Genomic DNA, 102,431 nt, shown 5'->3' on the forward strand with positions numbered 1-102,431 from the left:
TTTGTTCCTTTTGACAGCAGGAAGTGATGGCTGTGAGCCGATCCGTGTCCTCTGCGGCTCACGGTTAACACAAAGCACAGACAACACTCAAAACAGCTGCTTTATCAATACCAGCTGGTGTTGCAATGATAAGAATGAGACATTTTGAGGGTGCAGCATCTGACCTGGGCTAAATCATCACAGACACAACCTGGCTTGAATCATCACATTGTTGTTCAACTGAAGAAAGACATGTTGCAGAAACGTCATCCCAAACAGATTCTTACTCACAATTCAGCAACAACTTTGTTCTTTGTGCAGTGGACGTTTTATGTGATTCAATTTTTGTTTATATGCCAATAAATATGCATCATCAGCTTGCGAGGATAAATAAGGAATGTGGGTCACTTGAGACCTCGATGAGATGTTTACTGTGCTGTCAACAGTCCTTTCTGTCTTCCTCCCACACACAATAAGCTATGAGACAGTTATTTACTGTGAGTACCATTACTGTAAATTCATATTGTTCTACACCCCCATCATTCCAGTTCAGCTCAAGGAAAAAAAACACACAGGGAAATTCAACTCTCTCAACAGGAGAGAAGAAAACACATTCTTTTTCTGATACATGAAGCTGATACACGGCCAAATGCAGTCCTTTTATTTACTTGTTTGATTTCATTTTACAGTTCAAGTTCCACTTCACCACCAACTTCAGAAAGTTGTGCATGTATTGGTTTCTTATTCACACCTGCGAGAACAAGAAATGTGTGCACTATCTTTGTTAAAACTGTGAACATTTGCATCGCAAACTTCATAAGAAAATGTGCTGTGCCTTATCTTGTAGATTGACCTCACTTCCTGTTTCACAACAGGATAACACCTTGCATTTGCATTTTATGTATCATCATCATTTATGTATCATCTATTTATATTATCATCTGTGTTGATGACTTTAGGACTAGAGTTGCCATCAAGTGAAACCATAGTGGATCCAGAACTGGGCCCTGTGGGACTCCACAGAAAAATGTGGAATATTATTATTATCATTTGTTGCATAAAACACAAGAATTGTTGAAGTATTGAAACTCTGTAAGTTAACATGTAAATGATGTGATTCATTGTGTGTTTGCTCAAGTCAGCCCTGCTGAGGCAGCATTAGTTAGCCTAATGAATCACTTAGGTAACAGAGCATTAATCAAAACTACCTATATCATGAATTATTCATAGTAATTATCTATATAATTGATGTGGTGAAGTGAGGATTACATGTGTGGAGTGAATATGAATTAATACTAATGTCCAGGGTGTCTGACAGCACCAGGGGTCAAGGGGTGTGATTGCCTGAGTGGAGACCTGAGTATCTCCTCACGCACTATCACTGAGGGGGTCCAATGCTAATCAGCCTATTGTTGCACAACATGCTGTCTCAACTTCTGACCCTTTACGTCAATAGTTTCTAGTTGTCGGCTGTGAACCCAAAGGTCCTCCAGATGGGCATCAGAGAAAATCTACCAAATATGCAAGTAAAGTTCTGGCCTTTCAGCACCCAATCTGATTAAAAAGCACCCAAAGCTACTGCTTTGTTTATTTTTGTTCACATTTTGTTGATGTTATTTTCCATTTAATTTTATTTGTTTTATTTGATTTGATCTGTTTTTATTGTGGTTTTTATTTGTAGGCCACGTTCTTTTGTCTTTTAATGTATTTTATTGATGTATCTTATGAGCCTTGTGTGAGCTTCTACACCTTTTATTTATTGTGTCTTTTATCTTTATTCTGTACAGCACTTTGATCCACCATGGCTGTTTTAAAGTGCTTTACAAATAAAGTTGGATTGGACTGAGCTTTGGCTATAACTGTAAGCTAGCTTCCTGCTCTTTGCTGCCATTAGCATTCTCCTCCCCCGGACCCTATGTCACCTCATGAATATGTTTAGTAACTTATTTTACTCGATCAGAGCAACAATAGTTAGCAGTTAAAGGCACTGTCAGTTATTTTGTCTTTTAGCCATTAGCTAGCTTCCTGTCCGTTGCTACCATTAGCATTCCTTTTCCCTCCTCCCTTTATCACGCCATTAACATGTTTACCAAAAAACAGCCTGACCTCACGAGCAGATAGGACCGCCCCCTTTGTGGATTCCTGGCTTATGGTTGGGTAAAGTGTTAGAGCATACTGAAAAAGTTTGTCTTAAGAGAAAGAGATCATGTCCGATCACGTAAAGTCAGATTTTAGTCAAGACTAAGACGATAACTTGGGTTTCTTAATGTAATGTAAACACGACTAAAATCGAGCTAGTCTTAGTCGGACTAATAGACCTGGATATACAATTCATAGTCTGATTAAAAAGGTCAACAGGAAACCGATTCAATACAGATTAGCTTATAGAGAGGTACAGCGCCACCTACGGAGGCGGAGTCAGACGTACACGGCCAATAAATCGATTTTCTCCTCTGCATGCATAGTGAGACTCAGCAAGTTGTCCGATTGCCTGTCTCAGTCGGACTATGGCCTTAGCTTGATTAAACTGTGCATGTTTAATGTACTGACTGAGTAAATAGTCAAGATCAGTGACAGTGAAAATTGAGCAATTTAACATGGATTTTAACTAAAACATTTCCCTGACAGCAGCTTTAAATTGGTGATTTAGCATTTAGTGGCTAAAGAGTTAGACTTTTCCCTCAGGATAAAAATATTCTAAATAAATGATCACATTTTCCATAAAAAACAAAACAAACAGAGAACATTAGTGGTTCTGTTCAAATGGAAATGACCACTAGACCGAACAATCGCCTAAGGAAGGAACTTTGCGCTGTTAGGAAATGAGTGAGGACCATTTGTGGCTTGTTGAACTTAACTTAAGACAGTCTTAAATGCACACAGTCGATTCGTATCAACCCTAAAAACGAGGCATCAACGCAAACCAATCCATACACTAAAATCAGAAAAATCAACAACCTCTTTCAAAGGCCACATTGTTCTTTGTTTCTGACCGAGTCCAGGAGACCTCACCTGTGACAAAACTAGACAAAAATGTGGTGTTGTACAACTTTATGTGTGTGTACGTGGAGGAAACAAGGAAAAAACAAAGCGTAAACATACGTGCTATTATTGAGAAATGTGGGGCATCTGATGGATGCACACTCTTTCACACTCACGCCACCCCCCCTAGCTCCTTTGAGAAGGAACCTTGTCTCCACGGTGACTGTAGACAAAAAGAGGCCCTGGCACAGCTGGTCTCTGGCAAGAGAGAGAGAAAACTGAATGAGTGTTCAAATGTACAGACAGCACAGAGGGTGAGGGGGAGTGAGAGACAGCGTAAGCAGCAGTGAATAATAGTGAATTTGGGAGGTGGTTGGACTGGGAGGAGAGAAAGGAGGGTGAAAGAAAAAAGGAGTAGAGGGTGGGGGGAGAAGAAGTGCACACAGAACGAAAGACCTGAGAGTCAGAGAAAGTGAGTGTTCACCACAGGAAGAACAGTTGTAGGCAGCGCTGCTGATCTGCTCAGAGTCAAATTACTTCCAAACATCCACTTCTGCTGCTGCTGCTTCTCTCTCTCTCTCTCAGTCTGCAGTGGAGAAAGATAATTAGATGAACAGCCTGAGACAAGCAGACTCCACTGTAAACAAACCAGAGTGAGGGAACAAATGAGACACAACAGAAGAGAGGGGGAGTAAAGATCCGTGGAACCTCTGCTGGAGACAACTGACTCCTTTCAGGGAACACTTTACAAGTGGAAACTGCAGCAACTCTCTTAAGTGCAGTTGCGGAGGTAAGAGCTTGCTTTTATGCTTTTCATATGTCAGTATATAATACAGAGAGAGGATTTACCTTCTTTAAAAATGACAAATAAGTTTACTGAGCTTTAAAGGAAATGTTAACTTCCTCTGTGAGATGAAGCAGCATGGTTTTGTTATGTCCTTGAGTTTGTTGCTCCCTCTGAAACATGGTGTGGGAGTGAAGTAAAAAAAAGGAAAAGAAAAGACATTGCAGAGGCCAGCAGCAGAGGTCAGGCATTCCTCAGGCTAACTCTGGCAGGTGGTTGAGATTTTCACTATCAGCTAGGAAGGGTTCCAGGAGAACCAAACAGGGTCACCCACAAATCAAAGCTAAAGGTACAGAAGGCAGGATTCATTGAACAGTTCCACAGTTCCTGACTTTTGTAACTTCTCAAGTCTCTGTTGACAAAATTTGGCCCATCATGGTTGACTGTTACCAGAAAGAGTAACCACTCTAGTGGTTGTTCTTCAGCAACTCGTCTGCATACAGGTGCCTTGATGGAAAGATTCTTACCATCTGCAAAGCAACCTTTAAAATTAGAAATTCCCAAAATCCCAAATCAGGATTTGTGGCAGTCAAGATATCGTCAGATTCAACTTATTGTAAGTCAGTTGTCAGTTTATTGTCCTTGTCATGTTTCCTTTTTCTGTTTTAAGTGTAATTACACTCTATCTGCACTCATACTTGGCTATTAAAGATGATTCTGACTCTGAAAACACCAATGTTATGTTGAACCTTTTTAAGATAACATGCACAAACCTGCCAACAGCACAACCACCGAAAACCCAGAGTTAAACCAGAAATGATCTTCAAAACAACACAGGCCTGGTGAAGGTTCTGTGCCACAGAGTAGTCAGGCTCTTCCTGTGAGAACTGTAGACTTGCTTTTATAAAACAAAACATCGTAACCACAAAAAAAGGAGAAGAGCTGAAAGCAGGTGCAGGATATTGTCTGGTGTCACAGATACACATCCTCAAATCATAAATAACCCCATCTACTGTTTGCTTTCGCCGATTGAACTATTGTTATTCTTAACTGTTATTTGATTGTTTTAATTCTGTTTGTTATATGAAGCAATTCACAATATAAATCTTGAAAAGAACATGATTTTTATTGATTATATTGATTTCTAACTGTTTTACTGCCATTTACATGAAACTAATGTTATTTCTAGATAGGTAAACCAGACATATACCAAAGATAATCTCAGGTAACCCATCTGTGGGTTGACTGGTGTATAAGATACATGTGATGTATCTTATGTGGTATCTTTATTCCCTAGTCTAAATTATTATACAGTATTATTAGGCAGCAACAGTGAAGTGCAGATTTGCAGTGGTGAAGGTTAATGCTGTAATTAGAGCCAGAGTACTCACAGATTTTTTTTCTTTCCCCAAAGAATCGCATTTTTGAGTATCGGTGGAAATGGACGGAAATTGGCACGCAAATCAGAACTGGTGAAATATTTGATAAAATAAGGGAAATATGTCGACAGTGGTCCAAAATGGCCAAAACTCAGTTGCAACAAATTTCACATAACTTGGTGGGAACATGTCACAGCCCGAGAAGAACAAAAAAGTCTATTGGGACCATGACCTCAACTCAAAAGGAAGTCAGCCATTTTGAATTTGGCGTCTATCTTTAGCATTAAGCATTAGCAACAAAACAAAAAGGTTGCCTGTAACTTTTCTGTATATTTACTGATTTGCACAAAACTGTACGGGTGAGATAAGAGACCTGACCGGCAAATGTCAGCACATGAAAACTAAGTCAAGGGGAAGGCGCCACCTGCTGGAGGGACAGCAGCTGAGAGGGGCTGTTGAATTAAATGTATTATTAGATCTCCTTCATTTCATATCATCTTGTCTTTTTCAGGCGTTGTGGTGTGAAGTTTTCTCCGTGTGATCTGCTGCACATCTGAGAGTCAACATGGACGTCAAAGAGGAGGTGATGAATATTCTTCAGAAGCTGTCGACCAAACTGCAGGGTCTCCCACACGCCAGTCCTCTGGAGCAGGGAGCCTTCTTTGTCCTCATTCTGTTTGTTGGTGAGTTTATGGTCATTTTCACATCTAAACACGATTGGGGACTCAGTCCAATTGGTTGCAACGTTCAGCCGGTCCGAGTTTGCTTTCACACTTTCGCATTTTAGTGAAATGAACTGAACCTTTTGAATAACGCATTCCCCTCCTCACCTGAGGCGGAGCTGCATCAAAAACTACTGAAGGAGAAGACAAGACAGAGAATGAACAAGAAAACTTGCATCACGGCTATTGTTCTACACGCTTGTATGTTTTGGTTGTGTTTACCCAGAATGCCCTGAGATGTACCCACAGTGCCCTGCGTTGTTGTTCCACTTCCTGCATTTGGTTCACTTGAAGCGAAACAAGACTTACGTTTTTAGGTGGACCAGAGTTCCCTTCTTTGACGCGCATCACAGTTCGGTTGGGCATTCACACCTCCACAAACTAACCGCATTTTCAGAGCAAATTGGTGTTCAGAAACACAGCAGCCATGATGTAGACACATATGCATGGATACAATTTTGTTTAGCGCATACATGTGCTACTGAAACAGCGAATGTTATGTAGTAGTAGAAGTTTTTCCAAAAGCCCATCTGCGTTCTGTACAAATAATTCTCTACGTTCTGATCCATGGTGTCTTCTGGAACTTCTGTTTCTCCCTTTTAGGCACATTTCTCTTCATGGTCCTGCTCTCCTGTATGCACTGCTGCTGCTGCTGCTGTGGGAAGCCAAAATACCAGGCGTCCAGAATTCAGCCTGTCTGAAGAGGAGACAGAGAACAGACTCTTCAAGAACATACGGCCTCTTCCATCCAAGGCTGTTTTTGTTTTCTGTGTTATTGAGAAAAAAACACAGACTAAATTCATCAAGGGAAGGATGATGACGTACAGTATTTCCATGATGTTTCCATTTCCATGATGTTTCATGACTCGAATTGAGATTCACCGAGGACAATGAAAATCTGTGTGGGATCATTTTTCCCACAACAAAAACCGAACAGTGCAAAGGATGAAAAGACTCATTGAGAAATCCGACGTGAACTTTTATGCCACACAGTGACTCTGTTATGACTTATTCAGTGGTTTGGTGCCCTGTTGATATTCATCAGGAATCTGACAAACAAATGGGAATCAAACATAAAGCAGGAAAACTAGAGTGCCCTCTGGTGGTCCAGTGTAGAAAATTAGATTTGTGTACGTATTGTAAATAGAAAATTACAGTTAGATCATAGAGATACTATACTTTTTTATGGATATGTTGTTTGGTTGAACCTGTACATGTGGAAATATAATAAAAGTCAATTTTCTTTGAATAAATTTTTTTTTTTTATTGTTTTCCTATTCTAGTATGTAAAGATCTGAACACACAGCTGTGTGATACAGTATGTTATAGTGTGGCATATGATAATAGTATGGCAGATCACCTTTAAAATCGATGGTTAGAGGGTGTACCTAATAAAGTGGCTCATGAGTGTGTGTCAACATACAGTGCATGGCAGCATCAGTAAGACTTCACCAAGGCAGGATGTTCAAAGGTCTTACATTTTACATTGAAAGAAACTCTCATTTTGACAAGAATTTCACAACACAACCATTGTTATTGCCATGCGTTAATACCTAAATGCAGTGAGTTGCTGGGATGTGATTGGCTGACTACAGCTGTACCACTTTATTTGGTAAAAAGGCTCTCGAAAACCCATTCACATAGACATATTACAGTAATTATAACCCTCATATGTATCCAATAATCTCCAGTGTTTATCACGCAGACGGACGTCATCCGCAGCAGTGTCACAGTCCTGTGCAGCCTGACTGGTATCAGCTGGGCTCTCACCCACACACAGCTGCTGCTCTCATGATGACAGGCCTCACTCCTGAAATGCCAGACTTAAAATAGTTTTGCTGGTTTATAATTAAACTGAGCATGTAGGAAGGACACTGGTTACAAATGTTCCCGAGGCTGCATGATCTGAGGTATCGGACACAGGTCTTTGTCGGGTCTGACACATGTCCCATCCACACATGTTCATCGAAGTGCAAATCAGGACACTTATTAGAGGCCTGCGTGGTCTACAGAGGCGGCAGACTCTGTAAATCACCAACCGGAAGCCCTGGACGCTTCCACAGAAATTGTGTCACCATCTGTTCCCACATTCACCTTATTGATAACATTACAGAACTTTTTTGTTATTATTCTTATTTTCAGGAGCTCACTGCTCAGGTTATTGCTGCACATAGTCTGATGTTTCAGTCACTTTGTCCTTGCTGCTATATTTTGTCATCTTGCTGCTATATTTTGTCATCTTTGTAAATGTCATAGTCATAGTTTCTGGAAAAATGTAAACAACATTTTCATATTCTTATTTTATTGTTAATATTTTTATTTTCTCTTTTAAAATTGTTATTTATATATTGTATTTTGCACCAAGGGAGTGGCACCCAAATTTCGTTGTCCACAAAATAACGACAATAAAGGCTATTCTATTCTATTCACATAGTTGATGTTATGAATAGTTATGTTGTATATAGTTAAATAAAGACAACTTTAAATGTTTGACACAATCAAAACAAAAATTAACTTACATGAACATATGTATTATCTCCCTTTAACTCCTCTTTAACCCTTTTAATGTTATTTCAAACAAACTCTAATATTTTTAACTTAACCCATTTTACTAAACAACAATTTAATATGAGAATGTTGCAATAAAATGTGTAAAATAAAACACTTATAATGAATTGTGTATATGAACCAACTGTAATAACTTTCTCGTAAAACAAATCACAGGATGAGGCTAATGAAGTCATAATCAGGAAGTGATGCTACTAGCATAACGTTCACATGAACATGAAGCTCTATAAAGCTCTATAAAGTACTAACCGACATTAGAAACGAGCCAAAACACACACAACATAAAATAAAACAAATACAGCTGCTAAACAAACAATGAAGAGTGCGTTTGCAGCCTTAATTTGCCCTACATCTGTCACGTATTTTTCTATTTCCGGTATTTTACCCTTTCAAAATAAAACCATCGCTTACGCCCTACCACAGTGAAAGTGGGACACAATTTGGGTCATTTACACTCAGTATTTCGCAATATCGTGATAATATTGTATCGTTACTTAAATATCGTGATAATATTGTATTGTGTTGTCTCTGGTGATTCACAACACTAGTGTTTAGAGGTGGAAAAAGTTGATTTGTGAATTGGAACAGGCCTTGTGACACATTTTAACACCTTTAAGCCTCCAAATGTGGTCCTCCAAGGCTGCAAACTCTGAATAGAGACCCAGCCTTAGAGTGAGTGTCTGAGGGTTATTATGGGTGTACAGTACTGCAGTGCAGTGCCACACGAGGGGTAATTGTAGGGTGGAGGTACAGTGAAGGGTGGAGCTGCCTATGAAAATAACTTTTCCTACATTCAGTAGCATCTAGTCCTTTTCTTCAGGTCCAGACGTGTGTGAGGTCTACAAAAGCCCTCTTTCCTTATTTATTTATCTATTTATTTATTTATTTATCTATCGCTTGTTCCCTTTATCGTGTGAGCTGCTGGACACCTGAGGCTCAGCATGGACGTGAAAGAGGAGATGATGGAAATTCTTGAAAAGATGTTGAGCAAACTTCTGGATCTACCACGAGCCAATGTTCTGGATCAGAGAGCTTTCGTGGTGGTCGTCCTCTTCATTGGTGAGTTCTTCTTTGATTCTATAAGACTTATGGTAGAGAACTTCTATCACCTCACCAGGAACAGTGGACGGTTTAAAGAATGTTGGAGCCTTCAGTTTGCATCAAATCGTTTGTTTATTGTGGGCTATTGAGTAAACATGGGGGTCCAAAATGGCAGCTATCATAGAGCTGACCCTGCTTATAATATAAATATAAAAGAAAAAGAAAATAAAACAGCCTGACTTTTGAAATTAAAGTCAGAATTCTGAGAAAACATTCTGACTTTTTTTTCCCCCTGACTGTAATCTCAGAATATTGATTTAAAATCTCAGAATTCTGATTTTTTTTCCTCAATATTCTGAGATTAAAGATAGAATTCTGACTTTTATCTCAGGATCCTGGTTTCTTTTTATTTGTTTCAAACATTTGGCCCTAATCCTCTTCCATAGATATGTGTTTGACCACATGGGGCCAGCAATGTATTTTCACATTATGATGTTGCAATGAAAAATATAAATTGTCTTATATTAAAATCAATATTTATTATTCTCTGTTTAGCTCTGGTTTCAAGTTTCAATTTGTGTTGAAAATATGTCCTGTTTGTTAGTTTCCTGTCAAAGGAAAAAAAAAACATGTAAAAGTTGACTAACGAGTATTGTGGCCTAAAAACCTCCTTACTACACTGTATAACTGGTAGAGCTGCAACTAACGATTATTTTTCATAATCAATTAATCTGTCAATTATTTTCTTGGTTAATCAAGTAATCGTAAAATCCATAAAATGTCAGAAAATGAATGTTTTGTCCACAAACCAAAAATGATTCAGTTTTAATGATTCCTTTGTTAATATGGAGCAAAGAAACCAGAAAATATTCACATTTAAGAAGCTGAAAAATCAGAAAACCTTGATTAATACTTGATTAACTGAATAATAGTTTGTACTCATCTCTCATTTCAGCCATGTTCATCTTCATGATCATACTGCCCTGTGTCTACTGCTGCTACCAGGAGAAGACAAAACAACAGGCCTCCTCCAGTGTCCAGCCTCTCGAACCTGAACCCGTCTGAAGAGGGGGGACGGAGGACATGCGGAATCCATCCTTCATGTCTTTATTCTCACGATACAAGACCTTTATGTCAGTAAAGTCCCTTATTTTTGATGAAAAATATGAAGAAAATGAAGGAAGGAATGAATGAAGAAGGAATTTAATTTGATCCCTTTAGTTCTGAGATGTGGTGCATGAAACAGAAAGAGAGAGTACGTCCTCTGCTGGTCAATTTTATATAATGTACAAATGTTTGTAAATCTTCAAATGTAAAATCAGAGGGAGTTCATTGTTTGATATAGAACAATGATAAAATTATTATTTTTATTATTATTATTTTTGTTCAACTATATGTAACAACTTTTCCCCAAGGTAAATGTTTTAGTTCTTACACATGTCTTATTATACTATAAATGTTACTGAAAAGTCACTTTTTTTCAAAATTCAAATGTACAGATATTAGTATAAGCTCTGAGCCAGCAATCAGCCAAAATTATGTTTTATTATCTATATAAAGCTGCTATTTTAGCCTGTAAATCACACATTTACTCCATTACATTATTATTATTATTATTATTATTATTATTATTATTATTATTATTACTATTGTTATTATTATTATTATTATTGTTGTTATTATTATTGCTGCTGCTTTTATTGTTATTGTGTTATTCTAAAATGTATGTTAAAATTGTGGCATGGTTTGACCCCCCTTTTGATATATGAAATATGGACATTGACACCAGTATATAATATATAATATTAAAAAAGACATTTTAAATTATCAGTTTTCTTACTTTCTTACTTTGTTGGACAATATTATATAAAAAAGCTATTATACATTTTCCATATGTCCATCTATTTAAGGTATTCTGACTTTGATGTGTTTTTATTTTAAGACATGAAACAATAATGTCTTATTAAATTGAAATAGTGTTTAAATCACATGAGTAAAACAGTGCTTTGATGTTTACACAGCTATCTGTCAGACCCATGCCTCGGCCATTCCGTGTTTTGAGTAAACATTAACCAGGAAACCATTGCTTTCACTTTGCTGTGGCCTTCACACGGGGAAAACAGGGCAGCAGCAGCAGACGTTTGAGTTTTGACTCCTCTGTGTACACGGATATTGAAATGTTTGAGCTGAGCTCAAATACCTGCAGGGCTGCGAGTGGATCAGAGCGGTAGCTGAAGCCTTTTGTTTTCCCCCACACACCACACTACACTCAAAAAATTCACTGTTGGGAGTCACTGAGCTGTGAGAGGATCATTTAGCCGGACATGGACGTGGTTAGGTGAGTTTTCGTGTGTTTGGTGCTGATTATTTCCTAAAAAACAGACTTTTGAGAGACATTTTTCAACTGTAAATGTGAAAATGTAACTCTGTGGAAGCCATGAAGCATAATTAGTGGCAGCTAAAGGTATCACATTAGAGCTTTTCTCTGGTTTCTCACCCCCTATGTGTAGTGAGTGTGGGCAGCAGTATCTCACAGGGTCACCAGACGACTGGATGAAAAGGTTCCTATGTCGGATGCATCAGGAGCCGTGGGCAGTGGGCGGTGCGGTGGTCATAGGAGTGTTTGTGCTGGGAACTCTGTCTCTGGTCATCTTCGCTCTGGTGTATGGATGCTGCCGCAGCCCTGCAAGACACAAGCAGATGAGAAAGAAGTCAAGGAAGCAAGGAGTGATCTAGATGTGTGACCCCCTGACCCACGTTCTATTCTTTGTTGACAAGATGGCGAATTTTTGTGGTTCATTTTGGACTGGAATTATCATTGCTACATAAGAAAAAAGAAATTGTAAGTGTAAGTTGTATGTCGTATATAAGTACAGTATGAGTTTGGTAAGATATTGATTTCTCCAATAAAATGTGACACTAAATCAGAATTTGTTTGCTGTTTTTGCTGTTTGATCTGCTTCATACGGTGTAGTTTTTTCTGCGAGTAATAATTAGTAAACACAAATCTATCTTTGATTTGTGGATCAAATCACCAGATTTTGTGATTTTCACTTTTTAATACTTTTCCTTCTAAAACGTAAGCACATTTCTATATCAGAAAATGACTTTTAATACTTTTACTTAAGTAATATAAAGTATATATAAGTAATATTATAAAAAATGACTTCAAGTAATTTTCTGTTAAGATACTTGTACTTTTACTCAAGTATCCCTTGGCCTTTTAGGTACTTTATACAACAATGTAAGCGAAGAAGCTCCTTTGGTCGTCTGTGGAGCCACGGTTCCGGCACAAGACTTAATAAACTACATTTCCCTGTGCTGCTCATTGACGCGTGCGCAGTAGTACACCTCCGTGACGTTATTATTCTGCGTCCAGTCGTTTATGCGACGCATGTAGCAATGGCGGGCGCCAGAAAGAGTGCTCAACTTTCCTCTTTGGTAGACTATGGGGGCGACACAGATCCTGACTCTGACCCTGAATCAGATGAGACAGGTAATTAATATCATTTTGTGTTTGTTTTTCATAGTATCATTATGATAAAACACTGTTTACCGCGAGCTTCGTGCGGTTGCTAACGTCAAGTAGTAAGCTAGCTAACCTAGCGGGTTTAATTCACCGGAGGCCTTTCTTTTTCGGCAGTCTGTTGCCATGTTTACTCTCGCCATGGGTGTAAAAACGTTAATGTGTTGTCAGTTGAAAGTAACTTGTGCTCCAGTTTGAATGTTGATAATGTTATTGGAGCATCCTCACAGCGTTTGTTTGTATGTATACGTTAGCGTATCAGAATTAACGTGGGTCCTCGCAGGTTCGTCCACCTCCAGTCAAGTCAGTTGTATTTATAGCACAACGTCACAGTTACAATTACAATTTTTACAGTCTGTGACACCCTGTGGCATTAGACCCTTACATCGAGTGAAGGAAAAGAAATCAACAAAAGGAAAATACATGGGAGAAACCTCAGGAAGGATCCATGTACAGAAACAAGTGCATCAGATTACAAACAATGCATCACATTTACAAAGAGTAGAGACATATAAATACAGAAATATAAAGTGTAGATAAATAGTGGGAATTTTAACAGAAGCTTATGGGGTGGAAATCACTATGCATGCATGGTTCACGATACCTATAATATCCCAGTACAACAATTGTGATAATCAATCAATATAATCAATATATTGCCAGCCGATCATATTGCGATACATCACAATATCTGACTAACAGAAGAAAATCAAACGTTTGGTTAAAAGTGCGGGATTACTCATTTCATTTTCACAACATGGAGAACAAAGTGCATCAAGTCTATAAATTGAACGTGGCTGGAGCATCTCTTAACTTATCTTTCTCCACCGTTATCCCACCGTAAACTCCCTCGTTTTTAGCCAGGTAACTTCCACCCAAATTTCCCTCATTCAAACATGAAGTTGTATCGCGCAGTGAGCGAAACTGGCAGGCTGTTTATTTTAGAGCAGTCATCAGTCAATCATCATCTACCGCTTTATCCTCCACCAGAGGGTCGCGGGGGTGCTGTGCCAATCTCAGCTACATCGGGCGATAGGCGGGGTACACCCTGGACAGTTCGCCAGTCCATCGCAGGGCCACACACAGATAGAGACAAACAACCATTCACTCTCACACTCACTCCTATGGTCAATTTAGAGTGTCCAATTTACCTAATCCCCACATTGCATGTTTTTGGACTGTGGGAGGAAGCCGGAGAACCCGGAGAGAACCCACGCACACACGGGGAGAACATGCAAACTCCATGCAGAAAGGCCCTTGTTCCATACGGGGTTCGAAACCGGGTCTTCGCGCTGCAAGGCGAGAGTGTGGCCACCGTGTGGCCTTATTTTAGAGCAGTCATTATAATATTGGTGTTTGCCCTGGCATATCGATTATTGTATTGCACAAGGAGGGATGACAATATATCACCAAATCAATATTTTTGCCCATCCCTAGAAGAGAGACAGATGTTACAATAACCATTATTTTTCAACAACAAAGACATTTTTACAATATAATAGCAGTAGCTATGACAATGAAATAATTAGACTGATAATTTTATTAGGAATTGGTGATAAACACCAGGAAATGCCCAGGATATCAAATCTTAACAAAAGAAATAGATATATAGATATACATATGTGTGATATATAGATATGTGTATCTACTGTATATATCACACATATCTATATCTATAGATCTCTCTCTCTCTCTCTCTCTCTATATATATATATATATCTCCCTTTTGTAGTTACCTGACTGTGTGCCTCTTCATTTCTTTTTGTCTGTCACCAGGAGGTCATGTTGGGGCACTGGTGTATCACTATAACGAGGATGACCTGAACCGAACAGAGGATCTAGATGACAAGGACTATGGCGATGAAGAAAGTAGAGAAAGCAACTCGGTTTGTATTTAAGAAAGTTTTCGTTTTTACAGAACCACTGACAACTTGGTGTTTGGCATATTTTTAGTGATAGAGTTTAGAGTGCAGCGGGGGGGTGTTTTTGAGACACATTGCAGTAGATGCAATGTGAGCAGACTGATGGGGTTAAAACAATGTCTTAGTTGCATTATATTTACAATCAGGGGTAAAAAAAAAAAACAGTAAATCAGAATGTTTGCACCTGTTGGTCGGCTTTCACGCTTGACAATGCTTTTTTTTTATTGCTCGGTGGCTACTGCAAAGCCTTGATACATGTCCAAACATAAAAAAAGAGTACATTTTATTATCATCTCTCATTTCTGATGTGTGACCCACCATTGCACACAAGAAAACACCTTAAAGTTACATCTAAGATTATGGTTGTGCCAATTAAAACAAAAAATAGTGTAACAATATTTTAATCAAAGAAAAGTCGATCAATCTTGGGCTCCAGACAACAGAATTGTAAAGCTTGAACCCTTTTGCAGTCCATTGTTGGGTGTTGGTTGTCATCTATCGTGTTCTGCTGCTTTCAACACTCCTTGTCTGTCCCTTTGTCCCTTATGACGTTAACCCCCTGCATTTTTGTTTTTATAGGAAATGGAAGAATCTGACGAGGGGAGGGACGCAGATGATGTTGAGGTATTTGGACACCCGTCTGGTGTGGGATCGATTAGATTGGGAAACTGACCGAACTTGATTAAATTCTCATTTCTGTCACTAACAAAAAACCAGTAGCTCTTTTAAAACACCATTCACCACTTGCAATGAAAAAGCATGTGCACTAGATGGTGCTGTGGTTTAGAGAATGCCCAATGTCCAAATAACAAATGAGGAACTTCATGTAGATGAGATCAGGTCAGTGGCTTGGACAGTTTGTTCCAAGTTGCTGGACCGAAACATTTTCATGTGTCATGAACCTCGTCTGGAGTGAAGTGCAGGACCAACAGTGGTGCTCATCAGAGCGAGCTGCTTGGACCTGCACGGATGTACCATACTAACCCCACCCTGTGTGTGTATGTGTGTGTGTGTGTTTGTGAGCTGGACAGCATGCCAGCTCTCTTCTGCTGTGTTGTTTGGCACAGGTCACTAATGTAAGAGTGAGTCACAAACCCAACAAGCAGAAACAGTTTAAGTGCAGGATGAAGCTTTGGTTTTTACAGTCTCTGACTGATCCCGTTTTTCATAAAGTCTCATAGGAAGTTGTGATATGGTGTGTGATGGTTGCACAACAGTGCGTTGACCAACAGTGAAGTCAAGGAAACAATATTTTTTTACTTTACCTTTCACAACACCTTTTAATAACTATTGTATTATATATTATATACATTTCTGTGATTGTTGACTGACTCGTGTCATACAATTATGTTTTCTGACTTATAGCAGCAGAGAAATGCTCATTAACAACAGTTTTGGCAGTTTATGCAATAAGAGTGAAAATGATTGTCACTTCTTATTCAGTTTTCCACTTAATTACTATTATTCCTTTTGAGGGCTACATGTGGCGCTAACCAATGTGATCAAGATTCACAACGTCCTGGTATTATTTGACTGAATTTGATTTAATGCTGATTCAGTTGGCGATGTTTCAGTCACGATCCCAATTCTGCTTGGATATGAAAGATTCTCAGATAATAAAATAACCTTTGTCTCGATGTTCTTTATTTTAAGTTTCTAAAGGCAAAATGAAACCTGCCATTTGCCTTGAGGCTTGGTTGGCGGTGTCTTCAGTTCAGTGGAGTTGTCGAGTTGTAATTAGGAAATCGAGTTTTTAAACACAGCCTTAGTAATTGCACTTTACAATTTGATGATGGCAGAGCTGTTGAGTTCTCAATTCATCTTTATTAGTCTGTTGGTGAGTGAGTAAACTGGCTGGTTCGTCATTCAGACTTTGATCCTGACCAAATGATCTAGGGCTGCTATGATTCATGGATTATTAATCTATTTCTACATTAAAGGCATTAAACTTTGCAAATATTTCTTTGCTCCATATTCGATGATTCGAGAAAATAATCAACAGATTAAACAACCCAACCCTCAGTTTTTATTTATTGTTTCATCCCCAAAATGTCTTTGTTTTGCTGTTAAATGATGATCTTGGTTTTTCCAGATATTGGAAAAGGGGGCAACAAAACTCTCCCAAAACTTCACCAACTGTGATAAACGGATACTTCAGTTGTGTGCCAAGTATCTTCTTTTATAAAAGCACTTGCCTTTTTTTAAAATTTCAAACGAAGCCTTTCCAGATGCCTCCGGTGTAACAAAACCATCTGCCATGTCAGGTTAGATTACTCTGGAATAGGACACAGATGTTTGAGCTCACTGGTGGAGAAGAATTAATAATTTCGGACCAACTCCTGTACCTTTTCCGCTGCCATCATCGGGTCACAGTTGGGCTTATCCTGTTTATGACCAAGTACCTGACAATGTACAAGCATTCATATCTACCCTGTTAGCATATAGACATGGATAACTGAGATGTTGAACATGGTTCTCATGGGGCATGTTGGCATATTTAGGTTAGCCTTTGTGGTGCTGGATGAAAATGAGGCAGAGGTTCACAATCTAATCTACTAATTTTGCATTTATGCACTAATAAACTAAGTAAAATCTTTGTTAAGGAGCATCTCTCACCCGTGAAAATGTGAAAACTAGAGCTGCAACTATCGATCATTTTCATGATTAATCGAGTAATCGTTAATTCCATAAAATGTCAGAAAACATTAAAAAATGTTGATCAATCGATTATCAAAATAGTTGACGATTAATTTAGAGTAATAGTTTCAGCTCTAGTGAAAACGTGGACATGTGGAGTAGGGTCGTCTGTAGAGTGTAGAATAACAGACCTACAACAATCCTGCAAATCTGGGTTTTTTTCATTCTGTTGATACAGTATTAGAGGTGTATGAATGGTGATTTTATGTATTTATTTGAGGATAAGTTGTGAGTTTGCATTAGTTGATTCACATTTCCATAACTGCAGTTAAACATCACACAGAGAGAATGATCTGGCGAGGTGTGTGATCATTGCCATTTGGATTGGAATGATTGCTTAGGAATGTCGTGAATAAGCTGGCATTTTTAAACCTCGACAAAAATGAGTACCAATAACGTTAATAGGGGTTCCACCACAGTTCCACTCGAGAGCCAGGGTCGTGCTATTTAAGTATAAGTAATCACTCTGAATACTTGACCATTTAACCTGTAGAAGCTGTTTTATTTTTAGTGTTTTTATTGGATGTGTTCCAATGAAGTGATGATGATACTGCATGGTCATCATTAGCATTGCTAATCGAAAGGTGGTCAAAAAACATTGCGCAGGGCTGTAGGATTTTTCTTATCATGTAAACAACAGTTGGTCACAAAGACACTTAAAGCACTTAATCTACCACACTTGTACTGAATTTTACTTTATTATTTTTGTTTAATTCTTTCTGATGTTGCCAGGTTTCACTTAAAGCAGCTTAGACTTTGAATTACAGGAAATACAGGTTAATGCAAGTTCTCTGTAAAAAAAAAAAAAAAAAGAGCTGCAGCACTGGACACTGCTCCAGTGCTGCAGTTCTTTTGCATAGTGTGACCTCTGACACTACTGTGAGGAGGGCAGCCAAATGGGCAAAGAAACTTTCGTTGCAGAATCAGTGAAATTATCTCGAATTTGTTGGCTGTGTCTCAAACAGCAGGTTAAATGGTATTTACTTGGATTTGTGTCGACAGGCTCCACTGTGCTTCTGTCCACTCGCACCCCCCCCCCCCCCCCCCCCCCCCCCATTTCAGGACAATTCTTTGATGTCTCTGTGCAGTTGCTAGGTGACAATGTGATTCCTGTGAATAACGGCACTGTTCGTGTGTGTTGGACCTGTGTTTTGCCCACATTGCTGGCACAACAGGCGGCATATTTTAGAGGTTGTACATGTCTCCTCCTCCTCCTGCCGCTGAGCCGGAGCATTCACTGAAGACTGCCTAGATTTACTGTTCTGATGTTTGTGCTTCTTAGAAACTATTCCCCTGTCTGCTTCTTCTATTCTGTGCTCTCTGCTGCTGCTTTTACAGCTGTGATTTGTGGTGTTTCCAGAACTAATGGAATGAAGCTTTGTTTCCAGCTTTTCCTCACCTTGGGTTCTGACTGTTGGGACAGTTTTACCACACTTATAAATACCCTGTAATTTATAATTTATAACCCAAGCTGAGACCATGGTCAACAATTATGTCATCTTTATCTGTCCATAGTTCCAGTTATTATGGGTGAATAGTTTGTTACTCCTACATAAAGGAATCCTAAATACTTTGTTTATCTTTCTTTTCTCTCACTCCTCATCTACCCCCCTCCTTTACTTATTTACAGATGTCGGAAGCAGAAAAAAAAGACCCCAATGAGCTTGTTGGTGAGTACACACACTCTCTCTCTCTCTCTCTCAAACACACAGACACACAACCAACTCTTAAAGGTCAAAGCTGGTGCTTGTCCTCAATGATTTTCATGAAAATACCAAAGCCAGCAATGAATTCACCCTTTTAATAAATGTGTCCTAAGATATATATATATAACCTTCATCTGTGTCCAGAAACCATGAAATCACTGAGCCACACTACTGCACCCGCAGACATGGTCATTTATTTCAATGTACATGGTCGGTCTTATACATTTAATTCTTCGTAATGTGAGTTATTTATAATAATTCATTCAAGGCGTTCTTGTCCTGGCTTGTTTTTCCACATATACTAAATATAAATATTAAATAAATATTTGCCCAAAATGCACATTTGATACTTGAGGGTATTATTCAACTACACTGTCACACACAGCTTTTCTTAAAAAATGGACCCACACTAACGATACAGTATTTTGTGATGCATCATTCTTTATAGGTGACAATAGGCTTAAGGCTTAATGTCAAAGACGGAGGAAGTCACTACAAATTAGCTTTAAATTTGTAAATAATAACAAAAATTATGAGTGATTTGTGGAAAAATGTAATGTCAATTTTTCCCCCTGAACTTTTAACAAAAGCTGCAGTTCAGTATTCTTTGTGTAAAAGATTTAAAATGACTACAAAACTACAGGTTTTGATCCTTGCAATTGATGCAATTATTGTATAATTTCCAATTCAACCGTATTTATTGTACTTTGAATAAATACAATGAATTGTTCAGTCCTAATACAAATGAAGAGTAGCGTGATGATTTTGTGCACAATAAAACATGTGTATATGAGAGTAGAATAAATGATCAGGCTTTTACTTGTCATCGTGTAAGATGGGTGTTACGGCGTTGTGTATGAATCACTTACTTGCCCCTGGTGAGTTATAAAGGCCAGTGGAAGGTGGGTTATGAAGTGCTAACCAGTGGTTAATGAGTAATGACTGACCTGTACAGGTGTGTTTGTGAATAAGAGGACTTTTATATCCTACAGGAAGTGAGTGATACAGGGAGCGGCCTTTTTATGCACCAGCATGTTGGATCACAAACTGTTGATAGTGAAGTTTTCTTGCCCGCTGTATGGTTACGCATATAACCATAACCAAATTTTTACATAGGTTGCAAAAGTTAAAAAAAAATATAAATAAATTAAGATCACGACTGCCTGATTTAAAGTCTATGAAGGAGTATTAGGGCCAGCCAAAAAAATAAAAAATCCGGCACAAGAAAAAAAACAAAAACATTCCGACACAAGAAAAAAAAAGCCATGCGAAAAAAAAAAGACGGCTCCATGGCAGCAGCTGGCCGGACGTGGAGTGTGAAGGTGATTTTCTGGTGCGGTAGTGTCTGCGTCTCAGACACCGCGTCTGTCTGAGCTCCACACCGACAGGATCAAGCAACTTGATCAGTTGCCTTATTGTATCTCGCGATACAACATACCCTCTCTGGATTGCATGCAGGTGCAACCATCGGTACCCTGCATCTGCCCCCTTCCAGCTATTTCATTTTGTATGAATGTGGCCACCTCCTCCAAGTTTGTATGTTTTTCCTCCTGAACAAACCAAGTGTCCGACACAGTCTCTTCAGCGTCCTAATACGTATCACCACACTGTGTGTATGAGCCAAAAGAGAGAGAATTTCCTTATTGTTATAGCCGATTCTGAAGTACCACTTAATCGACACGTCTGTAGAGGCAGCCATGGCCATCGTCTATAGTGCTTTGATATTTTCTAAATTTATTTATTTTTATGTCTGACTTTATTTTTTTCTTTGCCTGCTTTTTCCCCTTGTGTCGGATTTTTTTTTTTTTGGCTGTTTTTTTTTTTTTTGGCTGGCCCTAATACTCCGTAAGAGTCTGATGGCCCAAGAAATCTTTTAATCGCACAGATTTTCCATTGCAACCATTGCTCTATCAGGCCCAGCATAGCACATGATGAATTCTTATGTTAGCTGTGATCACCCACCAAATAAGAATCAGAATACTTTATTAATCCCCGGGGGGGAAATTGTTTGATTAACAAATGAAAGATTATGTTTCTGGAAAGTGGAAAGTTTCATACACACACACTGCATCAACGTCAATTAAATTGGTGACATATGGAAGAAGGTTGACAAACCCAAGCTTAATAATTTATTCCTAAAAACTAATATTTGTATTTATTACCACATGATGGCCCATCTGCAGTAGCGTCACAGCCCACCAGGGGGCCATTGCCTACACTTTGGGAATCGTTGCTATAGAGCAAGCTGACAGCTTGAAAGAAAATGAAATTGTTTTTCTTTCCTTTTTTTTTTTTTTAAATCCTTGCATTCCGTCATTGTGCAGTAACCTCCACCTCCTCCACTGTAGAGGCATCTGCAGCTGTAGCCGATCGGCTCACAGCCTCCATCCTAACATCGGTGCACTGTAGTGGCACAGAGTGTGAGTCACAGCTCGGGCCCTGGACTCTTGACATTCCTGCAGCGGAGCTCGTCTCCTCTGTGTCGTCTGTCAGTAAATGTCACAGTGCATCTGGCAAAAGGGCCTCTTGTCAGCAGGCTGAAGACGGCCCTTTGTCCTTCCACTGAAGGGAAAGACTGTCTGTCCACAAAGACCCTCTGGGCACAGATTGTGACTTTGTGACTCGGGGCCTGTTTTTTGGGAAGTCCAAATGGAAACTTTGAGCATAATCTCTTTCTCTGTCCGTCTTTCCCATGTTCTTGCTGACTGTTCTACATAAGATGAATTTCAAACAGGGATATTTATACCCGACTGCCACTGCGGAGGCTGTAGTGTCTTTTATTTTGGTGTTTAAATTAGAGTTTATCCAACAAGCATCGAGTAAATCTCCCCCATTGTCAAGAGCAGATCATCAAGCTTTAACAATGCTAAACCCTTGTTGCAGCCGCAGCGTGTAATTGGCTGCGACAGTGTTTGTGTGATAGAGAGAGAGAGTTTACCGAAACACCAGTGACTCATCAGACTTGTCTTGTCAGGTTTTCATTGTTTGCGGTTGCTACGGTGTTTTCAGTGATTTAAAATAGAGGTTGTACAAACTAGTTACATGCCCATTTATTCTGCATGTCAATGTAAAGCTGCATACCGGACCTGCTTAGTTTAACTAATGTGTCTAGTCAACAAAGGCAGTGGCGAGCTCCTCCTCGGTGTGGGTTGTAAACAAAGTGGAGCAGTACTGAGGGTAGAGGTACTGCTTCCCCTATGACTTTTCAGACGGATCAGGGTGAATTTGTGCTCCTGAGGAAAACTGTAAAGATTCTGAAGAGAGGAACTGCTGTGGCACAGTTGCAGATGCCATCACCCTGTGTCAGTGATATTTATGCCTAGAGAAATAATTCAACCCTGAGCAGGAATTCCACATTGTTAGTGTTTGAGATGATACTTGGTTGTAGATGGTGACTCAAGGAATGCTGAAGTTAAGACATATCATATCAGCTAATGGACCACAATCAGCAGAAGCCTTCCTCAGAACTATTGGAAATCAAAACCTCAAGTGAAGGCTGTTGACAACATTTGTTTCACACTTTGCAAGTGTGGAATTTTCCTCTTTGGTTTTGTAAGATGAAATGTTGAGCAGGTCCAAGAAGAGAACAGAGTGATCTGCTCTTGTCCAGTCAGGTTTTTACTTGTAGAGGATCTGCAGACGCGTGTGCGCACGCACGCACAGAGCAAACTGCTTGCAGCACACATGCAGAGTATGATTGACTGTTGAATGACTCGCAGGACTATCTGTCTGACTGGGATACAGAGTGACACTGAAGAATGCCTGGCCCCAAGTCAGTAAAAGCACAGAGAGCAAAACAAGGGAGGATCCCAAGGGAGGGAAGGAGTCAGTGGGGTGGTGGTGGGGTGGGGGGAGAGTGGAGCCTCCCTTCTTCTTACAAGCCCCAACAGCAGCCACGCCCTGCCCTGCCCTGATCAGAACATGCACTCCTCATACCATGCTGCCCTATAAAACCCAATGGCACCCACTCAGCATTGTGATAAACAGCAGGATGCTCAGGAATTCGCCCACAATATTTGCCCAACTAATACATACACACTGAACCTTTTGTTTCATGTTTATATCCATATCCAAACCTCTCTCTCAAGTCTTATCTACTCAATTAGCTCAAATGCAAAAGTGTTTTTGTTTTCAGGTTCTGACTTGATTTTCTGCAGGTTAAGACTTGCAAGCACATACGTATGTGGGCTCATGTTTACGTCTCTGTCTTCTCACCAGCTCTATTCTCAGAGAAGGTGAGGAGCATGTCGCCTGATGAGATCAGGATCCCCCCGGAACCTCCTGGACGCTGCTCCAGCCAACTACAGGTAGACACTCCTCCACTGTCGTAAAACATTTCCCCACCAAGATGTATATAAATCTACAGCTGCCCTCAGCTCGTGCAAGCTGTTTTTTTAATGTGGCCACATTGGTGCCTGCTAAGCAGACGCATGTCAAGGGTTTGTGGGGGGGGTTTGTAAGCTAGATGGAATTGCCTGGTTCCAGCGTGTCGTGTTTTAGCAAGTCCGTTGGCTCATTTTTTTCATGCTGAATAAACATTTTCCATGTTGCACATTCATCCCACTAAAATGATGAACACTCATTATCATCATCTCCTAAAGGAACAAATTGGTTTCATAAGCACATGTACACTCTGTACTCCTCTTTTCAAACTGTTTTGCAGTGCAGAATTTTTAAGGTCAAGGTCAAGTGTTGAAAAATTTCACTTTGAACAGCAACCTCGACCTCAGTGTAAGGTAAATCATCAAGGTGGTACTGCATCCAAGTGAATAATTAACAATTTTCACTTGTTCCCTCTGGGCTCAGAAAATAAATTCCCGTAGCTACATAAATCCTGAGACTCACCCCTGTAATTAAAGCAGCGCACGGTGTCGTCTCCTGCGAGTGTGGAATCACCAGCGCTGCTCTTGTCTATTCATACGCTTCGGTTAACTCCACTGTGAGGAGCCCAGGCAGGTTAGGGCACACAGCTGACTTAAGTAAGTGAACAGCTCAGCAGTCTCCCCTCTGGGCTGACAACCACCACCACCAACACCACCTTCCCTCACCCCACCTATTTACCAGATGAACAACTAATGAATCACGTCAAACCAGGCCTTGATAATATCCCAGCCCTCGGGCTGTGGACACACGCTTGCATTTAGAAAGCAATTGAAACATATTTTTACAGCTACTTGGCGTTTTTTGTGCAATTTCGCCCACTACTCAGTTGCATCCGTTGTGTGTCAGTTTCTAAAAAGCTCTTAAATTTGAGTTGTGACGTCAGGATGAGAACATCCCACCAGCTGCTAGTTCATTCAGCTCAGACCGAGATTGAGTTTTCAAGAAAACCAAACTTTGTGGCTCAAGCTCCTCCCAAGCAACAATAGGATATATGTTGGTCTTTACATGAAGTGAATTTGATGCAGACGAACTTATTTATCTATGTTAATCTTTATGAAATGAAAGGGTTATTGTTGATTGTTTTTTTTTTTTTGTACAATTTGAAAATGAAATAAGATCAAACCACTACATAGACTACAAGTTTGTTATTTGACATTTCTAACTAGATCCTGTTACTGGTTTTACACTGAATGCTGGTTTGAGGTAAAGCTCAAGAAATGTAGAAAGTGTGAAGAAGAAGAAGAAACGGGGAGGTAAATGATGTAGAATTATATATTTGAAAATCATTTTTGCAAACCTTTTACTTTAAATTAATTTTATATCGTAACTTTTTAACATACAATCTCGTCTTCACACGTCTTCAGTTTCCCGTCAAAATCAACAACAAATCCTTAAATGGGAAGTAAACGCTGTTGAGTTGTTCAGTGGGATTTTGTGAGTATGTTTGTTTACAAGATAGATTACGTTTTAACTGAGCAGATCTTGTGCCTAAACCCAAGCAAATGCAGCGCAGGAGCAGAAATTACTTTTTGACAGGATAATGAGTCGATATTATCTCAAATATCCTCTTTCGTCTCGCTCCACTTTTGGCCTCGTTTATCACCGTCCTGCTTACATCTGCCAGCTCCCTGTGGCATTGTTGAACCTGGTTGTCAAATATTTCCTAGTGGCATCAACAGACACTTAATATACAATGGCCCCTTTCACACTCGACCACGGACTCGGCAGTATAGATACTCAACACTGATGGCCTGTTGTGCCAAATGTGAGGAGTTAAAGCAGAGTTGTTTCTTCTCAACCTGCTCTTCATTCATTCAATTTGTGTTGTTTGTTTGCTTGCAGGAGAAGATCCACAAGCTGTATGAGAGGAAGCTCCACGGAGATTTCGACATAAACAACCACATCCAGCAAAAGAAAGAGTTTAGAAACCCAAGGTATCATCACTCCCAAATCAAACAAACAAACACACGCACATAATACCACATGTAAACGCTAATTAACGGGTTAACAGGACTTAATTTTCTCTGTCCACAAACAAAAATGTCTTATCAGATTTTTTTTTCCTTTTCTTTCAGTATTTACGAGAAGCTCATTCAGTTCTGTGGTATAGATGAACTTGGAACCAACTACCCTAAAGATATGTTTGATCCTCATGGCTGGTCAGAAGACTCCTATTATGAATCTCTGGGTGAGCTGCTGTTTTTTCGTATCTTCTTCACAGTTCTGTGTGTTTCCAGCTCCACACTCACTTTTTTTTTTTTATCCCTTACAGCTAAAGCCCAGAAAGTGGAAATGGACAAACTGGAGAAAGCCAAGAAGGAGCGCACAAAGGTGAGGCTCAGATTTTAGGAAAGTGGATTATTCTGCTGACGCTTCTCTTCTGAGTTGCGTCAGGGGGGCAAGTCTCCACCAGCTGCACTTATTTTCTACCGTGTGTCCTTCATCACACACACACACATGCACAAACAAACACTGCCAAGTGCTGCTCCTGTGTCAGCACCACAGGCCGAGGCCAGTGCCGCTCTACACCTGAGCCTGTGTTTGGCACCACCGTGTTTCCAGGTGAACACAAACAGCTCAAAAGAGAGTGCTGAGCTATTTTTTGCTCCTGTTATTTCTCCTCTGAATCGATCGTTGCGAGGTGAATAACACGGTGTCAGGTGTTAGAAACAGGCACACGTGGTCTAAGAACATCGTGACACATGCTGCTCTTATCAGACGCTGCAGCTGCAGCATCGCTCAGACAGTGGACTTGAATGAACATGCACGTTACAGAAGCCACTTAGTGAAATGTACTCGGTGGTATGCGGGGAGAGCAGTGCAAGAATGAAACCAGACGGCGTGTCTTTCCCTTCACTCACATATACTTTATTTTCACCACAGGGAAGTCTTTTCTCTGGCAAAAGGGCAGAATGGTCCAGTATAAGTCACAGAATATAAATAGCAAAATAAAAACCTTGCAGTCGTTGTAAAACACAAAGCAAGGTAAAGAAAATACGTCAAAATAAAGGTAAAACCTGACATTTAAGATCTGTGAATACAGTTAGAAGAACTAATGCGATCGCCATCCTCCACCTGGCTCTTCCAGATTAGTTTGTCCTCATGTTATTTGTGTGTGTGTGTGTGTATGTATATGTGTATATATGTATATGTGTGTGTGTGTATATATATATATATATATATATATATGTATATATATATATATATATATATATATATATATATATATATATATATATGTGTATATGTGTATATATATATATATATATATATATATATATATATGTATATATGTATATGTGTGTGTGTGTGTATGTATGTGCTGCTTTGTTTTGACAATGGCTCAATATGATATAGTTCTACTAGATAATAATTTTGGATGAAAAGATTTAGAATTAACAAGGAGCATAAGAAACAGAGGTACAGTTTAAAAATAGATAGCAACAAAGTGAATATGTTTTGGTTCGACTGTTGGATTCAAACCTCTACACGAAGACGGTGCCAACCAATCGCACTGTGCAGCAAAAAAGGAATATGTGTTTTACTGGTATGTGTCAGGAGAGGAAACGCTTATAAACCCTTTTTTGTTGCTTGACACATTTAAAAATGTAGATGACAGAGTATGAATCAGGCGTACGCCCCGGTCGCCAGCTTAAACACACACCACAAATACTGTTGATATGCCCTTAAGGACCAACCACCCCCTTAGATCCTCAATCTTTTTTAGCAGCTTGTCCTGGTTGTTAACAATAAAACATACACACCAAACAGTATCAGCAGTATTGATTTAAAAAAAAACAAAAAAAAAAACCTAATAATATTCTGTTTGTCATAGATTGAGTTTGTCACGGGCACGAAGAAGGGCGCCAACCCCTCCAACACGTCAGCATCCACCACCAGCAACAGCACCAACACCACAGCCACAGGTAAAACAACCACCATAGCAAAACTAATGCTTCATGTCGTGTTTGTGTTTGGAAAAGTCAATGTTACTGGGTCAAAACTCTTTAACATTTACACAACACTTCAGCAAAGGCACAAGTGTGAACCGAATGCTGTCACACAGCCCGTCAGCTAACTGTGAGCTTGTTATTTATAGCTCCTTAATCCTGAAATATTTGACTAAATAAGCAACATTCACATTTTTAAGTTGGGGGAACTAAATGTAGATGTGATTTATGACAAGTTTAACTTCCCTCATCAGGACTCTGGGTGTGGTGTGAGCAACAGCTTGACAGCATATATATATATAAATGAGCCGACAGCTGTCGCCCACATTTTGGAGGAGATGTCGCTAAGCTGGTGGACATAAATACAAACACAGCCACAAGGAAAAGGGAGAAATACAGAAATATTATGCAGGATAATAGAAAGTGTGTAGATGTGGGACTCCTATCACACATACTAACAAACTGGAATATGTTTTCAGGACTTTAAAGATGCCACAGACACACTCGGACAAACTCAGGGTTTTAAAATCATCACCTGATAATCATCATTTCACATTTTTCTGATTGTGGTGTTCTCTGTTTTTGTTCTTGCCACCGAACATTTTTAACTCTATCAATAACAGTCACATTTTACTGTTGAACGTTAACATATGTTTGAATGCCGGATAAACATTTTTCATAGTTTGGTTCATTAGTTCAATCGTCAGATTTTGAGAAATTTGGTTTAGTGCAATTTCAGGTGGACTAACATGTTAACTTGTCTTTTAAAAGTCTTTTTTCCTAGTGTCACGTAAACATACTGAGTGTTAATTTCAGTAAAGCCTAATGTGATGATCCTGAATGCTTTTTATTCAATTCTGTGTGAGTATGAGTGAATCAGTAGCTGTGTTTACATGGACACAAATAATCCAAACAAAAATATATCCTATACGCGTGCCAATTGGAAAATTCTGATCCGATAAAGCCCATTCGGAAACTAGTTTTATTCCGAAGGAGAGTGCTGGTATATGCCGATTGTCACTCAGATCTGTGTTCATATAAACAGTCGATCGGATCGTGACTTCCTGATTTAGTGTCTGATCAAGGTTAACGTGAAATTAGTGTTTTGTTACTGCTGTATTTTCACTCCTAAAATTAAACGGAAAGTGGACAGTGAGGGCAAGAGCAGACTTCTTCTTCTGCTTCCACTTCTGGACAATTAGTCAAAATGGAATCAGATAATTAAATTTTGCGTCCGCGTAAACGGCGTAAATCTTTTCACCTGTAAATTATGAACATGGCTACTGTCAATGGATGTAAATACCAGGTCTGAATGTAGATCAGTGGAGTAAAACCTCTGGCATGAGTGTGTACAGCAAACATCTGCATGCACACGTGCTGTATGTGTGCACAAGTCAAACGTGCCGCGCCGTGAATTCACTCACATGTTCACTCTCCCCAGCAGAAGCCCAGAAGCGGAAAAGCAAGTGGGACTCTGCGATCCCTGTGACCCTGGCCCAGCCCACCCTCATCACCACCACCGCCAACCTGCCCGCCGTCGTCTCGGTGACCACCACCGCCAGCGGCACCAAAACCACAGTCATCTCCGCGGTCGGCACCATCCTGAAGAAAGCAAAGCAGTGAACGTGTTTCCTTTTTTAAGTAAGACGCCCATTTCACACACGTGAGAACAAGCAGGGCGTGGACAAATGGACATGATGGACACGTGTCATTTTTAGAAGCCACATACAAACCCTGCTACACATGGACTGAGACTTAACTGCCTTTTATCTCTGGGATTGTTTCTGCACTGTAGCATCACTAAATCTGATGATGCGTGTCCATCTCATTTCTTTTCTTTTTACCGTAGTGTCACCATGAACATGACATTGACCAAATGAGGAAAAAAGGATCCAAAAACACACCGTCAAAGAAATATCTGAATTATGTTTATTTTTATATCCATAGTACTGGTACAGTATTTTCACACCACCCTCAACTGTGAGTCCATCATTTTATTGTTATTCAGCTTTTTGTTTCCCTCCGTCAGCAGGTCGTCTCAGCTCTGAAGATTTTTTTTACACTTGTACATACGGTATGTATTGATGGCGAATAAATGGTTTAGATGTTGCCTTTTCAGTTAGATTAATTGTCTTTTTTTCTATTTTGGGGTTGAATTCAAATAAATTATTTAGGGCTGCAACTTGTGCTTATTTTCAATCTCGATTGATTGATGTTTCCAAAACCTTTGAAATGATGATGTTCTCAAATGTCATGTTTTGTCCACAAATTAATTTTCTTGTTATATGGAGCAAAGTATCAAAATATTTGAAACTTTCAGCCCTAAAATTATTAGAATTTGTGGGAATCTGCTGATACCAGACACAGAAGGACAATGGCCCATGTTGGTATGTTACAAAGCTATGTGGAGACATTAGTTCATACATTCCACTTTTATATTGCAATTTCCCCATTACAATTTCAAAACTTTGTTTCTTTTCTTATTTGGAGGATAAATGAAAAGTTTGGCTCCACATCTCCAGAGAGGCCCGGGTGTGTTCAAGGATGCTCCAAGACAGACTGTGATAAAGAGATGAGTCATTCGGCTGAATAATACCCACACACAGTCATGCATCTGGTACTTTGAATGAGCACATGTCAGCTTCCGTCTTATATCGCAACATGTTTCTGCAGAACCTGGAATTCAAATATGGTACATTTGGAAAAGAAAAATAAATTCTTCATCTAGACTGTCTGACGTCTGATGTGCTTCTCAGGTGGTAAATACTCAACTGACATTAGAGAATGTAATGTGTGATGAACTTAAAGGAAAATATCTAATCTGACACTGGAAAACCACCATGCTGTATTTTAATGAAAAAAAAGGTTTTAAATCATGTAAAATTCATAAACATCGCTGTTTTTCAGTATTTGTACAGAATATTAATGTATCAAACCTTAATGTTATTCACACTCCTGTTTACTCACTGTTTTCCTTCAAAATGGCATCTAAGAAAAGGGTACTTTTGTACATTTAGAATCACACTTAACCTTTTCCACTTTAGAGCAATATAGCTGCAATAATATAATTAATAGGTAAATAAATCATTATGTCATTGTGGAATGTGATCTGAAAAGTACCATAAGATGAACAGCTTTTTATATGCTGTCTATAATGGACTAATAATGAGCCGTAGCAATAAGATAAGTTCTCGTGTCATGGATTTCGTGTGCCAACGTGCTCCGAGTTAAAACGTAATTGGAATGTTCATCTGAGATTTTTAAATATGTAACACTACAATCGACTTATTACTTATTAGCTTTCATCAAAATACCTTTTATTAGGCTAAATTCACATGATTCATCTCACTGTGATGAAGTCCACATCTGTGCAGGTGTGAAATGTGTCCATGAGCCACACCCATGTCCTTACTGAACAGGAACTATTTTCTTTCTTTTTTAATGTTGACACGTAATATGGGTGTTTATGCAATCATGAGCAAATGTAAAAGTATTTTAAATATGAAATATTCCCTGCAGGTACGTTCAAGTCCGTATGGTAGCGATTGGTAAGTACATTAACACTCACAGTCCATGTAACTTGAGAGAAAACCTCAATTAAAAGTTTAAAAAAAAAAAAACACACAGGCTCCTGTTTCAAAGATAAATGTATTTCTTTTCTGTTTCTGTTGTGGTCAGTTTGTCTGCTGCAGATTTATGGGTGAGAGGGATAAAGAGTGAGTGTGTGTGTGTGTGTGAGAGAGAGAGAGACGCCATTATAAGCAGTGAATGAAGTCAGTGATCCAAAAAGTGCAGTTTTTGTCATGTAAATTGTCGCAGAGTCGGGACACTGCGGGCGGGAGCGGAGCTCACACACACACACTCGCACAGTCTCGCTGGAACCAGAGGAAGTGAGACTGTTGTTGGTTCTCTGCAGATGAGTCCAGCTTCACTGGGACAACGTCTCATTCGCAGTAAGTCAAAGTTCTTTGTCTGCTAAAGGGCTGATACGTATAATATAACTTTACTTTAACCTCAGTGTGCACAATAAGTTTTTTAAAGTGTCTTATCTCAGTGATAAAGTGAATCTTAGCCTCAATAATGTTTTCTGGTGATGTGATTCGCTCTGTTTCCTTCATTAAATCTTTATTTGTACATTCATTGTTCAAGTGTCTATGAGAATCATATTCATGAGTCACAATAGCTTTTATAATCATAGTTTTTTTTGTATTATGACGTCATAATGCTGTATATTATGACACTGGATTGAAGTACACTGGACGTGCAGGTGATAATGGCCGTGATATCACAAAGTACTACACTGGGGGTGTCATGTAGTTTGGTCAGGAGGGGTCAGTAATGTGGAACAAACGTCCAACTTTTAGGGGTGAAAAGCAGTCGGGTGGGTGATATGAGCTAATATTTGTGACATTATTCAGAATTTCAAAATAAAAGTGTTTATTTTTGAAAGGGAATGATATACCGGAAGTATAGATCACAATAAAAAAACATTTATGATGCAAAGTTTATCTGCAAATAAAAGACATAGCTTGCAAAATAATTATAACTTCATATTGAGTGGTGGGCCATATGAAATCTATTAGGGGGCCGCTGTACACCTCTGTACTACACCATGATGTCATGACATTATACTGTGATGTCATAATGAAGGATAATGGCAAAGCTATTCTATACTTTACTAAAAAGTCATACTTTACACTGACATGGGAGTAGCAATGAATACGACATCATAATGTATTGTACTATGACGTCATAATGGTATGATGTCTAAATGTACTCCACTGTGATGCCACAGCACACAATTATCACAACATAAACCATGATTATATATGGTCTTATAATGTAAACTGTCTTTTCCACTTTACCTCCAACAAATCCTCATCTGTATTTACTGAAAACTCAAACTGAGCGTGAAAAGTGTTGTGTTTCTTTCGCTGTGGTGACTCCTCACACAATTGTAAACGCTTCCAGCTCCTCCTCAAACATGTGAAACGCCTGTTTAGACTGGCCTCGCTGTTGCTCCTGAGGTGTCAGACAGCAACAGAGGAGCGGAGAGGTGTTACTGCAGTGTGCACTTTTATTACCCCGCAGTGAAAGTTGCCGTTGTTTTTGCTGGGAGTGTGATTGTGTGCGCTCCAGCTCAGATTGCCCAACATGGCCTGTACTGAGCTGCTCTTCCAACTAAACTCATTGTGTTCATCGTCAGAGTCACAGGATGTAAGAGTGTAATAATAAGGTGCAGCGACAGTGATTTAAAGTGGCTTTTATCACGGCCGATGTGTGGTCCACTGTGTTTTAAGAAGCAAAGGCCTAAACATAAATCAGGTTGCAGTGACATTGGCCCTATCTGATACTCCCACTATTAACTCTAAAGTATCACTTTATCAAACTGTATTGAAATAACCTCAAACAGGAATGTAAGACAAGGATATTTATCATACAAACAAACAAAAAAAGATTAAAAGGGGTCACGGTCAGCGTAAAACAAAATGTCTGCTTCACGTGAACCTGGAACAAAGACAAGTTCAAGTTTATTTATCAAACAAACATACAAAATGGGATTGTTGTGTCACTGTAGTACATATGCCAGGCCTGTAAGTGGTGCTGTAATGCTACACCAAAAACAGAAGAAGACGTTATACACACATTATTGATATAACGTAATTACAGAAACAAAGAGAATTAACTCAACCAGGAAAAAGAAAGAAAGAAAATAAAAGTTATCATAAAGCAAACGGACCAAACAACGGTGTTGACAACTTAGCAACTTTTCAGAGCCCCCGCGACCAAAAGCGACCAGTGACAAATCTAGCGACATAAATATAACAATCACTTATTTGTTCATTCAAGTAAAAATAGTGTCTGTTAAAATAGGTTTTTGTTTTCTCCTTCCCTTTATTTTACCATTCAGTTTCACCGTTAATCTTCAACACTTATTCTTTTTCCTTCACCCACGTGTCTGAACTCGCTGAGGACAGGACCTGTTCTGGTGATATCAGTGAAGCTTAAGTTACTTTTCATTGACATTAACACTGTCAGACAATCTCCAAACACAAGACAGTGAATGCCAGCGTAACAGAGAGACTATGATATCGTCGTTTTCCAAAAGTAACACGACAATGCAAGGCTGGCGTTTTAAGATTTTCCCATTTTCAAAAAAACAAAAAGATTTCAGGTCTCCCAAAACACTGTTTCGGGAGGTCTCTCCGTGTGGACAAATCACCAACACGATAAAAAAAGAGAAAAGTTTGCAGCCCTTAAAAGAAGTGTTTCAGAAATTACATACGTAGCTTTAAACAAATTAATAAAAACTCTCTGTATGATTTTAAGGGCATGTCCCAGTTACCAGAGTAAGAGGTTTATATCCGGTTATCTCCGCTCGGCTGTGGGCGCCCAAGCGTTCTCATATCTTTTACATGGGGGGGGGGTCTACTGCGCACTACAATTTATAACAACAGTCTAAGGGATAGATTTTTGTGCCCCAAAGGAACAAGAAATACCGTTGTAAACGAGTGAGAACATCTTTAAATTACATTTAAACTACAGTTTTCTTCTTCGTGTGAGACGGGTGGGGCGGCGCTCTAGTGCCCTCTATTGACGGGCCGCCACTGTAAATGGTAGGCCACTAGCGTAGCTTACATTAGCAACATACAACAACTTAGCAGCTGTTAGCTTAACAAAAACCGTCCTCGTCTTTGCAGCCATCAAATCCACTATGGTCATTTTGGCCTGTTTTGCTGCAAGGAATAGACTGAAAGTGATATTTAATCCTTTCATTGTTGGCTCGGCTCCACATTGTAGTCCACTGCGGTTTTGTGTGTGTGCTTCTGCAACACAATTAAACGAGGTGAGCGTCAGGATTGAGTGTCAGGGACACTGTTCAGGAATGTCGGCGTCCATGCCGGCGTTTTCACATCCTCCACAGAGTGAGAGGCGAGGGGAGATTCAAAGATGTGTCGCAATCTTAATTTTCATTATCAAATATTTGACATGTAGAAAATAGTGCCCACAAAGTGTGAGCACATGATTGTGTAAACACAGGAGTCACAAAGCCCTTTTCCCTTAGCCTGCAGGCACTGTTCTGCTCCATGGGCCACTCCCAAGAGCTGGGGAGGAGGCTGTGGAAGGGAGGGGCCTGACTCCCCCACACTCAAGCCCACACAGGTGAACGTGCGTTGGGGTGGAATGCAACGGGGGGGGGGGGAGGGGGGGGGGGCTTGATACACAGAGGTGTGGAGGGTGGGGAGGAGATTCAGATACAGGAAGGGAGTTAACCCTCTCCCTCACCTGGATAGGGAAGGGAAAGTGTGTGTGTGTGTGTGTGTGCACATGCATGCACAAGAGTCAGCGTAGGGATCAAGTCTCAACACACACTCATATTCACTCAGTTGCTCTGAGTCTCTGTGTCATTCATATCTCTCTCCTTAAAACACACACACACACGCTCGACTCTGAAGTCCTGGTGTGAGGAGGCTGGTGGTGCAGGAGGGAAGCAGGAGGAAAAAAGAAATCACTGGAAGTTTGTCTGTTTTTGAACTTTGAACTCGGACGCGAGGACGTTTTCTTGTCAGCAGGTGGATACAAACTTTCCCCTCAGACTTAAGCAGAAGGAATTAGCTTTTCTTTCTTTTTCTTTTTTCTTTTTGATTTGCTCCTGGACTTTTGGACTTGGCCTGGGTTAGAGCGCAGTGAGAGGTTTGTTAAATTACTAATCTCTTTTTTTTATCCAGTCATACATTTCCGCAGGCAGCTTTGTTTGCAATGCCCTTCCCCTGAAGAGTCATAAGAAAATTTGCAACAGGTGATGTGCTATAACGTGCGCATTATGTAACTTAATAGTTCAGCATGTGGTTGTAGACGTGCATGAAGGACTGGAGTTTGTGCAGATTTGGATTCAGTTGGTTGTGTCTTTTTAATTTGACATGAGTTGCAGTTGTTTTATGAACTTATTGATCCATTATTCATTGTTTTTAAAGTGGAATAGTGATGTGCAGTGACTTCAATGAGGGACGTGGTCATTATAGCCCAAAAAAGTTACAAAACACTAATTAAAGTGTTGAAATTGGCCAATATTAACAAATGCAAAGCAGTCAAATTAGATCATTATTGAATATCTGACATTTAAGTCAAAGAAACCAGATAATTGTGTTTTTTAAATGTATTTACAGGTAGTAAATCTGAAACAATTTTCAAATCTGAGGTCAAAAATACAATATAAAACAATTATGTGTGTTATATGGGGCTGAAACAATCAAATACTAACTTAATTGCCCACTATTCTATAGGTTATTAATCAGTTTTAGTGCCCAAAATGTGAATGTTTCCTTTTCTCTTTTCCCCTTTCCTCATATTTTTCACCATTTCACATCTGACTCTTTGAGAGTAAACTGTTCTAGTGTTTAATCACTATGTTTGCATTGTGCATGAACCTAGTGACATGTGCACATGTCACTGTGCATCACTACTTCAAAGCTGTGTTGATCTTGACCCCCCCAGACCTGTTATTACCCCTAACTGATGATGTCACGAGAGGGTCAGGTTCACACCTCGCAGTGGTATGTTCACCTGGCAGTCGTGAAGTTGTCTGAACTCGAGATAAAGTCGTCGTCGTCTTCTTCTTCTCCTGTTTCTTCTTCTTCTCGATGTTTAGACCAGTGGAAGCTTGAATGACTCAGATCTATTTTCAGTCTCTCACAGGCTGTAATTTGTGTCTCTCAGTACATTGACGGGCTCATTAACGCCTTCAGTTTCACGCGGGGACAAGCTCAAAATGTGCTCTGTTGTTGGAGAATAAGAGCTGCTCTGTTTTGCTGTATTCCCTTTTTTTGTCTTCTGACCCCTCCTGGTCAGTGATTTATGTGACATCTAATGGCACAATCTCCCACCCACACACACCTGTAGTGAGCTGGAGCTCACAGTAGAGTGTTATGGTGCCTTTCCCATGTGTTTCCAGCCTGTGTTTTCTGACTTGGACGGGTCACTCTCTCGTCTCGAGGAGAAATTCCTTTGCCGCGCTTGTAAATCATCATTTCTCTGCGTGGCACCGTTTGCTGCCCACACAGATTACGACTGAGCCACATACTGTTGTGCCCTTTGTTCACCTCCCACCTCTCCTGCCGTCTATTGGAGATATTATTTCCGTTTGTCAGATTGTCCTCCATCCAACATTCCAGCATGAAATTATAGGTTGTTTTCTTTTATTTTGAAGAGTATAAACAACACGTTGTCATGAATATTTCTAGGCCCCGCCCGGTATTAGTCTCTTCCTGTTGTGATTCATCTATCTCTCTCTGGGTTGTGTCTCAACTGGCTCTTTATAGCGTCACTTGTTGAGCTATATAGTCAGGTATAAAGAGCAGCTCATGTGTCATTCTAATCACCTTTAATGGGTTGTTCCACCTAATTTACAAACCATTTAGGAGATACATCTTCATTAGGGATGGGATTATATACAATTTTGTGGCATTTTGTGATGTAAAGCACTCACAGTGACTTGGAAAAATGCTGTCTCGCTTTACAATGTACAGTTCCAGTCGTTTATTTTTAAGAACCTCAAGGCGGAGGCAGCATTTCCTTCAGTTTTTAAAGCAGATTAAGTTTAAAAGTTTAAAAAATGTCTTTGTCTTTTTTGATTCCTCTATATAGAGATGGAGAAGCGTTCGATAAATCTTATCCAACCTTTATTTACACCCCATTTCTTTAATGTGACAGCATTTAAAGCTGCAGTACGTGACAGCTAGAAAGACTAAGCTCCTCCCACCAGATGAACGAGGACATACGCACACACTTTCAAAACAATCTCTCAAATCACTCCTTCTATTCTGACTATTCTATTACTATTCGCACTCGTGTAGGCAGTTGTTACTTGTTGGAATTTGCGACTTTTCCGCCAAAGGAACATGAACGTATAGCTGCTTAATAGAACAGCCAATGGGAGGTGCCCTCTCTCTGTAAACTGCATCCTGATTGGTCAAAGTCTCCTGTCATGGATTCTGTCAATGAATTAATAAGTTCTCTCTTAAATCAGTTGATTTACATAACGTTGACTTGTTGATGAGTAACAACAAAACTGTTTCACCCAGTCCAGATTTAAATTGGACAAAAGATCACATAACCTTAATTTCACTGCAACAGATGGAAATCTCAGTGATGGCTGTCGAAATATGAAAGCCAAAGCACAGCAGGAACGTAACAAAAAGAGTGAGGAACGGTCCGCCCGTCAGCTTTTCAATCAGTCTCAGTTTACAGCTCCACTTCAAAGTGGAAGGTAAAGGGAGTGTCCTCGTCTCTGTGCCACGGCCAAAAGAAAGTACAGGTGGTTCAAGTTACATGTCGGTCTGTGCGGAGGGAGATCACCGCAGAACAAGAACCTCTAACTGTGTTAAATCTGTGTGTGTGTTTATATATATACACTGTATATACTGTAGACGGGATGTATATGAATGTGAGCATTGTGTTTGTCTGTTGAAAGGAAGGAGATGGGGAGATGGACGTTACATCTCTCGGTGGGACTTGGGCTTCTGGCCGTCCTGTTGACATCCTGTTACGCCGAAGGTGAGGAAGTAAATAGTGTAACACTAGAATGTTCAGTATATATGCTGCTTCTTTATTATTTACCTTTTTTATGTGCACTGCAAGAGCTGGGATTTGAACTGCCAACCTTCTGACTTGAGCCAGAGTCCTATTCAATTGTTATGTTTGGATTTATCAATATACTGAGATACTTTGAGAATTTCAGACCTCATTTTTGTAGTTTGAGAGATTCGTATTCAGTGTTGTTGAGTATTTTGACCACAAATTCTGATTTGAGGCCTTGAGACAAAGAGAATTGTTGATTAAGCAGTTTATATCATTAGATATTTAGTATTTCGTGAATGCTGATTACAAAAAAACAAGCAATTTAATTGCAACTACTGTTAAAATTAACAATCTACTGTATACTGTGCAATATTTCTGTTTATTCCGGGGTGTTTATCTGACAAAGATCACAGCATTTCTTTTTTACTTACCTTCAGCTGCTGTTTTCCCTTGGAACAAATCCGTAGAATGTGTTTTGGTGTTACCACAGGTATTCTTGCTATGTTTCACGGGTTTGATTATCTCTTTGTTGGCTTTTCCCCCTCTCAGAGAACTACTGCTTTGCTGCCAGGACTAAGACCTGCTCCGAGTGCCTGCAGGCTGGGGAAGGCTGTGCCTACTGTCCCGATGAGGTGAGTGCAGAAAACAGAACCGGACCAGAACCGTTGTCTCAATCTTTCGGCCCGCTATGTTCCAAGATATTTTTAGCATTTAGTCGACTTCAGTCCAGCTCCCTGTGCATATTTCCATATGCAGTTTGATTCTTGGATGATTGAGAATAATTTAATTCATTCTCAATTAAATGCTTTGAAAGAAAAGTTATGTTTTCCAACTTTTAAGATTTTTCTCCTTTACAAAACACGTTCTGTGAGTGAGGTAAATAGCAGAGAACCACGTGTTTGAAGTTCTGATTTGATTAAGTGTCACATTCTTTTTGTAGATTTAGTGTCAGACTCAAATGGCAACATTGCAGATAAGAATCTGAACTCCTGTATTGAAGCCTCCAGAATCGGTTTGTTCAGGTTTCAGATAAATATTTACAGGATTGACATTATTTTCTGTTGAAGAAGAGCTGAAACTAGCCATTGAGACCGTTCACTAGTCAGGAAATTGCAAATCAAGTGAGAATTAGGCTCGTTTTAGAGTTCAGTATTGGAGCAAAACACATTAATCAAACTTTCTGTTTGCACAGACCTTTAATGGTCCTCGCTGTGACCTGCGTGTCAATATACTCGCCCATGGCTGCATGGCTGGATCTGTGATCACCATTCAAAGCAGTGTGAAGACCATGAAGGTAAGACTTCAATCGTTTCTATCGCTCTGAAGGCCGGAATCTCCCTCAGTCTATGGTCAGATCTTTACTTTTCCTCCTGTGCTTCCTCCCTGTCGCTCCTCTTGCTGCTCAGGCTCAAATGATCAACACAGCGCTTCAGCAGTCTCAGGTGTCACCACAGATGATGGCCATGAGCTTCCTGCCAGGAGAGGAGAAGATGGTGGACGTGGAAGTGTTTGCTCCAACTAAAGGTCCTCTGGATCTCTATATTCTTATGGACTTCTCCAACTCCATGGCTGACGATTTGGACAACTTGAAGAAGATGGGCAACCAGCTTGGTGAGCAGCTTTGAAACGGCATCAGAACTGCAATGAGTTGGCAAACTAATGGTTCCTTCAAGTAAAGATCTGTTCTCTCTACTGAGATCTTAAGGATTTATATGTTATAATATATATGTATATATATGTATAATGTTGGATTGTATATGTATACAGTATATACAGTTGTGTGCAAAGGTTTCCTGATTTCTTAGTTTTTAGCATGTTTGTCACACTTAAATGTTTCAGATTATCAAACAAATTTAAATATTAGACAGACAACCCAAATTAACACAAAATGCGGTGATGATTTTATTTATTATGGGGAAAAACCTATCCAAACCTACATGGCCCCATGTGAAAAAAGAATTGCCCCCCAAAATCATCAGCTCACTGTGGTTAGTCACATTTTTTGGAAAATTTTACTTGCCACACCCAGGCCTGATTACTGCCAGACCTTTTGAATCAAGAGACGACTTAAATAGAACCTGTCAGACAAAGTGAAGTCGGCCATAAGATCCCAAAAAAGGAGGACATCATCCCGCGATCTAAAGCAATTCAGGAACAAATGAGAAACAAAGTAATTAATATCTATCGGTCTGGAAAAGGTTACAAAGACCTTTCTAAAGCTTTGGGACTCCAGTGAACCACGGTAAGGGCCATTATTCACAAATGGAGAAAACGTTGAACAGTGGGCAACCTTCCCATGAGTGGCCAGCCGACAAGAATTACCCCAATAGCGCAGCGACGACTCATCTAAGAGGTCACAAAATGCCCCAGAACAACATCTAAAGAACTGCAGGCCTCACTTGCCTCAGTTAAGGTCAGGGTTCATGACTCCACCATAACAAAGAGACTGGGCAAAAATGGCCTGCATGGCAGAGTTCCAAGACGAAAACTACTGTTGGGCAAAAAGAACATTAAGGCTCGTCTTGATGATCCCCAAGACGTTTGGGAAAGTACTCTGTGGACTGACGAGACAAAAGTTTAACTTTTTGGAAGGTGTGTGTCCCACTACATCTGGTGTGAAAGTAACACCACATGTCAGAAAAAGAACATCATACCAATTTGTAATTATGGTGGTGGTAGTGTGATGGTGTGGGGCTGTTTTGCTGCTTCAGGACCTGGAAGACTTGCTGTGATAAATGGAACCATGAGTTCTGCTGTCTACCAAAACATCCTGAAGGAGAATGTGCGGCCATCTGTTCGTGACCTCAGGCTGAAGCGAACTTGGGTTCTGCAGAAGGACAATGATCCGAAGCACACCAGCAAGTCCACTTCTGAATGGCTAAAGAAAAACAAAATGAAGACTTTGGACCTGACCTGAATCCTATTGAGATGCTGTGGCATGACCTTAAAAAGGCAGTTCATGCCTGAAAACCCTCTAATGTGGCTGAATTACAACAATTCTGCAAAGATGAGTGGGCCAAAATTCCTCCACAGCCTTGTAAAAGACTCATTGCAAGTGTGACAAACATGCTAAAGAATAAGAAATCAGGAAGGGGGCAAACACTTTTGCACACAACTGTACACACACACACTGTCTATACTAATGAAACTTGTTTTTATGCATAGCTTCGGTGGTGGGAACGCTGTCTGATAACTTCACCATCGGCTTTGGCAAGTTTGTGGACAAAGTGATTGAGCCGCAGACTGACATGAGACCCTCGAAGTAAGAGAGAGAAAATGTGACACACGCGAACACGCTGAAGACGACCGTACGTGTAAACAAAAACATCAAATGGTCTCTTTCCTGCTTCACTTCTCAGACTCAAAACGCCGTGGCCCAACAGCGATCCTCCGTTCTCGTTCCAAAATGTCATCAAGCTGACGGGCAACGTGAAGGAGTTCACCAATAAGCTGCAGAAGGAGAGGATCTCTGGAAACCTGGATGCTCCTGAAGGCGGGTTTGATGCCATATTGCAGGCTGCGGTGTGCGGGGTAAGTAGTTCACTGAGGGTCGGATACATACATAACACGATAATTATGTAAAACTGGGATTGTGGTCAATATCAGACGATACACCACTGAATATTGTATCGGTTCAACCATAATCATCTGTTCCGATCACCTCCTGTGTTATAGTTGTCAGAGGCTTTTATGTGTGTTTCAACAGCGTCTTGAGGGATTATTTTCAAATTTGGCACAGATACTGACTTGAACTCGAGGATGACCGGATGAATTGTGACCTCACAAAACATTTTCCTTGTGTTCTTGAACTTTGGAGTTTTGTCAGGTCACACATGTTCATCTTCTATGCGACTTGTGCAGTCTTGGTTGGTAATATGAAAAAATCTGTTCATTTATCCATCCTCTTGGGTCAGGCCTGGCTTCATTTCAGTTGTGGATCTCAATCAAAGACTGGTTCCACCTTTCAGACAGTTCCCCCAATCATCATGCAGGAGCCCATGCTCCATCGCCTCACTGCTCCATTGATTCCTGGAGAAGCTGCGCTTCCGTGGAAGTGATGTTTTTGCTGCATTTGCGTTGTCCCATAGAGAACAGTTGAAGTTGGGCTTCAAGTGGTTTTTATGCGGGGGCTGCTACGGAAATCACGTAAATGGCTGATTCTGAACAAATGAGTGACACGTTTCAGAGGAAGCTGAGCTTTCCTTGTCTTTGCACAATCGCTACTGGACTCCGTTCATCCTGTTGTCACTGTAAACACAATATTCCATGATCAGGATGGACCACAGTCTACAGTAGTATTCATACATCTTCATTCATACTATTCATACTATTGATAGTAATATTAATACCAGCTTAGGTTACAGTTTTTGTAACCATCTGCCTCTGTCGCTTCTATTAGCTTCTGTTACAATTACCACTATTTTCCTCTCTTTGTAAATTTGATGTTTTGTTGATGTCCGTCCAGTTTTTTCTCACTAAGGTCTAAGGACAGAGGCTGTCACTTCAAGGCAAATTGTGTTTGTGATGTTGGGTTATATAAATCAAAATTGACATGACCAATTGAGCAATCGTAATGGAAAAAGTTGCAACATTTGATTTCTTTTACCTAAATATTCTTATTCTGCCTCCTGTTTTATTCACGTTTGTCCCACAGGAGCAGATCGGTTGGCGGAAGGACAGCACGCACCTCCTGGTTTTCTCCACTGAGTCAGCCTTCCACTACGAGGCTGACGGCGTCAACGTGCTGGCCGGCATCCTCAAACGCAACGACAAGGCCTGCCATCTGGACATAGAAGGCAAATACACAGAGGATAAAAATCAGGACTACCCTTCCATACCCACACTGGTTGATATTCTGGGCAAACACAACATCATCCCCATCTTTGCTGTCACCGACCACTCTTACACGTACTACCAGGTGAGTTATTCAGTTTTTTTTTATCCCCGTTATGCTGCTGAAAAATGAAGCTTTTGTTTCAGTCCCAAACTTATGTCTTTATTTTGTCTTGTTTTGTGTAGAAACTTAAAGAGTATTTCCCCATTGCTGAGGTCGGCCAGCTGCAAGAGGACTCATCCAACATCCTGCAGGTCATGTCGAAAGCCTTCGAGGTAAAACATCGCTTCGCCCCCATCTTTCTTTCCTTCATTTTCTTAGTCAAACGGCTGCAATCAGACGTCTTTTGGCTGATGTCCTCACGTGTGCTTTCAGAGTATTCGTTCTAAGATGAGCATCCGTGCAGTGGACAGACCCAAGGCATTTGAGGCTGAGTTCTTGTCCACCAGCGGAGTAGTTGCAGAGCATAATACTTTTGATTTCAAGCCAGGAGCAATAGTAAGATCTAAAATGACACACAGATGACTCACAAAACTCATAGTCCAAATAATGCTATATTCTACATTTAAATGTTTGTTTGTTCTCCAGGGCAACTTCAGGATGCGTCTCAAAGCCCAGAGGATGATCGACGGGACGCCCGTGTGTCAGATGGGTGTGGATGAAAAACAAGGGATGATGAAAGTAAAGCCCACGACTTTTAGCACCGCCCTTAACGTGGACGCCTCGGTTTTGTGTCCAACCTGCGAATGTGAGAAGGTATACGCACACAGACACATGCACGTACACACACACATTTGTCACTAGGTGCTTCTCAAGGTCTAGTTCCTTCCTCATAAAGCAGATGCTTGCCAGTTGTATATCCTGTAATAGCAACATATAGCTATTACAGCTTAACTATTATTCTGTATTTAGCTGAGTATTAATGCCATCTGATACTGGTAATTATACATTTTGCTCCAAGTATTTGAAGCAAAATTTGACTTTCTTGACTTTGGGAATCACCAATTTACCACCAATTGTCTCTGGAAGACTAAATCAATGTATTTTTTTTTTTGTTTTTATCTGTCCCCCAGTTTGCATCTATTAAATCACCCAGATGCCATGGCAACGGAGACCTGGTTTGTGGGAAGTGTCGCTGTTACGATGGATGGTGAGACTATCATTGAATTTCATAGTTTGTAAAAGTATCTGAGGCAAAATTGACACCAAATGTGCATGTGTTGTAATGTTTTTAAAGAACTCTTGTCACAACACTCTTCTTCGTCCATGTGTTTTCTTCAGGCTGAGTACATTCTGTAACTGCTCTGCGGGCAGCTCGGCTCTGGACACCAGCCAATGCCTAGGCCCGGACATGAAGGAGCCCTGCTCAGGCCGCGGAGACTGCCTCGAGTGTGGGACGTGCATGTGCCACAACCCGGAGCAGTTTGAAGGGCCCTACTGTCAGTACGACAGGACCAACTGTCAAAGATTTGGAGGCTTCCTCTGCAACGGTGCGCAAATTTGTGATTGTTGAATTGTTGGAGGACACACACACGTAGACACACTCATCCCTTGCCACAGGGTTAATGCAGTGAAATCCTTTCCCTTTTCTCCCATCAGAACGCGGCTCTTGCATTATGGGTCGCTGTGCGTGTATAGAAGGCTGGGAGGGAAAAGCCTGCGAGTGTCCCAAGAGCAATGAGACCTGCCTGGATGACAAGGGGGTGAGTGGTGCGATATGATACGATGCAAAAACGTATTGCTTAGAATATTGCTTAAGAAACCCCTGGTGTCAGAACTTTTAAAGCTTTTCTGTGAAACCTGATGCATAGATTATTTTTCTCAATAAATAATAGACCAGATATTGTTATTCTACTGCTGGCAAACCCCAGGTTTAGTGCTATACGTTACCAGTTATACGGTCAAGACTTTTATAAATGAAATAACTTTGATTTATGTAATGATTTTCTTCTTTTCTTGTGCTTGTGGTTGTCGTTTGTATGAGATAAGATGCTCCCTGGTGAGATTAGACTGTTACTGGACAAGTGACAAAATAGAAAAAGAATAAAAACAATGTGTCTCACTGTGTCTTTTATTGTGTCACTCTCAGGGTATCTGCAACGACCGAGGTCTGTGTGAATGCGGCCGCTGCAAGTGTCATAACCTTGACATCGACACGAGTGCAACTTGTGAGCCCAACTTTGAGGTGTGTACAAGCAACCGTCTGGGTTCACACGTTGATAGCTGACCTCTTAGAACAAACTTCTAAAAGTCTACAGGAATGATCATTTGGAACATTTTAGATTGGCTATGTTCAGAAAACTGCAGTAACCATCATTGAAAAAGCCCAAACGAGGCCTAATGTCATTGCCTTGTGTGTTTACTAATTAGGCCCAGCTGGGCACGTGCGAGGCTACGAGAGAATGCGTGCAGTGTCGAGCCTGGAAGACGGGGAAGAAAACTGAGGATGAGTGCGCTAAGTGCCCCTTCAAAATTGTCATGGTGGACGAACTCAAAGACCGTAAGCATGAGTGATCCGCTCCCACTCTCTCTCTCTTCACCTCCTGTCAGGTGAGGAGCTGTGACACCAGAAACAGTGTTGTAGTATTATATTTGTGCCTGTTTGTTTTTAGGGGAGTTGGTGCGTGACTCGTGCAGTTTCCGCGACGAGGACAACGACTGTACGTACTACTACACTGCTGAAAACCCCAAAGATCCGAAGGAAGGAATCTTGGAGCTTCAGGTGCTGGAAAAGAGAGGTGAGCTACAGCATAAAATGATCAGTGGCGTTTATTCAAACACAATCCCTAACATCTTAAGCTGTGTCAGCACATTGGGTCCTTGAATTTGAGGGAATTGGTCCTGGAAAGTCCTTGAATTTGATGTCAACCAATGTGTGGGAACCCTGTATTTTACACCCTAATGACATTAACAGTGTTTGCCTGAAAAATCCTTTCACAGCCTGGATTACAAAACTTTGGGGAACGATTATTGTTGTTGAGTGTTTTTCTTTGCTCAGATTAAATCTGTGTGATTCTCTGCATTTCTGACATGATCCACTTCTCTCAGATTGTCCCCCTGCCAGCCTCCTGTGGTTGCTCCCTCTCCTCCTGTTCCTGTTGTTGCTGCTCGCACTTCTGCTGCTCTGCTGCTGGAAATACTGCGCGTGCTGTAAAACCTGCTGTCAGGTGCGGAAACATTTCTCACATTTGGACTTGATAGGAAAAAGCCACCTTACTGATCTTTATTTTATCTTTTTCTTGTAAAACAGAGCTGCCTTGCCCTGCTGCCCTGCTGTCGTAGAGGTAGGACATTCAACTCAACAGCGTGGCTTCCAATCCTTCGTTTTCTCACGTCATGGTCAATATAACTAACATGATGTGCTCTGTACAGGTCGCATGGTCGGCTTCAAGGAGGATGAGTATTTGCTTCGTCAGTCTCTGCTCACCTCGGACCACCTGGACACACCCATGGTGAGGACCGGCCCACCGAAAGGAACGGATGTGGTTCGCTGGAAGATCACAGATAATGTTCACCGAGGACCAAATCACCCCCAGAATCTGATAAAGCCTAATCCTAAAGAAAGCAGTGAGTCCTGAATTATTACCACTATCAAGGAGGTTTTGTTTGTTTTTCTGGGTTTTTAGCAAAAATACGTAAAAAATGCGAAAAGTTTTGAAGAAGATCCAATTAAGGGGGTGGATTTAAAAAAAAATCAGGCATGCTCAGATTGCCAATATCTAGTTATAATTTGGAGCAGATCCAGATAATGATGTGGATTCTTCTGTTAAAATTGATTTGTTTCTCATTATGTGAACTGGGTTGGGTTTCTCTTCTCTTCATTTATAATATTATACAAACTCTGCTTTGAGATTTCAGGTTGAATGTGATTTGATCAGACTAACTATTGCAAGAAGCAATAAAGGTACAATAAATTCATTAAATAAGTCAGACAGAGAGAGAAAGAAGACACTTCTGTACCTCCTATAGGATCGTGAATTAATCCAATCACCCTAACCCAAAGAGAGATGTCTCTCCTTTGTCTGTTCTACAATTACTACTATTTACTTTCTTTTGATTCAGGTCATTATTTCATTATTTCATTCATTCATTCATTCATTCATTCATTCATTCATTCATTCATCCATTCATCTTCTATCACTGTGTCCCCCACATGAGGGTCACTGGGGCCAATCCCAGCTGACTTTGGACAGGTCGCCAGTCCATCACAGAGCCACATAGAAACAAACATCCATTCACTCTCACTCTCATACCCACGGTCAATTCAAAGTGTCCCATTTACCTGTTCTGACCAGGTTCTCCTGCAAAGGCTGGAGTGCTAACCACTGCAGTCATCATTTCAACATGACAAAAACAAAAAAGAGAGTTGGAAAATAAACAGTTACACTTAAACGTCACCTCATCTGTCGTCTGTTGGGAGGAGCTTAGGACAAAGAGCCTTGATCCCAAAACAAATTGTGCTGATTTTGCTAAAAGGTTTTAAATTATTTACATCTCTTTTTTTTTTCTTTTTTAAATTTGTAGTCCAGTACCCAGTCTCCATGCGGCTGAACAGGTTGTTCTCTGAGAACTTGTCTCGCCCGGAATCCAGAGACGCAGAGCAACTCCGCAAGGAAGTGGCTGATAACGTGAGTGGTGTTTTTGATTGTTGTGTTAAATGTAGGAATAAAAAAAGACTCTGAGTCACTGAGTGTTGTATTTTGTTTTTCTTCCATCCAGCTCAATGAGGTTTACAAACAGATCCCCGGAGCGCAGAAAGTGCAAAAGACAGCTTTCAGGTACGATGTGTCAAATGTCCAAATGTCATCACCTTTGCACTGCATGTAGATGTTGTCGTCGAGCATCTGTGTACAATTATCTTAACGAGGAAACATCTGTTTTGGTTGTTTTGGACAGATTGCAGAGAAATGCTGGAAAAAGGTAAAACTCATAAAAAACAAAACAAGTCAGCACAGAATTTATTTCCTCCTGAAGAATGAGGTGAGACGTGTTCATTTTCTTTGCCCCTCCTTCAGGCAGGACTACACCATCATGGACACCGTCCTGTCTGCTCCTCGCAGCAGTTATCCTGACATCGTCAAACTCACAGAGAAGAACGTCCAGTCCGGACACTTCCAGGACCTCAAAGTGGTGCCTGGCTACTACACAGTGGCCACAGACAGAGGTGTGTGTCTGCTGTTTGTACAGAGTGTGAATAAAGAAATAAAGAATGTTCCTTATTCGTCATTGTCACGTGTGCTTCTCCGCTGCAGAGGCCGCGGGAGCCATTGAGTTCCAGGAAAATGTGGAGTCCGTGGACGTTCACGTGCCGCTCTTCGTCAAAGACGAAGACGACGACAAGAAGCAGCTGCTGGTGGAGGCCGTGGACGTGCCGCTGGGCATCGCCGAGATTGGAAAACGCCTGGTCAACATCACCATCATCAAAGAGCATGGTGCGAGATCTCGGACTTTAGATGATTTGCATTCCAAAATAACAAATATGATCACAGAAGATCAAGTACCTTCAGATTTCAAACCAACTGTGGTGTGTTTTTATGTGTGAAACTGTGAAATCTTGGTTGTCGTGGATCACACCGTCTGATTGTTGTCTTTCTCTGTCTCTAGCCACCAGTGTGTTCTCGTTCCTCCAGCCGGCGTACACCTACAGCCGCCAGGATGGAGTGGCCAACATTCCCATCAGCAGAGAGATCATCGAGGACGGACGCACACAGGTCACGTACCGCTCACGCGACCTCACAGCCAAGGACAAAAAGGTGAGCGGATCATCACGATTCACTTTGCTTCTGGGTTTTTTTTTCATCTAGATTATATTTGACCTAGTTAACCTGTAATGCTTAGGTTTAATGACAGTATGTAAGTATGTTACTGTGCGTTTTTGTGTGTGAAAGCAAAGGCTAATTACGCACAGAACACAGAAGAACGACATCCTTTCTGGTATGTGAGGGCCACCGTAGTTCCCTGACACACGCGGAGGAGTCCTTTGTTTGTTCCATTGGGCAGTCTTACCATTGTACATTTAAGCACATGTTGGCATGGTTACGAACAACCCTGGCTTGTACTCTGACTCACTGCATGCTGAGGCTGATAATGACAGGTTTTGCTCTTCCTCTGTATTTTAGGACTATATCACTGTGGAAGGAGACCTGACTTATGGTCCTGGTGAGACCCAGAAGTTAGTTCCTGTTCGGCTGCTGGAGCTGAGTGAGAAAGATGGCCTCCTGGAAGACAAACAGGTCAAGCAGTTCGTCATGGACCTCAGTAATCCACGACAGGGTGCCAAACTGGGACGCTATCCCAGGACGACTGTCACTATTGCAGACCAACCAGGTGAGAGGATGCTTCACAACATCGCAACGTCTCAAACTTCATCCCTGTCAGAGCGTGTCTTGCTAAGGTTTCTTCTCTTCTTTGGTTGATTTCTTATTTTATCCAGATCCCAGTGTGCTGATGTTCAAAAAGGCCACGCAGAACTTCAGCACCTCTGACCCGAACTACATCATCCCCGTGGTTCGTACTCGAAACCCAGACAGCCCTGCTACGGTGAAATGGCGAACGAGGAAGGCGCAGCGCTTTGACATCTCCGGCCCTCTGAAGTTCGGTCCTGGAGAAACAGAGAAGAACATAGTGATCGACCCCAAAGCCTATCCTGGCCCGATCCATCCCGAGACCTTCCAAGTGGAGCTGTTTGAGCCCAGCGGTAACGCCTCTATTGGAGAGAGGAAGACTACCATCATCAACGTCACAGACGGAGGTGAGATACAGTGAAGGAAAACGAGATGCTGTGAAATCTGTGTTGATTTTCTGGTTTCATCCTCTGACTTCTTGTCCGTCATGTAGCTCCCAAATCTCCTGAGATTTCCCAGCTTCAGAACAAGGGCTTCGTCGCCCCGAAGGCCAGCACACCTGGTGGTCTCCTGCTCGCTCCAGGGAACCCTAAAGCTAGAGCAACTGGACCCAGAAACATCCGTCTCAACTGGGAGCCACCACCTGGTAACCCCTTAGGATATAAGGTAAATCAGTTTTTAACTTCTATTAATCTATCTCATTTAAAAGAAGCTGTGTGTAGGTATTGTTTTTTTAATGTTGTGTCTTCATGTGTTGTAGGTTAAGTACTGGATCTATGGTGACCCAGAGAAAGAGGCTACGGTCTTGGATGTGAAGACGCCTCAAGCCGAGTTGACGGACCTGTATCCGTACTGCGACTACGAGATGCGAGTGTGCGCCTACAATGCAATGGGAGACGGTTACAACACTGACATGATCCCCTGTCAGACCCTGGAGGATGGTAATTACTGCGCTAATGATGCATCTTGTTAAAAGAAATCACACTTGTTGGATTCTTTTGTTTGTTTTTGGGGCAGTTGGTAAACCAGCTGGACGGCACAGTGTGTCTGTGTAAAACACTGAATCTGCTGTAGATAATGTGTTTAGGAGTCAGCTGTTACATAAATGTTGTTAGATGTATGTTACGTCATTGCATTTTTCCAGTTTATATCATAAATAAATCATAATTAAATCAAATATTAAGATAGAAAATGTCAACCACAGCAATGTTGTTTTTTTGACTCATTTCTGTTGCATTTCAATCCAATGTGTTCATATTAAGTACTATTTTTTGCTTATCTGGGCATATATAGGCAAAGAAAACACCAGATATTTGCTTAATAACCATTTTTAATTTAGTTCAAGTTTAGTTATAAAGGCATACACCAGAACATAAACCAATATTTTGCTCTTTTAGTTCAGTTACTTAGCTTTTGCATAAGGCAAATACTGGCTATACTATCAGCTTTTTATTCAAAATACTCAGTAAACATTGGTGATATAAAGGAAATTTGCTCTGCTTTGCTCTCCAGCGCCTGGTGAACCTGGGCGTTTAGCCTTCAACGTCATCAGCCCGACTGTCACTCAGGTCAGCTGGGCCGAGCCGGCCGAGACGAACGGCAACATCACAGCCTACGAAGTCATCTACACGCCCATCAGTGACGATATGAGTAAGAAAAAAAAGTGCAAAAAAGTCCCAAACATTGGTTGCATTTTAACATTTCCATCACGCCCTAAAATTGTATTTCATCCTCTTTTCTTCAGAGCCAGTAGGCGCCGCCAAGAAAGTAAAGATTGACAACCCCAAGAAACGAATGCTGTTGATTGAGAACCTGCAGAACGGTCAGACCTACCAGTACAAGGTCCGTGCCAAGAACAACGTGGGCTGGGGCCCCTTCAAAGACGCCACCATCAACCTGGCGTCGCAGCCTACCAGACCGCTGTCCAGTAAGTCGGCTGCAAAGACATCTCCACGACGCCCACTCTGAGCCCTCATTTACCCCTGAAACAGAGATTCATTTCTCTCTTTGTGTCCCCAGTTCCCATCATTCCTGACATCCCTATAGTGGATGCAGAGGCGGGAGATGAGTACGACAGCTTCCTGATGTACAGTAATGAGGTGCTGAAATCTCCCAGTGGCTCCAAGACACCCAGCGTCTCTGGTGATGGTGGGTACCAAGAACCAAAAACTGCTGCTTCTGACAGCCCGCGGTGTAAACTCAGTGTGTTGTTTGGTTGTTTTTTTTTTTTTTGGCTTGAAATGCAAGTGACTGTCAGATTTCCCAGAGTGTAATTCATTGCTGTTATTTCACTCCGACTCCTCACAGTACTCACACTCCATCCTGCTTTTTGAAGCTACGCTTACAGGGACACAAATGATCGTGCTAAAAATATGAACGAGCTAATCTAATCCAAATACTAGGTTTATGGAAATCATCATTCTGATTGGTGTTTGTGTAAACTGCTCATGACCTCCTGGTTTTCTGTGTTCACATGTCTTCCCAAAAACATGGCAGGAACCGGAGCAAAAAAAACCTCTCATAGACTTTAAAATAAATCCACATGGTTGGACAGTAAATTAAATGTTTATCAAATTGAAGAAAAAATAACAACAACAACTAAGAAACAGACGCTTAGAGAGCAGGGACAATAAATCGATGCTTCAGTGAGGATAAATATCAGAGGGCGAGCAGCAGCAATAATAGCTTTTATTACAAGACTATTAACTCTGCACATGTCAAAATGGTGCAAGTTTGCCTATGTCATCATCAGATCACTTATTTTGCAGCAGGGGTGGACAGCACCATGAAATGTAGGCAAGAAAATAACGAGGAGGTCTCATTTCTGCCTTGTCACTTTTTCTTTTTTTGTCAGGCGTGAAAACGCCTGCACGGGCTGACGTTAATATATTTCCTCCAGCTTGTCGATGGCATTTTTCTCGTAGGCTCTGCTCCTTTTTTTTTTTTCATACATCTCTTCCATCTGGGAGGAATTTCTCTTGCAGGCAACGCCCCAAGCAAGCAGGCAGCAATGAAATGAAAAATCTGCCAGATCAGTGCTGTATAATCACAAACCGCATGGCCTCACCTCAGTAAATCTGCTGTCACACTCCTTGCTCCACGCTGCCATGTTTTTCTTTTGCTGCTCTCCAGCAGGACAATCATTCTGGCATTCTGTGATATGAATATACTGTGTGTGTATATTGTGTCATCCGATGTCCCATGAAATGTGTTAAACGGATAGTTCAGGTCGCAGCGACACGAGGAAAAACCACTTCACTAAAAGCTCACCTTATATAGAATCTGCCAGTTTAAGCGTGTGCTGTCTGTTCACCACTTTTACAATTACAAAACAAAAGTTTGGTCACCACTCACGTTTGTACACCAAAGTCCATGGAGAAAATCTGCATTTTTAGTTAACAGGAGCTGCCGGTTTATAAGTTTATTTAACAAATATAAATCTGAGTAAGAGATGTCAAACACAGAGGTCACAAATTAAACATTTAAACTGGATGATTGAGACAGCAGTGAATCAACAACGTCTGTGTGCTGTGAAGTAAAAAAACACAGGATTTTCTCTATGGACTTTGGTGCAGGAAGAGTAAGTGACATAACACTGGTGTAGGTTTCTTTAGGTGAGCTGTTTTTTTTAAGCGGTTTTCCCACCACACCTGAACTACCCCTTTAATGTAGAGTTAGAAGGCGCGGGGAAAAAAATTCACACTCCTTGCTTCTACCCTATGACCTATAAATACAAGGCTGGAATTATGTCAAGTTGGTGGGGTCCAACCTAGATCTCCGTAAGGTGTCGTGGAAAAGGCCGGTGGACGTCATCGCCAGTCGTCTCAGCACAGACACAGAGACGAGTACAGACGAGGCCCCCTACCACAGCTACGCCCAAACACACCAGCCAGGTGAAGACCACTCCATCAGACCCACAGACAGACAGATAGACAGGCAGCCAGCATGCCAGCTATTATGCACGGCCAATGGTTTTCCCAGCAAATCTGCCTTTTGTCATTGACCCGCTCAGATATTTGTGTAGTCATTCCATGTGAGGCTTGCGTTCTTGTCCCTATCCCATCTCTCCTCCAGCTGCCTGCCCAGAGAGGAGCACTGGCATCAACTGCCCCACGTCCAGTTGATGATCATGGGAGGGCAGGTGTCTGCGGCTGTAGAGAAATAAAGGCTTTGTTTGTGGTTTATGGTTTGTTTCCATCGTCCGAGTTAAAAGGGACATGCTCAGATTTCGCAGGTTCTCTCCACACAAGTTCTTTGACCAGTGGAGGAGGATTTTTCCGACGCAGCAGCAGTTTAGACTTTTTGGAATAACACTGCAGAAAAGTCAAAGGAAAAGTCTTATAGCTGCCCATGAAATCTTAAAAAGAAACTTATATAAGTTCTAAATAAGATGGAGAAGCTGACACTCATTGCCTGTAGATGGTGCACACTTGCTAACTGCTGTTGCTGTAACCTGTAGGTGGCACCAGTGGGACTGGAGCTGCAGGTCAAAGGTGAAGTGCTGGTGCTTCCTCTCTAAAGGCCTGTTTTGGCCTGGTTTTGGGTTGCTTCATATCAGACTTGTCGGTGTCAGGAAACCTCTTCCAAGTGTCAGGTCGGTTGACTCTTGTGGCTCCCGCTTTGCTTTATTCACAGATTTCATGATGAACGGGAAGTGGGAGCAGAACTTCCTTTTCCCCGGTGGATCGGCGACGCGCAACCTGTCCGCGTCCTCCTCTCCCATGTCCACCCTGAGCTCCAACTACAGAGGAGCCGGCGGCAGCTCCTTCACCACAGAAACGACCACCACCTACTTGCCCGGACCAGGTAAGAAGAACTCCCAAGAGCAGTGAGAAACAGTATGAGCCAGAATACCTACATGTCAGGTCTTTATCTTGTTTATCTCTTGTAGGCGGCACTCGCATGATTGGAGGTGGAGTACAAACAACGGACGTGATCATGAGGAAGCGCTCGGAGAACCGGGGTTACACCGACGAAAACATCCGCGACTCCATCGTCATGGGAGATTTGCAGAGCAAGTTCCCAGATCTGGGTATGATGTGGTGTTTTATTCCCAAATTCAGCATAAAAAAAAAAAAAAATGAAAAGCTTTTACTTTGAAGAGCAGAGTTTTAGATGCATGAGGCCGACAGCTTGGACATCTATAGCAGGGTTGGGGCCGTTGGCTGCACAGCAAGCTTATCCATACAGACTTTGCAGAAGCTATCCTGACTATCGCTGTTTTCTCCCTCTTCCTGTTTTGTTTTGGACCTTCCCCCCCTCCTACTCCACTGCCACTTCCATCCTTCTCTTTGCTCGTCATCCTGTCATCCTGTCCTCCTCCTCCACCTCCTCCTCCTCCTCCTCGTTTTCCTCTCGTTGCTCAATGCGCCATCAGGTGGGTTCGGCTACGCTGGGATGCAGAGCAACTCTCAGAGCCAATTCAGCTACAGCCTGTCTCAGGGTTCCAGGGCCAGGACCCCGTCAGATGTCCACGAAGCCTTATATAATCTGGACAGGGTGCTTCATGGTAAGTCTGCTGCATACGAGCATGAAGGCACTGGGTGTGTCTGCTGGGTGTGATGTCATCTTCATTCCTGCTTCTCTGACACTCAACTTGTTAAGAAATAAAGAGGGACCACATGAATCCACTTTCTTCCTACTGATGTCCGGAGTTTGGCCCCTGTCCATCTGCCTCTGTTGAGGACGTGACTTATCTAGGCAGCAATTCACCAGGGGTCATTGACATGTTTTGGTCTCACTTTTTGGCAAGCTGTCATGTCGGCCTATCCTAATATAGAGCCTCTGCTAACAGCCACGTCAAATCTCACGTTTTACATCACTAGCAGCCTCTTTCTAAAGCAATTTACGATGTTATGCAATTATTTTGTACTTTCCACATACACTTTAGTTTTCTCTCAAGTATTTTGTGAAAAAGTAACGTGACATTTAAACTATATCTGCACCTCATCTACAGTATATAGACCAAAACAAAGACCTCAAAGGCACTTCTTTTGGTTTTCTGGCTCGCGCAGTTTTTCAGAAAACTGCTGACAAACCTCCTCCCAGCACCAAACAGTAGCCAGAGCAAAGGAGGGGATAACAGGGAGCATTTGGCAGCTAAAGATCATGGTGGAGACCAAAGCAGAGGTGAAGGGAGAATGGAAGTTTCGATCCAAGACTTTGTGTTCATAGAATGTCTGTAACTTCTTGAAGACGTTAAACCTCTGAAAAATCCTTTTGGATGAGAGGAGAAGCATCTTCAAGAAATCTTAATGGCTTTTAGAGAGTTCACAATAGGTTACTGCAGGTAAGTAGAAAGGCTGTCAAAAGATCCTCAAATCAAGTACATCAAGTTGATTTTCATAGTTTTCTCTCTCCGTCACACATCAGATGCCCGACTCTCTCCCGGTGTCCCCGACACCCCCAGCAGACTGGTCTTCTCTGCTCTGGGTCCCACTGCACTCAAAGTCAGCTGGCAGGAGCCGCACTGTGAGAAAGACATTTCTGGCTACTGTGTCCTCTATCAGCTGCTCAACGGAGGTAAATTAATTGAGCAACACGAGGATCCACGTGCCTGACTCTCAGGATGGAGGCATCACAACTCTCTCGTGTCCTCTCTTTGTAGGTGACATGAAGCGCATCAATATAACAAACCCGGCGGAGAACTCTGTGATCATCCAGGACCTGCTGCCCAACCACTCCTATCTATTTAAGGTGAAGGCTCAGAGCCAGGAGGGCTGGGGTCCAGAGAGAGAGGGAGTCATCACCATTGAGTCTGCCGTCGACCCCAAGAGTCCCCTCAGTCCGATGCCAGGTACTGAAGTCATTAATCATTTTTGGTTTAACTGACAAAGAGTGAACTTGTCTTTATGCAGCTGTTGTTGTCTTCTTTCACACTAAAGGTTCACCGTTTACTCTGAGCACACCCAGCGCTCCAGGCCCCCTGGTCTTCACCGCTTTAAGCCCCGACTCGCTGCAGCTCAGCTGGGAGAAGCCGCGCAAACCCAACGGAGACATCCTGGGCTATGTGGTCACCTGCGAGCAGCTGCACGGTGGAGGTAAGAACGTCGCACTTTATCATACTCTCCTTTCCTTCTTGGTTTTACTCCAGTGTGGTTTTCTGACGTCTTCCTTTTCTCCAGGCGACGTGCGTTCCTTCCAGGTGAGCGGCGACAGCTCCGAGACCAGCCTCACTGTCCCCAACCTGACGGAGAATGTGCCCTACAAGTTCAAAGTTCAGGCTCGCACCACACAGGGCTTCGGCCCAGAGAGGGAGGGCATCATCACCATCGAGTCTCAGGATGGAGGTAAAATTAAGCTTACCAACAAATCAGAATAAATGGTTCATCTTCTGGGTACTATGAATCCAGCAAATTTAAGGGAAATTGGACCTTAAGGTATAAAAACCTTGTTTAAGAGTCTTACATTTTGCACTGAGGGTGATAGTTTGAGGTCAAGTTAACATGAAAACACCCTCAAGATTTAATGTTTTAATAGTTTAATTATATTTTACTGGTCAGTAGATCTTCATGGGTTCATCCTCTGTGGACCATGTGCATCAATACCAGAATTTATAGCAATTTGACGTCATCCTGTTCCTCTGTCACCGTGTTGCTGCAGCCTTTCTATCCCATTATCACTATTCCTCACATTCTACTGCATACAGTATACGCTATATGTGCATGTCTGTCCTTCACCGCCCCCTGCAGGTGCATTGTCTCAGTACAACAACCAGTCCATGACCAGAAGAGAAGTTTTCCACATGCCAACAGACATCAGCACGCGGACCAACGTCTCCCACACCATGCTCAACGACCCTTTCTACTCAGGTGACCAACGAAAGTGTTTCAGTCTCCCTCACGTTGTCCTGTGATGAATGAAGACATTAACACACGCGTGTTCCTCGTCTCTTACAGAGGGGATGATGATGACCACGCAGCACACGGAGACCAGCGGCATGGTGACACGCCAAATCACCAAGGAAGTGGTTCAGAGGGAGGTCCTCGGAGGAACCACCGTCACGAAGAAGATGTTTTACGAGTCATAAGATGCAGTCATTTCATCACCCGAACAAACGTCCACGGTGTCGTGATGAAGAGATTCTCTCTCTCACACACACACACACACACACACACACACACAGTCGGTGTTTATTATTTTTATACGCGTGGGCGTGTGTGAGAATCCGCCACCGAAACAAAAATACATCATGCGACGCTGTAAATAAGACGAGAGGAGGTTGTTTTTCCCACGTCTGTTACAAACTGGCATCCACAGACGTGACATCAAGTTTTTCTCTTTCCCGTTTTTTTAATTTTGTGTTAGACTTCAGTCGCTCTGTTGGTTTAGATCTGGTAACACACACACACACACACACTGGGGCTTTGAATCGGCCAGCACAGGTCAGTAATCTGACTGTGGCTCAATAATCCAAAGTGACCTTTCTGCGTTTTGATTATTTCGGGTTAAACTCAATCCAAGTTTCAGGCCGTGTTCTGTGAGAGAGACTTTCTGTCGTTGCTTTGTTTTAGTTTTCTAAAGCGAGTTAAACGCTCTGTTTTCATCCACACGTCGTCCCGTCCTAAGCAACACAGAGCAGTGAGGTGACGTATTTGTTCATATTTGTTTATATTAAGTGTGATTAAGCTTTCTCCAAGTGTATTTAATTCTTTTTTTATATATAAAATTTAAACCAAATATAGAGATATATTCCTGCAAACACACTTGTTGGGGGGGCTCGACTATGATCTGAAAGCTCTAGAATGGAAGATGGTTTGTACTCAACACCGCTTCAAGCTGATGTGTCCTTTTTACGCTGCATGGCCTTCGTATTTTACATTTCTGGGTAGATTTAACACTTCAACGAGATCTCGATGTTTTAGAGGAATGGTGTGTGGACAGACAGAAAGATTGTGTTTGTATTGAATGCATGACCAACTGTGTTCTGGGCTTATAGTTTGTGTTGAAAATGCTTTTTGTAAGTGAAACGTGTCGAGAGGATTTTCTTTTTTTAAGGAAATAAAGTTACAGATGGATCAACTTTTTCACCAAAACCAGAAAATATTTTCAAACTTAAAAGCACCAGTGTGATGGATCTAGTGGCATCTAGGGCTCAATCTAAGGAGATCAAAACACAAAGGATCAATTTCTGTAATAGATGCCTCTAAATTCAACTCACTGGATCATTTACTGGTTTGTCTTTTATGTTCTGTTGCACTTAAAAGACCTGAAATTAAATCACTTCTGTCAAATACGAATTCAAATCTCAAATTGATGTGTCGACGACAAAAGGAGGAGCATTTTTACAGTAAATTTATTTCAACATTTGGGAGAAAGGGAAAAAAAAAAACATTTTTATATTTTATGTATATTCAAAGACTCCAAAAACAAAAATCTCATGCCTGACAACAAAGCAAGATAATAAGAAGAATTATAACATGCATCAACTCACTCTTTAGTTGTGCGACTGTGTTAGCATCAGCAGTGCTGTTTCACTGCACTGACATGCCAAACTGTTGGATGCAAGCCATTTCACAACACCTGCTTACTTTCGTTTGTGAGGTTAGTTCTCATCAATCAATACGTCATAAAAAAACAGAAAAAATATTTTCCATGTTGCTGGTATGGGATGAAAATCTTGAAAACCCACTTAATCCTAAACATTTACAATTTCTGGGCTTCTTTCAATTCTTACTGGAGTAAAAATAATCATTTTTTTACAATACAAATAGTCAAATTCTGTGTCTCCATGGAGCTAGAGGAACAGAAAGTGTTACGCAGAAGGATGGTTCTTTGTTCCTGATCTCACAAGGCAGGGCACAGAAATACTCCTGGTCAACAACAGCACACAAGGTCTGTCACTTTGCTCCAAACTTTAACCTTAAAAACCCACTTAAGTTCAAAATATACAGCCTAGAAGCACATCAGATATTCTGAAGTAACCGCAAAAGGGCGCTCTGAGCATAGCTTGACCTTAACCAGCGTAAACAAGAGGACACAAACAAGCTGAACTGTCCTCGACCACAACATCAAAGCATCTGAAAAGCGGGCGTGTGTGGAAGTGTTTGGGCTTCTAACCTTCTAACGGCAAAGAAACTAACACATCTGCTGAGTCACCTGCTTGCTAGCTTAGCTGTTAGCTCCACCTGAGTGCAACGGCGGCATGCGGAGGCATCACAAACTGGCAGCGCGTCGAGTGTTCGACCTCGTGTGAGTCCAAATATCTTCGAAGGAATTGATTTAAAACTTTTTTCGGAGAAAGTGACAGCCTTACTGTACACGAGGTTCACCGTTAGCTGCTGAGGGTCAGGACTGAGTGTTGTGGCGGTGGCGGAGAGGAGCCAGGTCAGTTCCAGAGGCAGGGCCCGGGGCAGAGGCACGGCTGTCGGACGTCTGCAGGCCTGATCACCAGGTCTTTGACCACCTCCACAGTCCCAAACAGCGGGTACAGTTCCTCTTTGAACTTCTCGTTGAAGGTGTACAGGTGGGAGCGCTTCTCCACGTCGTAGAAGGACAGCTGGCCATGCTCAAAGTCCAGGTACACCCCGACCTTCCTGGGCGCCAAGCTAGGTGGCAGTGGGGTGGCCGGTACTGTCAGAGCCTTCAGCTCCGTGCCTCTCTCCAGACGCAGGGTCAGGTAGCCCGTGTCTGTGTTGAGTGAGCGGAAGCCCTGCCTCACAGCGGATGCCTTGGCCACTCCGATACGCCAGTCCCGCTCGCCCACCTCCACCTCCCAGTAGTGACGTCCAGAGGTGTAGCCCTCCTGGCCCACGGCACACCACCAGCCGTTGAAGTGTTGCTGGCACCGTGGCGCGTCACGGCGCTCCAGACCGCACCTTATACGTTTTTCATCGCCGGAGATGAGCAGGTCTGGATTGGCTGAGTCTGAGTCCACAGTGACTTCCTCTGTGGAAAAAAATTGACATAATTAATGTGTGAAAGACAAGAAAAGAGGTTATTTCGATGATTTCAGAGTGAAGTTCTCATACCTGCTGCATCGCAAATCCAATTCCACACTTTAAACAAAAAGAGAAAGAGCTTTAGAGCTGTAGTAATGCAACAATACACTGATGTCCATTTGTTTGCATCATTTAGCTGATTAATTTTTAATTTTATGGCCCTAATTGCACCAACCTATTGGTCTTCTGCATACTTTATTTATAAGTAGTAAATATATTTTAAGGTCTATCATATCTACACCCAGAAAACTGCAGCTCACTGGGTATTTTCTTTTTCTGCGCATTTTCTGTAAACTCTTGAGAGGGTAACGCATGAAAATGCCATTTGATCAGCAGTTTCTAAAATAATGAATATCAGCCTGTCTGGCACCAACAACCATGACATGTTCCAAGTCACTTAAATCACCTTTTCTTTTCCTTTCCTTTCTGATACTCGGTTTGAACTTCAGCTGGTCATCCTGGCCATGTCTACGTGCTTAAATGCATTGAGTTGCCGCCATTTTGCAGCCACAAAACTCTAAAAACACTAGCTGCAAAAAACAAACCCACTCGTTTTCTCAGTTTTAATCGTTATCAGTGGTCATAACAACGTCCAGTGAAACGTCTGAAAGTTGAATAACTTATAACCAGATGTGACAATGTACTGTATGTCGATACACAGGCTGTTTACTCACCGCTGTGGGGGATGTAGCGAGCTGCGTCTGGAAGCAGAAACTTGTTACAGTCATCACACGTTTCCTTCAACAGATCCAATCAAAACCTGCTTCCTTCCTTTTTCCCTTTCACTTAATCAATACTGATTAGCTTTAATAGAAGTGGCTCATCAAGTATCAGTGACACTGATTAGCGGCTATTGTATCATCATCATCATGATCAGGAACAGTTCACACGTTGTAAAGACAGATTGTGTGTTTTTTTTTTTTGAGGTGTAGTTTACAACACTTAACAATGATCAGATCACATCCACTCACCGGTGCTCCGGTTCTTCTGCTTCCACACGAGCCACTGCTTAGTCACATCCACCTACACACACACACGACAAAGCAGCAGAACAGTAACATAAATCATAGCTTTAAATCGTTTTTAATTAAATCTAATCTTGTTATTAGTTAACAGCCTGAAGCTGAGCCAAAGCGTTTCATCCAATCTCATCAGGGAAACATCCGGACCTTTACGGGGCTGTCGGCGTTCAGCACGGCCAGCAGGACGAGCTCCATTGCGGGCAGCAGGTTGGGGAGACGGCCCCTCTTCCACTGGAACTCCAGGTCGTCCAGCATCATGAGCACGGGCTCACCTGGCCACACGGTGGGCTAGAGAGAAGAAGATGGTAAAGAGTTCATGATGTGATGGTTCAGGCTCGACCTCAACCGCAAAACCACCATCACCCTCTTACCAAGCTGAGTCAATCTTCAGTAGCTGGCTGTGGGCGACTGGACTTACCCGAGTAAGTCCAGTCGCCCATAGTCAACTGCTGAAGAAGATTATGACCTGGATGACTAAGAACCTTCACCGACAAGCTGAGTCAAAGGTTCGTATGAAGGTACCTATGAATACCCCAGTGATCAAGAGCAAATATCCAAACAAATCAGCCTAAAATTGGAAGGCACCCACAGCCAGATCGGGACCAAAAACTGGCCAATGCTCGAGTGTGGGGCAGGCTTAAATAGGACGACATTATTTGGTTCTGTTCTTTGCTTCAGCAGGTCCTGTCCTGTCCTGTCTTGACAGCACACCAGTGTGTTCAGGATATTACAAGTGTGACAGGGTGATCGTCAAGGGCAGGGGTTTATCCTAATCATCTTTATCAGATGCAAGGAGGGAACTGGGTCAGACTCTAATCACCAGCCGGTCACCCAGTGATACCGGGGCAAAAAGCTGGGACACTTCCTCCTCATCATTCACCATTGTATAATCACCTGAGGCCTGCTTTTAATCTCCCATATCCAGTCCATGATGACCCTTTTGTAGGGTCCCATGTCGCACTCGCCTCCCGCCTCCAGCATGCAGAGGAAGTGACCCTTCCAGTCCTTCTTCTCTGGCTTCTCGTACTGGTATACGGATGTGACGATCCTCGGCTAATTTAAGAAAAACAGACGTTTGAGCTGAAGCAGAAGTGACGGCATGGAGAAAACACACACACACAGAAAGGTGGTTCCTTGACTTCTACCTGTACTCTCTTCTCCAGAACGCCGGCCCATTCCATGATAAACTCCCGACACAGACTTGCTGACCAGATGTCCTCACTGGTCCAGATGTGACTTAGGACAATTGACCTCTATGATAAAAGAGAGACAGAGACAAGGGAGTAGGAGATGAGACAATATACAAGTTAACCTTGCATTGCGATAAAATATGTTGATCATGGTAAAGTTTCTTAATCATGAGTCATGGGTGAAGCAAACAACCTGAACTCAGGTGATTTCAGTGTGTTGTAGAGATACTGCAAGAGTTTAATGTTTTACAACTATTGTAGTAATATTGTGAATTGCTATTATTTGGAAGATTGTAGGGCCACACGGTTGGTGTAGTGGTTAGTGCTCTTGCCTTTGACCCAGGTTCAAGACCTGGTCAGAGCAAGGGCCTTTCTGTTCTCCCCATGTGTGGGGATTAGCTAAATGGACACTCTAGAATAGACCATAGGTAAGAGTGAATGGTTGTTGTATCTATATGTGGCCCTGTGATGGACCGGCAACCTGTCCAAGGGTGTACCCCGCCTCTGTCCTGTCAGCTGAGATTGGTGCCAGCAACCCTGGCACCATCTTGGTAGCTTTCCGGCCACTGATTGGCTGGAGCCCCCCAGTTCTTGGTAGAATCTTGGTAGGAGACTGGAAGCGGATTTGCTCTGGCTACCAAGAATTACCTCAACTCCCTCACTCACTGGCAGGGAGCGCCGAGTGAGACGATTGTATCATGACATTTTCATGCCTTTAAGTGAGTTCATGTAATTTTTGGTGTGATGGTAAGAACACAAAGAGAGGGATGGAGAAGTGCATACCTGGCAAATTTTGTTGAGTTCTCGAGCCAATTCCATAATAAATAACTGACTCTCCAGCAGCGGCTCCTTCTTCTCGAGTCTGACTCTCCTACGGGACTCCTGGAAGAAAAGCAAGCGTAGATAAAAAACCACAGGCTTTTTTGTACCAGTGTTTTCCCTCATTGCAGCAAAGAGAGAGATGTGATCCCCGCACCTTGAGTCGGATCTTGAGCTTCTTGGCCGGCTCAATAAGGAACTGTAGGCAGTCCTTCATCATGCTGGCAGCTGGAAAGCGAGGCCGATGCCCTGTGGTTTGGTAATAAAAGTCTTTAGCGTGCTGGCACTCACTCTGTCAGAACTGCAGCTGAGTGTGCTCCTGTCGCCCCCACACGAATCGATGAGGGGGCAGAATTCAGTGTTTTATGAGAGATGGACAAAAATATATGTGTATGTGTGCAGAGAAAGAGAAGCACTGCAGAGCTTTAATCAGCTGAAGCCCAGAGAGGAGCTCATCATCATCATCATCATCGGACTCTCTGAGGTATCGCAAGTGCACAAACACCAACCAACAAAGCAGAAAAAATATTGCACAGTAACAGGATTTCCTCGTGTGCGTGCGAGAAGGTGCGTCTTCATCACAGCCTTGAAATCGGAAAATGTACTCCCCTGATGCACAGCAGATTTAAAACACACTGCAGAGTGTGTGTGGGTGTGTGTGTGTGTGTGTGTGTGGGGAAACATTGGACCAGTTTGCTGTTGATTCAGCAGTGAACGCCACTTTGACATTTCATGTGCTCGCTGTTGCAGCCGAGCCAAAGAGATGCTGGTATTGACTCCGGGACTTAAAGAGAATAAATTATTGAGTAAAGAGGAAGAGACTGATTCTGTGAGGACAAATTAACTGTGTATGCAGTGGTGGATTGAGGCCAACAACGCTGGAGGACCAGGCAACGTGTTTTTTCGTTTTTGTTTTGCATCTTTGACTGAAAGCGGAGGACAAGACTTGGAGAACACGCGCTAACCGACTGGTTTCCGTTAGTGAACGCATCAAACGACCATGTCTACGAGAATCACAGGGGATCGCGATACAAATAATATTACGATACAATGATTTTGTCTAACTGAAGAAAACGAAAGATAAATGCAAAAAGGATTTCTCTATTTATTCACAACATAGAAAACAAAGTGCATAAAGTCTATGTGTTGAACGTGGACGGAGCATCTCTTAATGTAGCTTGACTGTTTAATTCCTTATTTAATCCTAGTGAATAGATTATCATATTGGACGAGCATATATATACCCCCACATCGATATTTTGAACCAACGGTTTAAAGGGATAAACAAGCATCGCTATTGTTGTTTTGATATTCCCGCTACTTCCTGCCATCTTCTGACACCGTTTCCTAACTGCTGCAGACTCTGCCCAACTGAATTGTGGGTAAAATCTTGCAGTATGTCCCCCCCCTAACTTAAGACAAAGACAGTGTTAAAGTAGAGCTGAAGCACTGACAAACAATCACAACGAAATTAGAACTGGTGACGTAACAAACAAAGGTTTTGCTGTTTGTTCTGTAACCACAGCACACACACACACACACACACACACAGTACAGCAGAGGTATCTTGAAGTGTCCCTTTAATAGCACTAAACAGACAGAGATGGCAGGGCGGCAGCGGCACTCACACGCTCTCACAGGAGACATGAACCAGTAGGGCTAAAAGCAATTGCCCTAATCGGGTAATATCCAGGATTCAGACCAATTCAAGGCGGAAATCAGTCCGTCAGAACGTCTCACACAGCAGTGGCGAGGAATAATTTGGCAAAGGAGTGAATAGGTGCTGAGCTGATTGCAGGGGATGAGGAGCAGGTGTGCTCACAGGTGAGCTAAGTTGCCCTGATGAGGTGGGAGTGGCCGGTGGGAGGGCTGAGTGAAGCGGAGGCGGAGATAACGGAAAAGAGCTGAGGAAGTATTGAGTGACGTGTGAGGATCCTCGTAGCTCTGGTAGTCATGACGAGGCCTCTTTAACATTTAATCACCACGACCGTGTGACGTCACTGTGACTCATCAAAACTACAGTTTCACATGATCTGCAATTCAGAGTGACGTCACTTTTGCCATTCATGTGTGTGGGGTTATATCTATATCTACAACTTAATTCAAGATATCTCAAAAAGGACAATGTAGATCTAGTCTTTAGTTGAGGGTTAATTAAAGATATCTACAACTTGAATTATGATAATATAATAGATATCTATAATAACAAGCCCATTATTATTCTCATTTTCATTTGACAAACATATTTAAAAAGGATTACAGTGTGATATCTGTGCAAATATGTGAGAAACAAAGATATATATATATATGTATAGGTCCAGACCATATTTAATCTAAAATGCTAAAATGGTCCTTTTATAAGGAATATTGAATTTTCTGTAAATTACGATAAAAATATTTGATTAATTATCAGCCCTATGAGTAAGTGATGTTGCAGATATGGGTAGTGAATATTCTGTTTAATGTTAAAAACAGAATATTGGTGTTAGCAGGTGATTCATGTTCCCTGGGGGGGAGGAGCCCTTTTGGACCCCTGCTGGTCATTTTATAAGAAATATTGAATTTTTTGTAAATTACGATAAAAATATTTGATTAATTATCAGCCCTATGAGTAAGTGATGTTGCAGATATGCATAGTGAATATTCTGTTTAATGTTAAAAACAAAATATTGGCGTTAGCAGTTGATTCATGTTCCAGGGGGGAGGGGCCCTTTTGGACCCCTGCAGATCCGCCCCTGCCTGTATAATTTTTTCTTTCTCTATAATAATAATAATATCTGCAAAGCACCACGTGCTCTTTCACAAAGTCCTTAAGGGTCCGTGCACAGACACGTGCTGCGACAGCAGCGCCGACACGCAGAGCCTGAGCCTGTTAACTGGTTAAGTAGAAACACTTACACTTACATCTGATACTGTGCATCTCACTGAATGTGTCATTTAAACAGGTAATTGTTAAATTGCTACTAAGTAGTAAATACTGACTCCACTGATGAGGGCTTACATTATCTTATTGTTGTTGTTGTGTGCGTGTTCTTGTGTGTATCTTTGTGAGGACCAAAACATTTATAAACATAGGAAGTGAGGACATTTTGACTGGTCCCCACTTAAAAGGACTTTTTCAGGGTTAAGACCTGGTTTTAGGGTTAGTGTTAGAATTGGGTTTAGGTAAGGGTGGGGTTAAGGGTCAGGGTAAGGCATTTAGTTGTGATGGATAAGGTTTGGGTTAGGTTAAGGGTTCGGCATTTAGTTAAGGTGATGGTTAAGGGAATGCATTGTCTATGACGTGTCCTCACTATGAATGCTGCACAAATGTGTGTGTGTGTGTGAGTGTGTGTGTGTTGCCTCTTTAGGACCTTTTCTGGCAAAAACACTGACCTTGTCAGGACCAGTCTTCGTCAAGGAGACCAAAACCTGGTCCTAATGAGGCAGAACCTCATTTTTGAGGAGCTGGTTAAATTTAGGGCCAAGATGTGGATTGTGGTTAGGTTAAGGTAAAGGTTAGTGTTAGGGATTAACTGGTTATGGTTAAGTTAAGGTTCAAATGAATGGAAGTCAATGCAGTGTCCTAAAAAGAATAGCTGCGTAAGCCTGTGTGTGTGTGTGTGTGTGTGTGTGTGTGTGTGTGTGTGTGTGTGTGTGTGGTGAGGAGCAGGCAGATTACAGAGTATATCCTGGATTACCACTGGTGCCATTTGTGTACAAACCCAGGTAAGAGTGTGTTTCTATATATAAACATATCAACAAAACTCTGTCTGCAACAAAATTAATGCACTTAAACTCAATGAATATGATTATTATTTTTATATATATATATAATTAGTGAAACAACGTCACAGTGTGTCCACACACTTTTTATGGTACATTCTTCAAAGTCTGTGGTTGAGAAATTGATCATTTGAAATAAAAGAAATCAATGATTTGTTTGTTTTGTTGTATATAAAAAGGCACAACATAATCAATATCAGGTGAAGTGTTTGGTTGAATGTCTCCGCAGGCTGCACCACAACCACAACAACAACAACACCAGCAGCAGCAGTTCTTTACAAATAATTACAAATAAATCAATGAAAAATAAACCAAATAACTCTGACCTTGTTGTGTGAGAATTGTCGCTTGTTTTCCTCGCAGACTCCTCAGCTCCTCTCTGATGTTTCCATTCACTGTGTGCGTGTGTGTGCGTGTGTGTGTGGGCTCATGGATCACTGAGACACCGCTTCATCACAGCACGACTGCGGCACGAGGAGGCAGCGCGCGCTCTTATCACTGCTCACCGCGCTGCAGTGGCGCAAAGGCGCCGCCAGAGGGCGACCTCCAGGACAACCACGAGCTTACTGAAGGAAGGAAAGGGGTTGTGTTTCTTGTGTCCAAATGAAATGTTTTTGAATTAAAATTAACACTGTTGTCTATAGAAATATATTAATTTATTGCTTTAATATAGATTCAGTCCTGTGTCCATTTACCATCTTATATATAGATCAAATGATATATACATACATACATTATATGTATTTTACTTAAATAAAATGTTATTGACATTCATAAAACGTTTTCACCCATTCACACGCTTCAACATGGGCTTGAGTGTCTTGCTCAAGGACACATATAGACTAGCAGAGCCAGGAATTGAACCCACAACCTTCCAGTTGAACAACAACTCCCCCTAGCACTTTTTTTTAATACTTTTACTTCTAAAACTTTAGTACATTTTATATTAGAAAATCACTCTTGATACTTAAGTACAGTAAATGTCATATACTTAGAGACTTTTACTTAAGTAATATTGTTGATTTATTTATTTTAACAAAATGACTTCAGCTTCTACCAAAGTCATTTTCTGGTAAGATTCTTGTACTTTTACTCAAGTATCCCTTTAATGTACTTTATACAAGACTGGTGCCATCCCTAATCTAGAAACACTCACTGTGTGTTAATTCCACAGTTAACTGACTCGAGGAGAGGAACAGCAGGTGACGTCACTGCAGCTCAAACACAAACAAACACCTGTTCTTTTCCTCCTCTCTGTGTGTTGTTATATTTCAAAGCTCTTTGTTCCTGATGTGATCGCTTTGAGTGAGACGTTCGTCTGTGAGAGAGTCGTTAATCACACGGTCTGATGGATGAGTGTGTGTGTGTGTCTCGGCATGTTGGCTGACTTGTGTGTGTGTGTGTGTGTGTGTAAATGACAGGAGAGCGTGTGTGTGTGTGTAGACGGCAGATCACCGCTGGCGCGTGAACATGGCACCGAAAGATCCTCTCCTCAGTTCATTGAAAGGTAACGATCACGTGCACACGCCATTGTCGATCATGAATTGCTTGATTTCTCGTTGGTTTTTGTTTCTTTATTTTTGCGCCGCGCACACCCTGACATAAGCGCACGAGCTGACATTACAGACAGCGGATTATTTCTCGTGCGTTCTCGTCTCCTCTGTCAGATGACAACGATAACACAGATTAAACGTGTTTGTTAGTATATATTATTGATAATTATTATTGTTGTTGTTGTTCTTCTTCCTCCAGTGTGTGTCTTGAACCTTCAGTCAGATGAAGACTCTACGATAACAGACGCCAGCCCTCACCTCTCCTCCTGCTGTGAGCTCCTGGAGCTGGTGCTCAGGAAAGGACTCCAACGTCAGTATATGATCACTAACACACGGCGATATTCTCATTCTGACCATAGCACAACAGTCTAATAAGACAGTTTCATGTAAACAGCATTCTCTGATATTCTGATTCTAATCAGATTAGCTCAACATTCTGATTAAGACATTGTCATGTAAACAGCATTCACTGACAGCATTATTCTGATTCTAACCAGATTAGCACAATAGTCTGATTAAGACAGTTTCATGTAAACAGCATTTTCTGATTACCTTAACCCGAAAAAGGGTCACAATTATCATAGGTAGTAATCGGATTACACAGCAATATTCTGATATTAACCAGATTAACTCAACAGTCGGATTAAGACAGTGTCATGTAAACAGCATTCACTGACAGCATTATTCTGATTCTAACCAGATTAGCACAATAGTCTAGTCTGATTAAGACAGTTTCATGTAAACAGCATTTTCTGATTACCTTAATGTGAAAAAAAGTCATAATCCGCATAAGCAGTAATAAGATTGCACGGCAATATTCTGATATTAACCAGATTAACTCAACAGTCGGATTAAGACAGTGTCATGTAAACAGCATTCACTGACAGCATTATTCTGATTCTAACCAGATTAGCACAATAGTCTAGTCTGATTAAGACAGTTTCATGTAAACAGCATTTTCTGATTACCTTAATGTGAAAAAAAGTCATAATCCGCATAAGCAGTAATAAGATTGCACGGCAATATTCTGATATTAACCAGATTAACTCAACAGTCGGATTAAGACAGTGTCATGTAAACAGCATTCACTGACAGCATTATTCTGATTCTAACCAGATTAGCACAATAGTCTAGTCTGATTAAGACAGTTTCATGTAAACAGCATTTTCTGATTACCTTAATGTGAAAAAAAGTCATAATCCGCATAAGCAGTAATAAGATTGCACGGCATTATTCTTCTATAATTAAGTCTAATTAATTAGTCTGATTAAACCTAATTAACCCTCATTAACAGCATTTTATAATTCTAAAAAAGTCAAAATCTGAAGAAATAATCAGATTAAAGCATGTTATATATCATGAGTAAGTAAAATGGATTATTTGTGTGGTGTTTTTTTAAAAACAGTTACAAAGTACATGAATATCAACAAACAAGAACATACAAATATTTGCAGAGGTCACAGTAACTGCTTCATGTTGACATGTGTACGTCGTACGTCCTGTAAAACAAGTACTTTGACTCGTCACTCGTCACATTTCTGATTGCGCTGCAACCAACAGTTCTTTTCATTTGTGAATAATCTGTAGATCCTTTTGATAAAGTGTCAGAACGTGTCCTCGGTGTTAAGCAAGGCCCCAAACATCTTTGTTTTTCAACAAAGTAAAAAGCTGAACATATTCACATATAGGAAGCTCCTTGAAAACTCCTTGTTTTCATGTCTCACACAATTTAATTATGAGTTATTTCTGTTTTAGTGTAACACATTTGGACGTGTGTGTATGTTAGTTAACGTGCATTGTCTCTTTTAAATAATTACACATCAACATAGACATATAATATTATTAGAACACAGTGTTTTTGGTGGTTACAGTTTTTATTAACATAACATCTGTTTGTGTGTGTGTGTGTGTGTGTGTTTGTGATCAGAACCAGTTCTCAGTCTGGTTCACAGAGATTACTGGCACTGTTTTGAGCAGCTGCCACATCACGACACCTGCTCCAGGTGAGAGCAGTAACATTTTAAAACACTGTACAACCTCCTGTCTAAAGTTTCTTTAAACGATCAATGTGATTTTTCTGGCAAATAAATGTACAAAGATATAGTTTTCATGAGGCACAGGGAGAAAATAAGGGCTTTGATATATATATATACACACAGTTGTATATAAGAAGGAATTTGTATGCAAGATGTAAATAGGAAGTCAAGTTGTGCTTATTTGTTCTTTAAAAGTAGAGCAGGGACTGGATTAAATAAATTTAGGCTTAGTTTTATTTTATTTTTACTTTCTGTCTTTTGTGCCCACTGATGATGATGATGGGCAAAACTATAAAAAAGGATGCAGGACCAGACACTCAAATTTAATCTGGATCTGATCCAGATTACGGATATGGCATCAATTTAAGTTTAACATGGGAAGTCCCGCTGAACGTCTCAGCGACAATTTAACAGATCAGGATGGATTTTGTCTTGCTTATATAAGATGTCATGGCTATAAGTAGGTAACGTTCTATACAGATCCAGAGAGTCTTCTGGATCCCGTTTTAATTCCCTGTGTCTCTGTGAAGGCTCTCCGCTCTGTCGTTGGCCGTGGAGCAGACCAGAGTTTGCAGGAAGCTGCTCTCGGCTCAGGGTCGAGGACGTTACCTGCTGCGACTGGCCCTCAACCGCAAGACCCTCCCACAGTTCATCACCCACCTGCTGCACACGCCGCGAGTCCTGGAGGTCAGAGACATTGGAGCAGGCACATGAGTGGACGAGACTTGTTGTAGATGAGTGTCAATGAATGGTTCTTCTTACTGTTCCTCTCCCTTGCAGTGGTACAGTCCGACGCTATCAATCCTCAGGAATGAAGAATTTTTAGGTAAGTGTTTTTATTTTAATACTTCAGTGATATCTAGCTAGTGACATCTTTTCAAATTTAGCACACATGCCCAAAGGTCAAACATGATGATCACTGTGACCTAAGACCATGGTAATCTTTCTTTTGTTTCTTGTGAACGTGATCTCATGCAGCATCTTAAGAACACCTTGAGTGAATTCTTTCAAATTTGGCACAAACGTTCGCTTGGATTCAGTGATGAACTGCCGAGATTTTGATGCCCAAAGGTCAAAACTCCTGGGTCACAGTGATCTTTCTTGTGAATGTGATATCCCGTGAACATCCTTTCAAATCTGACACCAACGTTCACTTGGATTCACGGATAAACTGTCTAGATTTGAATGCCCAAATGCCCAAATGCCCAAATGGTCACTTGAAATCGAAGACAAACTGATACTATTTGTCGCTATAGGTTACTGTGACCTTCCAAAACATTATTTTGTTGTCTTGTGAACTGTATCATCTTGTCACAAATGTTCACTTTGACTCGTAGATGAACTTCTTAGATTTGGGCGACCGAAGCTCAAACGATAAACCGTGAATTTGGAATTCTGCCGTCAACGTTGGCACCTTTTATATAAGTCTAGAATAAAATGTTGTAGTTTGAAAGTGTTGGTGTTAATCTGATTGTTTCTCTCTCTCTGTGTCTGGCAGAGCCTTTCATGTCACTGTTGCTCGTCCTCTCTCACATGCAGTTTAAACTGGATATGGAGGTCAGAGGACACGTGATTCAACCCCAGTTATTATCACTAAGTCGTCTGTCCAAATCCTACGACTCTACACTAACACTCAACCTCTGATCTCTTTTATGTAGAATTGCAGTTTTCTGGATGAGAGTTGTCTTCTTCCGGTAAGAGACAATGATTTTTACTGAGTAACTGATTTGCTCAATCGCAGTCATATCACTGTCAATCCTTCCTTTTTGTTCTGCGTGTCTTTATAGGTGTGTGAAATGTATGAGGTGGTGCCCTGTCGGGAAGTCGGGATGGTTTTGAGGCTCGTATCTCCCACACTTTCAAAGACATTTACACATACAGTGTTTGTCTGCTCATTAAAAGATTTATTGAATCCCCTCCCTCTGTCCGCCTGTCTGTCTCTCTCAGGTATCTAAGTGGACGCGTCTTTGTCCTCGAACTAGTGCCTGGCAGTCAGGCCCACGTGGACAAGTTTGTGTGTCCCGGTGACATTATTGATGAAATCAACGGAACGTCGCTGAGGAATTCAAAGTGTGGGCAGGTAAAGAAAAAAAAAAAGTTTTATAATCTAAAACAAGTGACATTTTATTTACCGTTATCAGTATCAGTGTGGTGCTATGTTGTCGGTCCTTCTGTCCCATTCTTCCATTCCATCTCAAGAATGTATGGAGGGAATCTCTCACTTGGACTCAAGGAGGAAATGATTAGACTTTGGTATTAAATGACTCTATTTGTCTTGTAATTGAGATGTTGCAATAACGCCATATTTCAAATGCATCTTAAAAACATTCACTTGGACTAGGTTTGATTTTGGTGTCCTCACAAAAAAAAGTGTTTGGCCTTTTGAACAACGACAGCGTTAGAGAGTTCCCCTGCAGCCCTGTCAGCACAGAACAAAGTTTGTACTGCCTGAGTGATTCAATCCAGTCACACCCTTGACAAATTGTTTGCATAATTAAAAGGAAACCTGTCAATCTTTGATCTTGTAACATGAGCTATAAAAGCCATGTCCTCTGCTCACTCAGGCAGGTGTGCTCCTGTCACGACTGAAGGGTTGCCCCCTCTCCATGCGTGTCCTGCGATGGCGTGCCCATGATGGAACCATGTACCGGCCTCTTGTCAAGCTCCTGCGGGCACTTAAGACAGAAAACCCCACACTGCAGCTCAATCCTGCTCCTTCGCCAAACTCTGTCCCCCCGGAGCAGACGCCACCGTCTACTTCACAGTGTCTCAAAGAGGGAAGGCAAGTTGTTCTTCACCTTTTCATGTTTTAGTAATTACTGACGCTAAAGATTCTAAATCAATTTTCCTCCACAGGATTGTGAACATTGTGCAGTTCTTGGGAAAAGCAAGCATTGGATTGGTAAATCACCACTTGTTTACATTCAAAGTTCAATAACCGTATGCTAATGTCTACAAAGTGTGACTCTGTGGTCTTTAATTGTTCTAGTTTGGAGGAAAGGAAGTGCTACAGCAAGCAATTCCACAGGTGCTACAACAGAACTTGCCGAGCAAGGTAATGCTACTGCACCCTCTGCTGGAGGGCTCACTAACATTATGTTAATGCTAACTCAACAAAACAGCAACCTGCCCCCATCTGTGTTTTGTCCTGCAGGAAGTGCTTTTAGATATGAAGGAAACACATTTGACATGCACAGAAAGAAGCTCCAAACAGGTGAGTAGATGGGTGTTTTTTAAGGTCTGATTGTCAATAAAGTCATCCTGGTAACTCTAACCTGGTGTTTTCTCAGGAGCTGTTTGAGCATCACTATCCTGAAATTTCATGCGTGGGGAGATACGGTCAACCAGACTACACGATATTTGCCTTCTGTGTGGCGTAAGTCTCAAACACAGACTTCAAACACTGTCCTCCTCCACACACACACCCCTGTAAATCCAGGTCTGCTGCAGTGTGTCACACCCCTCTGTGGAGATGTTACACAACACCACACTGCTGTGTAGTCATTGGCTGGAGCCAGATGTCATCTAAGCATATGATTGGCTGTGTTCACAGAGACTCCCCAGAAACCCCTCAGTCAGGCTTCTGCTGTGTGGCGCTCAAAGCCAGCACCATCAAGGAGTGTGAGGAGATTGTGTGTCGTATAGGTAAGATTATAATGCAAATAATCCCAAAAAATTAAAAAAAAAAAATAGATTTTACCGTCACTGATTTTTAAGTAAAATGCTCTTCCCTTTCTTACAGCTGCTGGGTTCAAACACACAGAATGGTTTGTATGACAATCAGCTCATTTTATTGTAAATAAAATTATACTCTTGCCGTCTGTGCGACTACATTTTAAAATCAATACAGTACACCGGACTTTCTACTCATAAAGACCTTTAATAGAAAGACATGTGACAACATTTTTCATAAATAGTATTAAATGTAGCTGCCAAGATTTTATGTTGGAAAACGCATAAAAAGCAGTCCAGAAAAAGACAGAGTGGTCAGTCGTGCTCATGGTCACACAGTGCACAGTATCAACTGTGGTCGTCGACACAGCAACACTGCAGTGAAACCCACTGAGCTCGACGTGCTGGCATTTCATTGGACATTGTAGAAGGGCGAAGACACCCTGTGGAAGATGTGATGAATTGATCCTTGCTTTAGAACGATACCAATCCCAAAGATGGAGCTAGGTCCCCACAAAAGGACTCGGAGAAGTTGAATGATGGCTGTTACGCGCATAGTAATGACCCATGATGGTTTACACAGATAACCCTACTGCACAACATTTCCAGCTACCCAAAGTGTACTCAGTCCCGTGGAATGGTTGATGTATTGTCTCAATCTAAAAAATACAAAAAGAAAACTTAAAAAGCCAAAGAAATAAAAATGTCCACAAAATGGTTATGTGTGATAAATAGGATCATTTGTCATGGCAGTGCTGCCACCAGCCGCTTAGGCCCTCTCTCCTCTTATCCTGCGGGCCAGCTGGATGTCTTTGGGCATGATGGTGACACGCTTGGCGTGGATGGCGCACAAGTTTGTGTCCTCAAACAGACCCACCAGGTAAGCCTCACTGGCCTCCTACGGGAGAAGAATAAAAACAGACATTAGGCTTAAAAATAAGACACCATGTGCACGTCCACTGTGACTCAGTGAGTTGTCGTTTTTACCTGAAGAGCTCCAATGGCGGCGCTCTGGAAGCGCAGGTCAGTCTTGAAATCCTGGGCAATTTCTCTCACCAGGCGCTGGAAGGGCAGCTTGCGGATGAGCAACTCGGTGGACTTCTGGTAACGACGGATCTCCCTGAGAGCCACAGTTCCAGGCCTAAACAGAAGCAACACAAAAACAGATTAGAGACAGATCATACACAGAAATGAGACTTGTGTTCCCCACTTCTGTGGTACTGCAATTACAGTGTATAATGTAATAATTGTCTTAGTTTGAACTGTAATCATTGCCAACCAGCAAATCTGGTTTTAAATCATATGGCGACTGTAAATGTACTATGGCCTCTGTAATTAACTAGCTCAATTATCTGTAATCGATAGAACAGCACAAAGATTACAAACCTGTAACGATGGGGCTTCTTCACTCCTCCCGTAGAGGGAGCGCTCTTTCTGGCTGCCTTGGTAGCGAGCTGCTTCCTCGGCGCCTTTCCTCCAGTTGACTTACGGGCAGTCTGCTTGGTACGAGCCATGTCTCACTAACAAAAAACGACAAGAGCATGTGTAAGTGTAATTGTTCACATTCGAATAATGTCTTAAATAAAGCAAAGACGAGCGCCATAACCGCTAATCACGGCCGTTTAGCTTGCCAAATGCTAATGTTAGCATACGAGGTAATTAGAGCTCCCCTCCCCCCATGTTGTCGCTACAGGGAGGCGTCGTGTTAGAGCTCCGGAGCGTTTCGACGTCTCGCAGAAAGGCCGTAAAAACACATACCATTAATGACAGGCGTGGCGGAGTATTGATTAAGCAGCAAAATGTCTTTTGTTTACATTATAAAGTCGCTGGTTAAACACAAACAAAAGCCGCGGTTGAAGCACACGGAGGCGGCAGCGTCAACACACTCTGTGCCTGAACCAGCTTAGCAAAGACCGCCTCTCTTCCTCTACCTCCAGTTCGCCATTTTCAATTTCTCCTTCCACCTCAAGCGACACTGCCTCGACTCTCAAATACACACTGTGTACACATTACGCCCATCTTAAGGGTATGTGTCTATTTAAATCCCCACATTTTGGCGACCGATCAACATCGGGCTTGTTTGGCGGTGACCGGTTTCGCTTTAGCGAGAGAAGTGTGGCGGTTAGAACCGGACACTGGTCAGGAAAAGCGTCCATTGTTCTATTTTTAGCGAGACGACAAGTTAGCCTCGTTTACAAACACTGCTCTGTGTGAACAGAAATCTATCAGCACACACACAAACACACTCTCACTGACACGATACCGAATTATGTACACACAAAAAACGTGAACAGCAAAGCGATTAAATGTACCTTTACAGAGCCGTTGGAAGTGTGGTAATCGCCTCTTCTGACTTTCCGTCCGGTTGACCCAGAGAAAACGGTTTGTGTTGGGGGGAGGTTCGGGCCGAGTATTTGTACTCTGTCTGACGTAATCTTTAAGAATTACTTGTCACTCATTGGTTTATTTTAGAAAATGGACGTACGGTTCAGCCAATGAGATATTGTCTGATTTATTTTTACGAATATACACACAAATATAAACGTATTAAAATGAGACAAGTAAAAAACCCCAAACAAAAATAAAATCTATTTTAAAAAGACGTTCTCAGTGTGACTTACTAAGGGACACCAAAGTAGTTTTTTTTAATATTTCTTTCATGTAGCATGTGACGACACACATGATGAAAGTACGAGTGTGATGTCATACATCCAGAACAATTGTTTTCAAATTCCTTAGATGTGAATGATGAAAAGAGTGTGACGTCACTTAATCTATTAATTCCAGGAACATCAGTCTCTCTGTGAATCACATAACTGTACAATGGTCAAACAGAGTTACATTAATTTTTCATCAAGATCTTCATAATCTCACCACAGCAGATCATCTGCCTCTATCTTCTCCTGTCCCTTGTGTCCTGTTCTCTGTGGTCTTGCTCTTTTCCTCCTGCTGGCAGCTCCATCTTCAACATCCGTTGTCCAATGTTATTATTCGCTGTCCCATCTCTGCACATGAACAAACCATCTCAACTTTGTCTCTCTTGCTTTATTTCCAAACCATTTAACCTGAGCTGTCCCTCAAATATGCTCATTTCTAATCCTGTCCTTTATTTCATCTTGAAATACAGTCTTTAAATTAAAGTATGTAAGTTAAAAGTAATGAGGTTGGTGAATTTGACCTCTGCATTTAACACATTTTGATTTTGGACCAGCCACCTTCCAGTTACAAGCCCAAGTCCTCTCCTCTTTCGCCATGGGGTGCCCAAGAAATATTTCATTAATTGGTAATTGGTTTGAGTGCTCGTTTTAATCATTAAAACAAGTTCTCTAATTCTCCAGCTTCATAAATGTGACAATTTTATTAGTTTTCTTTTCTTTTTCCACACAATAAAGAATTCATTACAATTGAACAATTTTCGTTTGTGGCCAAAACAAGACATTTTGATAACGTCATTATTTCGAGGTTTAGGAAACACATTTTTTTTGGCATTTTATGGACCTAACTTATCGACAGTTTACTACCACCACTACTACTACTAATAATAATAATAATAATAATAATAACACTAACTCAAACAAACAGGTTGAACATATTGGCAAAAAAGAAAATCTGTATGTATCAGCAATTAGCTATCAAAATATTACATGTTAAAACGTTTTTCCTTCCTCAGTAGATTAAGGTTTGAAACAGATCTGTTTTCTTCCTGAAACTACAAGACTAGCTATTCTACATATATGAATATAAAACTTAACTTAATATACATAATACATATAAAACTATATAAACTATACATAATTTCAGCTAAAAATCAACATGTAGAGGTTATTTTTTTTGTAAATCTAGCATAATTTTCTAATGGACTACATATCCCATAATCCCTTTCTGTCTCCTGTCGTCCTCGGTCTACTACTTCCGCCTGCCTTGCGCAAGCTCACATCGTTGTAGAATGCGGATTTCGGAGCTAACAAGAATAGCTAGCCATTAAGCTAAAAACAACCGTTTTGTTGTTTGGCTTCAAACTGGGGGAAATGTCTAAAACGCACTCGCAGCCCCCGCAGTCTTCGGCAGCGACGACTACCGGGGGCACCTCTTCGTCCTCACCCGCGGGGGGTTCGACATCTCCCGCAACCGTGTTGAACGTGCAGCCCGAGAAACCTCAGCATTACACGTACGTAGCTAGTTAGCATGGTTTGCTAGCTAAGTGGGCACAGTCTCACGTGTAGTTGTTTGTACCAACATGCTGCAAAACATGTGTTCTGGGGAAATATAGCAAGTTATGAATGTTAATATGACTGCGCCTTATATAGCGTTCCTGTGCTTATCGTAGAAAGCAGGTTTCGATAAAGGGGCCTAACGTGCCCTACTAGCATCAGTCATTTCCTAAAAGCCTTGTAGAAGTCGTATAACTTGTATTATGTTGTTGTTTATGTGTCGTTAGTACAAATATGTAATACTAGTCCTGTGGAAGCCAGTAACAATTGTTAAGTAGGCTGAGACAGCACTTGAGACATGGACACTGTAAATATTGATATTTAAATATGCACTGGAAGTAAATATAAATGCAGCCAAGCTTGTTTCTGTGCAGATAAGACAATAATGTTTTAGTGTCTTTAATCAAACCCCCCACTCTGTCGTCCCCTCTCTGTGTGGCAGATATCTGAAGGAGTTCAGGACTGAGCAATGCCCCCTGTTTGTGCAGCACAAATGTACACAACACAGGCCCTTCTCCTGTTTTCACTGGCACTTCTTGAACCAGCGGCGCCGCAGGCCTATTCGCCGGCGGGATGGGACGTTCAACTACAGCCCAGATGTTTACTGCACCAAATATGATGAGGGGTCAGGCACCTGTCCTGATGGAGATGAGTGAGTGTGACTGAAGCCGTTGTCAGACTTGTGGTACCTGTGGTAGTGTCTCGAGATTGTGGTCCGGACATTTTCCAGAGTTTGTGGTGGATATCGTCTGTGTGAGACATGTTCACGACAGCAGGAGAACATTCAGTTACATGGACCATAACTGGCCATTACAATAGGCACCTGGCAGGAGAATCTCCTGAGCAACTCCTGCCAACATTTGTGTGCACACCCACGAGAGAATCTTTTTGTGGAAGATAAGCGGATGTGTGAAAGCAGGTTAAGATTTAAATCATGTGAAAAATGTTCTTTGCATCTTGTTTACGAGTAGCTGTGGAGTAGTGTTGTACCTTTTTAAATGTCCTCTGAAAAATCATGGTAAATGACATCCTTTTTCAGTTTTAGTACAGAGTATTTTGTGGGAGTAAACAACGGTGAAGGGAAAACATTTTGGGGGGTTTACCAAAGTCATTTCAATTGTAAATAATCCAAAGAATTGCCATGTCCCATCTCTAACAGTTGTAAGCATTTGAAATGTTAAATCTGAATTGCTCAAGTGAACCACGAACATCTATGGGACATTACACATCAAAGAAGTCAGTTAAGCAGGGATTGAGGATACGCCCATACACCACAATTGAAAATCTAGGAGGATGCCTTGGAAGAAAAGAGTCTGATGCACGATCTTCAGTGTGCATTAGCACAACACAACATCTTGCTCACTGCGTTTGCTTCTTTTCCACTTCAATGTGCCGAATCGTTATTGGTCTTCATGTCAGCTCGTACACAACATGTACAGACAAAGAGAATATAAATGTAGGAATGTGAGGTGATCAGGTGTCATACAGGGATGTCTGTGTTACATGCTAATGACTTGGTATGTGAACAATGTAAACTGTTCCTGTTTCACTCCTCATTAGAATATGGCACGTTGCCATCATTTCAGGCAGGAGTACAGCACTTTTTATTACTACCGTAATTGAACACAAGAAGGAAAGACACATTGAAAACAATTTTCATGTGTCACTAAAATAAAAGTTTAGCTGCTAAAATGAATATCATTGAGAATAATAAACAGAGCTGTGCCAGTTCAAAAACCCTGTTCACATATACAAGTGGTTGTTTGTTTAAGACCGGTTTTTGGACTTTGGAAATTGAGAAATCTACCTTTCACAATAATTTACGAATTATCGATCACAATTGCAGAATTACTGAATGTGATTGTGTGTGTGTGTGTGTGTGTGTGTTCCAGATGCCCATTTCTACACCGGACAGCAGGTGACACAGAGCGCAGATACCACCTTCGCTACTATAAAACGGGATCCTGTATCCATGAAACTGATTCAAAAGGCCACTGCAGCAAAAATGGCTCCCACTGTGCCTTTGCACATGGGTCACATGACTTGCGCAGCCCTGTCTATGATATCAGGTGCCCAAAAGAACTAAACCTGATCAAATATCAACCCTCATATGATTTCTGAATGAGTATCTATGCTATACTTATGTACAGCATTGAGTGTCTCTTCTTTATTATGTGGATTTTACAGAGAGGTGCAGGTGATGGAGACTCAGGGAGGCTCAGGAGCCTCAGAGGGAGGTGGTGGAGGAGGAGACGGACAGTCAGGACAAGCAGCGAGTACTGCACTTATAGAGAAGATACTTAGCGAGGAACCACGTTGGCAAGGTAAATGTAGTTTTTCTACTTTGCTATCATTCAAAAAAGCTGCACCTCTGATGTAGATTTGTCTGCCATTGACACTTGAGTTTGTTTCCATTTGAGTTTGAAAACTTAGGTAGTGGTTTTAAACGTTTAAATTGTTCCTGCTCGTCTAAGTTCACCAGCTTAGAAAGGAGAGCAATGTTGACGCTGACTCTGTTTCAACTTGTCATCATCGGTCTTAAATTTAATCCCTGATTGACCCGTTTAACTGTTGTTGTTAGTAGAACTTTCTGGAGCTAAGCAAATAAATTCGTAAGAGAGCAGAGAATCTGCTTTCTGTTTACACTGGCAAGTGCATGTCTAGTGTGTGTGGTTATATTGGATAGCAGATAACTTATATAGAGCGGAAATAAATACTTTTCTGTTTGAAACCATTTTTAAAATGAAAATGTAGTATGGATCTGGACTATTTGTAACAGCACATCTCGCAACAAACAATTTCCAGCTGAAATGATTATTATCAAGTCCGAACAACTTGATTTGATCATAACTAGATGAGTGAAATTCAGTATTTTTTTCAAATATAATCCATACTGTCACCTCTAATTGTGATTTGTTTATTGTGTTGTGTTTCATTAGATAACAATTATGTGCTGTCCCACTACAAGACAGAGCTGTGTAAGAAACCGCCACGTCTATGCCGTCAAGGTTATGCCTGTCCGTATTACCATAACAGCAAAGACAGGAGACGCAGCCCGCACAAACACAAATACAGGTGTTCTGTCTTTTTTTACATTGTGTGAAAAGAAGAGATTCAAAAAATATTGTATTTTTTTCCTTCAGTTGTTGTTATAGTAAAGGTAAATAGTTTTTTTTTTACCTCCAGAGCATTGCCATGTCCTGCAGTTAAACAGAGCGAGGAATGGGGGGATCCCAGTAAATGTGAGGGAGCAGAGGGATGTCAGTATTGTCACACCAGAACAGAGCAGCAGTTCCACCCAGAGGTTTGTTTCTTCTGTAATACATACTCTGTCTTCACTAGAATTTACCAGGGATGAATATGAGATGGAGTGTTTCTGTTATTCTATCACAGATCTACAAATCCACAAAGTGTAATGACATGCAGCAGTGCGGTAGCTGTCCCCGAGGGCCCTTCTGTGCCTTTGCTCATATTGAAAGTGAGTCCCCCACCATACAACTCTGCATATTTCTCCGCATAAATGTCTCCCTTTACCTTCTTGCTTTATTACAGCAGAAATGTAATAGTATAAAATTATATTCTTTGAATTCCAGAGCCTTTTATTCCAGATGAACCATCAATCCCCTCTCCCAGCTCCCCTCCACCCCCCAGACCTCCTGACCCTCTTCCCGTTCAGGAGGCCCCTTCAAGCCCCAGTGGAATGAGCATGGGGCACGGGACTGGTTCCATGTCAGACCCCTTTTCCCTGTCTGCCGGGTCATGTGCAGCAGAGCGCGGGCTGCTGGGCAATGTTCTGTCCTTGTGTGAGGAGTTGAGCGGAGCAGTAGAGCCTCTGTCTCCGTGGGCAGGAGAAGGAGGATACGGCAGGGCGCCGGGGTTTGAGAGGGAGGACCAGGCCAAGCACAGGAGTTTTGCTCTAGAGCAGCGCAATAAAGAATTTGCATCAGCACAAAGCAAACAGGTACCAACACAGTTTTCATCCAAAGGAAAATTAGCCCTTTTCTGAAATTGGAGGTTTAAATCTGCATAGAACAAGGCAGCAAATGTTTGATATCATTTTTGAAAATGTCACACATTTGTCCTATATTTTCATAAGAATCACTTGCTGTCTTTTCTAGGACCTGTTAGTGTTTTTACCAGTGGGCAGCCCTTTGAGCTTGTCCTCCAGCATCCCCTCGAGTCTGGCCGCTACTCCTCCGAGTCCTGCCCCTCTTGGACCACTGGGCTCAGGCATCACCTCGGGCATGAATGCTAACGCTCTGCCTTTTTACCCCACGAGTGAGACGGTGGAATCTGTAGTAGGTGAGTCGGGCTGTATTGAAAACCTGAACATTTAAAATAGAAAAAATTAAAATAAGAGCCAGCAACAGTTTTTGTGAAGTTCAATCAAACAATTAGAAGATTGTGAAGGTTCTCAGTCTGTATGTTCAGGATTTTAGATATAGTTAAATATATATGTTTTTATCGGTCGTTGTTGAGTTCAGAACTGAGGAGACCTCTTGGATGAAGTTAAACATCTTCCCCAAATTAAAACAAGTCTAGCTCCCGTCGCTCAGATAGGACTCGAGGTTGAATTATTGTTTTTAGACACAAAAAGTGATATCAAACCATTCCTAGCACATACACAATATTCATATGTATATCTAATGTGTGTAATTTCTTTGTGGTCATGTTTATAGAATCAGCCTTGGATGATCTTGACCTGAATGATTTTGGTGTGTCGGCACTGGAGAGGAGTTTGGAGAGCAGCTCTGCTTTGCCAAGTGTGGGAGTAATGCTGGGTATTTCACAGACACGAGCATAAACTCACACAACTGCACAGGATTAACAAATTAATTCATGAATTCATACACACTTGCACTCCCTTTTGGGAAAAAAAAACAAAAAAAAAACCCCCAAAACAAATCTTCTTTCTGTGTTTGTAGGAGGTAGCCAGCTTCAGAGTTCTGCCCCTGTCAACATCCCCGGATCCTTTAGCAGCTCTGCTCCTTTCAGCTCGCCTTCACCGTCTCCTCCAATTAGGCCTCACACGTCTCCTTTCTTTTCCTCTCACCTGTCGCAGCATGGCCAATCAGAGAGCAGCTTCTTAGGTCCTTCACATAGCTCTTTAGGTTTGTGGGATTTGACTCTATGACATCAGGCAACAGAGAGAGAGATGATGATGATGTTTTTTTATGTGATAATTATTCTGCTCTTTATAGGTCTAAATGGTATGAGTACAAATATCTGGGAGCACTTTCCATCCGGGCAGGGGTCCCCCGGGACACCCCCTGCCCTTCTGCCCTCTGGCCCCTGTGTAGAGGCCACCAGGCTCAAACAGGAGCTGGAGGAAGCTCACAGGACGCTGAAGCAGTGGGGTCACAGCTGGAGACACACAGCTCAGGTAGGTAGGTAGTGGGTCATGTGTGCATACATCTGTAGGTGGGTTACGGTCAGCCTGTTTTTATGGGGATTTTTGAGATTTGTTTTGTGTCAAAACACTCGAGGGAGGTGGAAAAGTTGGCCCATTGTTCAAATGTGTATGTGAAACAGATTCTGCAAATAAAGGAAGACACACTTCTCCATTATTGTTTTAGAAACATAACACGGAGACGTAGACATAGACTCGAAAAAAATGCAAACCTGTGGAATGGATGAGGCAGTTATTGGCATTTACCCATCACTTGTTCTTATCAGCCTTCAATGGTATTGTCATGTTATGTATTCCAGTGCAATGTTGAGAAATATCTATTTTTGTTTCACAAATCTGCATAAGCTCTTATTGGAGGATCCAGTTGGAAAAAAATGGGATATTGTAGCATGTTAGCACCGTGTCCAGGTTTCCAAATATTCTTCATTGGTACAAAATAAGAGTGATTCAATCCTTAAAAAACAAAACACAGCTGCACACAATTGTTCCGGAAACCTTGATGCTATAATAAATCATCAACTTTATCCTGTTTTATTTATTTACTCTGGCAGTCGTGGGCCACGGTGAAGGCCGACACGGAGGAGTCGCGCGCCCACGCGACACGGGCAGCCATGGAGGTGGAGAGAACCAGGCAGGCTGAGGAGGAGGCGCAGAGACAGGTCACTCTCCTGCAGGAGGCGCTGGAGAGCTTAAGGAGCGGGGACAACCCACATCTAGCGCTGCATCAGCTGCAGCTACTGCACAGACTGCCGATGGAGTCGGTGCTGAGTTTGCAGGCTCAGCTTTGTAGCTGCTTACATGCTGTAGAACAGGTAAAACCAGACTCTTTTTTTATCTAAGAATAAATATACTCGTATTGCTTTTCTGTTTGTGAAGATCACATTATTACTGTTACTGACCACTGTATTTTTAGATGGACATTAATAGATTTAGACTATAATCTGAACATTTGCCATGTAAGCAGCAGTTTCTGATCACATGTAGTCAAATACACTTGTATTTTAATCTTATTTACGTGTGTTTTAATTGGGTTATACCACCCTCTTGGAGTTTTTATAGCCGTTGCCTGTCGAGTTCACTGTGTCACCTTGTTTCTTTGTCCCAAATTCCCTGTTGTGTTATTTTTAAAGCTGCTCTCATTTTATAGTTAACGTTTGGCTTATTTCCTGTATTTTGCTGTCGTGTCTTTGGTTTGTTATTATGCATTTACAGTATATGTTGTGTTTATCTTCTCAGTTATGGTCATTTGTCTGTTTACTTTGATGTTTATGTACAAATAATGGGCACGGGCTACTCTTAAGTTCTAGATATTAAGTTGAGTTGTGAACCTCAAGCGGTGCTCCCCTGACTTTTTATTTCGCGATGTCTGAACATTTCCCCTCCCTTTCCGCCAGGTTGTGTTCAGGAAACAGAGGCAGTGCTGTGTGACGTGTGGCAAGCCTGGCTCGGCGTTCCTGCCCTGCGGCCACGGACTACAGTGCGAGAGCTGCTCCGCCTCCACAGAGTGCCCGCTCTGCCCTGAACAGACCCTGGACCAACAGCGCTCTTGACGTCACAGCCCACGTCGGACCACGGCAGACCACCGACCAGTCAGTTCTGATTCCTCAGATACCAGCCTTGGACCTCAGCCGCCATTAGGAGTTACATTGAGGTCGTTTTATAACATGGTAACAACACTATCACTGACCCGGTTTTGTATTTTTAAGATGACGTCGACTGGTCAATGACCGACTTCCTGAGCGCCTGGCACAAAGTGAAAGCTCTTAATGTCGAATTTAGAATTAACAATTTTTTCCAGTGTTACCCGAGGAGAACCAGTACATTTTTACGAGTAATTGCTCTCAACCAGCAACACTGTTTCTGATTTGTGAAAGAAACTTAAAAGACCTGCTGTTATTTCTTCACTAACCTAATGAAACTCGGCTCTCATATATATATATATATATATTCCTAAATGATATTTTAATGTTTCAAAAATATGAGCTCATCCTAAAGATGCAGAAAACACATCTCTGTGTGTTTTCTCTCCATCTGGACAGTTTCAGCTGGTTTTGCTGTCACGAAGGTCAAAGGCATTTGTTTGTTTTTTGGAATTCAAAGCTCTGGGACATTTCAAATGTGAGTTGAAAACTCTGGTCTCCTCTCAGAAATCGAGACAATTGCTCATGACAATGTACATTTCTTTACAACCTTTTCAGTCCTCCACAGTTAGGAGCTCCCTCTGACTGTGGATAAATATACCACAGATGTAAACAGCAGTGGTTTTCCTGGCTAAGGTCCAACTTGAGGCTCATTTATACTGAACAAAAACAGGTCTTTTGTCCGTCCTCTGCATTCATGTCAGCCGTATTTGTGCACATCTACTGAAAGCCTTCAGATACAGACACACTGACGAAGCGGCAGTACTACTGGCAATCATGGGGGGGGCAGTGTAGTCCATGTGAGACGGCCCTCAGGAGGAACACAGGTTTTTTGAAGTCAGAATTCTGACTTTAAAATTCTGATTTAAATCTTTAATCACTTTAATCTCAGAATTCAGGCTTTTTGACTTTAATCTCAGAATTCTGATTTTTTTTTCACAATTACAATTTTCTGAAATTCTGACTTTAATCTCAATAATCTCAGTACTCTGACTTTAATTTCAGAATAATATCAGAATTCTGAGTTTTTTCACAGAATTATGATTTTCTGATTCGGGTTTACATCTCAGAATTCTGACTTTAATCTCAGAATAAACTCAGAATTCTGACTTTCTAACTTTAATCTCAGCATATCTGCTGTTTTATTTACTTTCAAAAACATTTTTACATGTGTTCCAAATACTCTTCTGTACAAAAGAGACTTTTTAAGTTGGTAAGAAACTTTTACCTCTTACTGTCTAGAAGTACATTATCACATCCTCTTCCACGTCCGCCATGTTTGTTCTCATTAGTTGTTGATTCTGTGCTGCTATCTAACGGATGTATAACGTATGAAAAGGACTCACTGAAGTAGACATGAGTAGAATAAATGAGCCTCGAGTTGGAGGAAACCTCTGAAATAGCAAGATTTCTAAATGGGGTTTGGTGTTTGCACTAGTGTTTAAGAAAGCAGGGGATGGGATTCTGAGGAATATAGATCACAGAGTGAGAGGCTTTGGTTTCTGTTCATTAAGTTTTGTAACTGTCAGAGCTCGACGGATACATCACATGGTGTTGCTTAAACATACAGTTCATAATATCCTGAGTAATGTGTCACTGTTTCTGGAAGAGGAGACCAAATTATTGTAGTTGTGTGACGGCAAACAACACCAGACTAAATGTCTAAATGGACGGAATAAACACCGCATCTTTATTTGAAAGTAACAGCATCAACAGGTCTGACTGAAAACAATATAAAGGCATATTATTCACTTTCATAATAATCCTATAATGCTACAGCCAAAAGGAGGCCATACCAGACTGCTGGTAGCGCTTGTCTAGATTATGGTGATTGATTGATTTTTTTTTGTTTTGTTTTGTTATTGTAATAATATTTTAGTAAAATGCATTTATTTAAAAAAAAACAACAATTCTGTTAAATAATGACAAAATATTTAAACATTAGTAATATTTGTTTAAGTTTCCAACAGATGGCCTCTTGAAGCACTCAGGTTTCTCCAGTGTTCCAGACATAAACTGGAAGATTAAAGCATGTTAACACAATCAAGGCAAATGTACTCGGTCAACACGTGTAGTCTTTGAAATTACATCCTTTTTTTTTATTTTTACTTAAGTGCTTTTCATGTTTTTTTTTTGTTAAACCTGGCCCCTTTTGCTATGATTAAAAACATTTTTACATTTGTAGTCATCTTTGACATTTCACAGTGTGTCAAATGTAGTCTAACATATATATTATATATATATATATATCTCCATAGTTAAGTGATGTCATTATCTTTTGCACTGATCAGACAAAGCATCAGGAAGCAGACAGATGTGTAAAAGTGTGTAAGGTTTAAATGCAGGCGTGAACGTGTTCATGATCACTGTGATGGTCTCTGCTAATAACCCATGCTCGGCATTCTGTCCACACACCAGATCATCCAACACCAGTGTTTTCCTTCTGAGTGGATTTCCTTTTCTTTCTTTTTTTGGTACAGATCATTAAAACAAATTGTATATTTTTGGATTAAGAACTTGTCTCTGTGTTAATCAGCGACTGCTTCTCTCTCTGTCTTCGCCTCTTCACCAAAGCCTGAGCATCCCGTTCTCCTCTCCTGGACTCCAGCAGTGCCAGAATGCTGTCCTCTGAAAAATGAAAAAAACCAAAAAGTAGTTTAACTATACAACTATATCTCAAAAAACTAAATCACAACACGCGTGATAACTGGAGGTTTTGTTTACGTTAAAGCTGCGAGAGAGCATGTACCAGAAAAACCTTTTCAAAAAAAGAGGGCCAAACCAAAGTTTGCACAACCACCAGTCCACAGATGTCTGCTGTGATTTGCTGTGGTCCTTGTGGTGTCGTTATGAGCCCATTTCACTGAAGTTTGCGACCACACAGACTATAAATGAAAACCAAATGAGTGTAAATAAGATGGTCGTATTGAAACGTAGGGAAATGTGGGGTCGGGTAAGTTCCTTAATATGAGTGCGAAACTTTCAGTGAACGCGGAAAGTAGAGACAAATTTTAGCCCCATAAAGTGTCTTTTGAATTTGTCCTATTGATAGGCAATAATGAGTTATACTGAATAATAAATTATTATAAATCGATGTAGCAACAGTTTCACTGGAGGGCCCAATCAAAGTGTTGAGCCCATGATATCCTTCCTGGTATACTCGTGCATCACCGTCATGTAGTATCCCACTTTGCCATCAGGTGGCAGTACAAGTCAGGACACACAGAATAGGTTATATTCCTACCAACGAAGAAGAGAACAACGCTACAGCTCCCTTTTAACATGTCTGGTTTGAGCAGGTCACAGCTGAAAGGCCTGTCGGGGAGTCATGGTCGAAGGTTGCCAGGTTGAGACTCAGATGACTATCTTTGGCGACTACTTCTTCTGTTGTCGAAAAAGTAAGTATACCAGGGCCTTAAATCGGCGTTAAATGTGGTTCCTCCCTTAATCAAGGCTAGATTATCAACCTACTGTACACTGCACTGCAAGAAAGTGAGGTGCCCCTGCTGCCCATGTGACAGATTACTCTTGCTGTGCCACATTCAAATAAAATAAAAGTCAAAACCTGCTTGACTGGTTCAAACCCCCTGACGGATCGTACCATTAGGTTTAGGATGCATCAGAGGCAGGCGCATCTGAGCGGGCGGGCTGTCCGGCCTTAAGGAGAGACCTTCTCCTTCCTTTGCTCCACTGACTCCTGGTATGGCCTTGAGTCCCAGGAAGGCCTCACCTTGAAAGTCATCTGTCCTGAAGATGTCGTGGTCGAGAACAGTCACCACCAGGCAAGCTCCTGGAGCCTTGCACTGGTCCAGGGAAACCAGGCTGTAATTAAAAAAAAAAAGAAAAAAGGGTTGGAGGTTAGAGTGTGACGAACCAATACAGTGAACTGACTAAGACCAGTAACTTACAACTCAAAAACCTCGTCGAAAAGGGGATTGAGATCACAGCTTTTGATCTTAGTGCAGCGAGTTTCTATCTCAGGGAAGATGTGGTAAGGCTCCAAACACAGCTGCACAAACGGGTCACTAAAACCTGTAAAATGACAAAAATCATTTTTCTGCTTTCTGCATGTTATTTTTGTGGCTGTGATTGTTGTGCGTGGTCCTACCATTGTAGTCCATTGGCAAGAGGTTGACTGCGTTCAGAACCTCAACTCTGAGTCTTTGGTCTGACCTCCTGTAGGACGTGAGGAGGGTGACCGCGCCATATTTCTCTCCACTGTGTGTGTTCTGTTGCGTATAAGGAAGACAGCGGAAGGATTAAACAAATTGGACGAGTGTAAGTGTGCACACTTATCAGCAGGTGTCCATCTTACCTGCTCCTTTATTTTCCTGTCAAAGAACTTCTGTATAAGCTCCTGGCTGCTCAGAGCATTGTGAGTCAGGTAGGCTTTGAGAGTCTGGACAGACAGAAGAGACACTTCATTGGAAATGTTCTTTTCATTCCGATCTTTGCGACTTTTCTTCTTTGGAAAGTCGCAAAGGAACATCAACTAATCCTAGAAATTTCTCTCTTCAATTTGCGGTTTCTCACCTTATAATCATCAGAATGAAGATCATTCATAGGGAGTCCATTTCCTTCTGCATGGAAGCTCAGCTCCAGACACTGATAACAAAATATCTGATATTAAGATGCATCTCAATGAAGAAATTGATAAATGTCTAGAGTCTACAGCAATGCTAATAGTCATTATAGTCTATAATAGAAAACACAGGGTAGTTCATGGAGCTAAATTGAAATGCTACTTCCACAATGCCATCTACAGAGTTAATATCTTTTTTTTTATTAAAAAGCCCAATCTCTCAATTAAAGGGGAAGAAATCCTGTAACCACTCCCTTATTGGATCTGCTCCTAAATTAATTAGTTTCTTCCTTTGGTCATGATCCACCCCTGCACAGAATTTCATGGACATTGATTGAGAATTGGACAGAAAAACACCAGCAAATCATTCCTCTTCCTTTAGAAAAAGATTGGGGGCTTGATCCCTGGTCCCTCTTGTCTACAAACCGATGTGTCCCTGTGCCAAAGGCAGTCTACATTTGGGGGAGTATTGGAAAGCCTTGATCTCTAAAATCTCTTTGCGTCTCCCGCTGGAGACCTTTGTGTCCTGTTGTGTCCCTGCTTTGACTTCCATAAAGACTCAAACACAACCAACAGTTGTGTTGTTCAGTCATTTCAAGGTCTGAGGTTTGACCTATGTGTGCCATTTTACTGTACAATCTTCTGTGGTGGTCAACCACGTGGCTGAGGACTGACCTGCAGTGTATACAGCAGCCTCTGGCAGAACACCATGAATCCTTCTTGTTGTGGATGCTGAGTCGCGACCTGGTAGATGATCTTCACTGAGTGGTTCCACAAAGGAGTCAGAAGGCTGGAGGTAGGAGAAAACAAAAAACAGACATCATTTTATGAGGCGATATCAAGTGATGATGAAGATTAAATCAACATGGAACCATCGCACTCAAAACAAATTATGAGGATAATCAAGTGTTGAACCTGTTGAAGTTCTCTTGGACCAGGTTTTCATTCATGTACTTCAACTCTTGCTCTAGGTACTGCATCAGAGGGGCTGCAGCCTACAACAGAGAGGAGCCTGGATATCAATCAAACCTGAGGCATCATTGACTGTGCAAAACAGGCCGTGACTGTCACTTACATCTTCTGTGGACTTGGAGGGAAGCCGCTGCCTGGTCGACATGCTTCTAATGTAAGTCGCAATGTCTGTATTGATCTTGAGAAACAAACAGATAAAGAGGTGACGCTATTATCGGTCCTTTCCAACCCCTTATACTTTGAAAGCAACATGTACACACCTTTTTCCCGAGAGTGTCTAAAGCAGAGCGGATCTCTCGGCTGAGGATGCTCTGAGCCTGCTGAAGCTGCGAGGGCAGCGTGTTGTGGAACTGGCTTTCCCCTATGACATTCTGAGTCCGATCTCGAAGCCCTGTCCAGTTCAGCTGCGTAGGGAGTCTAGTTAGGAAGGACCTTAAGTGTTCCAGGTCGTTTACTACCACACACAACTAAAGAAGAAAAGGGGTTTTAAGATTCTTGTATATTTTGTAGTATTTTTAAACAATTCCTCCTCCTGTGTACTTACCATGTTTATTGCACTGCCGTGGTCAGAGTTCTCTGACAGCACTTTGACCCTCTCCTTCAGGATGTGACAGTAGTTCACCACAATCTTACATACGTCCTGAAATCACAGAGATACACCTCACTCTTCAACATCTGTATCCCATATTCAATTTGTCCTGTACAGTAACTGACTGGAACCACTCTGCCATCATGTAATACCTCAGTGACTTTGACCATGAGCATAAAGGCCTCCTCAGGGTCAGGCCAGGACAGCTGCTCCCACAGGTAGTAGATGGGCTGGATACAAGCCACCAGATCCACTGCTGAGGAACTGTGCTTTATTGGCACCGAACCAGTCTGCAGGGGCTGGAGCTGAAAGGTATTTACACAAGATAATGACGTCTCTGTGAAGGTGCTCAGTCATCCAGCTCATTGAATCTGCAGTAGTTTAGATATACAGTAGGCAACTGGACTGACCTTTGTTAAAGTGAAGATGTTTCTCCTCTCATCCAAGAGGCTACTACAGTTTTTTGGTTCAGACAACTGAAGAAGCCCTCTCTGTGCGAGGTGGAACGTCTCATCCAGGAAGCTTCTGCAGTTCTCGAACCTGAAGAAGCTTCCTGAATGAGAGGTGAAACATCCAATTGCCTATATCTAAAATCCTGAAGATACAAAACTGAATGAACTGTCCATTATGACAATGGCACTGCACTGAAACCCAAGCACTACCGTACCTGGTCCACCCGCACAGCCCGCTCCACTCTGTCCTGAGTTTTGCTGAACGCCTCGTTGAGCCAGTATGGTAGAGCCTCTCTGAAGTCCTCATGAAAGTTTGTCAGCTCCAGTAATCCCCTGAAACAACAGACAGACTCTTGATCCTCTTTGTCACATTCCCTTTTTTTGTGTTTATAGTTGTCATTCCTGCATGTTGTTGTACACTATATGGACAAAACTATTTGGCCACACCTGTTAATTATTGAATTCAGGTGTTTCAATCAGGCTTTGAGCTCTAGGCCTCTTATCTCCAATGAAAGACAATCTTAACGCTTCGGCATACCAAGACATTTTGGACAATGCTACGCTTCCAACTTTGTGGCAACAGTTTGAGGAAGGCCCTTTTTGTACCCCAGTGCACAAAGCAAGGACTATAAAGACATGGTTTGATGAGTTTGGTGTGGAAGAACTTGACTGAGCCCTGACCTCAATCAGAGATTTGATGGGAACAGAGATTGCAAGCTAGACCTTCTCGTCCAACATCGGTGCCTGACCTCATAAATGCTCTTCTGGGGGGGCAAACTCCATGTTAAAGGACTGTTGTAATGTATTTGAATACTTAGTGTATATTTATAGTGTATCTCGTGCAGCTGGAACATGGGTTACAGTGCATTATCCCACAGTTAGGATATATGAAAAGACTGTAGAGCAGCTTGATAAGAGCTCTGGCACTTGGCCACTGGTTGTGGAACCTGGTGTGATGCAAGACGCCTGACCTTTTCTGCAGGAAGGCCTTCTCTTTATGGATGGCCTGGAGGTTCAGGTACACGGAGAACAGACTATTGGCAAGATGCTGCTCCATCTGACCCTCCATCAGCAACAACGTTCCCTTCACCTCATTTGCCAGCTGTTGAGGAGGGTGTGGCAAGATGAGATGATGGCATCAGATATTGTCATGACATCTCGGACAGTTCCACTGACCACTTACCAGGGAGTCGAACGTCTTATAGACAACGGTGAAGACGTCCACCTGCACAGCACTAAACCATAGAGAAACAAACACCTTCATTATTAAGAGTAAAAATATACTTTTCTTGCTATTTGGTTTCCTATATTTTGACAAAAAGACATTTGCTTCAAGTAAACTTTACCCTCAGATTCCTTTTCAGTAGTTATTTTAAACTAGACTAAACATTAATGACAGTGGTGAGCAATGTTGCTTCATAATAAGCCAGTTCCTAGTTCAGATTCTGGTTTGACAAAGCCTTTCTGAGTGAAGTCTGCATAGTTTTTCTCTCATTTTTGCGAGTTTTCTCAAGCTTCCACAGTCCAAAGACAGGCAGATTGGGTTTAGGTTAATTGGACGCTCATATGTTGACCATTGATGTGAATGTGAGAGCAAATGGTTATTTGTATGGTGGCCATGTGGAATGGTGACCTGTCCAGACTTTATTCTGCGAGTACTGCGATTCCAAGTGCCATAAACACCACCATCCCACCGTGTAGGCCATGTACTACAACTATTACACCTTTGTCAAGCTAGAGAAGGACCTTCAACTCCACTTGACCCGTCTTACCTTACAAATACCCTGTTCCAGACGTCTTTGTTGTGCTTTATGTCTTCTCGCACCTCCCCAATCAAACTGGAGAGGGCGTTAATAATCTCCGGCAGGTCCTGTACTTCAGCAATGTACAGAGACGACATGACATTAGCTTTATGAGATAAAATAGGAGAGATACCATGGAAGCATCAACTCTGGGTACAGCATTATGTCGTCTTTACCTTAGTCATTGGCTGATGCAAACCCTTTTTAATGTTAAACCACTCCTGTGTGCCTGTCTGAATTTAAAACATATCATTAATGGGTGGTAAAATATACAATTTGTAATGACATCATTAGTATGATGACTGACCTGTATGGCATGGCTGACCTCATCATTCAGCTCCACCTGAGCTGGGTTCAGTTTCTGAAATGCCCGAGTCTTACAGATCTGGACTAAGATTCTGGTAAAAAAAAACAACAACGCCAAAAACAGTTATTGTGGTGTTGTTTCATCCATGCCAACAATGATAAACATGTACAACAGGCCGTACCTGAGCAGTGTGTGTAGTTTTGGAGTAGAAGTGGTGGTTGGGGGGAAGATGTCTCTGTATTTGGTCACGAGACACAGTCCGTATTGCAGGAAACCATGAAGAGAGTCACCAAGTTCCTGTTTCTGTGAACACAGTGCAACGTGTTTCTTAATGCTTATTACAGATATGAGCTTCTGGTTTTACATTTGACCATACATGTAGTCAGAAAACGAACAGACATGAAAAGCTGTATAGATAAGAACATGTCACGCAACAGAGAACTTAGCTTTTCAAAGACGCATTGAAAAATGGTCATATCATGATAAAGTTGTCATAGGCAGTGAGCTAGTGTGGAGGAAGTAATCCAATCTTTATCAAATTGTACATACAAGTTGAGCTCTCATTATCCAAAATGAAAGTACTTTCAAAAATGTACTGCAGTCTTTTAAAATTCTTGCACTTGTGTTCTGGTGTGACTTTTGTAAGACTGGGAGGTGGAGTAAGGTGCGTTTATACCTGCTGGTGGGGCAGCTGCTGCTGATGCCAGTGGTATTCTATACTGGTGAGTTGCTGGAAGAGCACAGAGGAGTCCACCTCCAAGCTCTGATACAGTTTACTGTAAGCCACCCACTTCCTGTTGGGGGGTATGAAACACACATGTGCAAACTTCAAGAGAATGTGTGATGATATTACTCAGAGATTTAACAGCGGTAAATCTCTGAATGTGAATGTGAAAATGAAACATTTTTAGGGCCCGAGCACAAACGCCAGGGGCCGAAACTGAAATTTGAGCGCGTTTATCGTAAGATAAAACAACAATTTGTACTTGTATTTGTTTTTACTTAGAGGTGTGCATGGAGGAGCCATGATCACACTGTCAGCTTCTTCTGCAGTGAGTTAACTTCGAGTTATCTTACCCTTATTCCTTAAACCTTATTTTTTTCCCCCTGATTTTACTCAGGATTTACAGTTGGGCTGAGTAGTAGTAGGCACAGAAATTGGTTAGTGTGTGAGGGTAACAGATCTGACCTGACCTCAGTCAATCAAACAAATTGTTTGAGTCGACCCTGGACGCAATCGGGTAGTGTGTACCAATCACCAAAGAGTAGGTGGGACATGAGGAAATAGTGTCATAAGACGAAGACGACAGGAAGCAGCGTGAATATCAAAACAATGATGGCGATGAGTGTGGGAAACGAAGCAGCCTTGGTGGACATTTGCGCTCTGTTAATGCTTGCACTAGTTAGTTAGATGTTCGCTTACGCCAGGTCCTGCAGGAACGGTGAGAGGTCGTTCTGTGTAGCGTAAAGCTCGAGCAGAGTCTGGGCCTCGACGCACAACGCTCCTTTCCATGGACCAGATCCCTGAGTGAGACGAGACAAAATGAAGGGAATTATAAAAAGAGAAAAAAGTCATGCAATGGATTTAAATGTGGATTTTTAGGTGAGATGAGCTTGGACCTTCACCTGCTGTTTGGAGATGTACGCTTGAACACACTGCTGCAGGATGCCACAGTAGTTGATGTAGGCGCTCCGGCCGGCACTCAGCGTCCCATCTCTCTGCCAGTCACACAACACATAACCATTATATCATCTATAATGATAAAAAACAGATGCATGTGTTTGCCATATCTGTAAGAGAACGGGGATTTAGTCACCTCTTTATGGATGAACTTGAGATTGAGGTGGCACTGGCCGCGATCAGGATACGTTTCCGTTCGGGGCTGGAGGTTGTACCAGTTATCTTCAGTAGAGTGGAGATCCTAAAGGAAGTTGGAGGTGGAACTAATTACACTGGCGGGGACAAAAAGTCAAGAGTGAAATAGTAGTTTTAAAATATAAATATATACCTTCAATTTTAAGATTATGTTTCCCAAAAAGTCGTCTGTGCCTTTCTCCTTTTTGGCCTCCTTGATCATCCTAAAAAAACCCAGTAGAGTTTGAAAGTGTTCACAGTCATTGTTCGGTTAACAGTTTGAGCCATGAGGGGGAAAAGGAAGTGTCGTACCTTCTCAAACTGTTAAAGTTGGTTTTGATCTCCTCCAGTTTCTGAGTGAGTGACACCTCTTCATCCTTATCCCTGAAAACAGAAAGTGGGAAGAGAGATGAAGACGAGAGATGGTTTTAAAGCAGACAAAAGAATCGGAGTTGTGCTTTTTGATTTTCTCACCACATCTCAAGGTGGAAGCTGGCACCAACGACATCTCCAAACTCTCTGAAAACAAAACGAGATGGAAAAATCAGTCGGTTGATGCTCATTTCGGACTGATTCAAAGGAAATGGACGTTGGTGCAGACTCACAGGATGAAGGTTTGGTTCCAGATGGGATTCAGCGTCTGCTTCTTTATGTCCGTTTGGTAGATTTTGTCAACCGATGTGGCGTCTTTTACAACTGACTTACAGGGTTTGGCTCTGGACTGGCGTGTCAGATTCTCTTGTTCATCCTCCAGTATGGTCAGCATGCAGTATGGGTCACTAAAACCTGTCCAGAACAGACCCGAGTTGCAGAGTTGGCCTACACTCAAGGCAGGAAGCTCAAGGACGTCAGGAGGTATAACGAGAGATTTAAATGTGCGCAAGTGCTTTACTCGCTAAATTCAAACTTGGTCAAATTTGACATGGTTTTATTCAAGCCCACAATATTCGTCCTCCATGCTGATATACAGCATCATATTTGATAAGAGGAAAGACAGCCAAAACATTTGTGTTAACTACTACAGTAGAGCAGTATTTCTGATTTTCCTTTCTGATTTACCACCAGAGGAAACTCGCGTACCACTGGTGGTGCACGTACTTCAGTTTGAGAACCATGGCTCTATACTACCCCGTTTGAAAGAAAGGATGTTAAATGCTGGTCATTTTGAGTAATTTCACCCCAAAGTCGTGGCATTAATGTTGTATGCTGACAAAAAAAAAAGGTCTTCAATGACTCACCACTGACATCTTTTCCCAAGATTCCCTTTGCTTCCTTCACTGTGGCCATCAGGCAGTAAACGGGAGGCTGTGGGAATCAAACACTGGTAATCGCTGCCTCAAACAGATGACATTCTAAATAAAATAGGTATTTTCTGTGAGATCATTCAGTGGCACACCAATGCCGACTTGCTTTTCTCACCTCGGTGCTCTGCACTTTTTCCAAAAGACTGCTGTGCTCTGCCTCTGTCATAGTGAAAGCCTGGTAGATAGGACATGACATCTTGTGTGAATCTCAATCACACGGCAACACAGGAATAGAATTATGGGTATTCCCCCGTAAGTGTGAAGTCAAGCGGTTTACCTCCTTGAGGTACTGCTGAAGTTGGCTTTCTGTGACGTCCTCAGAGGACGACGGTTTACCCATCGCGTGGGCGATGGTGTAAAGCAGCTCCTTGTACAGAGGCTTCAGCTGAGAAAAGAAACAGATATGAATAGTTTGTTTCTAACTTGCGTTAAAATAAATGATAAATCATAAATGAGGACCTCCAGCTCCTTGTGTCTCCGCGCTTTCTCTTCTGGGTTCTCATTTTCCACCAAATCCTGAAGAAACGTGCGAGACATTTTTGATTAAATCACAATTCCGTGTTAATGTGTGTGCAAAATGTGTAGATTCAGTGGCTCCTACCCTCCTGAACGGCAGTTTTCTCGTCAGCCCGATTCTACGAGCGTGAGCGGGTGAAATCTGAGCAAAGGAAATAATAATAATAAAAAAAGAGGGACTTGAGAAAACGGATGAAGACAGGATAGATTGATTAGATCTGTGTTCGTATCGGTAACATGGCTTTCAGGAAACACTTCAGCCAATCAGGAGCCAGAACTCCACAAAGAAGTGGTCCTCGCTCGCTGTTTGTCCGTGAATAAGTGCCCACATAATTATGTTTGTATAATCGCTTTTCATAGCCTTTAATAAGCCTTTTATGTGTACAATAAGGGCCTTGCTTTGGTTTGTTACCATCTGCACTCTCACCATTAGAGGTCACTAACTCTTAAATCCTGGACCATTAAGACAAATCTACTTAAAGAAATTAAGAGGAAAATATCAACGTTGAGGTGCAAAATGACTCCCAGCAGCTGCTGTGTTTTGTACCTGTTTGCGAACTGTTGAGCCGTTTCCCTGCAAAACGGAAGATAAATGAAAAATGAGCCCCACTTTCAGTAAATAAACACAAACAGAAACAGTTTTGTTTTCGATCACTTCTTGTGTAATTCACTTCCTCTATTGGTGACCATGAAACTGACTCGGTGGCCACATATTCAACGCTCAGGTTCGTGAAAATCATCGTCCTAAAAATAAGAATGCAAACAGACACAAATGTTGTGCTGTGCAAACGCACACCGTATGTGTCACTTGTGATAAACACTGTATGCTTCACTCTGCGTCATCTCACCCCAAAATACATTCAGAAACAGTAGTGAATCATAGTCACAGTGTTTGGATGCAGTTTTTAACTTTTTGCTCGGGTTTTTTACAAAGGAAATCAAGAACATCTGTGAGGAAATGGTTCAAATGTGCAGCGTATAACTATATATAGTACAAAGTATATCATCTGTTCGGTTGTCACCGTGTTACCAAACAATCTCGTGACAGAATTAAACACACTGTGTTGTAGTAGTGTCCACATTATGCTCAAATACAGGGTGGTTCTTCTTACCTGGTCCGGTGTTTGCAGGAGTTTGTTGTCTCTTTTCTCCTTTCTTTCACTCGACATAATGATGCTAATGTTTAACCTCCACACACCTGCCTGTTACACTCATGTGCTCTGTGTGTGTGTGTGTGTGTGTGTGTGTGTGTGTGAGGAAGATGAGGAAACTATGTGTGTGATGTGAGCGAGATGTGTCTTGATGTCGCATGAAACAGCCGGAAGGCATCACTTCCTGTAGAAGGAGGTAACATCAGTGACTGTGGCTTGTGAACTGTTCTTCATCTGTTGTGCTGCATTTTGTGCACACACACACACACACACACACACTGGTTTCCATGACTTCTGAGGACATTGCATTGACTTACATTGATTTCCTGGAGATTTACTCTAATCTTAACCATAATTACTACTGGTCCAATCCTAATCCTGACCTCAGGCTAAATTCAAAACATGTCATCACCTAAGAATGTACAACATACATACATTATGTGTAAATTACTGTCCCCACAACATAAGGAATGCACACACACACACACACAGTTGTGCTTCATTCTTAGTAAAGACACTCATAGACATATTGCATTCCCTAGTCCCTTTCTCTAACCTTAACCATCACAACTAAATGCCTAACCCTTACCTTAGCCTAAACCCAATTCTAACCCTAGCCCTAAAACCAGGTCTTAACCCCACAAAATGAGCCTCAAATGTCCTCATTCCTTTTTTTTTTTCACAAAGCCACAAATACAAGAACTCGCACTCAGACACACACACACCTAACCCAAACCTTAACCTCACCACAATTCATGGTTGAATGTCCTCATCAGGACCGCATGAGGACTACTGGTGTTTATGTCCTGTTAAGTCCTGAAGAGGTGACAAATACAAGCACACACACGGTAAGCTGCAGCTGAGTGTGATAATGAAAGTACATGTAACTCGAGACTGTCCATCTTGTTTGTTTTCTGTGTTCAAGTCAAAAGACTGTATTTGTATATTATTTACATACATGTTTTAATGTATTTATGACTGTCGATCTATTGTGTGTACATCGTTAGCTGATATTTGACACTTTAATACTCTACATGTACTGTACCAGGTAACTAGAATTAGTTTACATGCATTAAATGTCAATATTAGGTCTAACATTAGGGTTTATAATGCTGTCAGTTGTTTGTTTAACTCCCTTTACGTCAAAGAATACCATGGCACAAATTATAGTTGCATCCACTCTGATTTCACTAAGACATGACAGTGAAAAATAGCCGCATTACATAACTACTAGTATTATATACTGCAGTCATTGCCATTTTTACGTAGGATTTATGTGTATACATTTTAAATAACATGTATATGATGAAGCTGTGATTCATTTATCAACATAAAAGTGCTTAACACATTTATTAGACCACCACCCAAAGCTGCTTTTTATGTTTCTCTTATGGTTAATACACCAGTATGTAGAAGCTCTTTAACTGACATTATATTTTTAATGCTAAAATATAATAATCATTGTGACTCATACATTTCCAAATGTACTGTTTTACAAACAAATAGAAAAATAGTAAAGCACATGATTGTTTCTTGATTAAAATGTCAAATTATAGTTATTTACTTGCATTCCTGAACATTTAATTACCCATTTAATATAGTAGATGTTACAGAAGTGACATTAAAAGAAGACACTGTATTAAAAACACAGTTGCTCTGGTCATGATTTATGTCATCACTTATGATGCAATTAAAGTTATGTTTAAAAAGCGCCATTCACTGTATCAGATGCTTAAAAACAACCAACCTGAGTCAAGCAGACTGACACACATTTAAAATAAAAGCATTTATTGACAGAAGTCAAAAATATCCCCATATATTACAGATTTCATCTTATTTACAGTGAACAAATACAGCAATGTCGTCCTCTGTGGCCTCGACCTGAGCTGCGGCCTCGACCTGAGAAATCAGCTGCTGTTCTGTGAGCAGGTCAGGGTTTAGTGTTTTTGTCTGCTTCACCTGAAGGAGAAGGAGGATCAATCAGATCCTTGTATCCCAGTTTCTGTAGCGGCTCCTTGGCCATCAGCTGACTAGAGAAACACAATGACAAGTTAATTATCCAGTTTTTATTCACAACGACTCCAGTGAGGGCAGTTTTAAAAAAAAAAAAAATAAATGTCTCTTACTGCTCCATCCGACATTCCAGGTAGTCTTTGGACTGCACTCGACACAGGGAGTTATCGTAGCTGTTGTCCTTCAGACATCTCATGAACTTCTCCTTGAAGTCTTTACACTCTCCTGAAACAAAGGTGACAATTGTGCTTACATTACATGTCATTTAAACACTTTTAGGGCTGGACACTAGATAAAGAATGCTCTATGCATGTTGCAAAGGCTGATTGAGTTGTGGTAAATGGAGATTGTTCTCCTTGCTAGTTTAGCTTGAACCAAAAACAACACAATAGAAAACAATTGTGTCATTTTATTTCGTCATTTTCCACCAACATTGTGTCCTTGCACACTTAACTCTATTCTCAATTCAAACTACAGCTACTACAGCACGTTAGATCAAGTTTTTCAGTTATTTATTTCAAAAATCAAGTCAGGAATGTTTTTTTTGTTTATTAATTTTTATACGGTCCCTAACCACATGAACAAACGAAACTATTTTTGTTGTGTGACATCACAACTATTAAACATTAAACGAGGAGTATTTGTTTGTATCTGTCTCAACGTGACCATTCATTATTATTATTTTTAAAATAAGCAGCAATAATAGTCAGGAGGGTTAGCTTGTGCTAAAGCTGTCAGTCGTCAGGGACAAGAGGACAGGTGGTAGCGGCGGTTGTCGCTTCTTTTTCGGGCCGATATTGTGCGTGTTCACTCACCGAAATGATCCAAAGGAAAAGAGCCTTTATCCGGAGCCCGAGGTTTGAAAGACTTGGAGCTGAAGTTCATAGCAGTGGACATGTTTGTTTATGTCTAAGGTTCCGGTCACACAAGAGCCAGCAAGTAATGGGCGCGTGGTTATGACGTAGGGCTTTGCTTCTGGGAGGGCGTTACTCAGCATGTCACGTGACAGGGACATTATCTTTTCACCATTTAAAAAGTAAATAAAATATTTTACTACAACTCTAGACAAACATGAAATGTATTTATGTTTTCCATAAATATGAATATATGTATTAAATTTAATTATATTACTATATACGTGTATTAAAAAAAAGCATTTTTTTAGTAGTAGTTAATAGAAATATGAACCCTTTCAGACTCTAGATTATGAATATAAATATTATAATATTTTTTTC

General features: G+C 41.5%; 9 protein-coding genes across 17 annotated transcripts; 5 read left to right on the top strand and 4 right to left on the bottom strand.

Annotated features, from left to right (window-relative positions):
* The first annotated feature begins 9,176 nt into the window (after positions 1–9,176).
* Positions 9,177–11,044, top strand: smim5 (small integral membrane protein 5). Its single transcript, XM_058621492.1, has 2 exons — positions 9,177–9,473; positions 10,411–11,044. The coding sequence occupies exons 1-2, from the start codon at positions 9,356–9,358 to the stop codon at positions 10,518–10,520; spliced, it is 228 nt and encodes a 75-aa protein (XP_058477475.1). The 5' UTR covers positions 9,177–9,355; the 3' UTR covers positions 10,521–11,044.
* A 1,776-nt stretch (positions 11,045–12,820) lies between these two features.
* On the top strand, positions 12,821–29,757 carry sap30bp (SAP30 binding protein). Of its 2 annotated transcripts, none has more exons than XM_058621931.1 (10): positions 12,821–12,951; positions 14,758–14,867; positions 15,483–15,527; positions 19,231–19,270; positions 23,525–23,613; positions 25,532–25,623; positions 25,765–25,877; positions 25,962–26,020; positions 27,525–27,615; positions 29,081–29,757. In XM_058621931.1, the coding sequence occupies exons 1-10, from the start codon at positions 12,858–12,860 to the stop codon at positions 29,260–29,262; spliced, it is 915 nt and encodes a 304-aa protein (XP_058477914.1). In that variant the 5' UTR covers positions 12,821–12,857; the 3' UTR covers positions 29,263–29,757. The 2 variants fall into 2 exon arrangements, with proteins under 2 accessions (XP_058477914.1, XP_058477915.1); XM_058621932.1 differs by having other exon boundaries at positions 29,084–29,757.
* A 1,697-nt stretch (positions 29,758–31,454) lies between these two features.
* itgb4 (integrin, beta 4) lies at positions 31,455–58,634 on the top strand. 6 transcript variants are annotated; one of them, XM_058621926.1, is made up of 43 exons: positions 31,455–31,592; positions 38,111–38,193; positions 38,767–38,849; positions 39,410–39,511; positions 39,624–39,828; positions 41,383–41,479; positions 41,577–41,748; positions 42,872–43,135; positions 43,237–43,326; positions 43,427–43,549; positions 43,640–43,807; positions 44,125–44,201; positions 44,333–44,541; positions 44,651–44,754; positions 45,141–45,236; positions 45,422–45,551; positions 45,664–45,789; positions 46,100–46,218; positions 46,302–46,335; positions 46,424–46,618; positions 47,576–47,679; positions 47,771–47,829; positions 47,948–47,971; positions 48,067–48,215; positions 48,304–48,483; positions 48,656–48,804; positions 49,171–49,378; positions 49,485–49,802; positions 49,889–50,061; positions 50,156–50,336; positions 50,908–51,045; positions 51,140–51,322; positions 51,415–51,543; positions 53,133–53,288; positions 54,031–54,201; positions 54,287–54,427; positions 54,773–54,904; positions 55,768–55,917; positions 56,003–56,191; positions 56,280–56,435; positions 56,520–56,684; positions 57,087–57,206; positions 57,294–58,634. In XM_058621926.1, the coding sequence occupies exons 2-43, from the start codon at positions 38,118–38,120 to the stop codon at positions 57,422–57,424; spliced, it is 5,976 nt and encodes a 1,991-aa protein (XP_058477909.1). In that variant the 5' UTR covers positions 31,455–31,592; positions 38,111–38,117; the 3' UTR covers positions 57,425–58,634. The 6 variants fall into 6 exon arrangements, with proteins under 6 accessions (XP_058477909.1, XP_058477908.1, XP_058477910.1 ...); XM_058621925.1 differs by lacking the exon at positions 31,455–31,592 and adding an exon at positions 34,971–35,334; XM_058621927.1 differs by lacking the exon at positions 31,455–31,592 and adding an exon at positions 34,971–35,213.
* A 243-nt stretch (positions 58,635–58,877) lies between these two features.
* zgc:194990 (uncharacterized protein LOC568410 homolog) lies at positions 58,878–67,600 on the bottom strand. 2 transcript variants are annotated; one of them, XM_058621934.1, is made up of 10 exons: positions 67,458–67,600; positions 63,524–63,615; positions 63,331–63,429; positions 62,503–62,610; positions 62,252–62,410; positions 61,505–61,645; positions 61,307–61,358; positions 61,010–61,036; positions 60,366–60,392; positions 58,878–60,282 (listed from the first exon to the last, which is right to left on the bottom strand). In XM_058621934.1, exons 2-10 carry the CDS (start codon positions 63,584–63,586, stop codon positions 59,723–59,725), a joined length of 1,236 nt encoding a protein of 411 aa, XP_058477917.1. In that variant the 5' UTR covers positions 63,587–63,615; positions 67,458–67,600; the 3' UTR covers positions 58,878–59,722. The 2 variants fall into 2 exon arrangements, with proteins under 2 accessions (XP_058477917.1, XP_058477918.1); XM_058621935.1 differs by lacking the exon at positions 63,524–63,615.
* An 822-nt stretch (positions 67,601–68,422) lies between these two features.
* Positions 68,423–75,260, top strand: si:ch211-250n8.1 (uncharacterized). The gene is made up of 16 exons (XM_058621220.1): positions 68,423–68,638; positions 68,884–68,994; positions 70,612–70,687; positions 71,251–71,407; positions 71,501–71,546; positions 72,219–72,277; positions 72,379–72,414; positions 72,508–72,560; positions 72,668–72,800; positions 73,285–73,502; positions 73,577–73,622; positions 73,710–73,775; positions 73,875–73,934; positions 74,011–74,096; positions 74,274–74,365; positions 74,463–75,260. The coding sequence occupies exons 1-16, from the start codon at positions 68,602–68,604 to the stop codon at positions 74,495–74,497; spliced, it is 1,311 nt and encodes a 436-aa protein (XP_058477203.1). The 5' UTR covers positions 68,423–68,601; the 3' UTR covers positions 74,498–75,260.
* On the bottom strand, positions 74,581–76,863 carry LOC131448615 (histone H3.3A). The gene is made up of 4 exons (XM_058621221.1): positions 76,705–76,863; positions 75,779–75,912; positions 75,380–75,533; positions 74,581–75,290 (listed from the first exon to the last, which is right to left on the bottom strand). The coding sequence occupies exons 2-4, from the start codon at positions 75,904–75,906 to the stop codon at positions 75,162–75,164; spliced, it is 411 nt and encodes a 136-aa protein (XP_058477204.1). The 5' UTR covers positions 75,907–75,912; positions 76,705–76,863; the 3' UTR covers positions 74,581–75,161.
* A 1,469-nt stretch (positions 76,864–78,332) lies between these two features.
* unk (unk zinc finger) lies at positions 78,333–88,169 on the top strand. Of its 2 annotated transcripts, XM_058621246.1 has the most exons (14): positions 78,333–78,560; positions 79,046–79,255; positions 80,496–80,672; positions 80,791–80,927; positions 81,543–81,678; positions 81,790–81,907; positions 81,997–82,081; positions 82,197–82,564; positions 82,722–82,905; positions 83,283–83,384; positions 83,529–83,714; positions 83,805–83,986; positions 84,565–84,825; positions 85,408–88,169. In XM_058621246.1, the coding sequence occupies exons 1-14, from the start codon at positions 78,421–78,423 to the stop codon at positions 85,561–85,563; spliced, it is 2,442 nt and encodes an 813-aa protein (XP_058477229.1). In that variant the 5' UTR covers positions 78,333–78,420; the 3' UTR covers positions 85,564–88,169. The 2 variants fall into 2 exon arrangements, with proteins under 2 accessions (XP_058477229.1, XP_058477230.1); XM_058621247.1 differs by lacking the exon at positions 85,408–88,169 and having other exon boundaries at positions 83,805–83,990; positions 84,565–84,794.
* Positions 88,144–99,289, bottom strand: unc13d (unc-13 homolog D (C. elegans)). The gene is made up of 34 exons (XM_058621245.1): positions 99,145–99,289; positions 98,580–98,606; positions 98,118–98,174; positions 97,976–98,032; positions 97,794–97,901; positions 97,632–97,691; positions 97,451–97,517; positions 96,818–96,998; positions 96,687–96,731; positions 96,525–96,596; positions 96,367–96,436; positions 96,175–96,279; positions 95,984–96,076; positions 95,781–95,881; positions 95,034–95,151; positions 94,539–94,660; positions 94,358–94,448; positions 94,227–94,283; positions 94,021–94,118; positions 93,432–93,483; positions 93,220–93,350; positions 92,464–92,581; positions 91,949–92,101; positions 91,752–91,847; positions 91,468–91,674; positions 91,311–91,385; positions 91,151–91,230; positions 90,911–91,025; positions 90,187–90,258; positions 89,969–90,052; positions 89,762–89,882; positions 89,562–89,685; positions 89,255–89,475; positions 88,144–88,281 (listed from the first exon to the last, which is right to left on the bottom strand). The coding sequence occupies exons 1-34, from the start codon at positions 99,199–99,201 to the stop codon at positions 88,163–88,165; spliced, it is 3,354 nt and encodes a 1,117-aa protein (XP_058477228.1). The 5' UTR covers positions 99,202–99,289; the 3' UTR covers positions 88,144–88,162.
* Positions 99,290–100,954: 1,665 nt separating this feature from the next.
* LOC131448735 (cytochrome c oxidase assembly protein COX19) lies at positions 100,955–102,161 on the bottom strand. Its single transcript, XM_058621456.1, has 3 exons — positions 102,012–102,161; positions 101,310–101,421; positions 100,955–101,213 (listed from the first exon to the last, which is right to left on the bottom strand). Exons 1-3 carry the CDS (start codon positions 102,091–102,093, stop codon positions 101,114–101,116), a joined length of 294 nt encoding a protein of 97 aa, XP_058477439.1. The 5' UTR covers positions 102,094–102,161; the 3' UTR covers positions 100,955–101,113.
* Between the last annotated feature and the right edge of the window lie 270 nt (positions 102,162–102,431).

The sequence above is a fragment of the Solea solea genome, chromosome 21 (assembly GCF_958295425.1).
Source record: "Solea solea chromosome 21, fSolSol10.1, whole genome shotgun sequence".
Lineage (NCBI taxonomy): Eukaryota > Metazoa > Chordata > Actinopteri > Pleuronectiformes > Soleidae > Solea > Solea solea.

Excerpts from the sequence above, each read along its gene's own strand:
- LOC131448735 (XM_058621456.1), bottom strand. The coding sequence starts at position 102,093 with ATGTCCACTGCTATGAACTTCAGCTCCAAGTCTTTCAAACCTCGGGCT. Across the intron at positions 101,422-102,011 it reads TTTTCCTTTGGATCATTTCG|GAGAGTGTAAAGACTTCAAG; the intron begins GTGAGTGAACAC and ends CCTTTGTTTCAG. Across the intron at positions 101,214-101,309 it reads CTGGAATGTCGGATGGAGCA|TCAGCTGATGGCCAAGGAGC; the intron begins GTAAGAGACATT and ends GTGTTTCTCTAG.
- si:ch211-250n8.1 (XM_058621220.1), top strand. The coding sequence starts at position 68,602 with ATGGCACCGAAAGATCCTCTCCTCAGTTCATTGAAAG. Across the intron at positions 68,639-68,883 it reads TCTCCTCAGTTCATTGAAAG|TGTGTGTCTTGAACCTTCAG; the intron begins GTAACGATCACG and ends TTCTTCCTCCAG. Across the intron at positions 72,801-73,284 it reads GGAATTCAAAGTGTGGGCAG|GCAGGTGTGCTCCTGTCACG; the intron begins GTAAAGAAAAAA and ends CTGCTCACTCAG.
- itgb4 (XM_058621926.1), top strand. The coding sequence starts at position 38,118 with ATGGGGAGATGGACGTTACATCTCTCGGTGGGACTTGGGCTTCTGGCC. Across the intron at positions 44,202-44,332 it reads TGTCGCTGTTACGATGGATG|GCTGAGTACATTCTGTAACT; the intron begins GTGAGACTATCA and ends TGTTTTCTTCAG. Across the intron at positions 54,905-55,767 it reads TCTGGACAGGGTGCTTCATG|ATGCCCGACTCTCTCCCGGT; the intron begins GTAAGTCTGCTG and ends GTCACACATCAG.
- smim5 (XM_058621492.1), top strand. The coding sequence starts at position 9,356 with ATGGACGTGAAAGAGGAGATGATGGAAATTCTTGAAAAGATGTTGAGC. Across the intron at positions 9,474-10,410 it reads GGTGGTCGTCCTCTTCATTG|CCATGTTCATCTTCATGATC; the intron begins GTGAGTTCTTCT and ends CTCTCATTTCAG.
- sap30bp (XM_058621931.1), top strand. The coding sequence starts at position 12,858 with ATGGCGGGCGCCAGAAAGAGTGCTCAACTTTCCTCTTTGGTAGACTAT. Across the intron at positions 19,271-23,524 it reads AGACCCCAATGAGCTTGTTG|CTCTATTCTCAGAGAAGGTG; the intron begins GTGAGTACACAC and ends TCTTCTCACCAG. Across the intron at positions 25,624-25,764 it reads AAAGAGTTTAGAAACCCAAG|TATTTACGAGAAGCTCATTC; the intron begins GTATCATCACTC and ends CTTTTCTTTCAG.
- unk (XM_058621246.1), top strand. The coding sequence starts at position 78,421 with ATGTCTAAAACGCACTCGCAGCCCCCGCAGTCTTCGGCAGCGACGACT. Across the intron at positions 81,679-81,789 it reads CCGCACAAACACAAATACAG|AGCATTGCCATGTCCTGCAG; the intron begins GTGTTCTGTCTT and ends TTTTACCTCCAG. Across the intron at positions 82,906-83,282 it reads GACGGTGGAATCTGTAGTAG|AATCAGCCTTGGATGATCTT; the intron begins GTGAGTCGGGCT and ends TCATGTTTATAG.
- LOC131448615 (XM_058621221.1), bottom strand. The coding sequence starts at position 75,906 with ATGGCTCGTACCAAGCAGACTGCCCGTAAGTCAACTGGAGGAAAGGCG. Across the intron at positions 75,534-75,778 it reads AAGAAGCCCCATCGTTACAG|GCCTGGAACTGTGGCTCTCA; the intron begins GTTTGTAATCTT and ends GCTTCTGTTTAG. Across the intron at positions 75,291-75,379 it reads CCGCCATTGGAGCTCTTCAG|GAGGCCAGTGAGGCTTACCT; the intron begins GTAAAAACGACA and ends CTTCTCCCGTAG.
- zgc:194990 (XM_058621934.1), bottom strand. The coding sequence starts at position 63,586 with ATGATGAAGGACTGCCTACAGTTCCTTATTGAGCCGGCCAAGAAGCTC. Across the intron at positions 62,411-62,502 it reads TTCTGGAGAAGAGAGTACAG|CCGAGGATCGTCACATCCGT; the intron begins GTAGAAGTCAAG and ends TTCTTAAATTAG. Across the intron at positions 61,037-61,306 it reads GCAGAAGAACCGGAGCACCG|ACGCAGCTCGCTACATCCCC; the intron begins GTGAGTGGATGT and ends TTCTGCTTCCAG.
- unc13d (XM_058621245.1), bottom strand. The coding sequence starts at position 99,201 with ATGTCGAGTGAAAGAAAGGAGAAAAGAGACAACAAACTCCTGCAAACA. Across the intron at positions 96,597-96,686 it reads AGCTTCCACCTTGAGATGTG|GGATAAGGATGAAGAGGTGT; the intron begins GTGAGAAAATCA and ends TTCTGTTTTCAG. Across the intron at positions 94,119-94,226 it reads TGCATCAGCCAATGACTAAG|GACCTGCCGGAGATTATTAA; the intron begins GTAAAGACGACA and ends GCTGAAGTACAG.